This window comes from Perca flavescens, chromosome 23 (genome assembly GCF_004354835.1).
Source record: "Perca flavescens isolate YP-PL-M2 chromosome 23, PFLA_1.0, whole genome shotgun sequence".
In the NCBI taxonomy this organism is placed as follows: domain Eukaryota; kingdom Metazoa; phylum Chordata; class Actinopteri; order Perciformes; family Percidae; genus Perca; species Perca flavescens.
In genome coordinates this window covers 11,323,476-11,467,654 of record NC_041353.1, presented here as the reverse complement: position 1 = coordinate 11,467,654, position 144,179 = coordinate 11,323,476, and the positions used below count along the sequence as shown (strand labels likewise).

The 144,179-nt window shown below is 40.2% G+C and overlaps 3 protein-coding genes across 3 annotated transcripts; 2 read left to right on the top strand and 1 right to left on the bottom strand.

The window, feature by feature from the left end:
* Window positions 1–8,365: 8,365 nt before the first annotated feature.
* Window positions 8,366–23,195, bottom strand: st8sia1 (ST8 alpha-N-acetyl-neuraminide alpha-2,8-sialyltransferase 1). The gene is made up of 5 exons (XM_028570793.1): window positions 22,392–23,195; window positions 20,701–20,845; window positions 12,809–12,918; window positions 9,762–9,854; window positions 8,366–9,230 (listed from the first exon to the last, which is right to left on the bottom strand). Exons 1-5 carry the CDS (start codon window positions 22,568–22,570, stop codon window positions 8,750–8,752), a joined length of 1,008 nt encoding a protein of 335 aa, XP_028426594.1. The 5' UTR covers window positions 22,571–23,195; the 3' UTR covers window positions 8,366–8,749.
* Window positions 23,196–31,722: 8,527 nt separating this feature from the next.
* On the top strand, window positions 31,723–34,519 carry LOC114550398 (troponin I, slow skeletal muscle). Its single transcript, XM_028571147.1, has 7 exons — window positions 31,723–31,826; window positions 32,562–32,606; window positions 33,057–33,098; window positions 33,352–33,483; window positions 33,561–33,650; window positions 33,746–33,928; window positions 34,076–34,519. Exons 2-7 carry the CDS (start codon window positions 32,577–32,579, stop codon window positions 34,169–34,171), a joined length of 573 nt encoding a protein of 190 aa, XP_028426948.1. The 5' UTR covers window positions 31,723–31,826; window positions 32,562–32,576; the 3' UTR covers window positions 34,172–34,519.
* Window positions 34,520–64,082: 29,563 nt separating this feature from the next.
* Window positions 64,083–143,709, top strand: iqsec3a (IQ motif and Sec7 domain ArfGEF 3a). The gene is made up of 14 exons (XM_028570961.1): window positions 64,083–64,125; window positions 96,753–96,868; window positions 104,720–105,559; window positions 105,752–105,996; window positions 116,892–117,053; window positions 120,876–120,998; window positions 126,068–126,234; window positions 128,800–128,939; window positions 134,200–134,325; window positions 135,619–135,718; window positions 136,184–136,342; window positions 138,221–138,313; window positions 138,681–138,724; window positions 143,626–143,709. Exons 3-14 carry the CDS (start codon window positions 104,726–104,728, stop codon window positions 143,692–143,694), a joined length of 2,262 nt encoding a protein of 753 aa, XP_028426762.1. The 5' UTR covers window positions 64,083–64,125; window positions 96,753–96,868; window positions 104,720–104,725; the 3' UTR covers window positions 143,695–143,709.
* Window positions 143,710–144,179: the final 470 nt, after the last annotated feature.

Here is a 144,179-nt window from a genome sequence, read left to right as displayed (position 1 = left end):
ATGTAAACATTGTAAGAAAAAAATGCCGTATACCGCGGCTAACACGAGCACTATGCAAAAACACTTACAGCACCACCACAGCTCTCTACTAACTACTGCACCCGAGACGAAAACATTAAAAGGGCAAACAACTCTAAAAGCCTTTGCATCTCTGCCACCGGTAAGTGCAAGAGCCACGGCAATAACGAGGGACATAGGCGTTTTCATTGCAGCTGATATGAGGCCATTTTCTGTGGTGGAAAATGTTGGATTTCGGCGACTCCTCCACACACTGGAAACGAGGTACGTCATCCCATCACGCGCGCATTTAACTCGCACTGTAGTCCCAAACCTCTACAAAGAAGCCAAGGTCAGTTAAATAAAAAAACTATTTTCCATTCATATATTTCATTATTGAGGATTTCTTCAAATTTTTTTTAAAAATCTCGTCTCGTCTCGTTCTCGTGAACCCAATCTCGTGATGTGTCTCGTCTCGTGGAGTAAGTGTCTCGTCACACCCCTACTATTTAGGAAGCAATCCTGCCCCCTGTTAGTGCAAATTAATATCAGATGGATTAGTCCTAATTGATGGCCTATAAAAAGGCTTCTCATTACCAAGGTGTCACTCAAGAAGCATTTAATGATGGGTAAAAGCAAAGAGCTGTCCCAAGACCTTCGCAAGCTTATTGTAGAAAAACATACGGATGGCATTGGTTACAGACAAATATCTAAACTTCTGAAAGTTCCAGTGAGCGCTGTTGGGGCCATTATCCAGAAATGGAAAGAACATAATTTCACCATTAACCGGCCACGACCAGGTGCTCCTCGCAAGATTTCTGACAGAGGAGTCCATAGAATACTTAGAAGAGTTGTCGAAGAACCAAGGACCACTTGCGGAGATCTTCAGAAAGACCTGGAAGAAGCAGGTACAGTTGTTTCAAAGAATACAATTAGTAACGCACACCACGCAAGACACCACTGCTCAAGAAAAGGCATGTGGAAGCTTGCTTAAAGTTTGCTGCATAACATCTGGACAAGCCAATGACATACTGGGAGAATATAATCTGGTCAGATGAGACCAAAATTGAACTCTTTGACTGTCACAGCATACACCATGTTTGGAGGAGAAATAGCACTGCACATCACCCTAAAAACACCATACCAACAGTGAAGTTTAGACTACTTTCTTCATATAGGAGGTGTCTTGAAGCTGTCAAAGGCTTTTCTACTAAGTATTAAATACATGTCAGCTAGTGTGTTCAATATTTTTTCCCTGTGTCATTTCACTTTATTACACACAACTTTATGGACAACAAATGTATGGACTTATTTGTTTTGATATCTTTATATGTGTGTATTACTTGGGTTGTTACTGACATCTGGTAAACATTTCGTGCCGACAGCCCCATCAGAAATATCTTTACTGAGAAAAATGTTGACTTGTTCAATACTTATTTTCCCCGCTGTATGTGTCTATGTGTGCCTGCAACACAATATCATCCATCACCATATGAGTAGTCACCATAAAGTGGAATTACACTATTGATCAATTCCAGAAACGTCCTTCAACCTGTGCTGAGCTGCTGATACTTAATAGCGCTGCTGCACAACTGACCGGGGCACTAAAAGGCCAAGTCCATATTAGGCTACATAATGTACTGACTTGGTGATGATGGAAAGTATCACATAGCATTTACTTGATTAATGCACTTTTGAGTGCATTTCATGGATCTTTCTTTCTTCTATCTTTTAATTAACTTAAAGTATGATTTTTTTTTTTTTGCCATGCCAGTGACGTGACTCTAGGATGTCACAATGCCAGCCGATCCATAGTCAAAAATCTCACCAACTATTGGATGAATTGCTGTGAAATTGGGTTCAGACATTCATGGCCCCCACTTTTCCTTTATCGCTATTATCAAATCAATCTTTGTTACAATAGTTTAGTACCAAATACCTGCAAAACTAATGGCATTTAACATCAGCATGTACTATATGCTAACACACTAAACTAAGATAATACACATGGTGAACATTATACCAGCTAAACATCAACATATTATCATTGTCCCTGTGGGCCTGTTGCCATGCTACTGTTAGCATTGAGCATAAAGTACAGCCTTACAGAGCCACTGGCGTGTCTGTAGAAAACTTGCACATTTTACTTTATTATATTTATAAGACAATTCAAAACATTAATCAGAATTAAGTTTTGACATTGGTGCTAAAAATACAAAAATCCATCAGTATGGTAACAACATTCAATACATAGACACTGAACTATCTGCTGGAATCACTGGCAGGGCTAAAGATTGGCAAAGCTTGAATTCTATTATGTGTTGAGTGCATGCCTCCTGTGTACTTGCTTATAAAAGCCTAAATTAATCCTGCAGCTTATTAGGATGCCAAATGGGTCTAAAGACAAGCAGAATCACCAACTAAGAGCACCAGTGATGACGTGATAAGTAAATAAAGACATAACCAGACAGTCTTTCATCACAGACTTAAAGGAGGTGATCTGGCCATCCAAAATAGTATTTACAGTTGATTCACTGTCCAGTCACCACATAACAAATTATGAGTCTTCCCTAGACTGGAGTTATATTTGCTATACCACACCTGAGACAAGAATTTACCAAGGGATTGACAATGTTGAGACATTTCAGTGTAACTGAACCTAAGCACCATATCCTTCTAGCTTATTAAATGTAAGCATCACACTACACACATAACCTTATATTCAGCTTCATGTGATGTGAATTAGTAGATTCTTGGGCTGAACTGTTTACTGTGAAAAGGCAAAAACACTCATCCATGTCCAGAGTTGCTATTATAAGCTTTAATAGTGTAGAGACGACGTTCATGTGAGGGTGGCAGAGAGATTCTTAATCCCACTCAAGTTTTAACATTTGCTACTTTCTATGGGTAGGCCAGAAATAGACATAAGACATAGACTTGGCAAGTGAGGCATGTCTGCTCTCAGACTGCCACGCTTCTTACCGAGCATTTAAAAATAAGTGAGAAATAACCATAGAGAAAATTACACATAAAAAATGCATGAAGCTCCTATTTTGTCAGTTTTATTAGAGTTTAAAAAGTATGTGTAAATACGTATGTCTTTTTGCTACAGGTCTACAGGTCTTTTACCTCATGGCCATATACACAATATCACATGTCAGAAATGCTGACAATGCTAACACACTATTTTTATATACACACACACAGGAACATGAATGTCTGTATGAAATGTCATTAAATAGTTGTGGAAATACTTCACTAAAAAGCAAAATGGTCAACCTGCTGGTGGCCCTAGAGAATCACCAAAGTCATTAGGATTCATCCACTGGGGAACATTAATGTCTATACAAATTTTCGTGCAATCCATCCAATATTCCTGGCATATTTGAGTCTATATTTCAGTCTGGATTTATGGCATGCCTACACACAAGTTAATCTCACCTTTCACCACACTGTCAAACTGCATACAGACTGTCTAATTAAAGAAAATATATTACCATTCCCTAAAGGTTGAACTGTCCCTTTTAAATGCAGGACTTATTGCACACAATTAAATCACAATCACACACACACACACACACACACACACACACACACACACACACACACACACACACACACACACACACACACACACACACACACACACACACACACACACACACACAATTACATCTCTATCATCCTTAATATGCTCCTTCCTCTTAGTTATCTCACCACTCCAATAGACAAATGAAGGCCTTGATCATAAAAAACAGCTGTGTGAAGCTGAACGGTCCAGCGGGGAACAGGGGCCTGGGAGACAGCTGTGTAGCTTCTGCTGACACATCTTTAAAAATGAATGATCCCAAAAAAAAAAAAACAGGCCATGCAGACAGGGCTGTGGCAAGCAGAGGGTTTCACTGATGCCATTCCATGGGAGCAGAAATATTCATAACCACTAAACAAACTATGTGGGCAGCAAAATTCTTGTACACCCACACAAAGGGAAGGGCCCACATGAATGGGCCTAAAAAAAAACCTAGAATATATATTTTTTTATTTCCCATAAAAATTTCACTCATGTGAAAGGAAACCACGAAGCTGAAAGCATTTTTTATTTTCCTTCTTTTATTGGGTACCAGTGTTCACCTCATATGGATATGATTGTATTTATCCTTCACAGTTACTGTAAATCCAGGTGGCCCACACAATTGGCTAAATCCATTTTGAACGGCAGTTCTGATTTATTTTTTTACATGCTCAGGCAGGGTTGTTCACATCAGATATCATGAATGAGCAGAGGAGGTCAGTATGGTGCAAACAGCAATGCCTTCAAGAAGTTTTTTTTTTATGTAACAAAGTCAGTCAGTCAAGGCAAATAAAGCACACTTACATCTGTTGTTTAAAATAACCAAGCTTTGCAAAAAATCTAAAAATTTAAATATGTAAGAAAGTTCTGCGCTCTGGACCAACTATTGATAAAAAATGAGTCAAAAAGTCTTTACAAATGACTATTTGTATTGGTTTAAACCTAATTAACTGTATCACCACAACTAACATTGTGTAAATTATTAATCAGAGAACTAAAATATTCATAATCTTCAACTATGGGATTTAATTAAAGTTTTTTTTTAAAGCCACTATGTGTTGGATTAAATAATTAGGATTTTGTCACCTCCAAGACACCGCTGTCCCCCTTCCCCTCCCTCTACCGAGTCGACCCAGGTAGACTGAATGGGCTGAAAGCGACACATGGACTGCACCAATATTCACCCGGGTTGTCTCATTCTTTACAGACAAAAACTACATCCGAATAATTTTAAAGATATAATCGCATAACATCCTTCACATAGCAGCTTTAACTTTTTTTTCCCTAAACATTCAGCAGTTTCATCAGATTAAAACAAATGCCAAAAAGTATTTGCAGTTACTATTTGACCCACTTTATATAAAGGTTGTCATTTGTGACACAGCATGGCCTCACAATCTGGAGGTGAAGACATGACAGAAAAACTTGGCTCCCAACGGTTACAGCTCTACATCTGAGACTCTCTGCTGTGTTAAACCTGCACTAAGACATCAGCCCGAACTTGCTGTTTTTCCACCAAACAGCAGAAGATATTATCATCATGAAAGAAGGCTACAGAAATAAATGTTTGGCAAAAACACAGTGGCAGGTTTCATATTAATAATAAAGGACAATGCAGCTGCTACGAGGATCCAAAATGAGACCTTTTCCATGACTGGACTCTAACCAATTGCTCGCCCAAATGCACAATACTGCTAGCCTGGGCAAACCCTGACGAACTTCTGGCAAATTTGAGATTTGCTCTGCAAATCAGTCTATTCAAGCCCATTTCCAATTATTCCAAATTGAGGCACCAATCCCAATCGTTGAGGTGGGCTTTACACAATGAAGATAGCGCAGCGATGGCGAGCAGCTTTATGTTTACATTCAACAAGCCGGCCACCAAAGCGCAGCAACCCGTTGATGCCGCTGTCGCTGCTACGTCACCCGGATCGTTGGTCTGATTGGTTGAAGGACTATCCAATTGCGCCCAGGGGCATTTGAGCGGCGTCCGTTGATGACGCCCCTTTGGAAATGAGTTGTGAATGAACCTTCCCCAGACCCACTTTCAGTTACAACCAGGCTACAATACTGCCATTGTGTACGTGCCATACTCTATTTCGTTCTGTCCTGTTCCACTTTTAGTTTTTCACAGACTTCATGTTAATGCTGTCAGCTTCAAAGAAATAGTTTGACATTACGAGTTTCATATCTGTATGCTAAATATGAAGGAACAGCAAGCAGCCAGTTAGCTTAGCTTAATGACAGGAAACAGAGGAAGAGAGCTAGCTCTGCCTTTATATGTTCTGAACTTATTCACGGTATCGGTAAGGATTGATTGAGGCTCCCAGTGTGGCTATGAGATCGGTAGTGTGACTATAGGCAGATTCTCCGCCCAAAATATAATCAGTGAATCAATAAATAAAACCTGTGCTAATTTCTGTCCTTGGAGCCTACATGAAAAAATGTTTGGTTAGTAAATGTCTGCTGTCATCTTGCTTTAATTGTAAATTCCAGGTAAAACTCACAGATTTAACACAAGAGATATGACGTGATCATTAGTGAGCTTTTCCAGTTTTTTTTCTGCTAAGCTAACCGGCTGCTAGCTTCACATTTTAACGGACATGAGAGCGGTATCAATCTTCTCATCTAACTGTCAGCAAGAAAGCAAATAAGTGTATTTTCCAAAATGTCAAACTATTCCAATACATTTTCTGAAATTTGATACTGACAATATGGGATAAAAAAAAAAAAAACCACAAACATGATTATGCAACTGTAGAGCACATACTGTTGTGTTCAACCACTCAATATGAAACCTGTGATTGTAGTGTAAAAAGTTTTGAATATTGACTCACAAGTTGCATACGATATGCAAATGTAAGCTGTGTAGCAGTAAGAGCGCAGCGTCGAAGATTCAGTTGTTTTCTGTTGGCAACAACTGCAGTTTATTTGGAACAGAAAAAAGTATATTTTTAAGAACGCTTAGAGAACTAAAAACTAATTGGTCATAACACAAACAGACCAATATTTACATGACAGATTCATCTCCCTTTTGATAAGAAAGGTCAGCTTGTTTCATAATTTTGATAGGATGGAATGAGAGCACGAATCAGAATGTAATGGAAATAGATAAGAAAATCTGTGTACCAAAAGCACATACACATTTAAAAATCATCATGCTTACTTAAAATTCATACATTGTAACATCTCACTCATTCACAATACTGGGCAGGAGAGAAAAAATAAACAAGGTGCAAATAACAAACATTACAATAAGTAAAAAGAATCTAAAGTGTTGATCGGGTACGTGTCTCGGAATGCCACATGTGCATTTGGACTGCAAATTACTGGATTCTGTTTCACTCTGTCCAGCAGTATGTAGCTCCCTTTGATTCAATTGTACACAATATCAGGGGTCACTATCACATATCGATTGATCCGCAGATCCAAGAAAATCAAAAACACATTGAAGAGCATCGCCAGCGTTACAAATATCCCTCGTTTGAATGATCCTTCTTGCCTTAATACATCTCAAAAGGCACTGGACCTTATTCTGTTTTCAGAGTAAAATAAAAGCATAAAGCACTAAACTATTGACATGTTCTGTACCTTGTAGTCTGAGTAGTATTTTCAAGGATTGCGGTACACTCCATGCACTTTCCATGCAGAGTCGCCCTTTTGTTGCGGTATCGACAATATGGCACAGTCACATTTATCACTCTTAAATAACAATTTTTAAAAGAGAGAAATTATTTCAAATCAAGTTTTTCATCAGCGAGACCTGTACTGTCGTGTCTGTCGTGTTGGTTTCTACATGAGTGAGTTGTTTTTCCCTTGTGCACAAAACAATGTTAAAAAACAACAAATCACAATTATAAAAGAAGCACGGCACAGAGGCTCAATTATTTCTGTACTCTAATGCAGGTGTCCAGCATCTAGCCAGCCGTTAAAATGCCATTTTGGGACATTGAGTCTTTTTCTGTCACTACCTCACTTTATATCAGTGTCTCGCCATTTGAGAGGACAGTGAGAGAGTGGGTATCAAAGAGACCACTGTTCCCTTGGCTTGGCACTTGGCAAGTATAGTACGGATACCAAAAGACAACTTTTTTTTTTTTTTACCTAAGAAGCCTGTTTGTTAGTGAATCGTACCAAATAAGACAGTCAGGTAATAATGTCCACTTTGAGGTGAGGTTCCTACTGGTTACAAATGTTGATAATGCTTTCTCCCTTCTCTTCAGGGCCACTGATGAACCTTTAAAAAATAATTCACATTAACTCCTGAAAACCACATTTTGCAAAAACAATACATGGACACCACAATTCTATTTCCCTTTCAAATGAAGGGTTTAAATGCAACTTGGCTCAACATTCTGGGGTATATAGTACTTAAGACTCCATTTCTAAAAGCTCCTGCTCTGAACAGAGCTCGATTTGGCACTAGAGTATGCCAATCAAGCGCTCGGTTGAAGAAAAGCAGAGAGAAAAATCCTTTAATGCACATACCAGCCAGCTTTCACTCTGTCTCCCCGCCTGTCTTTTTTTTCTCCCTCCATTCAATTTCAGTCCCATTCAAGCTACTAGGTACCAGGACACCATTATCTCTCCCTTGTTGCTAGCATTTGTTTCAGTGCCTTTTATTATTCCCCCTGGTCCTCCATTCCCTTCTTTCTCTGTTTGACAAAGACCCAGAGGGGGGGTTTGGTCCAGCTGCCCCATAGTTCAGTCAGATACAGTAGTCAGCTTACAAAAAACTAAAAAACATCCCCCACCCATCCAACTCCACCCACTTTCACCCTATTAGTGTCAGTTGAGGCTTGCTACAAACACACACCCATGCACACACACAATCTTAGAAACAAATGGAGGAGGCAAGTTTTGGGAATATGTGTGTGTGTGTGTGTGTGTGTGTGTGTGTGTGTGTGTGTTTGACTGCATGTGTCAGTGTGCAATCTGTCCCCAATGCTGTTGGTCTAGGTGGCGGACATTCACATTATAATTGGGGATACGCTAAGGGGGTGGGGGGCAGCAGTGTGTTCGGACACAGGTGCAGTGCCGAGGTTCCTCGGAGGAACTATCTGCACCCATTTTTGTAATGACAAACAACTTCCTGCCGCTTAACACCCCAAATGTTTTCTTCTGCTTCCTGTAGCCCTCTACACATCAACTGACAGCTGTCCCTTCACTCATTAAGAAGCTCTAACTCCCTCCTTCCTGAGGGGGGCAGCGTCCCACTCTCATGCGCAGTGTGCCGCTTTTGTGTAGGTGCCAGAGCTGGACAAACTCCTCAGGCATGGCGTGGAACCATTTATAGGGCAGGATGTTGTCGTAGTAATGGTGGCTGACCGGCTGCTCGTCCAGGCCGACGGAAAACGGCCAGAAGCCGTAGGCCGTCACTTCCTCGCACAGCCCCAAGGCCAAGCTGACCAGGAAGAGCCCCGTGGAGAGGCGCTTGGCGTGCACGCCGCGGGCTTTCCAGAATTTTCCCACCGTGCGCAGGAATTCGGGGTTGGCAAAGAGCATGGTGAGGTTGGAGGAGGTGTCCGCCAGGGCGTAATACGCCCGCAGTGACGGGTCGGTGCCAGGCTTCATAGAGAACGCTGGCATGTAGATGTAGCTGGAGCCGTAGACCTTCATACTGTCCACAAAAACTTTTCTCGACCAGAGGAGGTTCTGAAATCTGAGAGAAAGAACGGGAGTTATTTTTATATGTTGTGTTCCTCATGAGTGATAACTGGCCAACTCATCTGCAGCTGTGTGCTGCCTTTTTCCTTTCATGACTGTCTAAAAACAGGAAATGGATTTCCTGTGTTGTCACATGTAACACTACAGGAACACTATGGGGGATTCTACCACTTGCCCACTACCACATCTCCTCAAATCACCACACTGATTCCACAACATAACTCATTAGCTATGTCCGCTAGAGCAGGGTTTTTCCTGCATAGAGGATTTTTTGGCGCCCCCCCCCAAAGAGGTTTCAGCCAGCACCAAAGTTAAATCAGTGCCAAAATGCTAAGAATTTGGCATTTTGCCCCCCCACACACACACACCACCACCCCACCCCCCCCATTCAGAGTCAGGAAAAACCCTGCGCTAGTATGCTCAAACTTACTCTGTACATGTATGTCCTCTGTTCTGTAAGTTATCATTATCTCTGCACAACTGATGAGTGTTTTGTTTGAGAACAGAATTGATTTTGACTGTTTACCTTTTCTCTATGATGCTGGGGTTGGCTGTAACCAGGTGTGATCTGGTTCCCACATCCACCACATATTCCTTTGAAAGCGGTGGAAGGTTGCACCTAAAATGAACAAAACACACACGGTATATTTAACACTTCACACCAGGGATGTTGAAATTAATCACTGCATCGATTGTTGCCTACAGATGTTACTTGTTGATTTTCCAGTCGTTGCTTTTGTTGTTTTTCCCTTTCGTCTGTTGTGTTCAAACTCCGCTACATTCGGCAAGTGTCTTTTTTTAAGAGCAGATACAATAAAAAGGGGAGTTCATATATATCTGACTGCTTAACTTTGTTGATGAAAACCATGTGTAGCAATATATAATAATATTGAGGAGGTGACGCATCATGATGCATCGGGATATGGATTCAAATCGTGAGACCAGTGAAGATTCACACCCCTAGTTCACACACACAAAATCTTGCCCATGATTATGATTTATATAAAGTTAGTTATGGTAGGAACTTACAGTAGAAACAGTTAAAGGATTTATTTTACTCATTATCTGAATAGATCCGATTATGATAGCGAGCAGAGAAGCAACATGTCCTGCCCACGTGGTTTTATGTGTTTGTGTTTGCAATGGAAACAGCATGTCAAAGATCGTTAATTACTTGTGAAGTAATGGGGCTAATGATAATACTACAGGCAGCAACAGCAGGAGAGATGTTAAAAGTGGAATGACATGGCTGAGAAGTTGTTGCACAACAAAGCTGGCAGTATGGTTGCCATATTTTACATCTTTAATAACTGGAGTAACAATGATCCTTTGTACTTACACCCTGTATTTCAGTGATGACTAGTAAAACATATTACCATATTTTACATAAGACAAGTTTCTCTCTGTCACCAACAAACAGTGTCTCAGCTTCAGTAATAATGGTAATTTAAATTGACAGCGACATTACCGTCCTAAACCTACATTTCGTGTTTGCAAGACAATGTGTTTAGTAGAGTAAATTACAACAATTATGGAATAATTACCTCATATGCAAGCCTCATATGTGGTTAATCACATTAGAGCTGTTTATGATCAGCAGATGGAGGAAATAAATGACAGCTGGATAGGATTCCTTGTGTTTTGTGAATGTTAAATATTGCCATTGTGTCCTTGCTGTAGTGTTTCCTCCCTCCACCCTGCTTTGCTTCAAAACTAGTGACTAAGCTCCCACTATAGTTTAGGTTCAGCTATCTCAGTAACCGTTCTGCTATCTTCTGGGTAGCTCCTGATGTCAACTCTTTCTTTCAATTTTCATTTTTCTGGCCATCTCAAGTCAGTTAAATGTGGTTGCCTGAACCACTACCGTCAATTAATGTGTAGATGTAGAGTCACAGTTTGGCAGAAATCGGTATATATGATGACAAGACCTACCAGGCATAACTTACAGTGATGTTGACTGGCTGGCAAAATCATCTTATTAAACAGTCCATTTCAGACTCGGTGTATCAAATATTTGACCCCAAAATGGAATTCTGTTGGTTTGTTGGTTTAATCAAACCCTGAACATTGCGGTTAAATAGCAAGCACTGTGACCACTCGGCTATCTAGGCGCTCCTAGAATTCAGTGTTACCAGATGGGTTGGGACTTGTTAGGCTTAGAGTGCATTGCACTTATTGAAAATACGTATTTTTCTCTTATCCAGAGTGCTATCTGTACATCAAAGCAGTGGGTTTACTCTTTTGAGGGCTGGTAGCAATCATGGTCAACCACATCAACTCCTCTGATTGTACTGATAGTTTGGTAATGGTGCAGAGGGTCTAGAGGTGGAAATTGCTGTTGCTGGTTATGCAAAGTAACCGTCTGCCCGCTAAGGTTGTGATGTGAAGTCCAGTTCTGGCATGATCCCTCATTAATTTTGTAACATTCAACATTCTTGGTCTTGGACGATCAGATGGATATCTGGCGTGTTAGAAATTGTGGTCGGCTGTTTGTCAGTTTGAGCAGTTTTAAGGTCAGATTTCCTCCATGGCTGTGGCTTGTGACTGAGACGGCTGTAAAATAAAACTGATCTTCATGGCAGAACAGACGGCATATTGTCTGCATCTTCCAGCCATGGCTCCATATTATTTACTTTTTTTTTTTTCTTACTTTCAGTCATAGTAGAATTGCTCAAAGTAACACTGCCTTTCTCTCTTTTTTAGTCATCACTGTTGAGGACACAGCAATCTTGTTTGAACTTTTCTTTAATTGTTACTGGATAAAACCAACTCGGGGTTTCATGCTTACGGTTCTGGAAGTGCAGATAGGCAGATTAAAAATAATAATAAAAACATAATCTGAATAAAACTGTATTTTTGCTACTGGTTTAAGACCCTTCAGTCATTGACAGATATAAAATCCACTATCAGATGCTCCCTGTTAGTTAGATATTCTTTCCTGGTTCTGTAAAAGAGCTTTCTGTTTGAGTTGAAGTTTAAACGCCATGCATTTTTCCTTCCGCTCAAGGTCTAAATTTAACCAAACATTAGCTCTCTCTCTTCAACACTCTGGAGTAGTTGTTACATTTTTAAAGGAGGATTACAGCTTCCTTTGAGGTGGTTTTTTCCTCAATCAAAACCAATAGAAATGCATCTCTTTGATTACTTAGAAAAACACCTTTATCTCACATTCAAAATTATTCTCCTTGTGTGATTCCACCAAAGTCCCCGTCACCTCGCATGTCCCTATACCAGCATCAAGTTTGTTTCAACGAGTGTTCTCCTTTTATTTTGCTCCACCAGTTTTATTCTGCTTAATGCATTTCTGCTCATCGCCTCCCTCATCTTAGTGTTTTTCTAGTTGCTGACTCACGCCAAACCTCTTTTTCTCTCTTGCCCTCGCTGTGGCCCATTTATTTGTTTTTTTTTCTCTCTCTTGCCTACAGTTGACACCAGCACTCATTTTCACTTATGGCTGAGGGTGTTTGGCTACTCTCTTGGGCACGGGCGATTCACATTTGGAGGAGCAGTGAAGCAGTCATATACAATGCACACGCCTGCACTAACAGCCCTGCAGAGTGCCTTGTGTCTCACCGCATGATGAAGTCGGCCTGGTCAATGTCCTGTCCACATTTGCTGTGTCGGAGAATGCCACCATTGCCCACCACTGCACACTTCTTCAGGGGCAGCTGCAGAGGGTTGCCCTGGGCAGAAGGAAACATGCAGCTCTGTTAGCGTACACACAAGCACGTGGACATTAACACACAAAGCCACATACACACATGCACAAAAACAGTCACCCTGTGGTCAGCTATGTACAGGACCTTGGCCTATTGCTAATTTCCGTTCACAGCCTCTTGTGCTGACAGACAATCAGCGAGGAGCTATGAAGCGAGGAAGTGAGTCAAAGTCATTCAGTTTATGAATTAGATTCCGTATCTGCGATATGCATCAAGAGCAAAGTATATATTTATACATAGTACATTTTCTAATGAAAAACAGACAATAGACATATCAGCAAAGAAAAGGATGTACTGCCATGCAAAAACAATTTCCTCACGCCTGTAAACAAAATTAACTGGATCTGCATATTGCAATGTTAAGATATGTGCACCATAGATGTAAACTTTCAGCTAAATGTATCCACATATTATTTTTCAGAGAAAACCAAAGTCAAAGATGGAAACAAACAAAATTGTTATCTATTCTCCTACCCTCCGATTATAATCAAATCTGTGATCTGGTAAATGTCACTTCCTTTGTCTCTGCACCAGAGGTGTCAAGTAACGAAGTACAAATACTTTATTACTTTACTTAAGTTGAAATTTTGGGTATCTATACTTTACTGGAGTAATTATTTTACAGCAGACTTTTTAATTCTACTCCTTACATTTTCACGCAATTATCTGTACTTTCTACTCCTTACATTTTAAAAATAGCCTCGTTACTCCTATTTCAGTTCGGCTTGGTTTCATTCCGACTCGTCATCGTTCAAAAAAACACACACACAAAAAAAAAAAACCCTATCCAGATAAATCACGCCATCCGGATAGAGTGAATTTGATTGTGGTTGGATGAGTATAAACATATACCATTCCGACACCCTATTGGTTTATGCACATGCACAGACCCGGTGCTCATACGGCACCGGTGCCTTAACGACCGTTATCTACCGGACGGAATAGCAACGCGGATTTCGGTGCCTTACTTGGGTGCTACTTAAATGCCTGCGCTTCTCTCTGATGCTCCGAAAATGGACATTAGAAGGAACTAAAACATCGCTGCACGGGACGCTAGTTAACAAACACTTGGCAGCAGGTAACGTTAGCCTACCGTTAGCTAGCAGCTGGAGTAAATTAGGGCTGGGCAATAAAACGATAACGATATGTATCCCGATAGACACATAATCAATAGAAAATGTTGTCGATAAAACGTTCGATAACTTGTTTTTCTTTATCAGAAGAAACCAGAGGTTGTGAATCAAGTTTGGTTGCATGAACAAAGGCCCTCACTCTCTGGCAACCTAGCAACGTGGGGAGTGACACTCTAACCAGCCAATCATGTAACAGTATCATGTTTGGTTGCGCCACATCGCTGTCTCGTGTTCTTCAATAACAGAACCGGCGTGGAGTGGAAAGTGAGTGCCGCAGCGAGCGAGGAAATCGTTGATAAAACAGGAAAAGTCAGTATGGCAGTTTTGGGGATTTTATAAGTCTGACCGTAGTCAGACCAATGTCGTCAGACCAACACTGGTAATACCATAAACTTGTTTTACCACTTTAGCCGCGCTCACACTTTGGAGCACAGCCGTATTCGCCATCAACGTCCAACAACATCTGCAGCTGCAACACGGCACAAGCAGCAGACCACCATGGAGAGGTACTCTGCATCAGCGCCTTACTAAACACTACAAGCAGCAGACCGCCATGGAGAGGTACTCTGCATCAGCGCCTTACTAAACACTACAAGCAGCAGACCACCATGGAGAGGTACTCTGCATCAGCGCCTTACTAAACACTACAAGCAGCAGACCGCCATGGAGAGGTACTCTGCATCAGCGCCTTACTAAACACTACAAGCAGCAGACCGCCATGGAGATGTACTCTGCATCAGCGCCTTACTAAACACTACAAGCAGCAGACCGCCATGGAGAGGTACTCTGCATCAGCGCCTTACTAAACACTACAAGCAGCAGACCGCCATGGAGAGGTACTCTGCATTAGCGCCTTACTAAACACTACAAGCAGCAGACCACCATGGAGAGGTACTCTGCATCAGCGCCTTACTAAACACTAGGCAGACAAGGCAGACGTGCTGAGCGCTGTCCAGAAGCCAGGTTACCAACCTAGCACTAAACCTGCAGAAAATAGTTATATTTAGCTAACACTTTGCACTATTTTATGACACTTTATTAAGCATTTCTTACTTATTCTTTAATTTTGCACCTTAATGTTAAGTGATAATTGTTAAGTGTTCATTGTGATTTTAGACCTGTTTACATTTTAATTATTTGAGTGTTTTCCATGGTTGTGTTGACATTTCTGCTTTTATAACTGAGGGGATTATAATCAGAGCAGGGTTAAGTTTAAAATAAAAATGTTTAAATTTAATATATTTTTCTCCTGGTCCTTATTTTAAATAGGTCATAAAAAATATCAATAATTATCGATATCGACCGATATGAAAAACTTATATCGTGATACAGTTTTCAACCATATCGCCCAGCCCTAGAGTAAACACGGTTAAAATGCTGACAGCTAAACGGTGTAAAGTGTGTCTGTATTTCACTGGAGAGGATTCCAACACCAGACTGTAGCTGCCGTTGCCTGAAAAACACAGAGGAGATGTGTCACCTTTTTTTCAGCCCTTCTGAGTTTGCAGGCATGATTTTAATATAACATTATTATAGCCATTATGGCCTTTAGAAAAACGTTTTTTTGTGGAGGTGGGGTAGTGCACTATAGGCCGCTGTGGGGCGGGCTAAGCTTTTGTCCTGAATGGCATTTTTTCCCCCTTACATTAATTTTACTTTTATACTTTAAGTAGTTTTGAAACCAGTACTTTTACACTTTTACTTAAGTAAAAAGCTTGAGTTGATACTTCAACTTCTACAGAAGTCTTTTCAAACCCTAGTATCTATACTTCTACTTGAGTAATGCATGTGAATACTTTTGACAATCTGCTCTGCACACTTCCTTTGTCTCTGCACAGTGGTTTGTGCATGGTCCTAAACTTTTTATCTAACCAAAGCCTGAACTTAAGCACCCTTTAACCTGACAAAACTAAGGGTAAAATAAACTACACATTATTTAACCATTAACTGCTCCTCCATTACTTTTAGAGAATGGAACTGTTTTTATCCATTACTTTTAGCTAACTATTTCAACTGTTTATATATTACTTAGTTTCCTATGCTTTTGGCTAAATATTTGAACTTTTTATGTATTACTTTTAGCTAACAGAAAGGTTTTTTCATCATGTTTAGCTAACTGTTATTTTGCTAGTAGAGTTAATTCTCTACTAGCTTGCTAACTAATTTTTACACACTCAATCACAAGAATGTTTTTTTTTATCAATTTGTATTTCTGTAATTAGTTGAGCCACTTCACAATCTCTCCAGCATACAACCTGGCAACTGCAGAAGTACCCACTGGGGTACAAGTAACCCCTGGGGTGGGAATCACTGCCCTATCATCATATCAATTGAAGCCTTGTGTAGGATAGTATTAAAGCTGTTACAGAGAACACTGAAATACCACTTCATGAAGCAAGGGCCAAACATGTCCTTTCTTTTTGCCTTGGTTGCATTTAAGTCAGAGGCATGGATTACGCAGGATGGCGGAAACAATTGTGCTCATTATTCCCCTTGGAGTGCACATACTTGAGAATACACACACACACACACACACACACACACACACACACACACACAAATGTACACACTCATCTCCTTGCCTCAGGGTCTCTTTTAGAGCGTGACAGGGGGTTGAGTCAGAGGACAATACCCTGTTAACAGCACATCAAGCAGGGGAGGGGAACCAGCAAGTTGGGCTGAACATTTGAGAAGGGGACACTTATTACAGTAGCACGTGGTCCAGCTATTTCTGGAACGTTATAAATCCAATATCTTGACCGATTTTGGTTTGGTTTGTTCATTTTAATGTAGGGCTGCAACTAACAATCATTTTTAATTTAATTAATGTGTTGATTATTCTTTCAATAAATGTATTAGTCCATAACATGCCAGGAATTGGTGAAACAGTACACTATAAATAATGTTTTTTTCTGACAGTCTGACCAACAGCCCAAAGTTAAAAGATATTCAAGTTACCATGATATAAAACAGAGAAAAGCAGCCATCTCACATTTGAGAAGCAGGAACCAGCTACTGTTTTGACATATTGTTTGGTTTTTCAGTGTCGCTGTCGTAATGAGAGCAAAGCAGAACCTCGGTGTGCATGCGAATGAGCTGTCATACTTTGTAGATGAACAACAATATATGAGAAAAAGGAGATGAGACGACACGATGACTTAAATTGAGGACAGCTACGCTCGTTATTGTAAGTGCAATGATAAGTCAAAGTCAGTACTTTATCAAACTGTATGAATGTGAGTCCCAGACCAGGTTAGGAAATTAACTAACAATGTAAAGATCAACAAGCCACTGATAGATATTTTCAAATTTGATTCATTCAATAAATTATTATTTTTTTGTCTTAAATCCACCAGCCATTTTCATATTATACCAACATTTGCAGCATCATTAGCCTTTTTGGTAAGGTTACTAGGAAAACTCAGCCCACGATAGTTTTATTCTCCCCAAAACATGTTTCCTTTTTATTTTTAAAGAACTATTAAAAAAAAAAAACGCAACTTTCACTGTCTCCCGCAACTTCATTGCAACAAACATACAAAATACATTGCAACTTTTATCGCAATTTTTTACAAAAGCTCCCGCGAAATCAGGCATTTTGGACCGCAACAATCTCAAAAAAAGGCCGCGAAATCCTGGAGGGACTGTTTTTAGGATACCTAAAAGATAAGAAGAGATCATAGGAATCTACTGTACAGTCCAGTGAACTGTATGTATGGTTGCTCTGTTTGAGCCATTGAACTAACCAACAATTAACTGTCAAAGCCCTAATTGGCACATTCCCTGGCAGATGCCCAGATACTGTAGCTGTTGCCGGCTTGGCACAGTGTGGCTGGTTGTCTGTGGTTAAACCTGCAATCACAGCACTGGTAGTTGACAAGGCAGATTGTGTGTGTGTGTGTGTGTGTGTGTGTGTGTGTGTGTGTGTGTGTGTGTGTGTGTGTGTGTGTGTGTGAGCTTGTGCTTTGTCCATCCCACCTAACTACTAGTTACTTTCCTTCTGGGAAACACGCATACAACTGGCCACAATATAGGCTTGTAGAGGAAGTGCAACCACACCTCCAAAAATAGGCCATGCTATCGTTAGACGGAGACTCACACAAGCACTAAGTTGAACAATGCAGGAGGTGTCAAGCTAACCTTGGGCAGGGAGATGCACTGGAGTCTGAAACAAAAAAAACCAGCTAAATCCCTGAGTGAAAGAGTAGTGACTTAACACAGTGAAAAGATTAGCTTACATAACTCAACCTGTGTGTGAACAAGGAATGTATGAAAGGAAAGTGATAAAACTAGTAAAGGATAACTTTTTATGATTCATTTTAAAAGGTCAGTTTGCCCAAATTACAAAACGCATCATCATCCTGCTTTTCTCTAGTGGGGTCGGGCCATACAAATATGTTTCGGATTCACAGGACTTTCACTCGGGAGAGCCGGGTTCGCGTCCCGCGTGCGGCGATTTTCTTTCCTAAACCCAACCATTTATTGTGTTCCTAAGCGTATTTGTCGTTATTTTCCGTGTTTTTGTCACTGTTTTGTTACTAAAGCCTTTCCCTGTGTTCTTGTCCTAAACCCAACCATTTTTTATTTTATTTTTTTTACAGGCGTGTGACGTTCTCGCGATATTACGTCGTGCTCTCACGATAACACGCAACATGGTGGGTATGTTTACATCAGCTGTATACAGCGTAGGCATACACGTGGATAGCTGAAAATGCGTACAATAACAACGCCATTTTGCTTTATGAAAGTGCCGTGTATATTTACGCAAAGTCATGATGCCATGTTGGAACTAATGTATTCTGATTTAACAGCATAAACACTTATCAGCAATAAAACAGTGTGGAAAAACCGTTTAAAACCCATTGTAGTACGTTCATGCACCCACACCCACACTGTGTTTCAGCTCGGCCACTCTCGCTTTATATTCTCATTTCTTCATTTATTCGCCCTCACCTCCCCCATCCCTCATGAATGAACATGCCCAGCTCGTGCCTGCAAATTAGGGTCACACATTCATCGCATTTACCAACCAGGATATTAGACCACAAATCTGTGGCATCAGTAATAGGGATCCAATCTTCATTATTAGTGAGGTGTATTGCCCCTGGATACAAAAACCACGGCAACAGCACTTACACCAAAGGTTCTCATTCAGTTCTTTTTCCAAGCACAAACACCCTCATCCACATGCGCACCCACACACAAGCATGAAGCTATGTAAAAATAGCCCTTATATGGATACAGATACACATCCACAGAGGCATAAATACACACTCTAGGTCCATCAGTGTTTCCCACACATAGACTAATTTGTGGCGGTGCACCACACAATCAACACAGGCTGCCACATATTGCGTTTCGTTATACTTTTTTTTTTAACGCTATTTAAAACATGCAGCGTATTCGTTCAGCTGCATTTCCTTTCCCTGCTCTCCTCCGTCTCTCGCGTCTCTCTCACATAGGCTACGCACACACACACACACACACACAACACACACACACACACACACACAGCCCCTCCCCTCCGTGCACACAGCGTCTGTCTCTATGAAAATGAGAGAAGACGGCTGGCGAAATTCACAAGTTCACGAAAGTGATCTCCTGGTATCTTGTGAACACCTTTACACAATTGCACATTAAAAAGTTCTATAAAAATATTTTATATTCTGAATACAATGAATACAACGATTGCGCCTGCTTTAGAAAGTTAACTAGTCGCAAGTTTGAGGAGGTATCAGTCTGAAACAGAGCTCAACAGTCCGACCAGTGTAATTAGTTATGTTATTCTTTTGTTTACAATATTTTCAGGCTTCAACCAGTGCTGCTCAAGCAAAAAGACAGAGTCAGGGAGAGAAAGAGATAGAGATATATTTGTTAGGCATTGAAGAAAGAGTAGGAGAGGAGGACAGCATCCAACAGGGAAAAAGCTAATTGCTTTTTAGTCTGTGGGAAACACTGTCCATGTTTGCACAATGCTAAATTCTCGACATGGAAAAGGGAGGCAGACACTTGAGTCACATCCTCCTCCAGTTTTTACTCCTGGTTTCAACATCTCCATTTTGAAGTGGAAATACAACATGACAGGATCTAACCTCTTGAGGAATAAACACAAAGCAGGAATCTGATGTGTACTCATCTGCACCTTTGAAACTGTAACACATCCTGTCCGTATAGAAACGACAAAGAAAAGTGAAAGATGCACATCCTAGTGAATAATATAAAAGTGAAAGTTTAAGATGGAGTATCTTACTTTCATCCTTGCTTTTAACTGTGTATAACTGTCGCGTTGCTCTAACCGGCCTGCACGTCTTAATACTGACTCCCATCACACTGCAGAACGCTATACCAGTAACCCACTCTCCTTCAGAGAGTGTCTATCTGCTCCACTGCCCACCTCCCCGCCTCCATCGATCGACAAGGACCCACGTTAAAACCCACAGCCCCCACAGCAGTGTCGTATTGCGCTGAGTGGGAGCAAAATCATTTCCCATCATCTGGTCTTTTCAATAACACAGATGCCTGTCTCACAGTCATGTGTCTTCTGGCAAAGAAGTCTGTGGCTCTCTGAGGGGAAAACGACCCTTTTTCTATTTGTGGTTATTATGTAACATACCTTCACAAAGAGTGGGTAAGTCTCATTGTTGACGGTGTGCGAGTGGTAAAACTCGCCATCGTACCACAGGACCTTGCCCATCGGCGAGTTCTCCTTGGTCACCGCAAACATCCTCCGCGGATCGCAGCACTCTGTCAGCAACTTCCTGTGCAGAGAGGATGTGGGAAATAATAAAGTCTGGTCTCTGGCAATGTTGGACACTTAGACACAAACTGGATTCAACAGGACTGCTAGGATTCTGATAAGACTGATAAGATAATGATTTGCCAAGAGACAGCCAAAGTAGGGTGTGTTAATATGACTAGACAAAGTGTGTGTAAGTGCTGTACGTCAGAGGAAATGATCACATTATTTAAGTTATATACGCCTGGAGTTTTAAGGATATCAAGATTCAATAACAGGCTCATGAAATGGATGTTCAAAAGTGGGGACTTTACTCAGCTTTTTCACTCTTTCAACTGATAAATTCCATTGGGCAAAACTTTACCAAACAGAGGCATTTAAAAAGCTCCATGGCTTTAAAGCTACAGCCCCAAGTGAGCATCACATCCTCCCTGCAGGCCCTGTCGGCTGCTCGGCAGGTGTCACCTTCTCTGAGTACCCTTATCGCCTTTGCCTCGGAGAATTGTCTGCACATATTCTCAACTAACTGAGATTTAAACAAGGTTGCCACAGGGTGACTAACATGCCCTGTTGATCTGGTATGCTTTTAAAATCTAGTGTAGTCTAAATGAAATACCCACACAGTGTCTGTGGTAGCTAGGCTACTGACGTTACTGTAAATAAGAAGTGTTTATGATGTTTGTATCTCCTGTGGTTTTTGCAGTTGTAATATTTCTGTAGGATATCTTGCACAGTTCTGACAGATTCAAACCAAACAATGTTTTTTTTGTGTGCATAATTGTGGGATTTTATGCAATACTATAAACTACTTTGGGTATTACAGTCTCATCATAATGACATTATGCCCATATGTTCAGGGACTCCAAATGAAGACAAAAGAGGTCACAGGCACTCAATGATAAAAAAAAATGTCCAAAGAGAACCCCAGGCTATGCGCTGTAGTGGATACAGGGTAGAAACAATCAGCGGCAAAAAGGGAAATCTGGGGGTACCGCGGGCCGCACTTTGGGAAACAATGTTTTAACCCTTGTGTTGTCCTCGGGTTAAATTTGACCCGTTTTCAAAGTTTTTTATATCAGAAATATGGGTTTCATAACAACCAAATGGCCTCAAAATAACTTTGATGGATGCATGCCTACACGTTGTATGGATATGCATCCATGTTCTTAGCAGGTAATTTTAATGATTACTTCCATTGAATTTTGGTTGTTTTGTTTAAATTTCATGGCATTTGAAAAAAGAAAAATGTTTAAATGGTTTCAAACCAGCATCCTGTGTGATTCACTCAACATCCTCCGATCTTAACTATTCAATTAGTCAAAATAATTCATATCTGCTTTTTTTCAAACTCAAAAATGAAGTACAATATTATATTAGGTTTATTGACCATGAATAAAAAAGCTTTGAAAAGCATAAAAAAGCGTCCAAAAATTCGGAAAAAGTAAAAAAAAGTAAAAAAAAAAAACACACATTTTTCAATTTTGACCCGGAATGACAAGTTAATGGACGTCGGTGAAGACAACACAAGGGTTAAACAAATGGAAAGACATCTGAGACCTGAGACTAACCTGTATACATCAATGCCCGTCTGGTTCTTCTGCCATACTTCGCCCTGCCTCAGCACCTCCTCAACTATTTCTCTATCGCGGGGGAGTCTGTAGCCGGGGAAAATGTAAAACCAGCAGAGCACCAGCACGCACAGAGCGGCCCACACCGACAGCTTTCCCCGGTAGCATCGCACCAACATCTTTCCTCCTCTTGTCTGTTGCACGGCTCAAAACAACCGGTGCTGCATGCACATCGAAACCGGTGCAGTACAAGGCAGCCTCGGTTCGAAGCTAATCTCTCCGTCCAGATTCAAATCCCCGTCTCATCCCGCAAACGGGGTGGAGAATGAATGGAGCTCGCAGGGTACACTGTAAACGTTACCCGGTTGATTGGGTCAAGCTTTGGTTTGGAAATCCGGTTTTGTGTTGACGAGGCTATGATGGAGAGAAGCAGAAGCGTCTAACCCTGCAGAAGGTCACACTGGGTTGCGGGTTTGTGGTGCAATGTGTCGGGCTCTGCAGGAATCCTCTGCTCTGCTCTCGGTGCATCACCACCATCATAACAGCCTGATCGTGGGCCCCCTCCCCGCCCAGTGGTGCCCCTCTGTATCCCAATCCTCCGAGGGTCTCCGATCCAGTCCAAGTTGATGTCCTTTCTCCCACCTTCCGGTCCTCTCCGAGGGACTCCTGTCCTCGTCCTGCGGCAGGGTCTGCGGCGTAAGTGAACCGGGCCAGTCCAATTCAGTGTCCCTCTATATCCCCCTCTTTCGCCTGTCAACTCCCCACTCCGCCGAGACAAAGTGCTTCTTGTGCTGTTGGAGGCGCGTCAAGTTCGCCAGCAAATGGCACGGGTGAAAACGGAAGTCGACCTTCACAATAAATGCATACTGTACACAGAACGCACACAGCAAAAATTCTTCCTCATTTAGGGTAAAGCTACATGTTAGCATCCACACCAGCTGATGGAAATAAAGGAACAGCTTGAAATGATCCAAACCATAGACTGTAACAGTCTATGATCCAAACCGAATAAAGAGCGACAAAAAAATAAAAACATTTGCAAAAGCTGCATCATTTGAATGTCATAATAATAATAATAATAATAATAATAATAATAATAACAATAATACATTTAATTTGTAATGCACTTTATATTTAAATACCAAAGTGCTACATGATAGTACTAAAAAAAGTAAAAAATAAAAACACATGGAGAGCAATAAAAAAAAAAAAGAAGAAATAATAATGTCATGTACATTCCCTCTTCATGACTCATGCAGAACAGAGTTTTGTCACCTCAACGTTTTATCAGAGGGGCCATTTTATATGTCTGTGTGTGCCCAGGGGCCCTTTGTCTCACAAACCGTCCATGGCAAAGTGGGACACTGTTTTAAACATATGGCATTGCTTCTCCATTTATAGCCTTTTATAAATGGCAGGGTTCTTCCGTATGGATAATTTTTTTTTATCTTGGGAACCCACTTTCAATTTGCTGCAATAAAACAATTTGTTAACATGGGTATTATTTTGAAAGTCCCGCTTCACATTCCTATCAAAGATTGTTTAACGCTGGCTGCTGCAAACGGCTGCAGTGTCTCGCTTCGGCTTCCCGCTGAGATCTGTGATGTGAAGCGCTGCCGCCCCCTGCTGGACTTTGACACTGACTAAAAACATCTTTAAAACGATTGATAGAGACGTTGCTGCAGCCGTCAGACACAGTACCACACCCTAACTCCAATTCGAAGTCATTTTAATTAAATGCAGACATATTCTACCAATTTCTGTTCTACAATATAGAAACGCACAATCACATTCTGCCCTGACATATTACATGTTCTATTATACTATATCTTCCTTCACACCAGCAGCTGCAGTGCTGTGTAAAATAAACCTCTGCTGCCCTCATGTGGATAAAGTCAGTGTTCAGACTTAATTACAGTTGCTTTATTTCACACACACAAAAAAAATTACATGTGTAGGTGGAAGCATTTTTAGTGACTTTTTATTTTGGCCGCCAGCTCTGCTTTTTCTGTCCGTATGTGTATTTGTGTATGAAAAGTTGGTATCTTCAATGTTAATTTAATGCGGTCATCTGATGTGTTTATGAGGGCAACATTTCTTCAAAAATAAAAGGAATTGCTGCACTTTTTTTGATTTGTTTGCAAATTGAGAAATACAACTCTTATAAAAGACATGAGATGTACACAAAGCATTCACTCATACAAAGACACTTTTACATACATATTCTCATATACATCACATTAAATAAAACAAAAGCTTGTGCAGGAAAGGTAGAAAGCTAAAAACGTATACAAAGACCTAAAAACAGACACCCCACAGAATACACTAAATAATAAATACATAAATAAATCCCACTTGCAAACACACTACTCAAAAAAAACTAAACATGTAAAAATACGCCTTTATAATCTTAAAGCATACAAACACATTTAACTTAGTCCTATACAACCAAGCAAACAATAAGAAAAAACATCCTACAGTTATCTCCCTGCCCTCCTACCCCTTTTTATCCAGATATAGCCTAAAAGCTGATCAAAGTGCGGGTAGCTGAGAAATGTTTGCTACTCAGGGCATCCACTGGCCCCCTGTTGAGGATCTCTGAGGGCAGAGCAAGGTTAGACCAGCGGGCAGAGGGATGTTATGGCAGGCCATTTGGCTAAAATCATGTGTCAGCTGCTCTCTGTGCCCCGTGTCCAACAACGGTGCCACTGTGCAGGTCTGTACAAGATCCAGAAAGTGTGAGGAGACAGACAGGGATGCAGAGATACGGAAAGATATAAAAAATAAAAACACCTGCATCTTGTTAGATATCGATGTTCTGATTCTAAAATGAAAGATTATTTGTTAGATATGAGGAGTAAATAGCAGTATGTACATTCTTACTTAAGTAAATGTAGTGATACTACAGTTTAAAATTCTGCATTGAAATTGACATTTGAATTAAAAGTATTATTAGCAAAATGTACTTAAAGTAATGAAAACTTTCAGTGCAATACTATATTATTACATTATTATTATTGATGCATTCATGCGTAGCATTTTATTTTAGCTGGTCAAGATAAAGCTAATTTTAACCATTTTGTATGCAGTTTTATAGTTTAATCTGTAACAACAAATGTATCATATTTAATAAATTGATGATTGGTTCTGAATGTAACTAGCAACTAGAGCTGTCAAATAAATGTAAGTAAGTAAATATGAAGTATTTCCCACTGAATTGTAGTGGAGTAAAAGTATGAAGTAGCATAAAATGGGAATACTCAAGTAAAGTACCTCAAAACTGCACTTGGGTATAGTATGTGAATAAATGTACTTTCCATTACTGAGTATACAAATATGAAATGTCTCAGTGTCCCTGAAACACTGTACGTTGAGTGCACAGTATCTCTTATATAATAGTCTTGAATATTGTTTAGGTCATGTTATGTACAATACACAGTGGTTTCAAATAATACCACAGACCTCTGGCTCATGACAATAGGATTACATGGACTGCATAGCAGACAACTGACAAAACAAAATAACCCTTCGAAGAGCAGGTAAGAATGTACTAAAATCCTTGAAGATCACACATTAACAGCCTCCCCTAGAGAATAATGTGACTTTAGCGATGTTCCCTTTTCTTTCTTTCCATCCTAAAAGGTTCAAAATGAGTTCAACTTGTTTAGATTTACAACCACATAAGGAGAACTAATGGGGCAACACTTGAACTGTCCCCTACCTATTTATGCTACAATAGAAAGTGCATTACAAGCACTTCCCTGATACCAAGGCCTCTCTGTGTTTCTCCTTGTGTGTGTATGTGTCTGTGTGAAGAGACAGAAGGGAGTTGGGTTGCACCAGAAATAGCACTCACACCTGCTGAGGATCACGGGAAAAAAAAGAAAAAAAGATAGAACATTTGTTGTCCCTCATGTCTTCCTCCTTTTATTGGCTCTCATTGCTCACTGAGACTCCAGTTCCCTATCTGTAGCATTAGTGGCAGAACACCGGATAGTGTTTGACACTGTAGCGCTAATTTAACTAGGAACTTTGATTGCATATATCAAATAGATTATATGTCTGCTAGTGTACCCTGGAAAACTAGGGAAATTAATTCAGACTGAAAATGTTCAGAGGCTTAGTGTATAAGGCGTAGTATAAGAATGTATTAATACTGTCAAATGTTTGTATAATACAGCTATTATGAGATTATTTCCTTGGGGGCATGCCTAATATTTAAGGCATTATTAGCAGGTGAAATATATATATATATAATATAATGTGTTTATAAAAAAAAAAAAAAAAAAGCTGTGACTTGGTTTTTGTGCATTTATTAAATTTGATGATTTTAAGTTCAATAAAGTACTTTACAGTATGGGTACAATATTTTTCTGTTATATATGTTGAAGCCTGATACATACAAGACAAAAGAAAACACATTCTGGAATATATGTTCAATTAATATAATGGAAAATATATTCATTCCCAATGTGAGTATTTATATAATCTTTATTAAACATGTCTATATATGTAAAGAAATGTATTAAAATGGCAATTTTTGCTATATCTTCAAATGTAATATATGTATCACATATTTTGAATATTGTGAGAGACATACACACACATATAGTATATACATACATTATATAAGTATTTTACATATACAACCATATATTAGATTTCTGTATGTGGGTGGCATGACGTAAGGCATGATATATTCAAGGTAACAATTGCAGATAAATCAGATTCAGACACCAGAAAGTTTGAACGTGCTATTCCTGCAGACAAGTCTTCTCTTTCATTTTCACTCTGGTTTCTAATCTCTGAGAAGCCCTCACAACTCACGGAGAGCAAAGGTTCAACATGGACTCTTCTCTGTTTCATGTGACTCCTCCAAAGTTGTCCTTGTAGCTAATGCTTAGTTAACCAAAAACACCTTAACACCTGCATCAGCTTTATTCCAGTATAAGCCAGTGGAAAGAAGAGAAACTTTTGATGCTGAGGGGTTAAATGATTTGCAAGAAGTGTCAGAGCTCAGGACAAGATTAGCTCTCCTCTCATGCTCTGAAATCTTGATAAAATCAGGCCAAGAAATTGATGACAGCAGATTTTGTATACTTTATCTGTATCATCATAAAGAAACATAGCATTGGCTACAGCTACACTAGCAGCTCTGTGAGGCAGTATGGCTTTGCTTTGAGCTAAATGCTAAAGTCAGCATGCTAACATGCTCACAATGACAATTCTACCATGGGAATGATTAGCAGGCGTAATGTTTACCATGTTCACCATCTTACTTAAGCATGTTAGCATACTAATATTAGCTAATTTCTGATAATTTTATATTATGTGATTGGTGATTGGTTGATAATTAGCATTAAAGACTAAGTGTAGCTGAGGCTAATGGAATGACATTAGTTTTGCAGCTTTTCAACTTTTCTACATTGTTAATTTTGTGTGGTATCTGTAGCAAGTGTGCTTCCATGCTTTATGATATGTAGGCTACACAGGAAATAAAGAAAAAAAAACTAACAAAATCTGCTTTGTAATTGGACTGGTTTTCTTAATGGGATTTTGTTTGTCATTTATTAGTTACATAATGTAATTACAATTTCTACCAACCACCCTCTCTGCTTCAAACTTAAAGGGTCTGTACTTGATATTCAGCACATTAATATAGCAGCAAACAAACATTTTTTTATGTAAGATATAGTGGAGTAATGGTGACGGTCCGCTGTTTTTTCCTCTCGGTATTTTGAGTACAGCCCTTCTCAAAAAATTTGTTTCAACATACAATAATTCCTGTGTAAAACCTGACCTAAGTCCAAAGTTCTTATTAATTACCACTTTTTGAACTAGTTAAACTGTGTTTGACTGTGAAATGATGGAATTGTCAACTAAAACAATGTAGCTGGAATCACAGCTTAGACACATAAACTTCAGCTTTCTGCACATATTTGCCTTAAGGACATTTATTTGAATATCTGTCTGTTTAAGAGTCACTGCCAGGACATTTGAAGAACAGCAGCCATTACAGTGGAGGAACATTAAGAGTGTTAAAAATTTATTGGGATAGAATGAAGAACTGTGTCTCATTTTTTTCCCATCTCTGTTTTCCATCTACCTAATGAGACTGTTGGGACAACTTATATATCTTTGCTATAGCAGCTATTTAAACCTCATATTCCGCCTTCTTCATTTCCTTCTGGATAAATAAAGTATCTCTATCTATCTATCTATCTATCTATCTATCTATCTATCTATCTATCTATCTATCTATCTATTCTCCTCTTCGAATAAACTCAGAGCTAATGAAGCAAAGATGGTAAAACTCTTGTTATTTTAGGACGCTACATAATTATACCAACCAATATTTTTTATCCTAATAACTGTGATTAAAATAGATCAAATGTCACAGGAGGTGATTCCTGTTATTTAACCTTGATTATGTCACTCTACAGTTGTCCCTCGGATTAGTCAGAGTGGTAGTGACAAGAGCTAACAGTCTCTGCATAGCTGACAAATGTACGGCCTGCATGCGATTAACCTTGGTACTTGATGACATGTTTGACTAAATACCCAGAACCAGTCAGAAAAGGAACAAAACGTAATTTGAGTGAACTGTTTCTTTAAATCTGATGTTATGTGTTGAAAGTTAAAAGTATCCTATGATGGGAGAGGGGCCTAACTTATTTTTAGATTATGATTGTGTGCTTTTGCTATGCGTGAGGTTGTCTGTATTGTGCTCATATGCATTTTAACTTAGATAGAGTTAAAACTCTTGGCCCTGTTTTGGGTCATTCTTCTTCTTACCCTAACTCATGAATGTTACTTAGATTGCATGTTTAGTTTACATTATAGTTTATATTTCATTTGCTTTTTTGCCCAGAGTTAGATGAGAAGATACCATTCTTACTTGTGTACGCTTAAGCTATTGCGAACAGCCAGATAACAAAATGAATCTAAAGCTCACTAATTAACATGTTTTATCCCATTTGTTTAATTGGTACATCAACATCATCATCAACGTTTTTATTCCTGACTCAAGGTCCATTCAAAAGACACAGACATGACATACAACATACCTTAAAAACAAATAAAAACATATACAAAGAAATAAAAGCCAGAAGAAACAACAATACTACATTTCTATAACAGACACTTATACCAGTGTTTCCATAGTGATGACTGGTATCGTATGGCACTAAACCTAGGATTTACTAATAGCATAACAATGCTATTTTGGGAGATGTTCAGGCGACAAATAAATTTGTAGATGAGACCCCTCAACAATACCTGGAAGGTGCTGACCCCCGCATTACAGAACAGGTCACTTGCACTAGAGCACCTGGGTTTTTTGAGCAGTATCCTCATACAGTCATTATAAGCAACCTTAAGCTTCTGCATGCTTGCCTTTTTGAACTTAGTCCATAAGGGAGCAGTATACAGATGAGTACAATAAGCTTTAAACAGACTCATTTTGACGTCATCCGTGCACATGTGGAATTTTCTTACCAACATGTTAGCTTGGGCATATAATATGCGACGCTGCCTGAGTATATCCTCATCATCAGATAACTGATCTGTAATGTAGTGACCCAGATATTTAATTTTATTACAGACACTCATCACTTGTCCTGATAGATAAAAGTCTGGAAAACAAATGTCTTTGTCCATTTTTGTCCTACATATCAAGACAGCACTCTTTTTACCATTATACAACACATCATATTTCACCCCATATTCAGAGCAGATATTCAGTAGCAACTGAAAACCAGCACTGCTGGGAGAGAAAATGGCCAAATCATCCGCATACATGAGATGATTTACCAAAGTGTTACCAATCATACAGCCTGTTTTACATCTTGTCAATTGGTTGGATAACTCATCCATGTACACATTAAAGAGTGCTGGTGAGAGTAGCAAAACAAAGAGTTTAAGGATCGCTTGTTGCCTAGCCACTGGTCCTTGCCAAGAAATAGTCCAGCATAATATAACCTGCCATAAAAATATGAATTTACATTTTTACACTGGCTTTTGCACACTTTGGACAGAGCCAGGCTAGTTGTTTCCTCCTGCTTCCAGACTTTATGCTAAGCTAAGCCAACTCCAGCTACATATTCACTAATTATTGTCAAAAATGAAAAAAGCTTTTAAACTTTTCCTTTAAAGTTACTATATATAACTTTTAAATGTTTCTGAAACTGTTTAATTTTTCATCTGATGATCATAAAAGACCTGTAACAGCAAACAAGACTAACAGAGAAAAGAACGCTATTTTTATGTAGTTTTTATTAATGCCTCCGCCCGGGTCCGATTTTCCCCGCAAAGTCCCAAAATGATTTACGGCAGGTAGGCGGCGCTACAGAGCACACATTCTGACAGGTCACAGATTTTGGCATAACACCGGAAAAGCCTAATTGTATTTTAATTCTATTCAAGAAGTTATCTGTTGTAGTTATGGCTGATACTGGGGCAGGCCCACCAAAGAGAAAAAGGAAATTAAACGAAGAACAACTAAAAGCTAAAAGGGAAAGTGACAGAAGACGGCCGAAACCCGAGTCAATCTTGGCCGGGCTTTTAACAGATGGAGACAATTACAGGGTTGCAAATAATTCAAAACCCACCCTTAATTGGCCCTCAGGTATGTAATATGTAGTATTTGATTCATAAAATAACTTTACAATGTGCAATGTGGTTGTACTACTATTGTATTTTCCCTTGTCCCCCTGTCTGTGGGTTTCATGAAATGTGCTATATTAATCTAAGTTATTATTACGTTGGTTGCTACAACAATCTCTTAATGCTCTGGCTCATGACACAGTGACAGTGATACCTGGTTTAGTTCCTGATTCATCCAGGATTAGTTACCGTAAGCAACACATGAAACGCAACGATGCATCCATAATGTATTCTCTTATTGTAAATTAATGATTTTCTGTCTGAGCAAAATATTCATCGCGACTATATGACCTCCCGGTAACGCTAACTCATGGGCAATACAGCACCGTAAAGAAAAGACCTTTACGACAGCAGGTGTGGTAAAAACTCTACCGCTTTTGTCCAAAGCCGCCGCTATAATCAACACAAACTGAAAGTTACATATAGCCACTTTAAGTTATACTCCTAAATACGAAATATACAATGTGTCAATATTTGTGACGATTATATGCATTGATGTATTGGGGGGTGCAAAAAGATTATTTCATCTAACAGGAAGCAATACCTAGACAATACCATTAAAGTAATGCCCATGATTTATTATTACCCTCCCCTTGTGTTGTCACAGTGTCAGGGGAGGTGATATTTCATGCTCGGTCCCGTGCCAGCACATTTTTGGGACCAGACGTTATATCTACTTTCCACGCGCCACCCGGCTCACATAAAAAGCTGCTCATTGTCTTTAGCAGCCACTGTTTGACTCTCTACATCTTTACAGACACCCATTCACAGGTAAAACAACCATTGCTTTATCATGTGTTTGAAGTATGTAAGACTTTCAGTAAATTGTCATTTTTTCTTTCTGTTTTACGTCAATGAAAGTCTGACAGAGTTTTATACTGTAGCTGTTATTATAAACAGTAGGACAGTTGGTTTGACAGTTTTACAGTGGCAATGCTTTTATTTTTCAAGTGTATTACCCTTGCAATAATTACTAGATCTTTGTAAAAATATGTCATGTGAGAAGGTTTGATTCGCCAAATTTCTACTTGTGTATACTGCCGTCATGGCTCTGTCTGTTTTGTCAGATCAAGAGCTTTTTAACAAATCTGTTGAGGTGTCGGTAGCCATACTGAAAAAAATCACCCCATCTGAGATGCTGAATACAGTGAAGGGAAATGCTCTTGTCATGTCCTTGCTTTAATCCCCTTGTCAAGGGATGTTGAGGACTGTTTGTGGCGCCTTGATAGATCAAATTACATTGCGGTTCCCCCGGGGTGCCACATTACCCCTAAACTGTGCTATTACGCACTTCTGTTTCACTCATGTGTTGTTTGTTTTTGTGATTATAGTTGAAGTGAGATGAGAAAATGAATCCTCTATCCCTAAATGCTACTGTCATGGTTGATATTTGTGTAATTAACTGCTGTATTCACTATTAAATAGATACAACTGTTTTTATGTTCTCATATAAACCTAATTGCCTCTAGCATCATTGCCCGCATTTGTCCCTGTTTTTTGTTTCAGGAGCCCGACAGACCCATGCCAGCCATGAATCCCAAAGGGGATAAGGTGAGCCAGCTATATTCCACAGTGTTAATCCACCATGCATGGCAAAGATCTGGCAGTGGTTATCTGGCAGGAGTTGTTATCAGCATCTCTGAAAGCTTTCCCCTTGACTTCATCCTAATAATAAAGCATTATCCTAGGTGGTGTCAAGTTTGACGCTCACAGGTTTTTCAATACATATTTTTACTGTTTATGGCACAGCCGATGGACTTTGTCATGTAGCACAACTGCTGCTGAGCGAAGCAGGAACATCTTAGAGTGATTCCAAAATAAAAGTCCTCAAAAACTCTGCAGTTTATGATAGTGCAAGGTATACTTGTAATTTTGTCCATCCTCGGTTTATGTGCCTCTTTACAAACCTGAGTAATTCCATTAACGATTTGATTAATGATCATTGAAATATAGCTTATTCTGTTGTGAAATAATAATGACAAACACATTTTTTTTCTACAGCCCAAGTCGAAAATTACAGCTTCTCGCAAGCTCTCTCTCAAGGTGAGTTAGGACATACCTTTTTTGTTGGACGTACATCACCTGGCAACTGCAGAAGTACCCTTAGTTGGGAATCACTGCTATATATTATACAAGATATTGTGATTTATGTACAACCAAGACACCCTTTATGCCATATAATGATGTAAATTCTCTTTAGCAACTTGGTGTCTGTTACTTATACATCACCAGACTAAAGTTGTTTTCCTCCGATTTTCTCGCCAAGTTTTGATGGGTATATGTTTTGTGAAATCAGATGCTGCTCCTCACAAGAGCCTGTGAGGATTTGGAGAGGGAGAGGCAGGAAAGGGAGGAGGAGAAAGTGCGCTATCTAGGAGACAAGTTGCCCCCTTTGCAACTGTCTGGATTATCACTGGAGGAACTACAAGTAAGCGTCACAAACTACAGCAGAAAATGTATGAGCATGTTTAAGTAACATGTTTAAAACCCTCCTTTTCTCCTCAGAAAATGTGCAAGCAGCTTCATTCACAAATTGATGTTGTGGACGAGGAGAGATATGACTGTGAATCCAAAGTGGGCAAACACAACAAAGATGTAAGTCTCTGAATACCTTATTCAATGCTTGAGCACACATTTGATCTGGGTTTTTTTGTGCTCGTTTCTTATATTTTTTCTGTCACGTTTTTCAGATCCATGAGCTGAAGCTGAAGATACAGGACCTTGGAGGCAAGTTCAAAAAGCCTGCCCTGAGGAAGGTGAGGGTGTCGGCAGATGAGATGATGAGAGCTCTCCTGGGATCCAAACACAAGGGCTCGATGGACCTCAGAGCCAACCTTAAATCCGTGAAGAAGGAGGATGGCAAACAGGACAAGGTACTGTTGGTTGGTTGGGTTTCCACACTCGCGAACATTTAGCCTGAGGTTTCCCCCAGTAGGCCGGAAATGTTATGGAGATACAAAAAAAAAACTGCCTTAGGGAGATGATGTGTTTCAATTTTGATGATTTCTGTTCAACCCCAGGTGCTCACAAGTGAAGACTGGCGTAAGAACGTGGAGGCCATGTCAGGCATGGAGGGCCGCAAGAAGATGTTCGATACAGCCGGCGGAGCACAGTGAGACACTCTGTGAGGAATCCTGCAAACGATGAAGCTGGTCAATAAGAGCAGGGAAAAAGAAGGTGTCCCGACAGAAATATGGAATAGTTATGTGAAGGCTAAGTGACTTGAAAGCTATAGGAATTAAGCATAAATGTCATAAGCATGTATAACCACGAGGACATCAGCTGTGCCTCCATTCGCTAGATGGCCAATTTCTGTGCAATGACTCAAAGCACTTAAAGAAAAGCGTAGAATGAGTAAACGCCCATTGTTGTTTTTTTTATTACCAAAGTACATTATTTTTGTTTCATTATGGCATCTTTAGACAATTAAATGGATATGAATAAAGTTTCAGTCTTTGACTTTATCATGTTTCAATTTACTGGCACCCGTCAGTTTATGTGTGACACGAAAGAGGATGGAAAGATGCTAAACTCATGATGGATTAAAAAAGGAAAATGATAACTCAAGGGAGGGGGAGTGCAACATGTGTTACCTACCTAAATGCAACCTCATAATGCTTAAATAGATCCTGCAGACACATAAAAAAAGGAAAGCACATATTTAAATTAAAGTTTAAATGACAATTGCAAGTGACGAATAATGACGAAGACAGTTTCTTTTACCAGATTTTAACACATTTGGAACAAACAAAGAAAATTGATCTCCAATCTGATTATAGTTTCAACCATCATTAGAATTATGTTTTGCAAATTTTTCAGACTTTGATCATTTCAGAAATAATGGAAAAAAAGAAGAAAAATATTAAACTACTTCTTCTTCAGTACTTCTTGATGAGTTATAGTTTGAGTTTAGTAGTTTGATGAAAGAAACAAACAACAGGAGATTCCCATAACCTAGCCTTGGAAAGCAAAACCCACTGCTGTTGTTCACCTACACATTGCATGCATGCATGTGCTTCTTCGGTCTGTATGGGTCAACTGGCTGCTGTCGCCAAGCCATTGTTATTTGAAATATGACAGCAACACTAACAATAGCTTCAGTTGGTGTATTGTATGCTTTTATGGGCTGGTTATGGACAGCTGATACACATATCTCACGCTTGCCAGAAGTCCACTTACAACGTCTAATGACTGTGAAATCTGGATTGTGAAAAGTTACTTTCTTAGTTTGTCCCTTTATCATCTTCCGCTGTATGTTTGTGTTTGTGTGTGTGTGTGTGTGTGTGTGTGTGTGTGTGTGTGTGTGTGTGTGTGTGTGTGTGTGTGTTTAGTCACGTTGAAAAGCTGACATATGGCCTCTTGCACTTAGGCTTAGCGAGCTGATAATGAAAAGCAACCCGGGTCTCAATGCACACTTAGTATCTATAAATAGGCGCTGATTAGGTCGACCTTCACGTTGAACAAATGTTCCAGATGTGCTATCCAGAGTTCATTTGTGTCAACACCACGCGGTGACTGTGAAATGCATAAAGGTCACAATGCTGGAGTCTTCCGCGAAACTTGTTGAGATGACAAACAACACTTTGAGGTGTGGCTTGATGTGCCAAAACTCAAACCAACACAGTCAGTGTCACTCATGTGCTTAAGGGATGCAACACGCTGTGCTTTATTGACAGTACCACTTGGTGGCAGTCCACAATCAGAGGAATACAGTACATCTAGTGCCATGAATATTAAAAACTTAGCTGAAGAGCTTGTTGAGCTATGGAAATTCCTTAAATGACTTGTCTTCAGATTTTCATTCTCTGGCTTGCATGTGCAATTGTTGCAATAACAACAAAACTTAAGTGTCTGAAAAGAAAGCTTATTTCTCACATCTGTTAATTTTAAGTTTTTATTTAATTATGACAAACCATTGTCGTTCATATTAGAAAACAACAATTCAAAAGGTTACAAATGTATACATTTTCTTTTTTTAGAAAATGTTGAGGAACTATGCAACACACTTTATCTTCTAGTAGAAAAACCTTAATTCTATGAACAGAAAATGTTTGTAGGAAGAAAGTCAAATACTGCCTGTTTGAGAGCAAAACACAGATCCTGGAAGTTGCTTTACCTCTACTCTGATTCACAATTTTGAGCGGAATAAAACTGACTTGACTAAACCGAACGAAACTCCCTCCCTCTGTTCCTTCATGTTTAAAAACTGTGACTCTTCTGTCTTGGAGATGACAAGACACCATCATTTTCACAAGTTGTAAGATGGAAGAAGAGGAGCCTGACAATAAATAATTACCACTGTGGTTGTAAGCAGCATCAGTTCATTTCACTCATGGAATAACCCAAAGGAAAAGAAAAATGAGTCTGCGAAGAAAACACCGACGCAGATTACAATGTTTGCAGCATGTATATGTGTGTGTGTGTGTGTGTGGCTTGATGAGGAAGTGTGATTGATGTCATTAATCTTCTACATACAACACGAGCAGCGTATTTATTGCTGCAGAGACTGGGGGGTTGACTATATTGGAATATGTTTGACAGTAACAGAGGGTGGGCCTTCTGATTAGGCAGGCTGCCCTGTGACTGGGAGCTCCAGGCTCAGTTCGTGCAGCAGCTAATGTTGTTGTCATGCGTCTTGTCAAAATGTCCTTCAGCAAGTTTAGTGTGCCAGAGTCAGAATTAGTGATACTGAGCCACAATCACAAAGGAACAAAAAATGTAAGATATCTTTTTTATTTATTTTTATTTTTTATGCTGTTCCTTTTTGTATGCGCTCCTGGCCAATTCCAAAAGAAAACCAAAACAATGTTGCTGAAGTGATATTGTTTTCAATGGTGAAACTAAGCCTATAATCGTCAAATTATTGTATTGTAAATTTCAACTACAAAATAAGTTCCCTCATTATCAACATCCTGTCAAAGTTCAGGTACTTAGCAGCAAAAGCCAAATGCAGAAACTCAAGCAGAGCAGATGGAATTAAAAGCACTTTAACTAGCCAATAGTTAGCAACTTGGAGGCAGACAGAATCAGACAAACAACAAAAAAGAGCAGGGTAGGCCAGTCAAAGATAGCAGCAGCTTAATAAACTCAGATAGCTTATATTTAACAGTTTAAAGAGTTGACAGGTGTGCAAAGTGGACGTTCTGGAAACAGCAAGTGGGGAGGTATATATAAACTTGGGCTAATGAAGAAATGAGGAACATGTGTGCAGCCAGGTGGAGGTGATTGGCAAGGGCCTGCTGTCTCCATGACACATCCTAATGAATATGGATGAAATTCACATCATAGTTTTGCACACTGTTACACATTTATCCTTATACATATCCAACAACAATCCTTGTTATTTGCCCTTCTCATCTTTTTGTTTAGAGCTTCAAACACATTGTTTTTAAGAAGGCTAGGAATACATGTATTAATTTACTTCTCCACTTTCACATTCCCCTGTTGGTTCAAACCCATTTCTGTGACCTCTGGGCTTGTGCCGCACCACCTAGCTACTGTATGTGTTTACAGCTTTCTTCTATGATGCGACAAATAAGCAGCTTGAGGCTAATCCTGTTTTCTTTTCTAAATGTTAGTCTATATTTGGAGGTAATGACACAGAAAAGGAGCTTTGATAAAAGCATTAGACTGGTGGATTCAAGGGTTTAAACTGAAAAAAATGAACACACATATGTGCACACACAGACACACACACACACACACACACACACACACACACAATATGCAATATGCTTCCCTCGAGTCAAAAGGTGTTAATTGGATTCGGAGTGAGAGGTGAATCTCTTTTCAACCTCAATGAAACATTCACAAGCAGCAGATGGAAATGACTGGAACAAAAATGATGAAGACACACATTTGTTATTCATAGCTAATCCATTTGACCCAACCAAAAGGTTGAGGGTTAACTTAGCCTCACTTGAACTGAAACTACAAGTTGTCTAATGAGCCAGACTCATTTCATTTTTTGTTCTAGCTGAGCTTTCTGTATCAATAAATCTGTACTAGGCAGAAATGTATCCCTCATATTTAAATGGCTTCTGAAGTTATATGTAAAAAATATGAATATAACTTGTATTTGGTATAGGCATATGCATTGATAAAATGGCTTTTTGCTGGACAGCAGACTGAAAGTATAAAATAATAGCAGACAGCAATATTGTGTTACCTCAATGCCAAACCATCCCAATTGAAATTTTTTGGCCACTTGGGGGCAGTCGAACAACCTGTAAACACAACATTAACATATCGTTGCTTTGTAAAGTTAATACTGCTAATGCATTTTTGTGTGACATTTTCCATTACATACAAAGTCAGAGCAATTTTGTGTGACGCTGTGTCGCAAAGGCCTATCAGCGTCCTCCTGCATAGCATAGCCCTGATCGATCTGAACTCCATTAAGAAAACAAGTATTTGAAATGCTTTTTTTAATGCAGACATGACAGCATTTCATTTTCCAACATATATGGGTCTTCCACAACAGGTACAAATCAGCAAAGGTGGTTATTTTACAATAAACAATTACAATATGATCGGTCAAACTTGTGCGAGCAATACCAAAATTTGCGTCACCTTTGGTGTAAACATAGTATAATGTTTAGGCAAACAGTTGCCTGTTAACACATCCAACAGACACATAGCAAGATTGGCATTAATGGTTTGTGTCCACCTGATGAATTTAAATCCAATATCCAATAATCCTCATCTTTTGGCTCTGTTTTTGGTCTCCACCAACTCTCTTTAGCTGCTACATGCTCCACTATTTTCACTAGCTAGCTGCTAACTTTGTCTGCTGTTTGGTGCTAAGCAGCTAGCTTACGATGCTTATCAGAGCATTTTGGCTAAAAACAGCAGAGGCTGATGAGAGCAGTGAAATGAACCAAAACAGTAAAGTTACAGGTTTTAAAACCAAAACAATCAGCTGAAATACACTAAAACGCTCCGTAGAACCAGGTTTGACTTCTTTCACATTATTTGCCATTTGATCCATTGTGAGTATAAACACATTGATTAGTGCTGCTTTAAATTAACTCCACAATGAGTTTTCTAAAATGTTTCTTTTAAACTTGACTAAGATCAAACTCTTTATGAGTTGTACATTAAGTAGACCAGAGTGAGAAGCTCTTTCCACATTTGAATATTTTTTGTGTTTGTGTCTTTCTCTAACAGCTGTTTCAGGACTGTTTCATCAGCTCTAGCGTTGGTTCACAGCAGGTCAGGCCTCACCCCGCCCACCTGTGACAGGCTTTGGTCTGTCTTTGTTCCCCTTATATAGTATATCAACCTCACTGAACTATGCTAAACGGAATCTACAAATCACACAGGAAAGTAAGTCGATATGGGAGTGAGCTGCAGGATATTGGCAGATTTTAATTTTGCAACATAAAGTATTCATACACCTTTTAATGGACTTTTTGAATTGATGAGCATTATTATAGACTTGTTCATGGGTGTATATAATTTAAAAGGTGGCAAAAGCCCAACAGTTTCCAATGAAGATTTGTAACTGTGTCGTGTAAATGTGTGTCTTACTACTAAGTGTTGGAATTCTCCATCAAGACCCTCAAGAACATTTTATATCCTTTTTGTCATCATGGGAAAAGCTCAACATAATATGCTTTAAGCTGCCAATGTGCATCTTAACCCCAGCACTGCACCATCCACACTTTCCACCCATCACCTCTAATGGTTTATGTTAATCTACATGGGTTCCCGTGGCCTCGCTCCCATCTCATTATTGATCTCCTCTGAGCCAATAGGGATGGAGAGGGGACTGATGGGTATTGGTTTTGGACACCAAAGCTGACCAGGGGTCAACAAGATGCACCCATTAAATATTCCCCTTGCTTTAATCAGGTGGACGCTTTCAAAAGGGCTACAAACAAATATGCAGTAGAAATCAGATCTTATATTCAACTAAACACGTATAAACGTATACAGCTCAGTTGACAGTTTTTGGAGGGATAGCTGGAATGAGTTTTCTTTTTGTTTTTTGTCATTCACTGCTTTTCTAAATCTGTGCAGTGTACTGGGATTTAAAAGCTCCAGGAAACAAGTTGAACTATTTCTCCACTTTGGGATAACAGTCAGAAGTATTTTCACATTGCCATGGGGTATATATAGGCAAAACACAGAGAGAAACTTGTTCAGCTGATCATGTCGCCTCAGGTCCCTTGGAGCGACTGTGTGAACAGCCTGTCTCAATAAATTATTAATAGTGATGTTGGAATTAACCACCATGGTTGATGTTGGAAAGTGCAACCACATAGGTATAGGTTTATACAAACAGATTGTGGTCCAAATCCTAAAGAAGCTTTTGTGGTTTTAACTCAATGTTCACTAAATTGAATGTACACAATATTAGGGGCATCTTTAGTTGCAGCCCAGTTTTCATAGCCCACATCTCACTTATCAAAGATAAAACCACTTCTGTTACTCGTCTGCTTCTCTTTTATCTCCATCTCCTCCTCGGTGTAGAGATACTAGGGAAAATCAATGAAGAATAATGACTTTTACCTGGACTCCCCTCAGCAGTGGACTTCATGAAATGTGTGTGCAGTATCTTAAACATTCAGTGTGGCCTTCTCTGACTCTTTTTGAATTAAATATTTGAAATTTATTAGATTAAATAAATAAATAAATTAGAAATCTTGAAGGACATTTTGTACAGATATTCATGGTGTCTTGATGATTTATCGTAAAAAAACGTTGTTGTTGTTATTCTGTGAAGTTTCCTCCAGCGCCACTAGGAGGTGGCTTGACAACTGTCGGATGGATTGCCAGGAAATTTGTTACAGACATTCATGGTTCCCAGACAGTGTATTTAACTTTGATGTAACTTTGCCAACTTTTCATCGAGAACCACTAGACGGTTGACATTTTTGATTCCAAGTTAAAAAATCTTAACAGCTGTTGGATGGATTGCCATAACATTTGGTACAAACATTCATGTTTCCCTCAAGAGACATTCTAATAACTTGACATCTAGCTCCACCAGCACGTAAAAGCTTTCACTTATCAAGTGAAATATCTTAACATCTACTTGATGGATTGGCACAGATTTTGGTACAGACATTCATGGCCCCCAGAGGATAAATGACTTATGATCCTAACATCTCATCTAACACAAGCAAGAGGTTGACATTTTTGATTATGGATTGCCATGACCTTTGACATTCATGATACTCTGACCTTTCCACCATCATCAGGTCAAAATGTCCAATGCTTTGGTTTATGACCAATATTTGCAAAACTAATGACATTCCCACCAGCCTCAGCTGCACTGTGTGTTAAGTACTAATGGTGAACATTGTAACTGTTATACCTGCTAAACAACATGTTAGCATTGACATTGTAAGTATAAATGTATGCTGACATTTGCATTGAGCACTGCTAAGCCCAAGAATAGCCTTACAGAGCTGCTTGACTTGTTTATATTAATAGATGACCTTCAATTCATGTTAGAATTTAATAGCCCATTATATGGTATATTGAGAAAGCTCTTGCTCTGTATATAGTAAACAATCCTTGTTGCCACTTGACCGAATCATTTCAAGTTTTTACCAGATGCTCATGGTGTCATTGACTTGCTGACTTGCTCATCTGAACTGGCATCGCTACAGTCTCACTAATGAAGTGTAGTGTTTCAAGTAATTAATCTCTACCTGACATTAATTGCTTTATCGTGTCGTCTGCTCTTATCGCATCTCTTAATGTCATGACTGCTCCAAAGTCCTTGTAAAAATGTTAAATTCCTTTCTCCTTCCAATCGGGTTTTAACTTTCCTCTCTCCCATCAGCTTTTTACTACCTGAACTTTCCCAACTACTTTGGCATCATTCATGAGCAAAAGACGGCAATGACAGCTTCATTTTGATAAATCTTTCCTTTTTCGTTGTGTGCTTTTTTCTCACACTTTCAATGCCAAAGGGATAGTGATGACACATAAAACATCCATAACCAATGAGTCATCTTAGGGCATAAAATCTTTCATATTCTGAGTCAAGTGGGGTGCATGCAACAAGCCATTTATCAATATTAATGAGAAAGGCTGACCCCAAAAAAGCTAAAGAATAGATCAGTTTTCTTTTATTGTGGAGTCTGAAAATATGTTAAGTGAGAAATCACTCTAAATGCCGTCATGATAAAATGAATCAGAGCTATCACTTCAAATGGAAACTTTTCAAATATGCATCTAGGTGCTGAGTGCTATGGCTATTCAAAACTAAGGCAGGAGTCCTTGTTTGTTTTCAGACACTGTTTCAAAAGGCAACTTTCTGTTTCTCAGAATGTTGCTTTGGGTTCATAGCAGTGCTCTCAGTCGTGTGTGTGTTTGTGTGTGTGTGTGTGTGTGTGTGTGTGTGTGTGTGTGTGTGTGTGTGTGTGTGTGTGTGTGTGTGTGTGTGTGTGTGTGTGTGTGTGTGTGTGTGTGTGTGTGTGTGTGTGTTAGACTCTGCAGCAAACGCCGCTGTATAATGAGAGAATACAGCTGGTCTACTTTCGACTGAGCAACAAACCCGAGACACAGCAGGACTCTGGGGAGTAAGCCTATATTGATATAACACAGTTTTGAAATTAAAAGTTCTGGGAGAGGATCCAAAGATGGGGCAAAACTTTAACACCGTCAGCCAACTTACAAACTTTTGTTTTTCGGGAGTGAGGCATGTCAATATGAGATGAAATGAAAAGTTTTTACCTGAGGTTTGTCTTTTTTTAGTCCGACCACTTTGGTCCAGACTAAAATATGACATTATGACAATATGACAAATAAAAACTATTGGCTGGATTGTGATGACATTTTGTACAGACATTCAGGGTGCCCAGAGGATAAACTGGAATAACCTTGGTGATTCCCTCACGTTTGCTGTAGCCCCACCGGGAAGTTGACATCTTGGGCTTTTATGAATGAATATCGGTATGTAACTTTGGTGATCCGCTGACTTTTGCTCTATCGCTCTATCAGGTCAAAATTTTAATTTGTCCAATGCTTTGTTTTGGGACCAAATACCTGCAAAACTAATGACATTCCCATCAGCCTTAGCTGTACTCAGTGTTTAGTAATGTTAGCACACTAACACGCTATATTAGATGATGAATGGGTTGACATTATACCTTCTTAAAACCAGCATGTTAGCATTTTCATGGTGAGCATGTTAGCAGGCTGACATTAGCATTTAGCTCAAGGCAATGCCGTGCTTAAGTACAGCCTCAAAAAGCTGCTAGCATACCTGTGGACTCTTAGTCTTATTTGAAGGAAGTTTTCTCATCTGCAGATGCATGGTAACTGAGGTGAACAACTTGATTATTCGTATCACACTTTGTGCCCCGTCCTTGTCGTTTCACATCAAGGATGTGTGACCCACTCAGGCCTCAGACTCCGCTGTAAGGTAATTGCTGTTAAAGGTGGGTTGCATCTCATCCAGCAGAAGGTCCATAATGAAACAAGGTGGACCTTGCAGATGTCACCCAACACCAAAGTCACTGCTGGCACCATTTCCATTTTACAATCTCCCTGCAAAACTCATTTTTGCCTCCTTCCAGCCATGTGTTGCTGGTCTGGTGCGCAAGCCATTTTTCACTTCATGCAGCTTGTAAAGCAGCCATATGGAAGGAGGGACCTGGCTGCACCCACCACTGTGGTCCTAATACTTCACTGTCTCAAGGTCATACGGTATTTATTATTTCCTCTGAGTTATCTAAAAGAAGTTTTATATATATATATATATATATATATATATATATATATATATATATATATATATATATATATATATATATATATATATATATATATATATATATATATATATATAACATTTTCTCATAAAAAATAGCATTAATCACAACATATTATTAATGCCACTCCTGTTCTGGATGAATATGGCAGACTGTCCCTTGCTTTATTAGACTTTGACACCAAATTTACAGCAATTTACTCATGCTGAATGTGGTCACCCTTTGGATTTCAAAAAGACGGATCAAGAAAAAACACTTAAGATTTTCCTTTTAGATCATCTTGTCAGCGTATAAAGCATTCTGTCAACTACACACACAAAGGCATGTTACACATAACAACATCATTCACTTGAGACCAATGAGGAGTAGGCGTATAAATTCCTGCACATTTGCAGTGCAACAACTGAATAAAAGTGCAAATCTGAAAACCATCAAACTACAGCAACCAGAAGAGCTGAGCACTCTCTCAGTGAGATATCACTTCAGTCTGTATCAGGAGAGATTGTCTCTGCAAACCTAAAACCCATTTCCTTTCCTTGCTCTGCTTGCATGCTATCTGTCTGGTTGACTTGTTTTTTATTTCCCTTTTGGTAAAGTCAGTGATAACGAGGCACAGACTGAAAGGCAGCCTCTTCCAATTTACAAAAAAAAATGATACTGCTATCTCAACACAGCAGGAACAAAGTCTAGTTTTCCCTCCAAAACTTTCATGATTCGTTTGCATACCTAAAGAAACTGGTGAATGTGGATGTGCTAAAGAGAACCTGTGAAAAGCAATCCACGTTTCATCAAATAATTTTCATACTGTGCTAGTGAGCAGCATTAGGCGGAAGCTAGTCTCCACCATGCCATTCCTTTCTGTCCCTGCAGGGCAACATCCAAAAAGGAGAAAAAAAATTGCTACCATTCAACATACAAAGACTGCTTGTGACAAATGAGCACCACAAGCGATACTAATCACATCACACATTCACATGAGAATAGGGACGTCCCGAGCTCTTTAATTTGCATGCTGAAGTCACATCTACAACACCAGCCTACATCTCCTTGTTTTTACTGTGATCAAACAATGCTTAAAGTGTTTGAGAAATTGAGAGGTATTGAATGAACCAATGGCAGGCAATGCCAACTATGTTGTGGATAGGCCTCAGTGGAGCCAATGCACTGCAGCTTGAGAAAACACAAGCAAATGAAGAAAACATCACAGAAACATCACAGTGACATCACAGAAAAAAACCACTGCACATCCGGAAAAACACAATCAAATACAGATCTGATTGCATTAATCAGATTTGAATCAGTACGCTAGTAATCAGCTCAAGGCTAACACTAGATCAACAGGAAGTAATCTGAATCATGCAATCAGAATGTAAAAAAACTTGTTACCCAACATCACTTTTTAGTGTCCCCTGGAAATGTCTTCCGTGTTCTTTATGACTTGCAAATCTTCTGTATTGTATGTTTCTTTTCTAAATGCTATGCATGTGCTGTCAGATTGGTGTTGATTCTCCATTTGCTTGTCTTTGTCTATTTGTACTTGTTTCCTTAAGTTGCATTGTGTTGAGCTTTCAAGGCTACTGGACCACAAACCAGTCAGAATTGATCCACAGATTGGTTTAGCTCTTTAGGATGATTTTGTTTGACATTTTAAAAGACTATAGTATAAAGGTGACCAGGGCATGCAGTTTAGTGAAGTAGGCCTACTGTAAAGTGAAAATTATTTTAAAAGCATAAAAGGCATTTGTCTAACTAATTTGACTATAAAGCCTGTGAAGTATAACTTAGCTTGCAGGGGAAGAGACTGGCCAAAACACGTTCGGCTATGAGATGCAAAAACTATGGATTAACGTGTGAAACGTGCATTTATCGTGCATTCACTGTTTTCCCCTGCGTTATGACATCACTCCACTACGGCCCCGCCTCCGCACTCCGTTGATGCTGATCCCCCCCTTGCATCAGCACCATTTCTGGTAGAGAGAGAAAGAGAAAGAGAGAGAGAGAGAGAGAGAGAGAGAGAGAGAGAGAGAGAGAGAGAGAGACTACCCATCCCCAGCAGAGCGTAGAGGCGTCAGACGGCCGCCAGAGCATCCCGGTTACGCTGTTCAGAGGCCCCATCGACGGTTTGCCGCGCCAGAACCAGCTGAAGGAGAAGTCACCATAGCCGGGCACACGGCCACATTAGCAGTCAGTAATGGAGAGCCTGCTGGATAATCCAATGAAAGCCGTTCTTTACCTGAAGGAGCTCACCACTATTGTCCAGAACCAGCAAAGCCTGATCCAGACGCAGCGCCAGCGCATCGACGAACTCGAGCGAAAGGTGGAGGACCTGATAGGAGAGAACCGACAGTTGCGGGACCCCCATCACTACGTCCAGCTGCCCGCTCAACATCACCACCACCACCACCACCCGACTCACCGCAGCGCGAGTCCCCAGGCGCCGGCCAACCTCCATCAGCACCCGGGGAGCAACAAAGCTGCGGCTCACCTCGGCCAGCAGGCGCAGCAGCAGCCTCCGCCTCCGCCGCCGCAGCAGCAGCAGCAGCAGCAGCAGCAGCAGCAGCAGCCGATTCCCGGTCTGCCGGCCCAGCCTCAGCAGCATCCGAACCCTCCTGCGCCGTCGTCCCACCACCCACAGCAGCTGCAGCTCGTACCCACCTCGCCGCAGTCACCCAAAGCGAGCCAAGCCAGCCCGGAGTCCGCCGAGGAGGACAAGAGGAGTCCCTGCTGCAAGTCCCTGGTTCCGCAGACTCCCACCGCTCTCTGCCGCTCAGTTGGACTGGCAAGGAAAGCAGAGTAAGTAGCTTTCCTGCTGTGTGTAGTCTACTGCAAAAAACAATCTCCATGTTAACGAGAGATTTAGCCTACTGTTAATTATGAGGACTCTTCGAATTACATTTTCCTGATAAAACCAAGATATTCCTTAATAGATGCAAATTATTAGCTTTACCTTGCTGGATATTTATCCCCATAACAGTACACACTGCACACTGTGTCAAAATAGTGACATTATTTCACCCTACTGTTTGGCTAAATCTCCTGTCTCATAAAACACACATTAAAGACTCAATATTACAGCCAGGGTGCCTAATAAGATGGATATTTTTGCATCGCAAATTTTCTTGTCTAAATATAGCACGTGTTTGTCCAGAAAATACTGCCATACCCTCAAGGGCCATCAGATATAATGCCACAACCTGTTATCACCCCCGTAAAGATGTCAGCTGAAATTTTGGAAACACTTTTAACGGAAGTAATAAATTAATAATAATTTATGAAGTAGCGTACACAAAGGTCCTGTAAAATCGTATCACAGACACTGAATGAGGCCTGTGCTGGATTTGCCTTAGATTAACTTCACATCCCCTGGCAAGCTGAGGCTTAATTTCCTGACAGGTAATTCTAGCTCCTCCTTTATTTTCACATTATTCACTCAGTTGTTGTTACACTGTTGATACACTGGCTTTATGCCTGGTGTCATTGTCTAGCTGGAAAAAAAATCTTCCCCAAAGTTGCAGGTTTCTTGCACACTGAATTAGGTTTTTCCACTAGGATCTCCTTGTAGTTTACTGCATTCATTTACCCTCAGAGGCCTTCGGCAGACAAGCATCCACACAGCGTTTTCAATCAGTGTCAAAAAACACATAAAATCCCCTTTGCTTCATGTTTATTGATTGAATTCATTTCAATGCTGTAAAACAATAAAACATGGAATCGTCTACTTTTTATATGCACTATTTGTGCTTCAGAACTGTCCATGGTGCTGAATGTTCTTTGCTCGCCACTATCAAGGTCGCACACACACACACACACACACACACACACACACACACACACACACACATGCACACAGTACCACACAGTGCCGAGTCCCATCTGTTCCACTCGGCTACATTTGCATTGTTTCTGTTAATCCAGATTGACTCATTGTACCATTAAGACATAATTCCTAAAGAGAGTGGGTCACAAATGCTTTCACATGGATTCACCCAGAGATGGACAAACACACACAAGATATGAGTTGTACAAATGTCGGGGCGGGAGGGAGGGGGGGGATTCAGTAAGTAGGTTCATTCGTGATTTACCAACCATGCACCCTGACAGTTCTGCCGAATAATGAACAATGAGAGAGAAATGAAAAATGAAAGAGAGAGAGAGAGAGAGAGAGAGCGTACTGTACACTATCTTATTTCCGTAATGTAAAAGCAGTGACACATGAAAAGCAGAAGATGTGAAGCAGCATTGTAATTTCCGTTTAGAGCATTGATCCTGTGCAGACAAGATGGTGTATCGCTGTGCTGTCAATGCCGCAGGAGGAGTAATACATTTCTATTAGCGGGAGGATGACAGGGACATGTCACAAACTTACTAATAAGCGTTGGGTGTAGATTTGTTTGTATATTTATCCACGTTATTTCCCCTCCTAGTTAGTAATTTTTCCTGAAATGGCCCTGTGATAATTAGAGGCAGATGTCTTTCCTTAGATTTTGGGGGAAATAATTTGTGGGAACACAGCTTGTCACACCTTAAAGGAAAAGTTTGACTTTTTTGGAAATAGCTTTCTTTGCTTTCTTGACCAGATTTAGAAGAGAAGATCAACATCACTCTGATGTTTCAGTACATAAAAAGCTGTTGGCAACCAGCTAACTTAGCTTAGTCCTTACAAAAACTAAGAAATTTGTCGGTTTTTACACTTTATTTTTCATACGGTTTTAACAAACGAAACAGGTATATTATTCCAGGTATATTTCCAACTTAACCATTTCCCCAGCTCATCTGTGTTTTTGCTTGATTGAAAGTAAGCAGAAAATCCATTTGCAAAGCTTTAAATGTAAAACAAAATGCTCGCTCACTCACATCATGCATTCCTCATCTCTTCCAGTGGCATAATTTGAAGAATGCAAATCAAGGCTGCCTTCAGCTTTGAACAGTGAATGTGGTTGAATAACTGCTTCCATCCCGAGCAGACTTCTGCTCTGGTGTGAGCTCAAACTTCTCAGACGGAGAGTCTGAAATGTTGCAATTGTGTTACTCAGTCTGAGAAAGATTCTTAAGGGGCTTGTGTGATCTGAAGGAAGCCTTCAGCAATCCTGTCTACTATTCTCTATTCCTCCTCTCTTTCCCGACTGCACCTCCTACTCTCTCAACCTCCATTGTGCGTGGTTTCTCCCACTCTTTGACTCCTTGCTCAAATGTTACCGTTTTTCACCTACATCATTACTCCTTCTCCCTCCTTGACTGTCCTTGTCTCTTCTATCCTTCATCTAACCTCTCTGTGTAATTTTCAACTTCTTCTTCTCCATCATCCCATCCCCACGTCTTTACTTTATTTCCTGCAATCAGCATATTATGCTACAGTAGCCAGCTGTGCAGTCTGGATCAGTTTTCAATCCCATCCTCCAACCATCAGGCTCTCCACGTCTTAAACCATCTCCTGGCTGGGCTCAAGCGTTCACTCCACCCTTTTCTTTTGTTCTCTGTCTACGCTTTGGGGGTTGCCAAGTGTGTGTGTGTGTGTTAAAATATGAGTGTAAAGGTTGGGAGTCAAGAAGAGTGACAAGCAGCATTGGCGAGGTGGTGTGTTTCTGAGCAAAGAGGCGCGTGCGTGTCTGATAGGCAGCAATCCCGTTGCCTAAGGTGGAAATCCCAGGGTTCTCATTTAGCTCCAGGTGCTTTTCTGTTGCTTCCCTGCCTCCCACACTCTCACAGATATTTTAAGCTCTTGCTCTTAGACACAAAACACTCACTAATGCACACAAACCCTAACATGCCACGTGCCACCTGGCAGCACGCATGTTTTTCCGCATTGGCCGCGACTCCCTCTGCGCCCGCCATGCCCTCGTTTTCATCCTACTGGCCTCATACCAGCTGGTGCGCAGAATGTATGCCATCTCATATGCTGTGATGTACAGATAGCACTTAAGAGATCGTCAGCTCAGCACACATCCACATACATGGTAGCACACATTAGAGAGTGACCCTGCTGAGTGCCTGCTGGATGCTGCAGTCTCTCCTTGTTCTGATGTTCATAGATCAAAGAGCCTGCTGCTTTGCCAGCACAAGCTCCACCAGCTATGCTAACCCCGTAGAGCCACTCTCTCCAGGTACTATGTTCTTATCTTTTATCTCAATGTATCATGGGTCATTTCTCTAAATATTAGACTTACTTTGTGGGAGCCACATGCATCCAAAACAAGGTTAAACCGTAGAGTCACACTAATCTGTGTAAAAGAAAAGTTTGACTTTCAAAAGCTTACACAGTTGTGTTGCTAGCTGGACAACACTGTTTTCACCACACCATCGACACTGACATCGAGAGTATCGACAATTTGTTTCTACAAACAGTCTCTTGCAAAGAGTCTCGCTGTGACACCAGACACACATATCGCCTCTCAGTTTATCAACAGTCAGCTTTGGTTTCTTTAATGATGATAGCAATCTTTCACTAACCTTAACCAACTAGTTCTTCTTTGGAACCATGGAAATGATTATTCTTTATCATTAACCAAGACGTTGGCTAAAATAGACATTAAAACGTTGTTATCAGATTTTTTTTTTGGCTACTTGGGGCAGTGGGACAAGCCGTAAAATGCAACACAGAGATATCAACACTATCTTATAAAATGCTTATGGTAAATTTGTTAGCAAATTTGTCGCCTACTTTTTGCAACATTAGCATTTATTTGGAGTCATGTTTGTGGCCACCAGATGAGTGTGTCCGATCTTTTCTTCTTCTTTTTTTAGCTCTGATTTGGTTTCCACAAACTCCTGAAGAAAATATCTGGCTTTGTAGCAGCTAAATGCTCCACTATATTCACCTGCTCATTGCTAGGGTGAGTAGGGTACAGTGGATTTATAAGAAGCATTTAGCTGGAAACAGCTGCTGGCTGCTGGAAACGAGGTTAATGAGAGCCATGAGAGTGAACCAAAACAGTAAAGCTGCAGCCCTGAGCAAAACAATGAGACAATATATATTGTTTCGTGATTTGGGTGAACTGACACTTTAGGAACAACAATTTTCTGTCTCTGGAGTCTGAAAGAGAAGTAGAACCACTGCCTCTCTGCGTGTTTGTCTCTCAAAGACAACAGTGAGAGGGCTTCTGAGAGAGAAATAGATGGGTGGATGATGGATGTAATGAACAAATTCTCTCTCTCACTGTCCTCCTTTCTGTATTTCCCCTCCTGCCACCATTACTCGAGAGCTGAAACCTCCACTCCTGCAAACCTCTGCTCTTTACTTTGCTTTCCCCTCCCCTCAGTCTGAATGGGAATCACGTCCGCTCAGTTATGACAGGGCGGCTTGGCTCGGCTGCTGCTGGAATCCAAATCATGAATATCACATTTGCTGCGTAGTGCTTTTAAATTGCTTCATTTCTCAGAGGATATAGCTGCTGGGTGATTCCTGACTCCCTAGTAGAATATTAGTTGTTTTCATGCACAAGTTGAGCAAGGCGAAAGACAGTCCCAGTTGTCGGTAATCCAACCGTGTGTGTTCATGGTGTGTGTGTGTATGTGTGTGTGTGTGTGTGTTGTGTTCGGGTGTTAAAAGGACAAGAGCACAGCTGTTGTAAGGGGATATATGGGATGATTTTCTGTCTTTTTCATTTGTGTAGTGCAGTGTATGGTAATCAAGGGTATAACTTGCCTAGGCTTTGGCTTACTGGACAATTCTGTTGCTCTGAGTTATTGGTTTGATCCAATTTAGTAAACATATCACCATTGGTAAATTAGATTATACAGTGCCAAGTATAAATATATAATGTGGAAACCCATGCAAACACAATATATTTTGAAGTCTCAATGTAAAAATACAAAGACAATATAAAAGAGGATTTATGTGGATCTATTTAATAATTATGTGTGTCAGTTCTAGCAAGCAGCTTTGATTGATAGTATATTTTGGCTGCCTTGCTGCACCTTTCAGATATTTTGTTCAAAACTAGAGGGGAAGATGATTATGGAGAAAAAGCTACATAGTGTGCATAGAAAAACAGAATGACATATAATATAATAAATAACTAGACAGATTAAAAAAATCAGGCCCCACAGAGCTGAAGAGTCCAAATGTTGTCCCACTTTCCTCATAACTTGACAAAAATGCAGAAAACAGTTTATTTCCAGTGTCAGTCAAAATAAAAAAGTTTGGCTCAACCATGATTTAAAAAAAACAGGCAGTCCTCTGTTACTTGGGCAGCATGCCGACACACGGAGAGACAGACATACCATCCTCGTCCTTGACACTTCCGATGACACCATCTTTTATATGTAAATTCTGCACACCCACATAATGGCTCTGCATAGAAATGTGTTTTTGCTGTTAGTCATGTTACACTAGCTGCATAGTGAGTCGGTTTTTTCATGTTTGTAGGTAAATTATTCACACATCATATTGATGCATTTCATGTCTTCGTCGTGCAAATGAACATTGGGCATAATGAGCAATCAGCAGAGTGTGTGTGTCATTGGTATGCAATCTACATAATTCAGAATTGTGGTAGCAAATGGAAATTATATCAGTGTTGTCATCGGCCGTCACTCAATCTGATAGCATAAGACAATATGATGTCCTTCCTATTGAGCCCTTTATCAACTCTGCACAAACTTAGTTTTATAATAATATTTACCCTAACAAATATTAAAATTGTACTATGTTTAAAGATGACATACTTCAATTTTTTACCAAAACCGATCTCTTATGCTTAACATAAATGGGAAGCCTTGGTGAAAATTTCAAAGAACCAGCAGCTGCTTATACCAGCAATAGTTTAATAACTGCACAGGTTTTTTTCATTGTGGTAATAATAAAAAAGCGTGCAAATGTGATAAGTGTAGCACTTGATAATACACCCCTCATTTCACACTAATGGCTCTGCAAAGCATTACGACCTCTTTAATCTTTCATCACATACTATGCTATTAGCTGGCAGTTAGCAGCTGCTAACCTACTGTATGTGGTGTTGCAATGAAACAGATGTGTTGACCATAGAGTTACTTACAGATGTCTTGGGAATTATGCATGTGTTACTTCGGTGTTTGTCCTTCTAAGATGGTGGGATTCCTCATGGGCAGATAATGCTCTGCCCCGACTCTGACTGGTCAGAGAGCTAATCACCTCTGCTGCTCAGGGAAAAGTGATCTTTGAAAGTGTGCAGTTATGGAAAAATGCCCATCCATCTGTCGCAGAGATTTTACCCCCTGAGAGCTTTGCCCTGAAAATCCCTTAACAGACAAAACCTAATTGTTTTTGCATCATGTGCACCAGTGTGCATCTGTGTATCCGATGAGGGTTAGGCGAGCGGTTAAATTATGGACTCATGTTGGGCCTGAACGTTTGTTGTAATTTGTGTGACTTATTTTGTAATTTAAATTTCTAGTATTTTCTATCCATTAAACTACATGCCTGTCTTTGTGGCCTATTAAGCAGGATATGATACTTGACATATACTCAATAACATTAAAATACAATAATGACATTCAAAAGTATGCAGTACGTATTGATAACAGCGATGTAGTCGGCCAATTATGGTAACAATGACAAACGTAAGCAATGTTAGGTATGTAATATATGTATAAACTATCATTTTAACCGAGTGCAATGGGGTTGGTTTGCCAGCCATTGCTCTCTATTCAACATGATCTCCATGTCTGCTGTTGCATTGTATACTGAAACAAACACACACAGCCATGCACAGGCACTTGCCTAGGGAAATGTCAGGTACGGTTAACTTTACGACCCTGAGTAATGTTCAAAGCCATCCACCTAAGGCTGCGAGGCATTGCAGAGCTGATCGGAACAGGCACGGCATGTCCAATCGGCTTTCCTGGTCTTCTCAACGCATCACACAAAGCCTCAACCAAGCTCCTAACCATGATTTATTGTACCATGCAAGAGAAAATAAAACAGGGGATACGTCCGCTGCTAACCACTACTAATTTCCCTGCATACTTGATCAATCATTTGCATTCTTTACACCTGTGGACACACATTCCTTCACAAATGCCACTTTTAAACTGTATATACTTGTGTGTGCTTACTTGCGGTTTTCGCACAACATTATAGAGATGGGTTCGTTACCTCACATTAAATGCTTGGATGAATGCAGATTTTTATCTTTTCCTGGAGGCCACAGATAGAAATGACTAACCTGCGTGTGTGCCTCCTTGGTGAGTTCCCCGTGACATTTCATTAAAAAGCATTTGGGTTTGCAGATTTGGGTTTAGTAAATTGTCTTCACATTCAAAAGGCCATAAAAGCTTCTTGCCCTTCCCCTCCACTCCGGTTATATCATCAACGCCCCGTCTGTCAACCTCTTGATGCCAGGATTACATCATCAGGTACGCAGTGTCAGTAGGAGGAGCTGATGACTCTACCAGTGATGTCATCGCAGGTTTCAACTTAGAGCACATCCTAAAAGAAGCAAATGAGATGAGCAAGACATTAAGTGTGAATGAGTCATAGGCTACGTGTGGGAACTGGAGTAAAGAAGTTATTGTACGTGGATGATGTGGCGAAAAATGTGCTTTCTTTTCTATTTTGACATGGCTCCCCCATCATCTGCCTACATGCCTTCTCTTCCTTGTTCTTTTACTTCATTTCTTGTGCAGAAAACCAAGACCATCATTCACAAACACTCTGTTTCCATGCCTCCCTTAATGTATAAATAAAACTAATTTACTTCAGCACAAAATGTATGGCTACTGTTGCTGATCTGGTTGATGGGATTTTCCTAATCAGCCCAAGCCCTGGCTGATATATGACAACCATGTCAGTTTGATAGCTGTCAAGCATCAGCGTGAAGCATGGGAAATATCTGTGAAATCTGACCCACTGCCAAGTCTTCAGCAGATGGCCCTGGAGCAACACAGTGTAGTGTTGATGCTTGATATGAGCTGCTAAAACTGCTCAATAGTGGAAGCACCAGCTGGAGAGAAAACAGTAGGAAAAACTGCTGCTTTCATGGAAAAATTAGTGACAGCTATTTTTTTCTGCTACAAGTTGACATTTATCCTCGGAGGTTTTTTAATGTTATGCGGCATTTTCACCACCATATTTCCACTTACTCACATGATAACATCATTTAGTTGCTAGCTTGGTTACGCTGAGTAATCCTAGCTAGCTAACGTTAATGTTTGCAAGTTAACTCTGTATTTCTTTGATGGCTAAATGAGCTACTGCCCCATTCCCTAGCGGTTTGCACTCTATGCAACTTTGTGCACAGGATAAAGAACAGCTATTTCATTTGGACTGAGAAAGTACAAATAAATCTAGCTCAGTTGCAGTTTTGAACAATCCGCGTATCATTCGTTCATTTGTTTTTCAATAAAAAACCCAAAATCAAAAAATGACTTTCAAATGAAAAATGGAAAAAACTGATAATTAGCAATCCAATTTTGATACTTTCAACTGATGCAAAATGTGTGACCTGGAAGTGATCGCTACCAAGACGGGAAATAAAATGAAAGATACACAGATTTTTAACCCCCTCAGCTGAATAACATGGCTAAAATCTCATTCGAGCTACATGTTGGCGAAAAGGATTTTTTGCACCTCACATGATAACTAGCTGGCAATATTAGCTAAAATTAAGGCTATTATTTAGTTTGCTACACCAAATAACCCCACTGCATATTAGTTACATTTGAAATCAGTATGAGAACAATTTTAGTTGGAGTAGCTAGGAAACGATGTTTGCAAGCTTACTCTTCTCTGTGATGTCTGCCAACACTAAAAACACAGATATCTGTCACATTATTAAATTATTTGGTCAAAGAACAGCACATTTTTTATTTTTACCACAAATTTGTCCAGTAAAAATAAATCCAGCTCAGTGTCAGTCCTTTAGCTGATGGAGCTTTCTCTGACAAGTGAGCGCCAGGAAGTGGTTCACTTCTCCTGTTCTCCCCCCACCCCCGGGCTCAGTTCTCTCCCTTTCTGCTTGTTTTGCCTCCTCCGTCAAAGGCTTCTCTTTTAAGTTTTATTGAAGGGGGACCAACAGTTGGGAGTTGAGTTGAAGAAGAGTGTAAAATGTTGAAAGCCTAGAAAGATTTCTTTCTTCTTTGATTTTTAGGGGGTGCCATCAAAACTTGACATTTATCCTTGATATTAGATAGCGTATAATCTTTCTTCTACAGAACTCATGTAGCTGATGAAATATCCCAAATGTATGAAACACTGATGATATCAGGAAAACATTCAAATACAATCTTCAAATGTCTCCGATGCTCCTACAAACATTATCACCCATCACACTTCCTTGTCTTGTTCAGACAGACATGATGCAGCATAAATGCAGAGCTTGAAGATGAAATGATTTCATATTTACTGTCAAGTGTAGCAGTGGAATCAAGGGGGGACAATGAGACAGAGAAAGTTAAATAAAGTTCAAATGTTGCAGCTTTCCTGGCACTGACACTGGCACCGTCAGGAGTTCTTTTAAGGGATTGAATACAAGGACAACGTTTTTTTTTTCTTCCTCTTTTGTTAGCTTTCTCTTGGGAAAACTGGTCTTGCTCTCTTGTCCATCCCCAGCTCTCTCAGTTTTGCTTGCAAAAGGCGAGCTAAGCCGCTTGGGACGGCCCGAGAGTCCGCGCTGACGTAAACCTTTCAGCAAAGCTTTTTTTAAATTCACTGTGTGTGTGTGTACAGGAATTGATATGGTAGGCTTTCAGGACCGAATTTTGAGGAGTGTGTGTTGGAAGATTGGTGCAGTGCTCATAAGAGCTGTCTGCTTTAGTTCAAGGATATTTGTCGGCTAATAATCCACCGCACAATCATGTTTAATACATCATTTTAACCTCACAAAGGTATGCGCACACCACCATGAAGCACTGTTTGTGTGTGTGTGTGTTGAATTTATTTCTCTCAGAAAGCCTTACACACTCTTAGCCTGTAAAACATAGTGATAAACTGGCACTTATAGCAACTGCCAATTTGCCAAGTGGAAGTAAAGTATTACAAAAACATTTTGAGTGTATTTTTTTATTTAACTTGATCAAAGTGCTCCAGTAATACTGCCATGAGACTAGTTGAACTGTGGAAGGCATATCATCTATAAGCCAACCTAAAATAATCTCAAGGATTGTGATGATCTTGATGCTGACGTAGAGTACCTTGTTCTCTTTTTTTTTTACCTTTTGCTATGTGTGAAATAAGTGTGCACTGGCAGAGTTGCTCGGTTTTAAACCCACTTTCAATAAAAGGATTTGTTTCTAACAGAGGTGGAAAAAGTACTAAAATATTGTACTCAAGTAAAAGTACCAATACTTTGATGAAATATCACTCAGGTAAGTGAAATTACCTATCTGAAAAATGACTCAAGTAAAAGTAATAAGTAATTCATTTAAAATGTACTTTAAGTAAAAGTTACTTAGTTACATTAAAAAAAATGTAAAACGGGGCAGGGGGATCTCTCTCATGTAGTAAAATAGGACAAGGTCATAAATCCAAAACTATTTTGTTTTTAATTAAAGAAAAATCTATACAAATGTATAAACATCTACATACACATGTAATAATAACATAACACATGTCACACATGACATTAGATGTATGTGAATTAATTTAGCCAGTGTCCTACATACGCTGTCCTATGGGTTGCTAGTGCTAGACAAAAATTAGCAGTGCCACGTGATTCCACGTAACGCGTTACGTGGCTAATCTGAGCATTTTTTTCAGTAAGGAGTAATCTAACGCGTTACTATTTCCAAACCAGTAATCAGATTAAAGTTATTTATCCAAGTCACTGTGCGTTACTATTTGTCATTTTCCTTAGTAAATATATATATTTTTGCTTTCTTCTTGCGTCTCGGGGAGTGAAGTCACGTATGCGACAAGTCACGTTTTCAGCATGTTAACAGTTCACGTCACGTGTACCACGCAGCGACACAAACGTAAATAACAATGGAGGGATGAGAGAGAGATGCGCGTTTTCTAGCTGGAAATACAGTCACTATTTAGAGTTTGTGTCCGCTAAAGACGGCAGTACTAAGGTTCGTTGTACACTCTGTGCTGGTGGCGACTACGTCAAATTTGAAGAACCGTTTGGAGTCGCAGCGCTGCAGTCAAACTTACAGAGCAAGTCCCAGCAGGTGGAGCGAATCAGAGAGAAGGTCCCCCACCACCCAAACAACAAAAGCTGGACTTCGGTGCAAAACCAGTAAGTGGGGGACAGTTGAAGAAGTTGGTCGGGCAGTAGGCCTATGTTGTAGCGGAAATGCTGCCCTTAAACATGGTTGACTCGCTCTCTTTCGTGCCATAATAAACCAGATCCTACTACTGGCAACGCTGAGCTGCCTCACAGTAAACCGGCTGTCATTTTTATGTTGAGGCTGTAGGGGTGTTGTCGGCAGCTGCTGCATGTAACTAATAAAGTAACTTGTAATCTAACTTTGTTACTTTTAAAATCAAGTAATCTGTAAAGTAAGTTAATTACTTTTAAAATCAAGTAATCTGTAAAGTAACTAAGTTACTTTTTCAAAGTAACTGTGGCAACACTGGCCACGAAACATGTTGTTTTGCTAATTGGCAATTTGCTATTAGTCATGAAAACTTCGTTTGAAGTACCGTTACACAAATACTTACCAAAACATGCTTCCGCAGACTAGATGTGGAGTTATTGAATGCTGCCAGTTCAGTCAGTTTGGCAGGCACATCTGGCATTGCATGAAAATACTATTGGCTCTCTTGAATTTAAATTAAAAAGTCTTTCAAATGTGGCCAAGGATTTTTGTCGTTGTGGGCAGCAGAATTCGATGTTTCAGCTAGCATTTCTACTGAAAACAGTCTCTGAACCGTCGTCACTCGCCTGATCCACCTCCACCTCGTTCTCAGTCTCCTACAGAAAGACTTGGCACCTGCTAGGCAGCCTAGATGCTGATCATTTGTCACTGTAGTGGTTCCAGGTGCGATTTTCTTTCTTCCTTTCGGTTTTAGTTAGTCAAAGTTTTTTTTTTTTTTTTACTCCGTAACGGATGGGATTTGTAATGTAGCAAAATACAATACTTGAAACTACACTCAAAACGTAATCAACTACATTTTAAAGTACTGATTTCAAAAACTGCTTGAAAAATACAAAATACACAACAAAACTACTCAATACAGTAACTTGAGTAAATGTATTTTGTTATTTTCCACCTCTGGTTTCTAACCCACCTTATATTATATTGTATATTTAAATAAATAGGTCAATTGTATTTGTATTTAACATGTTTGGCCTTCAGGTGCAGACTCTTACACTGCATATTATGTTATTTCAATAAGCGTACATTTTCACAGCAATTTTTTTTTCCTGACTTCCAAGGAAATGGTCTGTGAAAACTAATCTGTCATTTATTGTGAGATTTGATTTCCCCCCCTGCATCACTTCAGTGTGCTGCACAGATCTTTTTCCGTCTTTTGCTGAGTTGAATCAGCCGGAGAGCTATTGACACAGTAAAGCTGAATTCCACACAAGGAGGAGCGCATCGACAAACACATTAGACACGAGAAGTTAAAACAAAATACAATGAAACCATGGTGTGGAGATTACACTCTCCCTCAAACAGACCCAGTGTGTGGAAGAGCTTATAAAAGCTTATAGATTTTTTATAGGTGGTATTAGCGAGCTTAGGCCACGAGGGGAAATGAGTCAGTGGTGTGGAAGATCAGAACGCAGGTCATGCGAGTTCAGTTTAATCTTCAGTGCCCGCATTGATCAAACAGTTTGAGGGAAGTGTGTGTTTGAAAATGGATGCTTTGTAGTCTTGCAGATTTTCTGGAGGAGAATTCATGTTGATGTTGGAAGACATTTTTGTGTAATCCTGAACATGGGAATAGGTGGATTGTCGTCACAATGATACAGAGATTAATTGGGAAACCATATAGCTCCTAGTCTTCTCATATCAGTACAACCCGAACATGGACAGATTCATGATACTTGAATTGTATGCAGTTTGGGTTTCTGCTATCACAGTAGTGCTGCTGTGCCTCTAAAAAGGTCACCAAACTTGTTATAAAATGCTTGCAAGCTGTTTTTGAGCGGAAAGATAGAGGTGATAGTAAAAGTGAGCAGAGAGATGGTAAAAATAATGAAGGGAGACATCAGAAAGAGATGGATGGTTAAGATGAATCAAATGGAAGGTGCTTTAAAAGATAAAAAGAGCTGTGAGCTGCTTTTCTCCAATAGATGAAAGCAATGATTCAGATGTGACCATACTGTTTTTATTGACACAGTCAAGTGGGATGCACACATTTGAAACCGCAGCAGCATAACTAGCGCTAGGATCATCTCATACGCAGATTTAACAGTGGCACAGTACAGTTGGCAGCATTTTGGTGCTTTTTCTAAATAAAGAGTTCAGATAAGACGAGCAGAAACAACACATTGGTCATCATGTTTTAAAAGCTGGAGGGTAAACAATAAATGTTGTATCACTGAAGTAGAATGATACTGGCCATTTTACACATTAGTTGTAAATACCTTAGTTAAAAGATTGCAATTCTAAATCTTTCGGGTTAGAACGTGTCTGGTAATATTCACAAAGTTAGCAGAACTACTAGAAATACTAATATTGATCAAATTACTCATTATTTTGGAAAATATCTTATATCTGTATGCTAAATATGAAGCTACCCGGAGCAGCCCGTTAGCCTAGCTTAGCATCGAAACTGGAAAAAAGGAAAATTTCCTTGAGTCTTGTCATCACCATTGGGTTGCCAGGCAACTATAACTCACTGTGCCGGCCAATAAATAGTCTTGGGCTTAACCTCTCATAATGTTGAGATAATATGAGATAATGGTTTTTGTACAGATAAAACAAATGAGATATAAAGTGTTAATTAGTGAGTTAATTAGAGGTGCTGGTACAGTAGCTGCATTCTTTTACCTCCAGACAGAGCCAGCCTACTGTTTACTTCTATTTCCAGACTTTATGCTAAGCTAATCTGCTGGCTGTAGCTCCATATTTAGCATACATACCTGACAATGATATCGATCGTTTCATCCAACAACTCATGTATTGAAGGTGAATAAGTGTAATTCCCAAAATGTTGAACTATTCTCTCTCTTACTCATGACAGGTGGCCTACCACTGTGAACGTGATTCACAGACTTTATTAGGTTTGTGTGTTTGCGTACATTTTCATAAACAGTATTAATGCAACAAAAATAAATTAGTCTATTGTTGTTTTTATACCTTGTCCTGAAGAATATACACTCTTTATCTGCGTAAGCAAGTGGCTCTGCTGTTTCCAATGCTCGCACTAATCTGTGTCCCCTCAGAGACCGCCTGTGTTCTCGACCTATTAAAAATGGCCACAGCGGTGTTAAGGAGAACACAATTAGAGGAGCCATTAACAATGGGAATTAATTTGCTGTCATACCCTCCTTGTACTGTCTTCTATTGTTGCTGTCAAATACCCCCCAACCTCCCTTTTCATGCTCGTTCTCTCTATTTCTTTCTAGGTCTTTACAGAGCGGTACAAAAAGAATCCCTTCGGATCAACCTTTACAGTCTGGCCAGCCTAAAAATTCTAACTTTAGGGATCTGCGATAAACTATTGCACTTCACAGCAGAAAGAACAGATTTAAGTGTTCTTGAGATGCAGTCAAGCCTTTGAAGGAGCTATATAAGAAGACATCAAGGTATCCTTGTTTTCTCTGTCCTTCGCCAAAGGGACAGACAGGAGGGGAAGCAGAAAGCGATTAGGGCAGGGAGATGGCCTTCAGGGCAGAAGATCAAAAGGCAACAGAGAGGCGATAAGGGATTGAGTTGCTGCTGGGAATATGGGCCTTGCTTTCTCATCTTAAATCTCACCTCTCTTCTCTCTGTCCTTCTCCATGTCCTGTGTCCAGGGATAAGGTCACGGCGTATGGAAAGGGGCTGCTCTTTTTTACTGGCTGCATCTTCTGACAGCAAGAGAAATTGAGCAAATAGCTCCCTTGCACAACACACCGTGCCTGTATGACCGAAGTAGGGGGGATGGGGAGTTGCAGAGAGAGAGAGAGATAATCAGTGTGAAAGGGACAGAAGGAGAGGAGAAGAGTGGGGGAGGGGGATGATATTTTAGAACGAGATGGATGAAGCCGTAAGAATGTGAAGAATGTGAGGTGGCGTCCAGGTTGAAAGAGAGGACATACTGTACTGATGAAGGGAGAAAAGTAAATGCACTCATGGCTTTCTCGCATGCACATTAAAATTTGATGTCCTTGCTCTTTCCTCGATACATTTCAGTATCACCCTCACTTGTGACTCTATCTGCAGTACGTTCCAGTAGAATAGGGTAACGTCTTTTAAAATTGCTTTGAAGCAGCCACACTTCCTATATATTTCCTATTGTTAAAATGTGAGGACATGTTTTTTTCATTAAATCTGTATGTAAAGTACATCTGTTTCATAGTAGGAAAGTTGGCAGAAAAGCTCAAACTAACCTATTTTTTAAGTTCTAAAATGCAACCATAATATTGTGGTGAGTTGTAGGACAAACCTTTGTAAGGTATTATAAGTAGATTATTGTATGCACTGAGTAAAGTATTTAATACTTTTGCCACGGGGGAGGAAACAATTGATCAACTAATTGACTACTCTATTTATCAACTCATTGTGTAATTTATGTGTCATTTATCAAGCAAAAATGCCAAACATCCTCTGTTTCCAGCTCCTTGTATGTGACAATTTGCTGCTTTTCATTTTCATATATTATAGTAAACCATATATTTGGGGTGATGGTTGAAAAAAGACATTATATTCTAACATTTTCAGCCCTATTGCTCTATAAGAATTTAAACCAAATTTGACGTTGTTTGGGGTTTCTTTAGTCTGGCTGTCACCAGACCAAGCTTAGTCTTTTAAGACTGAACATTAGTCTGGGGAGTCTGCTCTGTATTTTCTACTGCACAAGAGGCGTGATCAACGGGCATAGTTCAGATGACTGTACGCAATTTGATAGTCATTCAACCAAAAAAATGCTGCTTGGTTGCTTCTCTATCGTCATCGTATTAAACCCGCCAATAGCGCGCCAGGTGGATAAGCCAGTTTGTGATTGGTCCCTGCAAAATTGTAACGGAAGCAGGCTAGATAAACGTACAGGTTTCCAGCCTGAGCTGCAGGGTGAAATCAAATCGCCGGCAGATCGGGCTGGGTTTACCCAGTCTAGGGTCTCTGTCTTTTTTGTGGAATGACAAGCGTGTGTCTTCCTCTGTCTCTGTCTGTGGTGCCGACACATTCCATCTGTGTCTCTCTCCGTGGTGCTGAAACACTCAAACTCTGGCACTCTCTCTTTTCTCCCTTTATTTAATTTATATAATTACATTTTCAGATCAACTGAACACAGCCAAACATATATCAAAAGCAAACCAATTCACAATAAACGTGGCTTTGATTGATATTATCTAGTTAAAGGCGACCTGTAGAGTTTTCTTGTAAATAAACAAAGTTATGTTCACATTCACTGGTTCTTATGAAAACACATTGGGCCCTAATGGAAGATCCTTTTTGTATTTTCATAATAATAATAAAACTCGGATTCACCCAAACTCTTTTAACAGCACAAACTTTTCGTGAATCGCTCATGTTAGCCTGATGAATGCCACCTGTTCATGGAAGTGACGATTGTGATATTTTATCATGAGCTTAATCAACACCCCTAAAATGAGTTGAAAGAAGAAGACTTTTACACTGCAGAGCCTCTACTCCTGCTAGTTGTCCGAAACAATTAGAAAGAATGACTAGTACAAAGTACAACTATCAACATCATGTCTCAATAAAAAGGAAGAACAACCATCTTGCGTGTATCCTGAATTATATTCATATTCTACAATGCCACCTGAGTGTAATATTTGCTGACCAAATCTGGCAATCATCAATGGCAGCCAACATAAGAACTCTGGTTCTGATTTAATAGATTTAGATTTAGTAGGACTGCTGTAAATCGGGCAACAAAGCTGTCACTGGCTCAAATCCAGGCAGCCATTGTCTTCTGATTGCCGACCTAACCGGCACTGGGCCATCCTGAAAGTCTCACTATAAATAAACAGGATCTAGAATGACTCTGAAGCATATGAGGCAAAACAATGACAAGTAGTTTCACCCACTAGGTTTTGTTGAAATGTATCAACTGTATCTAATGTAAATTATTCCAAAGGATGGAATTGACCTGAAAAATAAGACTCAAATATGCAGGACTATAAACCAGAAGAACAATCTCAACTTTTAGTACGTTATGACATCCTTAGATATTTTTTTTAATTTATGCTATTATTCTGTTTCCGCTCTTCACACAGCAACCAAACAGTGCTTCACCAGTTCTGCTGCCCTGCCCCAGAGGCCCCTGAGGTGGAGACCTCTACTGCCTGTGTCCCCAGGTAAGACGACTGCATCCTTGTAACATCTGCACAAATATATACTGTATATATAATATAACTTATTTATTTAATTTGAATAATTCAATTTTTATGTTTGTAAATTTGAATTGCAGCCACCTATCATGCATCCTGTTAATAGCGGTTGCTGCAGTAGCTACGTTAGGCAACACAACTACCCCAGCAGTGTTATCTAAGTTGAAGTGGTTATAAATGCTTCAGGTTTCTTACTGGGACAATCTGAATTTCTTTCCCTCGATGATCACAATGAGCCAATAAGAGATGAGACTCTTTATGGAAATTGAATAATTGGAAAAATATTACATTGAGTTTAGCAAGCAAAGCAGGGCCATTACGCTGTTATCTTTTTTATGTCAGATTGGCACATGACATTGATCTGATGGTGCCAGTTGGAAATACAACTGTGTACACTTGCATATGAATTCCAAAGTACCAATTTAAACGTTCTGATGTAAGTTTGATGTGATCATTTTCACCCACTGTCCTGGGGAAAATGAAAAAAAGAGCAACTAATAATTAGCTGCTGTAATACCTCTACTTTTCTATGACAGCTTTGTCATTTTTATTATTTTTTTGCGTGGAATGGGCAGTCTGGAAAAATAGAATTAGATACACAAGTGCAAAAAGAAATAATAAATCGCCTTTGGCCAGGTATTATCTCGCCCCTTTCAAGCAGAAGTGACAGCACATGCTTTTATTTAATGAAGAGAAACAAAGAGTTTCACTGAAAATTATGGTAATCACCTGGCATCAGTAGCAATTAAGCCATCCACCTGAAAATGTTTTCTTTTTTATTGGACTGCTACTTTCACAGGACTGTTTTGCTGCATTGTATTAGCCTGGCAAATGCATATTGATTGGAAATCGTAGTCCCCATGGTGCCGGACATAATAAGTGACAGCAGGCTGCAGACCAACAAGCGCATACAAAAATCACATTTTAAACACTTCAGAGAGCTGTGCTGTATTAAATCAGCCACATGGATAGACTGAAGGATGTAGAGATGTAGGAGGAAAGGAGAGCAGTTAACTCTTATTATTGGCCTTGTTTGCCAATTTAAAGAGCAGCAAACATAAAAGCCATTATCAGATAAATTCTCAGACGTTGACTCAAAACCCAAGTCTCTTACAGTAGCTGTTGTCACAAGCGTCACTTTATGCCTCTATTAAATACATGAAATTTCATAGGCAGTGGTTAAAACTGAACGGGAGTGACTTCATAAAATCAAGGCCGGAGGGGAAATTTGAAAGACAAGAATCGATCGTGGTTCAGCCGCTTGAACTTTGGTTGATAGAAGCCGTTTGGTGCTGTTGTGTTTTGTGATTGCTTTGTGCTTGGGGACCATTAGCTAAAGGTACAAACAAAGTGCACAACAGTGCCCTTCCAACTCCTCTAAACAACCTCTCCCTGCCAATCTCTGAAGCAAACCACTTCAAAGCAGAACTCTCTGGGGCCAAGAAAGAAAGCAGCTTGTGGTTTTGTCTTTTTTTTCATTTTTGTTCTTGTTGCGTCTTATCTCTTCTTGAGAGCTGTATTCTGTTGTTGATTTCTTCCGCATTGTTGTCAGTGATTTGTTGATCATTTACTCACGTGGCATCACCACATCACATCACAGCGACATAACATAGCACCCACACCTCATTGCATCCATCATCATTCATGTTCACTTCATTCGGGCTTGTCTCTCCACTGTGGTCACGTTAAGTTTGAAAGAGTCATGTATGAATATTACCATGTAACAGAAGTGTAACTATGCAATGTAAAACTACCATAATGCATTGATGTGTAGGGTCTTTCCCATGCTGGAAACTGGTGGGCCTTCTTGTTGACACATGTAATACATCTGTGTTCATGTGAAAAAAAAGTTTTTATCATGTTGCATGCTTTGGCTTGGCAGTGCTCAGAACATAGCTCCCTGTCTATCGTGTGTGTGTGTGTGTGTGTGTGTGTGTGTTAACGTACGTGTGTGTGCCAGTGTGTCACTATGATACACACAGTTAGATAATTTACATACTCCTGGAAAACGCATAACACTGTGCACACCCCCAGATCAGCAGGGATATCCATAAAAATAGACTGGCCAAAATGTCACTTAAGCTTTCTTAATCCTAGGCTTTTTTGCTGTGTTTTTTTTTTTTTTTTCATTCACATAGGTGTATATAAATGGATACAGAAGAATGTCATTCTGAGCCTTAGTAAAGTAAAACAAAAACCACATGCTAATATTAATGGATTTTCTCATTTCTTTTTATTTGTCTTAATTCTATTTGGGGAATAATCATGCTCTAAGTATCTCTACATTGTGGAACTGCAGTTTCCATAATGTTTTTGGGGATGTAAACAGGAAGTAGAATGTCGCCATGGATTCAGTTGCGCTGTGGCCTTCAACTTGAGCATAGTTTTTTTTTTTTTTTTTTTTTTTTTTATATAATTGTCTCCATATTTTAAAAGATTTGCAGTGCCACTGGTAAAAAGTATGCCAAATTAGCTATTAGCTGTTCCTGTTTGCATTGCATCCATGGATGTACAGACAACTATCAATGGATTACTTTGATACTGAAGAAAACTTAAAAAAGTGATTATTCTTAGGCAAGTTGTGCAGTTATAAATCTATGATTTCTAAGCAAATTTATGGACACTGTTTTTGCAATGGACATCAGAGATAATAATATCCTTAGAAAGTGTAAGTTACACTGAATCAAAAAATGTATGGATTGTGTGTGTGTGTTTAGATTTAATTCCGTTATAACTCTGTTATAACTCCAAGAAAATATTTTGCAATTTTTGATGCTAACTGCATGCGCAAATTACTAAAACCCTCAACAACAAAAAAAACAATAGTGAGTGAATTCTGTTGTCTTGCACGATTGAGGGGATCCAATCGCCACCTAACAGGGTCTGATTAAAAAGGACAACTCATTGCCTGTTTGTGCACTGCCTCCACTTCAGGATGTAATGAAACCTTATTTCACACTCTGAAGCTGACAGACAAAGGGCAACCACTGATATTTTATTTGCACCGCTCTTTCTACTGAGAGGAATTCAAACCTCTGAGTCAGAGGGGTCAGCTCAGAAAAGGGCACCAGCGTGAGCTTCGACAAGATCTCCTTGCACTTATTTGAAGCCATACTTGCTCTTGGTTTATATCTGTCTGCACCTGGGGAGCTTTATCCGATCAGTTAGGGAGCGGGAAACAAGCAGGTAATAACACCGTATATGTGGGATCATTTAAATGAGAAAGTAGGAAGTTGTGAACTGAAATAAGAATTGAGGATTTCACTGTCACATATTATGAGGACCCTTTGGAGGTTGGAAACTGACCCTGACAGTCTGGTCACTCTTGCCAGGCTTTAAGGAAGCATCAGAGGGTTTTGGGACTATAGCGGATTTGTATTCAGGGTCACCAAGTCAGATCTATAATCACTCATGGAAGGGGCTGATTGTGCAGGAACCATCTTCTGCTGCGGTGTGCTAAAATTGCACACAGGAGTTTTGTTGTTACTTTTACAGTTCCATAGGTGACCTGAGGTTTAACTTTCTGCTTTGCAGCAAAACTGAGAACAGCTGTGGTCAACACACAGGGCCCCAGAAAACGAATAAATGGAAGGAAAGTGTTATTAGAATATTCTAGCTTGGAGAATGGTAAAGCAAAACTATGAATAATAACATTTTGAGTATTTACATCTATAAGATTTTCATACAAATGTTCGTTCACACACACTTATTCACTGACTGCCAGAGTTTCACAAACTGTGGACACTAGGACGAGGAAAACACAAGCTCAAAATAGTATCTGATTGCTCGTGATAACCTTTCTGATACACAAATTTATGTTCAGAGTTTGATGCCATTGTGTGAGGTTGACTGAAGTGTTTGGGATCACATCCAAAGTGGTACCGTGAAACTGTTGCCTGTGAACTCTCACTTTAGAAACAGCTTTTTTTGTGCAAATGGTGATAACTGCAGTGTTGTTCTATCAAAAAATGAGCTGTGTACAGTATGTGTAAACCATAGACTGTAAAAACAATGGACAAAAGCTTCCAGGAAAGTGACCCTACTTCTCCCTTGATTTATAAACTCATTAAACATTTTCATAATGAGTTAATGGTCTCAATCACTAGTTTTAAGTCTTCTTCAATACAGCATGATGCTCATTTTGTAAATTATGGTAACATGTATCTTAAAATAGATGATAAAGCAGTGGATGCTTTAGGGGCGTGGCTACACGATCATGATAGAGGCTTGGCAATGCTTATCCATGGCACTGTGTACATTAAAATAGCCGTGAACTTGTTTTTGGGTGTTGTCCCTTCATCAAAGTTCATTTGAATATTTCGGTTGCCTAAAATGTCTTCTTCAGCATTCTGCCAACAAAGCTAGCTAGCTAACGCTAGCATTAAGTGCTGATTTAAGGGTAAGTTTGCCAATTTTCTTTGAACTGCCGTACATGCAGATACATCGCACCAGGACCCGGATTTCCGCGTCTACCCAGCAATAAATCTCCACTGGATGACTTGTTTCAGAAGGGTTGAAAATCTTTAGCGTTTTTTAGCGCCATTGCAACCATAAACAACACTTGTTTCCCAACTCCACCCTCTCGTCTAAATATCGTCACGTCCGGTTTAAAAAACCAAGATGGTGACTGCCAAATTGTCAAACTTGAGGCTTCATAACGTCAGTCCACAAAACCAGTAGGTTATTACTATACAGTCTATAGTGTAAACACATTTGAACACTGTGAGGTAGAGCTTCTTCCAGCAGATCTGTTAGAGTGCAGCTGCATTCTCAGCTACCTTGTCCAGTTAAGTAGCCAATAAATCGTTGGCTAGGGTTGGTTAGAGATGTCACTTAAAATGTACAAGGTCCCTTGTGCAATATCTTGCTCTGATAAAACACAATGCAGCAGAAATGCCCCAGACAAAGGGCACTTTACTGCCATATAGAGTAAATTTATAGTGATAATATTAGTGATGCTGCTAACTTTTGAAGTAGAGCAATTATTCGGTAAATGCAGGTAAATGCAAATTAGTATCAGACCTACTGTTATAAATAGTGTAATTCAGAAACCGTTGTTTGCACTATCACTCTATATTTCCAATAAATAAATACAAATATAACCCAAGAGCAGAGCTGAAGCCCTGCAGTTCTGGACGCAAACTTCAAGTCCAACCAGTGGCAACTTTAAGGCCTGATCACACTTGATTGAAATTGGCAGTGACTTCAATTTATTCCAATGTAATTAGTGGGATTAGTGCATTCGCCCATGGGGTCAAAATAAATAACCAAAAGCAAGCCGCCTTTACAAGGATGACCTTTGAGAGGATCAAGAACCAGATTGTCCAAAATGGTGGAAGCCATCGTAGCTTATTAGCTGTGTTGCACCATTCACTTTAATTCCATCTAGTCTACTATTTAACTACCTGAACGTTAGCAAGCTTGTTAGATTGGACAGCTTTATTTCCCCTCTTCAGCCATTATTTAATTGAACAAAATGATGTAAATGCCAAACAAAATGCAGAGGGTGTAATGGCTCCGAAACACAACAAGCTTGAATTCAAAAGCACATCACAAAGACCGTAGGAGTAAGATAAAAGTTCTTGTTTACTAAGGTGAAAAAGCAGGCAAGTGTGGCACGCTAGGGCGGATGCAAACTAGACAATCTGGCAAGGAGTGAGTGGAAATGGTATAGGGTATTCTGCAGGACTAATGGGAGAAATGGGAAACAGGTGAGTAAGTGGGCGGAGAATGTCAGGTGATGGAAATGGCGGGAAAGGGGTCACTGCAGGGCAGGAGGGAGTGGCTAGACCTGCAATGATATGAGTATTAGTGGCAAGCAGGGAAAAACACAGAGCAGATAACAGAATGAGTACTATGAAAGTTGTGACAGAGGGGGAGTAAACACAACAGTAGAGAGAAAATAGAGAATCTCAACAAGTTAGTGGCTAGCTCATTAGACAGCAGTTCACCAACTAGCCCTGTCAGTGTAGTCTCTCAGTCACAAAAAAACAATCAATTTGCAAAATTTATTACCAGTGACATTTACAGGTCTAAACTGCTGTTACAATTATTAATTTATTTATTATTTCATTTCCCGCACGTTAAACAATAACTGGACAGCTCCCCTTATAGAGAATCTGCATTGTGCTGAATTTAAATGAATTGGTATATGAGTGTGTGAGTGAGTTATAAGCTTTAGTGCTCCACATGTAGAAACAAATAAACGGTCAAAAAATGTGAAAGCAACCACACCAGACATCTTATAAATAGGAGCACATTGCTGGAAAAGCATCCCAGACACACAGAATGATGTCTTGCAGAACAGTGTCTTCGATCTGAACTTTTTTAGCAGAAAGACTAACACAAACATAGAAAGTCTGCTGTGTATCCATGCTTCCGTGCTACTTCACGAAATGAATTCAAGTAAATAGTTCAAGTCAACAACATATCCCTTGTTGGCTGAGTCATCCACATAATGATGGAGCTGATAGGATAGTAAACACTCTTTGGTCAGTGAGTTAAATATAAACTGACCAGTTAGCCTCTGGCAGGTGACATCACATATTTTTGGCGTGATCCTTGAGTCTGTCGACGATTCAGCTGCCAAACTGACCGCTTTCCCCCGCCAGCTCACTGTCTGCACAGAAAGACTGACATCTTGCTCACCATCTAAAACCCCTTTCAAATCAGTCCTCCCGCTGTGATCCTGACAAATGACCTACACACACACACACACACACACACACACACACACACACACACACACACACACACACACACACCAGCAATTGGCTCACAAAATCTGCCATAATGATTTAACTTGTCAGAGAGGAAAAAATAGTTATCAAGTTCATGAGCTCCTTATACTTTTTTTAATCAGATAATCTTAATGAACTAATGAATTGTATCACTATTTTTGGAGTAATGGATTGTAAAACCGTTCATTCAAAAGTTAAAAGTAGGATTTGTAGGTTCATTTGGATATGTCTAATCAGAATAAATTAGTGGTGATCTGAACCTTTTTTTTTAACCCTGAGTATAATTAAAGTTTACAACCTTATCTTTTATGATAGGCTATAAAGAATACTAAATTAGAGGAAAGGCATTTTTACACACTGCACCTGGTAAAGCATAAGGACAACACATTTGGGTCATTGCCTGATTCAATTTAGGAGGCTTGTTTCATAATTTTTATCTGCACCTCAAAATGTCCTTGATCATAATATACACGCATAAAAAGCCGATGGCATGAGTGTTTAAGATGAAGCTGACACCTTGAGAGATCTTAGTGGGGAGAATGACAGTGTTTCTGCAGGAAATTAATTCACCTCTGCTTGTATAAGAGTATACAGCTGTGTTGTCTCGCCAAGACACCCTTTTCTCTAATTAATCACTGGAATTAATAAAAAACTGCACTAAATAGTGGAATCATGCTGTCTGCCAAATGGAAAGGTGACATGGGATGAATAAGGACACAGCTGGAAATGCTTTGTCACTTTGGGTAGCAGCAACAGAGACAAATAGAGGTTCTGTCTCTGTTGGGGAGAACTACAGGAGCCATGATGCATTGAGACAGATGGAGGAACTGATATACTGTATAATGATTGATCCGTTCTGTTGGAGGACGTTCAGGGGCATGATGGGAAAGTGTGCCTGAAGCTATTTTTAGTTGTTCAGGGGGACTTGCCTTTGATGAAATGTGCTGCGGCCACACACACACACACACACACACACACACACACACACACACACACACACACACACACACACACACACGGCCGAACTTAAAGTGCAAGATCATGTCTGCTTTTGTCCTCACGCCAGCAGACACCCAGCATTAGTCTCACCTGTGCATCCGCAAATTAAATTTCATAAGTGTGGTATTCTAAATCACAGTTCACCAAATTTCTCTGACCTCTTCACCCCATAATCTCCCTCTGCCTGTGTCTCTCTCTGTTGCATGCTATCATGCTGCCTCAGCTGGAGAAAGTGACCTTGTCGGCTTGCTGTTCTGTTGTCATGGGAACAGAGGGCACAACGGGAAGATACAGCATAACATCCAGAGACTTTCTGTTAGGAGTTAGGCGTGTCTGAGTGTTATGTGTAACATGTAAGAATTTTTTTTTTGTCCTCCGTTATTGTGAAAATTGCAACTCCATCAGTAAGCCTTATGTCCCCCCCCCCCTTTTTCTGTTGTCATCCTCCTATTGGCTCAAGGGGTTTGTCTCTTAGCCAATCAGAGGAGCACTCATGTGTCATTCTCCTCAGGGGTCCGTCCATTCAGCTGTTGGTTTTTGTTCTAGCTTATTCCTTTTTAAACACATCCTCTGGGTTTTGGGTAGCCTAAATTCACCCGAAATTGAAATCAGCACTCAGTGGCATTGTGGATGAATGAAAGGAGCTTTAAAGTCTGCGAGTGCTTGGAGTAATTTCTAATTAAAGTGATGCTCTGACTAATTTATTTTCACCTTAAGGCACTAACCACAGTGATACCAAATTTGCTCATGCTCAGTTGCATGATCATAGACACAATTCACCGTTTTTGATGCATTTAGGCCTTGATTAGGCAGACATAAAGAACACCACCTTCTTTATACGCTGCTCTGCCGCATTCCTGCACAGTGTCACGTCAGCCCTCTCTCCAGCAGAACAGTGGTGAGCGTCAAATGTTCAGATCTGAGAGCCTCTCTTCTTTCCGTTCTGCAGCTTATCTCAGCATTGTGAAGCAAGCGGAGGGTTTTATTGCAGAGGAGATTTAATAAAGCACAACATTTTGATGACTTTGCTGCAGCATCTTAGTGTGTCTCAGAATCAGCAGTCTTTTAAGTTTCAGCCTCAGTATAAATGTTAGGGCCTGCTACTTAGATCTTCTTTGACACAGACAAACTGCAAGCAGATGATAGTAATGTAATATAATACAATATTTAAAGGGGCACACCACCGATTTTACATGCTGCTACTCAGCCTGTGAAAAAAACTATGGCTCTGAGCTTTGTCAACCCCTCATTATGTCATTATCATCAGGGTTATCTTGGCCACGAAATTACAACAGAAAGTGTGTGTTACAAACTGGGGTTTGGTGGAATTTAAAAGATTTGGGTTTTTACCAGGCAGGGAAGGTCTAATGAAAAATAATTGCTAGCGAGTTGCATCACGGGAAATGTAGGTGTTTTTGAAGCTTAAACCATATTGGGGACTAAAGTCAGGATATCGTGTCATCTGTTGTTTATAAATCACTTCTGAGTCTTTATCCATCCATCCATCTTCGTCCGCTTATCCGGTGTTGGGTCGCGGGGGGAGCAGCTCCAGCAGGGGACCCCCAAACTTCCCTTTCCCAAGCAACATTAACCAGCTCCGACTGGGGGATCCCGAGGCGTTCAAATCACTTCTGAGTCTTTATGAAAGTGCAAATTGCAGGTGTACCACAAATATGTTTCATACTATTTGTTGTTCTAATAGTACAAGTTGCTACTATTATGAATAGTATTATTATAGTATTATGAATACTATATTTTAAAGTATAAGCACAATGATTAGATTTCCTGCAATGTATATAATGTCTAATGTATGCAGTTTTTCTGACCCTGTTTGGGTTTTTTGATCATTTATATCCAACACTGCACCATGTTAAACAATGGTTTTGGTCTCTGGAGGCACAGCTACTGCCACTGAAATGTGCTGCTGGAAGTAATAACAAAATCATAATGATTTTTTATTTTCTGCAGAGGCAGGCAGAGAAAAGAACATGGAATGCCTAATGCAAGCAGTTTTTCTAACTCTTTTTGGGGGTTTCTGATCATTTTTTTTATCCTTTACTGCACCATGTTAAACAATGGTTTTGGTCACCGACTCACTTGTCCCTGGAGGCAAAGCTACTGCCATAATATCTATTGAAGTATGATGCAGGAAGGCTTGCTATGCAGTAATAACCATTATGTGCTAGCAGAGTCACTGCAAGAAATTAAACAATAAATGCACATTTTCCCGTAGGTTTTTCATTTTTCAGAGAAAAATTAGATGATCATTACGAGTTCAATTCAGATTATGGATCACTTTGTTCTCAGCCTGAATACAAATCTTTGATCTTTTGAAACGGCTCAGATGAATGTCCTGGCTACAACCGGCTCCTGTGATTTCAGATAATAAAGATTTCGAGCACAGTGTATAATATATAGGCACGTTGACCTACAATAAGCATCCCTCTCTTTCTTGCCATCTCACTTATTCCCTCTCACACACACACGCACGCACGCGCGCACGAGCACAAGCACACCCAATGTGCCAAGCTAGTATTAATGCTCTCCCTTTCCCCTCCATTGTTCCTTTCTCTGACCTTCTTTAATGGTCTGCCATCTTATTATTCTCCATCATCTCAAGGGTCCCAGAATACCCATAGTCCCGCTCTGCAGGCCAGTCAATAGCTCAACTCCGTCCTGACCGTGCTGCAATAACATGTCCCCTTTGTGTGTAGGTGAGTGTTTGTGTATGCAAGAGAGAGTGTGAGTCAAGAAAAAAGAGCGTAATGTCCTGGGATGAGTGTGTTTGTGTTTCAGTTCTTTGTGTGTAGCTGTCCCACTGTCTAAATTGCCTGCAGCTCCACAAATTGACAAAATAAATTCCCTCTGGACAGCAGGGGGTGCTAATGAGAAACAGAAGTCATGCCAGTCAGAGACATCTGTCTGTCCACATGCTTGCTGCACATTTTGTCCTGACCTTTCTGCTTTTGGCTGTCAGCCCAAATTTTCATCCTCTGTCACACCTAGTCACAGTAAAGAAGCCAATGACTGCAGTTTTAAAATTTGAGCCCAATGACCATCCCTTTCACCCTCATCATGTCAGCCAGTGCGAATGTGTTACAGCACGCCTCATTGTGGAGGGAAAACTAGAGCTAAATGTCCGAAAAGCAGGCATCTGGTGCCCTCAGCTGCCCTGCCCATCCACTGCAGAGGTAGTAAAGAGGGCATAGTGTGAGCTGTAAATCTCATTTGGGTTCAAATGGAGGGTAGAATTAACAATCTGCTTCATTTTGGTGGCAGCTAACAGAAGAGGTACTAAGAGCTTAGAAAATATGAGGCTCTGGCTGACCTTTTAAATACAAATTATGCACAACTTTATCATGTGAATCACTTTCTGCAGGAGTGCTGAGTGTTTTTTTCTGTGACATCCTTCTGAAAAAATAATGTGTGATTTCATGCCCCTGTAAATAAAACAGCACATGGCTTCAGTAAATATGAGGAGTAGCTCAATTGGAAGTAGCAATAACTGCTAATGCTAATATTACATGCATTATGTTGACCGCTACTCTTGTTAACTTTACTTAACGGACACGCTCTAAATTTCTTGATGAATTTGAGTTGATTCTGTGGTTGTGTATGGCTATAGCCAAATATCTGACTCTCTGGTTTATAGCCTATGGGTTCGTTTTTACAACCCTAATTTCCCCCTGACATTCGGATTTGCTGCTTTAATTAATTACTGTGAAGCAAAAGTACAATGTGATTGATGAATCAGCCGTTATCAATCAGAGCGTTAATTCTGTGAGTATGTTGATGACAGTCCAAAATAAAACGTATCTGTTGTCTGGTTTGTGTGCTCTCTGCAAGTCGATGTCTGTACTCAGCCAAAGATTGTTGATGAGGAAACACTCACGCATTCTCCCAGTTAAACTTTTATGCATATCAATAACTTAAGGTTATCAACTTTATAGTTTTGACCTCCAGTATTTGGACAAAGTAGCCTATCTTGTGAAAAATAAAGTATGCCAAATTTAGAAAGCACATTTTGTTATTTCAATTTTTCAGCTACATATTTAACGCTATGTATCCAGAGCCAAAATAAACTTGATTGGGACATCCTTATTAATAAGCCTTATAATATATTTCATAACATATTTTATACTTTTCTATGACTTTATCTCAGGTGAGGTATGATTCCTCCACTTTAAAAAAGCTAGGGTTACATATTTAAAAATAAATTTTTTTTTCAAATATTTGATGGCTTAATCTCAGAGCTCCACTTCAACACAGCCATGATTGTGTATTGCCTTTGCGCAGCTAGGTGCAATTTTGTACATCTGGGTTTCCTGTTGGTGCCAGATCATTACTGTGTGTTTAAATGAATCCACGCCACAAGCAAGTACGACATAGAAATAAAAACCTGCAGGAGCATGAGAGAGTGAGAGATTCACATACAGAGGCAGGTATTAACAGAGAAAGAAAGGGGGAATTGTGTGTTGCATGTATCCTGCACACCTGCCTCACCTCTCAGTCACGCACACACTGAACCAAGTAGCGATCCAAAGGGTACAGGTTGTTCCTTACTGTTCCCTGTGAAGGGACATTAGGTGTCCTGGGCGTGGGTGACACTGTCAGGTTCAGCGTACATCACTGGGTAGAGTCCTTGTCCTGACAGCCTCACGACAGTAGATCAACAAGGAAATGAATGGAGAGGAGGAGGTGGAGGAAGATACGAAAAACTGCTGACAGGGCGACCTGAAGCTGCAGTCGTCTCGCTCACTTTAATGAGAGACGGGGAATGAAGAGGAGGCGAGTGAGGGGGAGTGAAAGGAGAAAGGTTGAAGTTTAGATTGGAGAGGGAGTTTTAATGATGTAGACACACTAACTTCCTTATGCATGACATATTTTTCTGTTTTAATAATGTGTGGTCAGTATTAGAAATGAGGAGTTATGTATTCATTAAAAGTGAGACATATCTACAAAAAAATTAGCTTTTTGTGTTTCACATTTCACTAAACTGAACGAGCCACTTTCAGACAACTCAACGCTGATGAAAAGAAATGTTTCATAGAGAATCCCTTTTTACTTTGTCATTCTTTTGTGCACAGTGTGCAGCCGTTACCATGACTTCAGCTGTGTGTGTGAGTCATCTTTGCAGTTTGTATGTCAAGCTGTGTCATTCCCTGTCAGTTCAAGCATTGTTTTGAAGAGGTGATGGGTGGTCAAAACGAGTTACTTGTTTAAAGAGACCCAACGGTTTCAGTCCAAAAACAGAGCAGAAACCTTCAAGATTTTAAGAGACCTTGAACAGAAAGAAAGAAAAAGAAGCTGAAAACAGTGTTTCCGTCTCAGTGACTCATTATCATTCAAAGTTGATGTAGCTTCTCGCAGAACTTAGTTTTGACGCTATAGTGTTAAGGGCATTGTTGGTGAATTCAGACTTATTATTGGAGACCAGGTAACCTTCTCTTTTTGATTCCACTCTTTCACCCCATTTCGTAAGCATAAAATGCACCAGTGGTTTGCTTCTACAGTAGCCCACTAAGCCCATTTTGAGATAGACCTGCTTTGACATTGCCAACCACACTGGTCGTGGCCCACATCACCTCCAAAGAGGACCAATGTCAGAGAAAAGATTAAACGTGAAGGGCGTGGCTCTCACGCTGGAAGAAAAACCTTTCACATTTCACTGAGATGTAATTGAATTTACTCTTGCTCTTATCGGCTCGTTGATGGGATAGCCATCTCACCGCTTTCTAGTGGTGAGTCAATGGAAACACAACGCTGCCCACCTCCTGGATTAACTATTTTTTTTGCTGTAGAATGAACACAGTGAAACATTATTTTTTACCCTTCCCTTGAAAGCAATTTCACCGATGAGGGGAGACTGATTTGGAGTATATGTGTGTGTGTGTGTGTGTGTGTGTGTGTGTGTGTGTGTGTGTGTGTGTGTGTGTGTGTGTGTCTGTGTGTGTGTGTGTGTGTGTGTGTGTCTGTGTGTGTGTGTCTGTGTGTGAGAATACTGACAGATAATGGAGAACGTGCCAACGGGTGAATAGTGATCACGATGCCAGGCCATGCCTTTTCTGCCTGGACTCCATCGTCACAATAAACAACCTACTCTCATGATTTTGTCTTTTGTAGCGCTTAGCGCTGGTGAAAAATAAACCCTGTATGAACGGAAATGAATTGCTTCACACTGTAAGTCTGTGCACATAATTTGGAGACTGTCTCCTCCAGAAAAATCAACAGCATCAGTCGTTTTTTGTTTAAATGTCCTGTGTGCTGAAGCAGGAAGTAGTGTGATGTTATAGCACAGCAAAATAAAAAGGTTAGTGGGCATAATGATATTATTTTGTAAACCTGTCTTTTATCAGTATATTTGCATTCACATGCTTTAGAACAGTTATGTATGGACGATCTTTGGTAATAGCTAACTAGTCTGGGGTGATTCCTCTTCACTATATAGGATCTTGGATTTTGTTGACAAGATGTAGACAAGCTTTTGATTGGTCAGAATGATCTGCCAGAGCATCATGGGAACAGCCAGAAACTGTTATACTCATTCTAATTCATTGCAAGGAATATAATACCCAAAGAGAGCACCTTTTTCAGCCATTTTGTAAGGCAGACCTCCACACCTTCTCATTGTCACAGCTTTTGGGAAAAATAGCAGGCAAGGTATATCACAATATTACTAAGTTTTTAAAAGAAATTGATTTAGTAAAGAGAATTTAGTTGTTTTTTTCTGCATTTATCTCTTGTTCACACTCCAGTCCAGTTGGTGGCGCTAATGCACCTTTAAGTTTGGTTTGCCAACTGCCAATAAACTATCAAAAAGAAGAAGAAGAAGAAGAAGAAGCATCATGGAAAAGTCTAAATGGTGTAGCATCAAAGCTAGCAGCGATAAACGGCCAAAAATTCATGAATTATGGACATAAAGTTTATCAATTCTCACTCATTATGGTTATATAATTATAAAATCATGAATCAGAACTGTCTTTTCTTGGTTTCAGTTAATATGGAAAAAACATGGCTCCACAAAGATGTGTTGTATTTTATTGCTCAGAGCATTTAGCTAGCTGTTGCCTGTAATCATTTCCATTTTGAAGCTTTAGACTATATTAGTGATTTTGTCCTTGACACCAGTACATTCTTTAAACACTAAAATGTTGCTTTACCTGACTTGGTATCAGTGTTAATGGTAATAAACAACTTTTATAACCAATCTAGGTTTCTCTACGTGGACAGCAACTAGCTAATGGTTACAACCTGATGCCCTATTAAAAATTACATGTGAGGAAAAGATTGACATGCAATACGTGAGTTAATTAAAGTTTCTACCATCAACCCAACATTTACTTTCATACTATGTTTCTGCGTAATATGACAGTTGCAGTTTCAACTCATTGTTTTGCTTTCCTTAGCAGCTGCAAAATAGTCAATCATTGCAGTATTTCAGGAAAAAATTGGATCACCATTAGTTTAGTCAGGACCTTAGCTTCATGACAAATTGTACATTTGTTCCTTGCTTGTGTCTACATTTGCAGCATTTATCACTGGTTGTCTCTTCAAAAGTGCTAGAATCTACAGTCAATCTTCCATTTCCATATCTCATCCTGCCTTCTATCATTTCTATTTAAATCATTCTGGAGGTACGGTATATTTCCATTCCCTCCACTTGTCTCTTTTTTTTTGGATATAATCTCTTAGACAATCAGTTTTAGTACTGTATCGATAATCCTCTCAGAACTCCTCTTTATCCTGCATACAGCCAAGTCATTCCTCAACACCTGGGGAATTTCTCACTCGCAGCATCTTGTTCGATGTTAATATCACAGCTGTCGCTACCACCACGCTGAGCAGTTTCACTTTCATTTTCCATGACATGTCTGTGAGCCTTTCTGTTCCATTTGTGAATCTATCTTTTTTGCTGCTGAGAAGGCTTCATCCTCTCACCGTCCCATTCTGAAATATCACAATTCATAGAAATGAGGGAACATAGGGATGACCCCCTCTCAAGCTGACTTTTTAATGTTTAATGTGCTGATGAGAGCTCTGCAAATGGGTCTTAGATACTGTATGCCATTAACACTAGAAGTGCCGGAGTTCCATAACTACTAGATTCCAAACTCTATAATCTCTCATGATAAATACCTAATTGCGATATTGTTTTATGTATTGTGTTAGGATATCTTTAGAAAAACGTAATTACACCAAAATGTACATTTTAACGAGTTTCATTATAGATTTTCAGTAGTAATACGTGTTTCAATAATTCATATCATGGCATAGTAAACTGTCATTATTTCATACATTCATATCGCGAAAAATATGGTGTGGAAATTCATTCAACTTAACTCATAACAGCCAAATAACAATTAAAACTATCTTATTTGAACATTTAGCTATAACCTAACCTGGCACTGCCTCCATTTTGGCGTCTGCTGCGGTGCGCAGCGCTGCTCGGACCGTGCGCCGCTGCCCTTTTTCCCTCCATAAACTCCGCTCTCAGCTCCTCTGCCAGTTGCTGCATGAACTTGGACACTTTTACTGCTGGTGCACTCTTTGGAGAGGATGTGTGCAATGATTCCAGCCAGTTCGAGGATGTATAAAGTTATATGAACACGCCACTGGCCATCTACATGTACCGCGCCTTTCACAGAGCGAGCACCCAGTGTTTGCCTTCTGATGCAGAACAGAGTCGATCCATGCCGTAGTAGCCTACGTTACTCGAGACCGCTAGTTACGTTTCTCTGACAGAGACTATGGTAGTTACTAAGCAACCAAGATGCATCTTCAACTGCGCGAAAGATAAAAAAAAATACTGCAAACATCCGAGCGGTCAATATGACCGTGTATGGCCAAAATAGGTAAAAGTATTTGTATTCTCTTTGCCTTTTGTGTAATGTATATAAAAACAATTTTAAATTAAAATACAGACTCTTTTAGGAAAAGTAAGGCAGCAGCAGGACTGTATTTTTTATTCAGCAAAGTTATTACACATATAAATTTCAAAACAGTCAAAATGACCGTCATCTGTTCTAGTGTTAATTGCTACATGCACAATATAATGCTAAAAGACTGAAACTAAAGCTACATATCACAGGAAAAAATTATATAGAAAAACATACTTGGACAAACAACACTGCGGATTAATGCCTTAATCAATGTTACGTGTTTCTGTAAACTCTGATACAGTAGCATCTTGGCTTCCCTAGGGTGTCAAGTACTGAACAGGTTAGCTCACACAGTTAGCCCCATTCCCACCATCTCAGGATGTATGCAGGGCCTAGAGAGGGGGTGGCTTCTGCAGCTCCTTCCCCAAATGTTTTCTCAAAAGCCCCAAATAATTTATGGTTTTAAAATGACTTCAACCTTTTGTCATTTACCCTCAGTCTCTGACTGGACTGGCAAATCAATAGAGCAAAAGTTCTATTACTGGAGAAATATCGCCATTGATTCTCTGAACTCAACTAAAAATAGGTTTCAAGATTAGTAATGCTGTTTATGCCAAATTCCTACCCTACCTACGTTATGTAACTTTAAATAGTAACATAACTTTTTGCTCCTTTTTGAGGTGGCAGAAGTGAATATTAGTCATCCTTAAGATTCGTTTTGTTCTGGTTTCATAATGATGAAGACAGTTGGAGATTAGTTAGATACAAAATATGATGAAGGCTCTACAGGATGATATTTTTCCTTGGCAACTATGATTTTTAAGGCATTCTATTATGAAATGGCTTGACAAATAGTACATATAGCTGCTGTAAATAAATAGAGCTTTAATACCACTAATATTACTAAAGACTCATTGGCTTACATAAACACCTTAATCAGAATAAATTAGCTAATTCCAAAAGAAATGTTAATACATTTGAAAGTGTAATATCTATCTGTGCATGCTCGCCCACATTACATAAAGTAGCTCCCGGGAGGTTGCTGTGGGTGGCTCATCTTCTTTAATAAGTGATTAAGAAGAAAGCACTGTAGTGAGGTTAATGGTTCAATCTTTGTCAAAAGTTCAGTCTTGTGGAAGGAGTTTGGTCTTGCCTTACTGACTGTGGAACATGTGAACAGGACTATATAGATGACTTATATTGTTCAAGTTCATTCAAGATTTTTGTGGGACATTCAGATTTAATTTAATATGAAGAACTGTCTCATGTTCCTTTTCTTCCTCCCTTTCTTTCTCATACTGTAACTATCCGTGTGGTTGTTCGCTATTGTAGTTTTATCCTACAACATGTTGGCAATGTATATCTGTTCTTTAAACCTTTTGAAAACTTAATTTCAAATTAATAATTGTTATCCAAACTTCTCTTTCCTAAGAGAACTCAAATTTAGAATTACATCGTTATGTGGCCTTATTAGGTCTTTTGTTTCACTTTAACTTTGAACTATTATATAGCATTTTCAGGATAAAACTTGGATTTTGTGTTTGTACTAGAATATGTTTAATTTTAAAAAAACAACAACTTCATTTTTCTCATAATAAAGCTGTAGCTGTATGCACTTTCTGTATGAGACGCTCTGCAGGAGCGCCTGTCTCTTTTAATCCATCCTCCCGAAAAAGCCCAGTCTGCTGTGATTGGTCAGCGTGTTTCCTGGAATCTCCAGAGCGCTCCAGTTTTGTTTAACTAGCTAGCTGAAGCTGGAGTTACTGCAACGGAGTATATAGCAGGACTTTGTACCATGAAAAATCACCCAAAAAAAGGCTTCTAAACGAGTCCCAGCAGTAAAGTGACTGGAATTTGGGGAGATATGACCCGCATCGGCCACCAAGATTACAGCTATCTCGCATTAACATGCAGCTACTTAATAGTTAGCACTATGCTAACGTTAGATTGTAGTGGAACGAAGCAGCACTTTCTGATTTAGATTTAGATGCAGATAAAGGCTTCTGAACCAAACACTACCCAGTAGGACATGTTTCAGCAGTAATGTGACCCGACTGCCTTTTACTGCCGTTAGCTATGTAGCTACTATAGTTAGCAGTGGACACTAATAGAATATAGCAGCACTACTACAGTCAAAAATAGATAAAGGCTTTTAAACCAAATACTACATTACAGAAAATGTTTCAGGAGTAATTGGGGAGAACGCTGGCAGCCAAAATGCCATATTTTACTGCCTTTAGCATGTAGTTACGTGCAACAGTGTTAACATCGCAGTGGCTTAAAAAAACCTCTGGTCCTGCCTACCTGGAGCAGATAACCAGTCATAGAAGGCCGGCTTAGAGTTGCGTAATACTTAGCCGAGAGTTGACAAAACTGTTGGAAAGTGAGACAAATTAGGAAAAAAAATGTATTTCCCCCTGACAGGCCACATAATAGGCAATTAGCTAGTGAAATCATCAGGGTAGGGGGACGGCACAATTGTTTGTTCCTCTTACAACGAGGCGAAGCAGCAGCCAAATCCTTTCTCCAGGCATTGTTGTTCTTGAACACATCTTTTTCTTTCTGCCTCTCTGTTAGGCGCCCATAAAAAGCTGCTTTTGCCAGGAAGTATAAAAATAGCATTGTGACTATTATGTGTAACAAGATGTGAATAAGAATAAGGGAAAGAAGCGTCAGAAAAGACAAAAGACAATGACAGTCTAAAGCAGGCTTTACGTACTGGACACACTGTGCATGGCATTGTGAGGTCTTCCTGAGCAGAAAGTGCTCAGGCAATGAATAATGTCATTCAAACAATTACTATTAAATCTGCTTTCCAAATCTTCAATTTTATTGAATATATATGAAAACTGCCAATGTTAAATGTTCATACTAAACAAATGTACAAACTGGTTTACGGTCATAGGCAGCTTCAAGCACTTGGATGTGTTAGTAACCAATACCCAGTAGGCGATTGGAGGGTGGATTTGATGCCATCCCCTTGCTAACAAAATGAATGCCCCTTAAACTGCCATTTCCCCTCTTCATCCCCTAGTTGCAGAGAGCGGGTGCAGGGGCAGAGGGGTTGTTTAGGTAATTTTGTTCGTCTAGTCTGCCTGACTCAGTGGTCCTTTTTCTGACAGAGGTTTGTGCTAGTTAGAATCGATAGCCCCGACAACTAACTGTGCTGTGTATTGATCAATCAATGGCGCTGCCCATGGTGCTAAAGTAGCAGAATATGTAATTGCGATGTGATGGGTGGTGTTAAATACATAGTTATCAAACGATTTGTTAACGGGGTGGTTCGTTAGTCGCAGGTGAACAAAACTCAACAGAATGCAAAACTTCCAGGGTCACACACCTAGACTCAAGTCAGTCTTGATCCATGTATGTGAACGGTCCACCACTTTGGTCCACACTGAAATATCTTTGGATGGAGTAAGATGACATTTTGTAGAGACATTCGTGGTTCCTGGAGGGTGAACGGTCGTGACTTCGGTGTTCCCTAACCCTTTTCCTCTAGTGCCACCACGAGGTTCACATTTTTGTACATGTGAGTAAAAATCTCAACAACTATTGAATTGTTATAACTGTGGTGATCCCCTGACTTTTTATTTAGCACCATCATGGTCGACATTTCGTTTTTTTGTCTAGAACTTTGGTTTATGACCAAATTCCCATCATCCTCAGTTGATTTTGTGTTTAGTGCTAATTAGGTGTGGCTTTATACTTTTTTTTTTTTTTTTTTTTTTTTTTTTACAATTTCAAAGTAACCATTATATATTAATACACTATTACAACTGTATACGTTTTTGTCTGTCTTTAAATGGCATTACAATTGGTGCATAATGACATGGATTTGGGACTTTATAGCCAAGACTTGTGACAAAAAGACAATAACTTAGTACCACCTCTAAGGACCTCATACTCGATCGATTAGAAAGAAAAAAAGCATTGCCAGTGAATATAATTCAGGCATGTCTAGTATAGTAGTATAGAAGCATCTTTTAGCAGATAGGGATGATATCCAACCAGATTTATAAATGGCGTTCTGTGACATTGAATGATGTTGTGAATGTCATTTCCCATCCTTGAAGTCCTGCCCATGAGTAGTGGGCTGTCTGTATACTTGTAGTGTGTCAACTATGAATCTACGATGCAATTTACCCTGCTGCCGTCTCTCTCCCTCTGCTTCTTTTTATACCTCCCTCCATTTTATCCACATCCCAGGGCATCGGCTTTTGAAGAAATTCAATTTGAATTCCTTTCTTGCATATTTCACGAGCCCAACCTGTTTTTATACCCTGTACTCTGTTGTTGCTGGAAAGATATTTCATTGACATTGCATGGGAATGCCTGTGGTTATAATGGTCTCTGGATGTATACTTGCGTACTGTATTTGCAAGCAGTTTGTTCTTAAATCCTTTAAGGCGACTGTCCTCGTTCAGTCTTAAAATTCAACACGATTAATAAAAGCCTACCCTTTTATAGCTGGAGGCATGAAACTGAGTGTGCCATGTCTTGTTTTGTCAACACATCCTCATACCTTTAACATTATACTGTAGGTTGATTTCCAAAGACTCCCAAAACAACACAAACTAACGTTTTGCATGATGGTGGCATAATAATGTGACCGTAATCATGTGACTATTGTATTTAATGCAACAGGCAAAGTTTAAAACATGTAGTATACAATGTGAAACTGAATCGGGTAGGTTTAGGCTACAAAAATACTTATTCGGAGTTAGTAAAACATCAGGGATTGGTCCGAAAAACTCAGTTACTTTCAAAATGACAGTTGACTTTTGGTTTCACATGGGACACAAACGGCAGTCTCCTGAGTGTACTGTGTTCGTTTGACCCATCCACCAACCCAACCTACCTCCTCACGCAGAATTTGGCAGTCTTACACTTTGCCACATCACTTCCTCATTTGCTCTTGGTTTAATTTCTACAGCTACAAAACGTCGCTGCCTAACAAGAAACTTTATTATTCGAATGTCGGTCGGTATGAGCTGCTTGCATAATCGACCCATAGATTGTGTTTTATAGTCTCACCTTGTTAAGTTTAGTTTATTTGTTTCACAGAACATAAAAAACTAATTACATTAAATAAATACAAAAATAGATGTGAGGGTGTGGTAGAAACCTGTAGCAGCTTATATAAAAACCACAACCAAAGGACATACGCAAATGTAGACGTACAAAATCAAAATACATTTTAAGTGTTAGTGTGCAAAACATTCATAAAGATGTAATAAAAAAAAAAGCATGTATAGAAACAGAAATAATTGCCATGTTTACAATAAAAACAACTGTTCACTAAGAGTTATCTTTTTTTCCAAAATCACATGGTTTACACATATGGGCATTTCTAAGTCTATTTTTATATCTAGAAAATGACACAGAGGAATCCATTAAATGTAAATTTTTATTCTACAAAATGTGAATTGTTAGCAAAATAATATCTAAAACTATAAGGTAAATCTGTTTCTTTATATTTCGTTTCAAACACAAATATACAGGTTTGAAGAATGCTAAAAATAGTCGAAAATAGTCACCTCTACTTGATCACCCTGTGACACCGATCACTGGCCCTCAATAAAAGAACCGAGTGCCTGCATGGGACTTTAAGAGCTGAAGGCTAATTCTCTGCTTTTCAGAGACATAAACTGGTCGACATTGATCTCAGTCCTCTTCAGTCAACTCCCAGTGCTCAGAATGTAGGGATTACATATAAAATACAGAATTACAAACTTTTTTTATGCCAGGTTTCCTCTCATCTATTTGCTTCTTTTTGGCTAAATAGAGCTATTTATGAGCTGTGCTGTCCCGCCCAAGTAAGAGCAGTATTGATTGCCATCTCCATAACCAATCCATCACAGGATTGATCACACAAGGTGAATAGAAAGTACAATGAGGATACTACATAGCATGCATCACCGCATGTATGCTCAGGGTGAATTTCACAGAGTAGAGTTAGCCATGTTTGGTAAAGTAGTAAAGTTACTCCATGCTTATGTTATCTTTATTACAAATAGACTAGATTACAAAACTATTCAAATAGTACTTTATTACCTCATTCTTCCTGTTTCTGAACAAGAGTTCATTACATTTTCTAATGTTCATCTGATCAATGCTTTAGACGGACCAATCAATTTTATGATTGTTTCAAAATGATCTTTCCCCTAGCATGCTCTAAGTCACGCTCTAAGTGCAGAGGATTTGACTTCTTGTCCTCAAGACAAAAAAAGGCATAGATACTGTCAACCATATGACTCATCCAGTGTCTCTCTCATGATTTAAACATGCCATGGCTATATTTGTTAGCCATTCTACACAAAAGCTTCTTCAGTCACCATGGCCAAGAACGTGCTGCTGGTTCTCTTGAGATTACACAATATGCAGAAAACGTGAAATGCTTCCACTGTCCTCGGCTTTAAAACAAGATGGTGGTTCTTGCGGGAGCGATGGTACGGCAGATGTGTTCGGGTAGCAGATGTATGTTTCCGTTTGACCTTGCTCATGGAAAACAGAAACTCAAAGACAAGATATATGTTCTGCTGATGAAAGGAGGCTCAGATGGATGTATCTGACTCCAGAGAGATACTGTTCTATTTATTTTATACTTTAGGCCTTTATTCTCTCTCTAAGGGTCTGCCCTTTTTGTATTATACTTGAATGGATTGCCATGAAATCTTGTACAGACATTCATGGTGCCCAGAGGATGAAGCCCACTGACTATTGATAATACCGTGACTTTTCCTGCCCAGTACTTACATCACAGGTATTTGATTTATGACCTTCACATTGGCCTCAGCTGTACTTTGTGTTTAGTGCTAATTAGCAAATACATGCTAAACTGAGATGGTGAACAAGACGGTAAACATTAAACCTGCTTAACATCAGCAAAGCTGCATGGCTGTAGACTGTTAATCCTGTTATAAAGTAGATTCACTTAACACATTGTTGAAAATTAATGATGTCAGCTAAAACATTTTTTAAATTGTCGATGTAGCAGAGTAAAAGATATCCTTAATTCATGGGTCAAGTTTCAAAATTGGCAGATCCTACAATTCCCAAACAGCACCCAGACCCAGCCTGCCTAAATGTTCACGTCTCGAGTTGATTATCAGGGTTATTTTCTCAGACTTTACAAAGTTACTCTAGGGCCACAGAAGACATTATACAACTGATTTAACCAATGGTTTAATTTTATAGTCTATATCCATGATGTTCAACTTCCGGGATTGCTCTGGTCCCTCCCGAAATTCGGCCGGATCACGTTGTATGCCTCTGTCACACTCTGCATCATCTTCTCATTCCTAATGCAACACTTATATCCACACTGTCATACTACTACATATCCCAGTAGACAGTTCACTCTCCTTAGTACACACACAGACACTCACATTGTAGCACTGACTGCGCCAACCAGTATAATATATTTTAAAAATTACACAAAAAAGTGAAAGTCAGTGGAGCGTCTCATCCCAAACCGCTGTAAATGTGTGTTCACAGGGAGGTTAACAGGAGGTTAGGCCATAGATTAAGAGAAGGAGGAAATTAGGTTATGTACTTTTGTGACCGCTAACAGTCAAGAAAGATTACTCAACTTGAACCCATGATTACAGAGAAAAAGAGTCTTGTTGATGCTAATTTGAAGCAGGCTGTTGGTTTTTCAGCTGAGAGCTTATTAAATGAACTGGAATGAAAATGATTTACAGTCCAAAAAGAAATGGCTATGGTGCAAAACTGTCAGGACAGTTGTATCTGTGTTTTTCTTGCGCCTGGCACTACGTCATATTTTTCCTGGATGCAGAAACTGTGATGAATTTCAAATACACTTGTATTGCATATATTCAGCAAATTTACCCCATACATTACCCTCTGCATGCATCAGAAAAAAGAAATAGCTTATTTATGCAGAAGCTTCTGCTCTACAGTCTGCCCTTGTATTCTGCTTGATGAACTGATTAATTATCTATGAGTAGTACGAGAAACTTTATATATATATATATATATATATATATATATATATATGTATATGTATATGTATATATATATATATATATATATATATATATATATATATGTATGTATGTATGTATGTATGTATGTATGTATGTATGTATGTATGTATGTATGTATGTATGTATGTATGTATGTATATATATGTATGTGTGTGTGTGTATGTATATGTGTTTATATGTATATGTGTGTACACATACATACACACACATACATACACATAGATAGATAGATAGATAGATAGATTTATATTATAGGGGAAGGGGAATAGAGTTTTAGTTTTAAAGAGGAATGATTTTGAAAGAATATTTAGATTATTATTATTATATTATTGTTGGCTACAAATAAATCCTTCTTCCATATGGGGAAAACGTAAAATCCATGTCAAAGATTGAAACAAAACTACTTTATCGAGCAAGAAACCATGGCAGTAAGCAGCTTCTTCAGGGATCTCATTTGCTATGACTTCTGCTGATATGGTTTTCTACACATAATGCCCTCTTCAGTAACTCTTTGGCTGCAGTCCACCAGAGGAAAGACCCTTTGAATCCCAGTAGTCACACAGCCTGATACCTCATCTCTGCCGCTGCACACCTCCACAGTGATGATGCGGCAAAATCAAGGTTAATGAAAGTCGAAGCAGCCCACAGCGACTGAGTTCACACTGAAGACACAATCAGTGGACCTCCTGCAGATAGTGGTCTTCCTGTCAGATGTCATCACCCTTACACACTGCTCACTGGCTGTGGTCAGCACTGGGGTTCAATATTATCAGTATTTTACCCTCCCTCCTAGTGGAACCACTCGCCCTGGATGTTGAATACATTTTGAGATACAAAACAGTTTAAGTGTAGACATCTAGCCCATCATTTGTTTTTGAATATATTGAAGATATAGTATGTCTAATGGCTGCTGGATACTGGCATAAAAATAAACATGAAAAAATATTTCTCCACAAGAATTTAGGATTGTAATATTTTCTTGTGTATTTATGTGCCCTTCTAAATTTCAAATCATGATTCATTTAATTATTCCCTCTTATATTTAAAGGAATAGTTAGACATTTTAGGGAGTGTGCTCATTTGTTTGTGACCGTTTGGAGGGGCCTGGCCCCTAGGTTGGGACACCAATGGACAAAACTGCATTTAAAGGAGACTGTCCTCCCAAGAAAAACAGCATCATTATTTACAACAAGTGCCCCAGAATTGCATATCTTCACATTCAAGTCCTCTAGTGGCTGTAGTAATTTTGCCAGGAGCAAAGAAGGAGAAGGAGTCACGGCGGAGGACGATGTGGATGCATGGTTTAACAAAACATCGGACTTAAACACGAGGAACAGCTGTTCGTTTCTTGCTTCCTAATGAAAGTTTACGTTTTTCTTAACGCATGACCACGATCATTTCATAACCTTGACCATGTATTTATTATTGTAACCATAGTCTATAGCCTCGAAGCCGGGATTGCTCCGGTGCCGACCGCAATTCCGCCGGATTTCACACATTTAGGCCGGATATCCGTTGCCTTGGGATTCCTTTGTGTTGGCATCTCTGCAAGGTAAATCCAGACAGCTAGATAGACTATCTGCCCAATCTGAGTTTTCTCTTGCACGACTAAAACAACTTTTGAACATACACATGTTCCACCAAAACAAGTTCCTTCCTGAGGCTATTTTGCCTCTGTACGGAGCTTAGGACGATTGTGATTGGTTTAAAGAAATGCCAATAAACCATTTCACGTTTTTCTCCCATCCTGGAGTTCTGTGTGGACTCGCCAGACCCTCCTCCGCAGCACCGTGGTGGAGGAAGGTCTGGCAAAGCGAGACTATTGTAACCATAATGATAAAAATCCCCTAACCTTAACAAAGTACTTATTTCAACTAGAGATGGCCCAATACCATTTTTTGCTTCCCGATACCGATTCCGATACCTGAACTTGCGTATCGGCCAATACCGAGTACCGATCTGATACCAGTGTGTCATATATTTTATTATTTTTTAACAGCTGTATACTACTATCCCTGTATGGATGTGATATTATTTCTATCTTTGCTGTCGGTCTGGCTCAGGTTAAACTCTTTTTGAAACATGAACAAACACAGAACTTTCTTTTATTTTCCAGTTTGACAGTCAGTTATAACGGAAAAAGAACCTAAATAAACTACTTTAACGTAGATTTTCTTTAGGGCTTTATTACTTGGTATCGGATCGGTGCATAAACTCCAGTACTTCCCGATACCGATACCAGCGTTTAAGGCAGTATCGGAGCCAATACCGATACTGATATCGGTATCAGAACATCTCTAATTTCAACCCAAATAATGATCTCTCCCTAAACCCAATGAGGTGTTTTGTGTCTAAACCTAATCAAGTCACTTTTGTATCTGAACCTAACCAAACTGGCTTTTTTAGGCACAGACAAATTGTGTTGTCCTGCCGATAGGGGTGTTGATCGGAGAACATTTCTATATGTCGATCTAGAGGGCATGGATAAACACATTTTGTTACCTACTAAAACAGCAACATGCTGCTGAAAAACGTATGCATTAGCATTGAAAACCTAAGGTATGATATCATATCATGGGGCTATTTTTTTTGCAGAATTTTGATACTTTAAGCACATTTTGCTGATACTACTTCTGTGATTTTATTTAATGCTTATTTACAATTGAGTGTTTTACGTTGTTGTATTGGTGGTTTTACTTAAAGGGGCAGGCTGGAGGATATAGTGGCATCTAGCAGTGAGTTTGCAGATTGCAACCAACTGAATACCCCTCCGCTCACCGCTCCCTTTCCAAGCGTGTAGGAGAACCTATGGTGGCTTTCAGGTAACGTGAAAACGCGAAAAAGCACTCTTGCGAGTCAATGTTTTGGTCTGTCTGTTCTGGGCTACTGTAGAAACATGGCTGTGCAACATAGGTGGAGGAGGACCTGCTACTTATGTAGATATGAAGGGCTCATTCTAAGCAAACACAAACACGATTGTTAAGCCCTATTTGCACAGGATTAGTATCATCCAGGGACCTTGTGTGACTTAGAAATTAACCCTCCACATCTGAGTTTTGGGTGGCGCATTCGCGCGGGATAAGCGGCGCCTGACATATCTATACCCCAGGAGTTGACTACCCTGAGGTGGAGGAGGACAGCCAGGGCGAGGCTGCCGCACTGCACTATGGTCGGGGTTTCGGGCTTTAGATTCAGGTGAATATACACTTATTAAAACATACTTAATATTATAGTAGATTTCTGCCAATACATCCCCCTAAATCCTACGCACTGCTCCTTTTAAGTAAATAATCTAAATATCTCTAACGCTAATAAACAAAGGACCTGTGCTTATATAAACACATAAATCGAAAGCAGATGCATGCAAGAACACATACACTCATACTCAGTTTCATATCCCTGCAGTGCTGCAAAATGACACACAGTTGCAAAGGCTGCACATATGGAAATTGTGCAGCCAGAAGCACAATGAAGCTTATACTCTCATGCATCCCGATTCAAATCAATGTTGTATTGTAAGTTGTTGTCCAGGCGATACACTGAATAAACAACACACACCAGCCGTGAACTCACATCAGACTAAAGTACCAGCCAGCAGGAGACATCAGCGGGCACCGTGATTATATTCTGGTTGGAACGCATTGAGGCTGCTGCGCTCATCCGTTTCATCTTCTGACGTATGGAAAGATGAGAGGAGAGAGAGGCAGCATCCAGGGCTTTTCTCTGCCTCGTCAGTCACGTTGACAGCTGGAACCGCTCAATCTCCTTACCTGGTGGAGGACATAGTGGCAGGAAGGCTGTGTGTGTGTGTGTGTGTGTGTGTGTGTGTGTGTGTGTGTGTGTGTGTGTGTGTGTGTGTGTGTGTGTGTGTGTGTGTGTGTGTGTGTGTGTGTGTGTGTGTGTGTGTGTGTGTGTGTGTGTGTGTGTGTGTGTGTGTGTGTGTGTGTGTGTGTGTGTGTGTGTGTGTGTGTGTGTGTGTGCGCGCGCGCGCGCCTAGGTTGGACAGATAGGATGACAGAAAGCTTGACAAAATGGATGAAAGGAATGAGGATGAGAAAAGTTGATATGCGGAGATATGAGTGACAGACTTAGAGGTTGGAGGAAAGTGAAGCCATCAGTGAAGTTGTTTACAATACTGATGACAAAACTCTGCATATGTTATATGGCATTTTATATGGTAATTTGTTTTACCGTGTCCCTTCATAATCCCTTTTGAACACCTTATCAGTGTGTGTAACTTTTTTGGTATTTTACTTAAATCCAGCCCCACGAAGCCTATTGGTTGTGAGATTATCTCTCCCCAGAACAAGTGTTCCTGCAAAATGCAAATAGGAACAATTAGATCCACAACAATGAGCGGAAACATTGTGAGCGGAGACGGTCGGCTACACAGAACGAGACTCCTCCTAAAAGAAGTCTTCTGTTTTGCCAGGCAGGTCTATTTTTCGCACAAGAAGCAGCAGATTTTTTTTCTCTATTCATTACTCATACAAGCTTAATTTTAGAAGTTGCAGGCCCAGCTACATCTCCGCTGAAGATACTTTCACCTTGAGTTTATGTGCTGCCATGTGTGATGAAAATGAGAAGTGAGCCTCCTGTGGAGGAAGAGGAAGCAGACGGGATTTTGCTGCACACAAATCTGTTTGTCTTTTTTCATGTTCAAGGCCACGTACACACACAACACACTCTGGACTAGGAAATCGACTGATACACACACAAGACCGCAAATATAAGCCACAAATACACACATACATTCGGCCGTTATGTAGAGGGTACGTTTTCTCCTCCGTTAACTATATTTAACTTGTCTCTGCAACTTACAGATTTCTGTTTAGACTAAAACTTTGTCGTTTCTCTGAAGCCTCCTCCTCCTCTGGGGAGAACATCCCGATGTTCTTCTGCAGCACTCAGCATATGGCAGCCTGAGTGTCCTGATTTTATGCTCATTGACTTCAGTCTTATCACCGTATCCAATAAGAGGAGAAAAGAAGTCTTATTTTATTATTATGGGTAATAACACACTGTCAACTAGTGTGTAAACCTGGCTCAAATTCAAATGGATACAGTACTTCAGGAAAATCTGCTGATGCTAACAAGTTGCCCTTATAAAACGTCTGTACAACTGTGACAATGCTGATGCAGAAACATAAGCAGGACTTGGCATTAAGTCTGAACACTTTTATTAATTAAGTGTTCAGATGTTGATTTATTTGTGCATATAGCTATCATGCTAAAAGCATGGCTCCAGTCACGGCAATGTTGGTCAGTCGGTCCAACGCTAGTCTGATATATCTCAACAATTATTGGATGGATTGCCATGCAATTTTGTGCTAGGAAAGGCTCTAGTAAATTTGGTGAGCCTCTGATGTTTTATCTAGCGCCAACAACAGGTTAAACATTTTCATTTATCTTGTCAAATATCTCAACATTCATGGTTTCCAGACGGTGTGTCCTACTACGAATAGTGCCACCATGAGTTTAACTTTTGTGGTTTTGAGGGAAATGTCTCAAAAACTATTGGATGGATTGCCATAAGATTTAGTACAAACAATGTCCTCGCCGGGATGACTTGAAATGACATTGGTGATCCTTTAACTTTAGGCTTGCCTTATCGAAATCATTATGTAATTTAACAAAGACATAAGGCATGACATGTTTCTGTTTCCTTGTTATTGTGGATGTGCCTTTTGATTGAAAGATACTTTTGCTCTAATCTTTCACTGCTAATAACACCAGCATGACAGAAGAGCCTGTACTGCAGGGCCAGACTTATATTTAATGTAGCAAGAGGTCAATATGAATGATTAAACCCAAGACCATCATATTCTAATGGGAGAAAAGACACTGAAACGCAAAGACAGAAAGTAAGAAACCCTTTACCCTTTTTTTCCACTAAAACTGCAACACAGACAAAAGGGGGCTTATAAAGGATAACAGAATAGGTTTTTCAGAAACTGAGAAAAGCAAAACACAGCAGCACAGATTGCCACCTCCCCTCTGTGTTTCACGTTCTTGTTTTATCACACCATAAAAAGCCACCTCCCACACTAACACTCATACATGCAAACATTCACACACGTACAAGCACACATATAGTCTAAAAGGCGTAGAGACATTTGTATTAGCTGCATGACTGTCCCCCATGTCTGTGTGTGTGTGTGTGGTGTGTGTGTCGTGTGTGTGTGTGTGTTGGGTGTGTGTCACTATTGGCTGTCAACATTGTTTTTATCACATTTTCTCCTCTGAAGATTTTGCTGAAATAAATAATCGCTCTTGATCTTTTTTTCACTCTTGTACACTCTTGTGGTTTTGTCAGCTGTTCTGTGCTGTACATTTTTACTTCGTTTCATTGTCTGCCAGTGTCTAGACTGACAAGGGAAGCAGACAGAACAGAGCAGGTAGACAGATGAACTGGCCCTGCACACAGTTGGTAGCAGTGAGAGAGACCATAAAAAAAGGTCAACTTCTTACCACTAACCCAGGCAGCCTGGAGAAGAGGTCAGAGCTCACCACGGATGCAGCAGCAACCTCACTCTGCGTTTTCTCCTCCTTTCTGCAGCGATGACCTTCCTCCAGACTCGTCTATTGGGGAGGAAGGGAAGGGAGGAGAGGGGGAGCTGCAGAGTGAGGTCGAGTCACAACCACAGCCCGAGCAACAGCAGCAAGAGACTCAGCCACAGACTCAACCACCACAGCCACAGCCCCAGTGTGAGGCCCAACCGCAGACTCAGCCCCAGCCCGAAACCAAACCTCAGCCGGAACCCAAACCCAAACCACAGCCTGCACCGGAGCCCGAGCCCGAGCCCGAGACTGAGCCTCAGCCCCAAGTCAAGGCTCCAAGCGAAGAAGCGGCACAGGACGCCCCTGAAGCCCCTTCACCTTGCAGAGAGGAGCAGACAGTGGTGGTGGTGGAGCAAGAGAAGGAAACGTTGGAGGAAGTTGTGGAGGCACAGAGAAAGCAAGAGGGAGAGGAGGCAAAGGCCGAGCGGCATGAGGGCGAGGCAGCACAGGAAGAAGAAGAGGAGGAGGAAGGGGGAGGAGCAAAAGGAGGTGGGGCGGGGAGGAGAGCCAGCCTGCATCACACGGCCTCGCCCTTGAGGGTACAGCGCAACGGGGCCGGCTCGCACTCCGCCACCTCCGACTATGAGCTCTCGCTTGACCTCAAAAATAAGCAGGTAGGGTTGTGTTGGGGATGGGGGAGGGTTGGTGTGTTGATTGGATGCGAGAGCGTGAGGGCTGCAGGTACAGTAACTTGGCTTGTGTGTTTTGTACGTCTTGTGGTCTGACATGTTTGTTATGTCTCTGTCTGAGGAGGAAGACTTATGGTTTGGGAGAGAAGCTGGTGTTTGATGAGATTTGTATTTTTCGTTGTTTGTCGTATTGATCCCTATCGGCACTTTTAGACTTTCCAAACTATCAACTAATGATGAGCTTCCTTTTCTTCATCATCGTGAACCATTATTACCATTGCCATGTCATCATTTCATCAACATCCTCACATGGCTTTCGTCTTTCACCAGAGTTGGATTGTGAACGTATAAGTACTACATTATTTATCCCCAGGTATTTTACTGCTTTGTTGTAATTTACTGAAAGTAGAGCAACTCATGTACATTAAGCTTTAGGTTTCATACACTGTATTCTTTTGGCAATGGTGCATACGTACACATACACACATCAGGGTAAAATAAAGAGTACTGTATGTGCAAACAAGTTGCATTTGTATCTGCATGAATGAAAAGCCTTTTAATTTGTCTTTTGTCTGCTGCTTCATGAGACCCTTTTGGATGATGAAAAGCCCCCATTTCCATGAAGAATAAAAACATGTGCCTATTATCTGTTCTCATCTTTTTACAGCCAGTTAACCGATTTTGTCTGAAACAAATACATCTATGAACTGTGACTGTATTTAAACATGCATTTCCATGTTCTCATGTTTGTGTTCTTATCATGCTGTCCATCAGGGGGCTTGGAAATCATTACATAATCATCTCCATTTCAAGAACCATCAAACATTTGCCATCCGTTTTCATTATCATCCAACTAACCAACATTCTTCAGTCAATGGATCTTCAACCAGGTAAGGCAGCAGTTTGGGTCTAACTTGTGGGGCTCTCTGTGTGCTCCTGATCAGTTAGGTTTCCATCGAGATAAGAGCTTAAACATTTTTATAATCGATTAATAGTTTAAAGGGACACTCCACCGATTTTACACATGAAGTTCCGTTTACTCGTCACAAGGAGTACAATGTATAATGTATATGTCTTCTGTGTTTCTGAAAGGGAGCTTTACAGAGTTTGAAGAAATAACCCTTATGATGTCATAACAATGTCATCAGGGTAACCTGGGTCCAGGCTTGAGACCTGAAATGTTAAACAGACTGTTTGCTTTGCAAACTAGAGGTGTGGGCATTTAGGAGACAGCAAAGGTCTAAGGAAATGCTGTTATGTTGCATTATGGGAAATGTAGGATCCAGTGTTTTTGAAGCTTGAGTGAGATTAATAAACAATGGCTCTGTTTAGTTGAAGCCATAAATATAACAATTGCACATCATGCATGTTCTTTTGTCAGATTTTGCAATGTTTATGGATTAATTGGTTTGTTTATGAAGCACAAAGGTTGCTGACCTCCCTCCCTTAAGTCTTGACTTCCATTACAGTTAATAAATGCTTTGGCACATTCGGGCACACTTCTTCAACAACGCAGAAAAGTAGGTAAACATAGTCATCTGGTGTTAAGTGTTTCTCAGCCCCAGGGCACCATCCCCAGACCGTGAAGATAAATCTATTCAGAGGTGACACTGTCAGAGTCATTTGGATTGTGTCCTTCCGTATCAATATTTGTTTAAATTTAGTTAGCCAGGAAAAATGCTCCTGAAGCATTATGGCGGATGTTTACTAAAACACATCATCCAAGCAGCAATTGAAACAAATGTATTTGAGTGAGATGGTTGCTTCATTTCATTCTCTGTCCATTTTCACTCAGTTTTGACTTAATTTCCTTACTCATTGCTTCCCTATTCAATACTAAAGGTTCTTTTAACCTTAGCGCCTAACCCGTCTCCCTCCCACCTAGATTCTCACTCCTTTTAATCTCATCTCAAAGTCCCCCATCTCCCACTATCTCCCTGTCAACAATGCTGGAGATATGTGATCAGCTAGATTGATCTTCTGTCTGTACAGCTGGGGGTGCAGGAGCTTGATGCATCTACAGATCAATGTCAGAGTAATTGGATCTGCGGGGCGATGCCTTGATTGTAGGGGAGGAAACTCCTGACGAAGTGTTTGAGCGGTAAATCCCTTCAACCTGAGCATTAAACCTCCAGTTCAACTCGTTTTTTTTTTTTTTTTTTTCAAACTGGTTTAATATAGAATTTCAATGAATTTTAAATGATGCCCTATAGTAGAAAGCTAGTAAATTAACATGTTATTTTCATACCATGGGCAGTTAAATTTTTTCTTCTTCTCGTTTTTTATTCGGATAAATGGGCAAGTACAAATCCTTTGTACCATACAATTACCACAATTAAATAACACATTATTTGGTTTACAGAAGAAAAGTCAACAAGTCTACAGTAAGATGGGGGGCAGTTACAATTTATACAAAGATGGAAAAAATTATAATTATTATGATAAAATTCTATATTTTTTGCACACTAAGGATTAATGGGAAGTGGAGTCAATACACTCTTTGACCTCCTTTCTCTTATCTTCTAGAAAACCAAATAATATTTTCAAAATGAAATGTTCATTAGTATGACTGTTGATAAAAACAAAAGTTATATCAAAATGAATGAACAGTCTGTGGGGAGCTAGAACAAAATGTACAATTTATGTCAATGTCTCCATCCTTGTTTAATCTCTGAATGTAGATGTCACTCCTGCTTAAATTATCTTATATAAGTAATGAAGTACAACAATGGTTCATCAACATTGATATGTATGGTAAAGTTGAGACAACATTTTTATCAATCTCTTACATGTAATGCAAATTTAAAATAAAAAACAATGTGTGCATGTCCCAGGGCCGTATGAATGTGATTCATAAACATACAGAGACAAGAGGAAAAAGAACAGAGACTGCAGGTAAATATTAGCAATAATTGGAGCTTCTGGTGAGCTCAGAGTTCAGAGGCTGAGCTGAACAAAGGCAACCGCTGCTACCAGTGTAACGCTGGGCAAACGTCACGTCAACTAGATAGTTAAAGTAGCCTGGGTTAACCCTGACCAAATTCCGGCAAATTTGAGATTTGCTCTGCAAGTCAGTCTGGCGAAGAGCCCATTCAAACCCATTTCCAATGTTCCCAAAATCGATGCACCAATCACAACTGCTGAGGCGGGCTTTACACCAATCACAACCGTTGAGGTGTGCTTTATGCGACGAGGATAGCGCAGCAACGGTGAGCAGCTTTTTGTTTACATTCAACATGACGGCCACCGAAGCGCAGCGTCACCCGGATCGTTGGTCTGATTGGTTGAAGGACTATCCATTGCGCCCAGAGGCATTTGAACGGCGTCCGTTGGTGACGGCCCTTTGGAAATGAACTGTCAATGAACCTTTCCCAGACCCACTCTCAGTTACAACTGAGAAGGGTCTGGTGTCAACCAGGGTATAGTTAAAGTGATCTACAAAATAAATCTAAACCGAAATAAATGTAATTTTACAATACAATCTGAATTCCTTTTGAATTGTTTTAAGTTACCCAGTGTTTCACTGACTCACTTGCTATCTGCATTGTCATTTGCTCCGAGTCTATTTGAACTCTCTCAGCCAAAGCCATAGGAACACAACACCTTTTTTCCTCACTGACAAATTCACTTAAAGGCTCTGAACACCCACACAGGTGTTTTGAGTTTTTCTGGCTGGTTGGACCTCTTCCCAGGACTGTGTGGGTGTGTTTAGACTGGTTGATTGACATCTTTTCTGAGTCTCTGAGTTAGCTTTGTTGCACCTGTTACGGCAGGACAAATGACACCTTTATCATTGTTATTGGTAGATGAAGATTTGTGATTTCAACCTGAGCAGAGGTTCAAATCAGCCAGCAAAACTGAAATCACCTGTGTGGGTGTTCAGAGGCTTTAAAAGATGTTCATCAAACGGAGAGATATTGTAAAAGTAAGTAATGCCTGTTCAGGTTCTTTGCTGACTGCAAAGAACTTTGTTTTATGGGCTGATGAAGTGATAGGTGATGAGACCTGACTTTAAGCGACTGCTTCTGCTCTGTAATTGCTGCTGATCTCTGCTTGAGTAATTGGGGTGCCCATGACAAATGGCAAAAGGCATTTATCTCCATAAAGTGAAGCATTCAACAGGGAACAGTTACATCTGATGGCTTGTATTTTTACTTACAATTGCACTTAAATGTGCAGGTGACATCAAACAAGGGCTAGTTCACTTTGTTTGGAAGCTTGTCTTAAAACTGCTGATGCAAAAACGGCATTTATTAGCAAATGTGATGACACTGTTCAATAGGTTGCTGCTTTTTTGACCGAGAGGACTCATTCAGTCATTTTTTTTTCTGCGTCACAATTAGTCTTTCAGTAGCCACTGACCCTTTTCAGTAACTGGCTTTGGTCAAGGATGTCTCAGCTTAACGGATCCCCATCCTCTGATGACATCAAGTCTTTTATTGTCATCCTCATTTTGTAATAGAGTCGGCATTAGCTGTGTCCCAGTTTTGCTGTTATATAATCATCGCATTAATCATGCAGATGTTTCTGTGCTGTAAGACAGTGTGCATGAGCATGACGGCTAATGTTCGTGCCTTTTGCATTTTCCCACTTATTTCTGCAGCATGTGAGATCTGATAATCTGCTGTTTTACTCACAAACAATCTTTTCTTGCACATTTAAGGGAGAGACCGACACATTTTGGTAATTCACAAATTTACCATTTCAAATAGCAGCATATGTTAAATTGTTGCTGTCTAAAAAACATGTATCTCCAAAACAGCATTTTTCATATATTTTTTTTTTCTCCAGATAATCCAATGAAGTTTTTAAATAGTCTAATCAGACAAGGAAGTACTGTACATCATTTCCACTGGACAGCAATGTTGTCGTGTTGCTGTGGCATTGATTTTTCTTTTATAAGAATAGTGTGACATTTTGGGAACTACGCCTACTAGCTTTCTTGCTGAGTTGGCTGAGAAGATCAATACCACTATTCTAAAATCTAAATTTCGTTGATTCTGATTCCTACAGCAAGGAAGTTTTTATCTTTTTTTTATAACACACAATATATAACGTGTTAAATAGTGAGCTTTAGAGGTGCTGGTAGGTGGACAGACAGAGCCAAGCTAAATTATTTTATAATGCTCCAAAAGAAGAGGGAGGACACTATTCATGGTGCATGACTCGAAATAGCTAAGTCTGCCTCTTGAAATCAACCTAAAAAGCTGTGTATTGTACTTTCGGTTGACCTTTTGTCTTGAGACATATCTCCATTTAAAGCACAAACATTTCCAGACTAAAACCCATTTCTTTTTCAGAGCCTCTGGGTATTAATATTTCATATATAGACAGAAAAAGTCCCATATTTCAAGCCACGTTATCCACCATCACTATCTGATGCTCAAAATCAGCATTTGCTCCTGCAACTCGAATTTGAGCTGACGTTTCTATTTCAGTGTGACCATTACCTCAAATTGTTGTACTCATATTAAACCTCCCTCTTTGTATATAAACTGTAGCCTATTTGCATTCACACATTTTAGAGATCTATGCTCCTTTTTATGTCCTTGATATTAAATATTTATATCTGTCCCAAGAATTACCTTTCCTCTAAGTAGTATCTTGCATTTCTATGTATATATGTAGAACTGCACACTGCAGTGTCGTACCACTTTGCACTGGTTTGTTTTCCCCGCTCGTTCAAAGGGGAACACGAGGTCAGCATGTTGCTGATCTGCCTGTCAAAATCGATTTAGAGACCCTGATGGAACAGAGCAGTGCCATCATGTTCTTTCAAAGCATCGCGTCTCCGGAATAATCTCTCACCATCACCGCTTAGTGAAGTGATCAGAGGTAGAACTGACAGTTCGCTAATAGGGGGGATTTTCAGCAGTGCCACTCTTGGCATGGTCATCCGTCTCATCACTTGTTTACATATCGTCTTACCTTACCCTCAATACACTTGTTTTCTTATTTCTTCAGTGCTCTGTTTATCCATCTTTTTGCTGTTTCTTTGCCTTCCACTGTTTTACATGTAGTTCTCTGTACAGTGGACATGTCCCAGCTGATGTGCAGGTATCAAACTTTTATTCTACGATTATTGTGGCCATGAATATCAGTCGGTATTAACACAATTATCGAAATATTTCAAAGGCTCCACAGTCCCCCAGCATCAACCAGCAGTCTAGCTTTCCCCGAGAGGGGAAGTGTTTCTAGGAAAATGTGAAAACAATGTATAATGTGAGAGGCGTCGCTCGTAGCAATGAACCTACAGAGGATGATCACCCAAATCTGCAGCTCCCCTCGGCTTTATGGAGCTTGGTACTGAGTTTCAGCTCATTGTTTAGCCCGCAATTTTACTGTATTGGTTCACTCTCCCCGCTCACATAGCGCTGTTTTCAGCAGTAGCTATTTTCTGCTGAAAAGCCTGCTGTGCATTACCTGCTCAGAACACAAAACAGCAGACAGCCACAGTTAGAGGCTAGCTCGATTAGAAAAGTGGAGCATTTAGCAGCTAAGGTGCCAGATGTTTCCCTTAGGAGTTGGTAGAGACCAAAACAGAGCAAAAGAGATCGTAAATTATTGACATACAGTACATTCGTAAGTTATCACGGTAATAGAAATTGTTGGAGGTTTCACCACGGTAGTAAAACCAGTACACTGGCTCATCAAAATATTTTTTGCTCAAATGGCATGAAATTCTGTCCACTTCCCTTACTACCTTCCTCCTTTCATGCTTCCTTCCTTCATGTCCCAGCTCATCCTCAGGCTGTAATCTGAATGGCAAAGTGTATCGGATACACACTGATAAAGAAAGCAATGTGACCCAAATGCTTTATTTATCATCCCCAACCCAGCCTACGCAAAAGGCAAAACAAACAAGCTCCACTGCCACATTTAATCAAACGCAGCCTCAGTGACGGCCCTTTCCCACGTCCAAGGGCGTCTCTGCAGTGGAACTCTGTGCAGAATTTGTTATGAGGGACACCTTTCTAAGTAATGGGGTCAATCATATTACCTCTGTGCCTGTCTTTAAAAAAAAACAAAAAAAAAACCTACACAACATTTTGGAGCGCAGTCATGGCGATAAGGCTAACCTTGTCATTTTGAGTGCACCCAGTGCAGTCACAGAACAATCCAGATTAAAAAGTGATGAATATTCAGGCTGAGTTCAGTCAGTCTTCATGCGATTGAGAAGTCGCCATCAGCAGATACTGTAGAGTTCCCAACCAGCGTCCCATTCAGAAACCACCTTAATATTCTCAGTACGTCTCACTTTGCTCGCAAAGGCTCTGCAGTGAAATGTAAATGGAGTAGATAAGATGGATTTTCAGTGTCATTCCATTTTTGTAAGAGCTTTGTATGTGATTCCCCTCCTCTAGTGACAGCAGCAGAGGCTGCATCTTGTTGAACTAACCTCTTATCACAAATTGCAAACCCTCGAGGCATTACAGCCTATCAGGAGGTGGTTGGGTGACTTTGTCCAGTACTAAAGCGAAAGGAGATGAGCAGCTGAAAGTCACATTATGATCCTTTGTGGCCACGGTAACGTTCGTTCTAATGCATTTAAATTTACAGGAGGGATATTTCACTTGGACCACATTAATCCTTATGTACATATCACCCTGACACAAGAAACCAGCTCCTAAAGATAACATTAGGGAGGAAAAAGAAAGAATTCTGTTTTTGAGATTTAAATGCTATGCAATGCTATTGCAGTTTCTATGCAGCATATTATATTATATTATATATAATTTGCATTTTTTTTCTTTTTCTAAAATGATAGGTTCCTTTGTATTCCTTCAGAGCTCAATCCTCCTCCACACTCATGCCCTTGATACAGTTAGAACAGACACAGAGTTATATTCATTGATTTATTCTGAATGAAAAGGATTTCGGAGTGACTGGAGGAGATAAGAGCGCTTTGTGGGCACTTCCAAAGATACCCACCCCTGATTGTTCTGGGAAACTCAAAGAGGTCTCATCTAGTGTTTGAGCAGCAGCCAGATGAGGATTGCTATATTATATCTCTATCTATTTCCCACAGCATTTGAGCAATTTTTCACAGGCAAGATTAATGGCTTGTTCAGTTTCAGACAATTTAAAGTTGGGCGCAGGACCTCTCTATGGAATTCGCAGAGATTATGAGTTCTGTTTGCCGAGGAAATGAACGTTTGTCCAAATGCCATGAGTCAGCTTTTACTGTGTTCTATCTTTTGAACTGTGGCTTTGACCAAACTCTGTAGTTTCAGTACACACATCGCAAGGCCAGCTTGCGAAAGATAATTACTGAGCCATGGGAGGATATTATTATTTGAATATGGAGTACTTTAATATTTGGATTTGGCCTACTACTTCCAAAAATTGGACTTTACAACTCTTTTCATCTCCTGGGATTTTCATTTATTTAATTTTTCCACCACATTATCCCATTCCTAGCTCATTCATTTCCCACCTACACTCAAACTGTTTTTTCACACTGCTTTTCAACTTACATACCATATTCATTTTCCATGCACCACAGTGACAGGCAAGAGAATATGAAAAATTTTAAAACACCGGTAGTGACCTTTTCACAAATAACAGCATCTGTGACACATGGGATTATGGGAGTTGTCTGCAATGTTTTGTTTTACCTATCTGTGTGTATCTTGTTGTTGGTCTGCAATTTCTAATCAGTTTGCAAATTCAAATACACATCAGAAATTCCAGTAATTCATAATTTTCCTTGTCTATCCTTTCTTTCTTCTATTTTTTAGATCGAAATGTTAGAGCACAAATACGGTGGCCACCTTATCTCCCGCCGTGCTGCCTGCAAGATCCAGACTGCCTTCCGCCAGTACCAGCTCAGCAAGAACTTCGAGAAGATCCGCAATTCGCTGCTAGAGAGTCGTCTGCCTCGACGCATCTCCCTGCGCAAGGTCCGTGTGCAAAACACGGAAGGTTTCTCTGCTGAACGGGCCCTGGCAGAAGGCTGCAACTTGACAGGCATCCCATTGGTGCGCTCGCCATCTCTGCCTGCCACAGTTGGTGGCACCCTGACCGACCTGGAAGACTCATTCACTGAACAGGTTCAGTCACTGGCAAAGTCCATAGATGACGCACTCAGCAACTGGAGCCTGAAGACCATGTGCTCACTGCAAGAAGGCGGCACTTATCAGTTCAGTGCCGACTCCTTCAGTGCAGCAGCAGCAGCAGCAGGAGGTGGAGGTGGAGGAGACGGAGGTGTTGTGGGAGAGTCAGCGATTCACCAAGGCCCAGTAGACCCAAGTGACCTGTCGAGAAGTGCAAGCAAGCTGATGATGGCGTTCCGGGATGTGACCGTGCAGTTCGACAGCCAGAACTTCCTTGTTTCATCCTCAGTCATAGAATCGTCCACGGTCACCCTCGGCAGCTGCGTCCAACAAGAAGGAGACCCCACCACTGTCATGTCTACTTCCACAACAACAAACTCCACTCCAGCCTCCATTGCTCCCGGCCTCTCCCGAGAACCCCCTCCTCCCCCTGCAGAGCTCCCAGCTGAACCCATAGATCCCCCACCACCCCCACAAGAGCCCCCACCACCCCCAGAATCAGAGTTTGAAGAAGACGAGCAGGATGTTGAATTTCCTGCTCCTCCTCCAAGTGAAGAAGAGCTCGAGGAGGAGGAGGAGGAGGAGCAGCCTCCCCTAACCCCTCTGGATAAAATGGCTGCTCCTCAAAGCCCAGATGAGGTTGTGGTGGTGGTACCGCCACCCACACAGCCCCCTCACGCAACCCCACCGCTGCTGGGGAGCTCGCCCAAGGTGGAGCAGCTGGAGGTCAAGCGGTGCGGCTCCGAGACCGCAGATAACAGCTCAGAGCAGATGAGCAGCAGCAGCACGTCCACAGAGGCACGCTCCACATCTGAAGCCTCGTCCAAGGAGGCACTGCAGGCCATGATCCTCAGCCTGCCACGCTACCACTGTGAGAACCCCGCCAGCTGTAAATCACCCACGCTATCCACTGATGTCATGCGAAAACGCCTCTACCGCATCGGCCTCAATCTCTTCAATGTGTGAGTAGCCACTGCTTTTTCATTCTTTCGTTGATTCTGATCTAAAAATTTAAATCAGGTCTTTGGTGGTATCATAGCCACGGTTAACTGCACTGAAACACAAACTGAATGATCCCAAAGAGAGATATTATATATATACTGTAATCATGTATTAAAACACACACATGGCAAATCCAGTCTGGGAACTTCATGGCATTTAGAAATAATTTGGGAGTATTCATTTCAGGGTTACACAGAATAAGAAATACTGGCCAGTAATGTGAATGTTGCTCTGGTAAGGTGTCAAATTTTTTCAAATTTTGAAATTCAAATCTGCTTATACAGGCATAAATGAAGAAATGTACTTGATATAATTTATTTTCATATGATGATCATAATGATTGGGAAGGTTAAAAGAAAAAGGACACTGGATATATTGGAAAAGAGAATGCTGTAAGTACAGTGACATTTATGAAACTGTCTGTACCTCTACACCTCCTCTAAGTATAGGCTACCTGAAGTTTGATGGGGGCTTTGGACTCAAACGAGCAAAGAAAAGCTCTTTTCCTCACTGATCCCCATTGTGCTGAAAGAACAAACACAGTGAAGCCCAAGTCCCAAGCTAGATCTGAGGTGTCTTCTTTCTTCTCAGAAAGACAAATCAGACTGGGACGACAAGAGAGAGAGGATGAATTATTGAGACAGAGAGCTGTGTGGAGATTGTTTTGTAAGAGAAGAGGAATAAAATGAAGGAAATGTAGTACTAAAGGACTGAGGCTAAAGCAGTGTCCCAGGCAAAAAGTCAGCATCCTCACCAGTTGATAAACGAGAGACTTGAATGACGTGAATAAACAGCATTATTCTTGTATTGCGGTGTAAGTCTGTTATTTTGTTCAAACATAATACCGTTAGGCTACTTATCTTACACACTTCAGTTTTAATGTAACAAGAGAAAGTGTTAAGGATGAAAACTTACCAATGTGTTTGGGACTAGTAACGCTAACGTTATTTCGTATATAACCTGGGCTGTGGTTGGAGGAGCGTAAACTTCCCCAAATCTAATAAAAAGTAGAACAGAGCTGCTAATGCTAATTTAAACTCTGATAATGGGTATATACTACACAGTGGACGTTTTAGTTGTGAACAGGGCTTTTATTAGAACACAACCCGTCCACAAGCAGCTAAGATAGCTAACTAGTAAGCTAATGATGTGCTGCTTGATCTTGGAAGTAATACTCGTTTACTACTGTAGGGAGTAAGCCAATTAGCTGGACATGCTAATCAATCAATCAATCAATCAATCAATCAAAATTTATTTATAGAGCACTTTAAAATCCAAAGGAGGACACAAAGTGCTTTACAGTAAAACAATAAATGAATACATAAAAGCCCTAAAATACAAAACTCACACGACCCATATAATACAAGTACAAACAAAAAATACATACAATAAATCCACTGTTTAATCCATTTTATGCACGTTTGTTCTTGTGTAGGCCTAGACAACAAAAGACACCACCCTCCAAACCAAGTCGGCTATTGCTCTATCTACATGCACCCTGCTTAAACATATAGAAAAAACTGGCAACCTTTAGCTAACCCAGTTCAGTGTGTGCTAGGGGTGGGGAAAAATATTGCAATATATTGCAGAATATTGCAATATGTTTAAAATCGCAATTATATATCGTATTGTGACATAAGTATCGTGATGATATTTTATCGTGAGGCCTCTGGTGATTCCCACCCCTAGTGTGCGCCCATGTAGGCTGAACAACAACTGGGGGTCGAATCCGTCCCGTGTCATCCCCTCTCTCTCCTCTCTTTCCTGTCAATCTTATTCCTAAAAAAGAAACATCTTAATAATAAATAAATTAATAAATAAAAACCTTGACAGACCAGCTGTGGCTAGCTCAGCTATAATTGGACAATCCCTGCTTTTTTTTTTTTTTTTTCTTAAAGGAACATGCCGACTTATTGGGAATTTAGCTAATTCACCGTAACCCCCAGAGTTAGACAAGTCCATACATACCCTTCTCATCTCTGTGCGTGCTGTAAGGCTCTCTGACAGCTCCAGCGGCATCAGGCCAGCACAGAACGTGCAGGTGACTGGTTCCAGTAATCCTACTGCTCCAAATAAGTGACAAAATAACGCCAACATGTTCCTATTTACATGTTGTCCCCTTGGGCGGAGTGATATGCTTGCAGCAAGCCTGTCTGAGAATATAGTTCCCAGTTTGTTTACTGTTAGAAGATGGCTGTGTTGTTTTTTGTACACGCTGTGACTATACAAATCACAACATGTAAATAGGAACATGTTGGCGTTATTTTGTTGGGAGCAGTAGGCTAGTTGGAACCAGTTACCTGCAGGATCTGTGCTGAGCTAAGCTAATGCTGGAGCCGTCAGGCAGCGTTACAGCACGCACGGAGATGAGAAGGGTATGTATGGACTTGTCTTACTTGGGGGGTTACAGTGAATAAGCTAAATTCCCAATAAGTCGGCGTGTTCCTTAAAATAAGGACTTAATGCTAATTTATCTGACATTATTGTCAGGTATGCTGTCTCAAAGTTCGTCTTAAATGCCAAGATATGCCCATAGCGATACAGGTTACTCTTGTATCCTACTACTACCCAACTCCCAGTGCATTTTTCTCTGTGGCTTCACAAATAGTCAGCAAAAGAAAAACATGGCTTGAAAAGCTTGTTTATGTTTGCTGGTTGCAGCTTTTCAGTCATTGTGAATTCAGCTTTCCCCCGCTGCCAAGTGAAGAGTGACAAAGTCCAAACCAAGTAAAAACCTTCCAGGACGCACTCCAGACAGGTGCAAGGGGGTTACATGGCAGTGACAGAAATGTTGCCATGGTAACACCAGTGCATTGGGCCAGCACTGACTGAATCTGATTTGTTGAGAGAAACACTGAATCCGAGATGTATGTCAAACTCACTCAGTTTTGTAGTTAAATAAATGGAACGTTTGGTTAATTATGACCTCCAGCTAGTTATGATAATTAAAACAATATATTGCATATTCATAGAAGCACTAAAAAAACATTATTTTACTTATTACATAATGCATATGGTACATTTATATTAACATTTATTCCCAGCTATAAAGGCAGAGCTACATCTAATGTGGAAGCCGATTTGATTGGTTTACCCCTTAAAACAGCCCTGCTTTTATTTGTTTAACACTTTAAATTCTCCTTTTAGAAATGTTTGTAACCACACGCCTCCTGACAATGTGCTAAGCAGCCAGCAGCACACCTGGAAGGAATCTTTTAAATGAGGAGATTTGCCATATGCTCTATTAGCTTTTCACTCGCTCACGTATCACTCACGTAACTCACTCACATATATTAAAACTCGCTCGACCACTGACGGAGTTGCTGGGTAACAATTAGTTGGAATACATGAGGTGTGAATCCAAAGAAATAATGGCGACGAACCACGAAGCTTCAAATTCTCATTAGTCATTCTGCTGCAAGTTGTGAATGTAATTAAAAGTTCCTTCAGCGCTGCGTGAACCGGCCCCTTGGGAACTGGAATGAAAAATGTGTTAACATTTCAATCCAAGTTTCTTTTGTCCCTGCCACCTCAGCCATTTCTGTAGAAGCTCTCCTTGCTTTCCAAAATATGCCGCTTTGACGGAAAATGCATTGTGTTCCCTTGGGTGCAAAACCACTACACGATTTTGTTAAGATATTGCCCCAATTAAGCCATCTCATACAAATTTAGAAGATTGGAGTTCATGAACAGACATTATCTTTTTGCTCACTGCCAAGCTCTGCAGCGCAATAAAAGTGCACAATAAAGCAGATTAACTTTGACTCAATGCTGGAGCGTGACACTGAAAAAAAGAGGAGCAGGAACGAGCTGTGCAGTTACTGGAGAGGGAATAATCAGCACGGGGAAATGAATAAAATACAGAAAATAAAGAAAAAAAAAATGAATGGCCTAAAATTTAGTTATGAAGTTGTCAAGTGAGTATGAGATATTTTTCCATTTTCAAAGGCAAGGAGGGAGGTGGATTATATAGAAATTGTAATAAAGGGACATTAAATTAGATGAAATCAGATAACAAATCTGTTTTAGGAAATCCCCCGAAGAGCATAAAGAAGAAAGGTATTAGAGGTTTGTGATATAAATAAAGTAAAAACTACTTAAAAGGATGGAGTTATGGTTTGGCAACTGAAACAGCCATGCTTTAAGTTTATGTCAGGATTTACTTAAAACTAAACATTGAAATTATTCCAATTGTTCAAATAAATAAATGTCTTTCCCCTTTCATGCCTAAAAACTGTCCTATCAAAAGATAAAGGCCTAAAATGCCCCGCCAAAAATTATCTTAAAATTGAAATCTAAAGTGAAAACATTAGAGTGGATAATCCAAGGTATGAGTTGAGACTTAAACCCTAGCTTCGATAATCTCACTTTACAAACAAAGTTTCTGTACTGGACTATCTTTTCCATGTTACTTTACATGTGCGGGAGGACATACTGGTTATGTGCTTAATGTCATGAAAGTCCAGCCGACCAATTTAGAAAGTCTACCTACAAAATCCCTGCCATCTCTAATAAAAATAATAGTTTTTCATAGTGTCACTGTGAACAGCACCTGGCGTGGCAGAGGATGTTTGACTGTAGCGAGTATCTGTTTCTTCAGATTGAAACACTCTTAATGACATATCTTTCAAGGGAAAGTGAGGACTGTACATATTTGTAATGACAGTTTTCAGGAAAGTACAAGTTTCATAGGCTTTTCTATCTATTTGCAATCCCCTCTTCTCGTTCCCCTGATCAAACACCTTGAAAGATAAGCTGCCTTTTAATAAATTGGCTACAAGGGAAGAGACAGACCAGAGGGAAGGGAAGTAAGGGAGAGCAAAAAAAAAAAAAATGAGAGAGGGCAATCAAGCTTGAGGCTTATTAGTTCCACCAGTTCGTACCCTCCCTCTAAAACCTGTGCTGTTGTATCCTTTGCATCTTAAACAGGGCTGTTTGCTTTGGGCTAAAACTTGGGTATTGCTTGATCATGCGGACAAAAAGCTCACACATATTGCACAAAGCTAGGAAAAGTAGTGTGTGAGTTTGAACCGGTGTTTGTCTTACAGCAGGTGGTCTATGCACCACCTTAGCAAGGGGAGTAGGGAGAAAATATATTAAAGAGAGGAGAAGTCAGTGAGTGTGTGTGTGTGTGTGTGTGTGTGTGTGTGTGTGTGTGTGTGTGTGTGTGTGTGTGTGTGTGTGTGTGTGTGTGTGTGTGTGTGTGTGTGTGTGTGATGCAGAAGAATAAAAGGATACAGTGGGCGATGACAATGGAGTGTAAAAGCAAGAGAGGGGAACAGAAAAAGACACCAAAAGGTAGAGGGAAGGGACATATTGAGAGAGAGAGACCACTTGATAAAGTTCCCACCTGTGTGTATGGAATAACAATGACTCCATTATGTGAGGGGAGAGTGTGTCAAGGACACTGGCATCACACAAGGGAGCTGATACCAAACCTTCAACAGACAGTTACAGGTTTGGGGAGGGGTGACATTAATGACACATTCCTGAGTAGATTTCTCATTTTGACTGCATGGCTTTCCCATTTTATACTAGTTGGTTAGACATAGTAGACGCCTTTTTTGAAAGCATCGACATCAGAGCAGCTCATGGCGGATTCAGATCTGCCTCCCCGTCATGCATGAAAATGGAGTACCATCAGAGCTTCATGAATTAAATAAAACGTGGCATAAGAGATGAGTAGGTGATGGCGTAAGTGTGAAGAGAGACTGAGAGCAAAAGAAAGGCAGGTCTGAATACATATGTCAGGGAAGGCTAATTAACACAGCAGATCAGCAAAGCCTGCCCAGCTCCTCGAGTGGGATAATAACCTGATGCCAGGAGGATGGAGCTCTGCAAAAAACTCAGTGCATGTACAGGTTTGTGCTTGTTTGTTTGTGCATACACAAACCTTGCCTGTATTAACATTCTGCCCTCGGTGCTAAATGACCCAGCACATAATTACAAACTCTATGATCCAGATGGCAAACAGGGAACACTTTTTTAATTTCTCTTCTGCAGTTGTTGTGCAGGTGGTACATGTAAAGATTGTAGACTAGCTCAACTGATTTGAAAAATGAGAAATTACATATATATATATATATATATATATTCATTTAAATTGTAATTTGTAAGCTAGTCTACAATCTTTACATGTACCACCTGCACAACAACTGCAGAAGAGAAATTAGAAATGCGTTCCCTGTTTGCCATCTGGATTATAGAGTTTGTAATTATGTGCTGGGTCATTTAGCACCGAGGGCAAAATGTTAATACAGGCAAGGTTTGTGTATCAACACAAACCTTGTGCGAACTACTGTTATGTATGTGTGTGTTGAGTAACATCTCAGTACTGTGTTGTGACTGAGAACAAGCAAAAAACTAAATGCTAAAGCCAATGAATAAACAGCTCAAATAGTCAGCTGTAGTTAGCTAAACGTAATGGATAAATGGTTGAAATCATAGACTGTATATTAAGATGGACGGCCTGACCGCTCTCAATAGTGAAGCCAAAACATCTCAATAACCCCCTTAGTGTCTGGCTGCAGTAGGCCATGCATTTTAGCGGATGTGACATTTGCCGAACTAAAACAAATCAAAGTACACATCAAATGTTTCCCAAAAATGGTTTCTGTCATTTTAGGTATTCTTACACTGATGTATGTTCAAGTGTTCATTTTTCTGCACAAATGCATATGCAAATGTGAGCAAACCGACCTAAACATTGACAGTTTAACCGTATGAGAATATTATTGTTACAATATCTACTTTTAGATCATTTAAAGTGTTACATCCAGTATGAAATCATTCCAAAATTTAAAAGGGAAACCATTAATCACACGGGACATCATGAGCACACCAATCGTCTGTTTTTGAATTCACTATGGTTGAAATGTATGGACATTGTTGAATTTAAAACTGCACAATTTACATTTAAAGTCAAACAAAATGATTTGCCGTATAACATACGAATAATACGATAGAGTACATTAATGTTTAAACAACCTCTTGTGCGAACTACTGTTAAAAACGTGTATTTCAGTTTGTGGGTTGACCTTATGGAATGGACAAAACAATGACATCAAACAAAGCCATAACATTATACAGTTCAAAAATAGATTGAAGAAAACAATAATTGACCAATACAGAATCATTATTGTTATTGTATGACGACAATTTTCGCATTTCACACATGTACGTATGCATATGTTGTATTTGTTTTTTTAATAATGACATTGTGACCTAGAGGCAGGACTTTATAAGCATTATGCTTCCCCCTGCTTCTTCTCGAACTTATCCTTTTTTTGTTCTTTGGTAAATTCTGATTGATTTATCTACGTTTGTGTATTTTTGTTTTTCTTTTACAACATTCTCTTGATTGTTTAAGATAAATAAAAGAATAAAGAATAAAGATGACATGCGAATAAGGGGGTTAGGGTTCTGGGCATCGGCTGCATTTGACAAACCACTGCTAAAAAAAAATAAAAATGCAAACCAAAGGTAGGGAAAGCAGCCTTAACATTATATTCTTGCCTTTTCAGCAAAAGCACACTTGATGGACAAGAGCAGCGCTTTGCAACAACAAGTCCACATTAGTGCAATGAGTCAGGGTTTTGAAGGGTTTAAAGTCACACCACACAATCGTGTTACCACTCAGAAAAATGCACAGGGGCGCTAACCAGCCATCAATCTATCACTGGTTAGTAATGAAACAGAATGTGAGCATCTGGAGAAATAGGCAACATGCAGTGCTGACAGTTAAGCACTTGTAAAGGCCATAAAACACAGCTCTGACGTACCGCCACTGTTCACATTTGAAATAGCTCTAAAATAGAGGGCCAATAAAAGTGGATATCAATGTGATGCGCAAAGTATGTATTTATGGTAGGGTGACATTCCAAGATGAAAAAAAATGTGTCTGTGCAACAAGGAGGGATGCAAGAAAATGTTTGAGGGGGAAAGATGTCTGGGCCGGTCTGGGCGTGGAGCAGTTTATTTAGGAGTTGTCATTTCATCATGCCATCTGGGTCCTGTTTGGCACTGTCTCTTGCATTCACTCTCCTGTTTTGAGTGTTTGTATGTCTTTATGTTGCAGTCTTGTTCCCTTTTACGCTTCATCCTTGTAAGAACCCAGTTTTCTGTCCTAATCAACTGCTCCACCCACAAGTCGTCATACGTACATTACAAAAGCGATCATTTGTCCGTGTTCTCCAAAATGACCCATTTGACAAGATTGGAAAACTACAACTACTTGAAGGTTAAAGTTGGTTTTAAACCAAAGTTGACTGAAGGCAACCCTGTCCCGACATCACATTAATTCCACTTTTGCTACTGAAGAGGATAATTCTTGTTCTGTACCCTCATGCTCCCAGGCTCTCACCTCAAATTCTGATTCCAATTGTTTTACACTATAAACTATCCTCTTTAGTGTATTCATTGAATGATCTCTTAACCAATGGGCTATTAAATCACTGAGACGATAGAATACAATTAACACTTTTTAGTAACTGCATTTTAAGATATAATGCACATGTGGGCTCACAAAACTGAGGATTCCGACACCTTCCAAGTCAAATGAGCAAATGTTGAACATTCCAGTCCCTATTTATTCTCTCTGGGTGTAGTCCTTCCTCTGTGTCCTCAGCATGGGTGGGGGTTTACTCCTTGAACCCCAGGGGAGCAGGAAGGTCTGTCTTTACTCCAGCAAGAGTGAAACAGGAACCCCTTCATCATGTCTTCCTTATCTCCTCCACTGTCTTTGTGATGTCAACACATGATGAGCTGGTATTGACAGGCCCACATCAGCATGGGACAGTGGAAAAGTACAGAATACCCCAACAGGATGAGAGACATTGGTTGTGAAACAACTGTCATGAGGGTGGAAGTCATGTAGGAGTTACATGACTTATAGGTACACTCCAAGTCAAAGTAATATCCCTAAAAGTGTGTTAGACCTATGTGTGAGTATTCAAACATGTCACTTTTCATCAACTCAAGCCTAAAAGATATTTTCCTGACTTCACTACTGAGGAAGGACAATCATCTGCACGATCACAAGAGTTCCATGTCACTGAAAATGTAAACGGGGTTGTTTTCAGCATTTGAACAAACAACCCATGCTTGTGATTGTCTGATGACAGTCTCGTTCTGCACCAGTCATCTGAATCTATCCATCTTATAACTCCTGCATCATTTCCTCTCTTTCCTTCCGTATCTAAACCCCCCCTCACATCCAATACTGATTACGAATAATAATCACCATGTGTGATCCATCTGTTGTTGGACAAACATCAAATGAGTGATATCTGCCAAATTCATTTGGCGAGACATCACCTTCAGCTGAGAGGGTGAGCCAGAAGCAGAGAGTGCACTGAGGCTGTCACAGCAGATGCTTTCAGGCAGTCCAGCCTGCACTCATCGTCCTCCCTCTCTGTCCTCACATTCCCATTCCCGCACATCTGCTCTGTCTGGTTTTCTTCCAGACTCCTCCTTCTATCCTGCTCTTTATCCCCCTCTCCCCTCCCCTCTGTCCCGCCCTTGCCTTATAAACCCATTAGCTGTGAAACACACACACACACACACACACAGCTCTGTTATGTAAAGGCTATGGTTTAAACACTGTATAAAGACTGGAGAGGGAGAGCTGTGGCAATAATGTGGTAGCCTCCCTAGAGCAACTATCCTCTGTGTCTAATAGGGTTATAAATAGTTAGGATATTACTCCCTTGTTCACACAAAAGTAACTTCTGCCATGCAGTCAGCTGAAAACTATCAGTGAGCAGTGTTGAGGAAGTTACTTTTTAAAAAGTAGTGTTTGCTCATTACTTCTTAAAAAAGTAATCCGTTACTTTACTTAGTTACCCTCTATGGAAAGTAACTTTTTAAATTACTCGTTACTTTTACGTTACTTTTAAAGCAGGCGTCTCTGGCAGAAAATCAGTTAAAAACTTGATTGACCATAAAGCCAATCTATAGTTTATCAGTGAAGTTTATCTGAACTACACTGCGGACTGGATTCTCTACTCACAGAGTGATGGCTGATTCATTATGAACAAGTCCAGCGCGGGTCGAACGCACATCGGCAGGTCATCGGCGTTACACGCTAGTAATGCTACAGCAGCGAAACATATGATTACATTTTTTTGTTTGTTAGAGAAACACTGTTATTTATTCTTCAAAACAATAATGTAAGCAGTTTGAAGTCAAAGTTTTCAAAGCCATATCACGTTTTTTTTAGATTGATATGCAATCTTCCAGGCAACCAATACATTGTATTAAGTTTGGTATGCTGTTAAAAACAACTTGGAGAAACAGGGAAGAATTTGTTATTAAATCAATGCAAAAATACAAACAAAAGTCACAAACCTTAACTAAAGCTAATCGTAGACCTGTTTCATTCCAACAAAGTCTTCTTGGGAACGTCTCTGTGCATGTAAGCAGGGATTTAAATCTGCATCCCAGATCAGCCATTATTATTCTGGCAGTATCCTCTGAATTTAGCAGTGTCAATTTGTTAATGAATGTTGCAAATCAGCAGGAATGAATACAGATGAGATTCTGCCCTGTATGTTTTATCACTTTCAGCAGTCTCCACCGACACCGTGCAGGTGTGCACAGTGAGCGCCAAACATACAGATCATGGCAATAAATAAATAATGAACAAATAAAGGATGTAGCTCTACTTAGTGTTGGTGTGGATTACTGCTGCTGAGTGTGGTTAAGTATGTTAAAGAGCAAATCATCTGTCACAGTCACACCTACCACCGAAGTAGAGGACATAAATTGCATCTGTGCTGTTTCAAAACACTGCTAGGTCGCTGCCAATATTTCCTTTCACTCATTCAGTCCAATTATTCTCTTTTGTTTGTTTCAGAAACCCTGATAAGGGTCTTCAGTTCCTGATCTCTCGAGGCTTCATCCCAGATACACCTATCGGCGTTGCCCACTTCCTGCTGCAGAGGAAAGGCTTGAGCCGACAGATGATTGGAGAGTTCCTCGGAAACAGCAAGAAGCCCTTCAACAGAGATGTCCTAGAGTGAGTAGCACATATTATTTCCAGAGACAGGTTTTAGGATAATTTACCGCTCCTCATGAGGTGATTCCCCTAACTAATCCCTCCATTTTCTGGGAGATCAGGGGTCAGGGTTAACAGGAAAATCCTCAGCTTTATTAGACACAATATAGTGGTTGCCAGTTGTGTTGATACCTGAGCCAACTGTGCATAGGGTTTTATACATATTTCAAAACTATCTAGGGGCAAATGATTCCCTGAATCCTAAATGTAAAACCTATATTATAACTTTTGGGTCCACTTATGTCAAAGCTGTTGTTTTTGCAGACTTTAACCTTTTTATTACATTTTTCATCTCAGTAAACTAAATGAAACAAGCTGAAATTGAAGTGTCATGATCCAACAAACAAACAACTTCCATTTTAATACCTTCCTTTTATTTTATGTGGAGCCATCATGTGTTCTTTACAGCAGAATAAAAATAAAAGGACAGGAAAAAAAAACAGATCAACCCAATGGGTTTAGAGATGCCTCCTTATTGTATTACTCATCAAATAAATGTGAGGACACTTTTGCAACACACTCATGTGCACACATGACTCACTTCACACTGTAAATTTCATTCCAGGTCATTAACCTGATTGGCAGTAGAGTTCTTTTTCTTTTCTCATTTGCATCTTTGAACAAATTCCTTACTTTCTTTCATTCTTTGTGTGTGTGTTTTTTTTTTTATTCCATTACATTCTCCCATTTACCAGTTACCTCTAAATTTGCATATCACCCGGAGGACGTACCGCAGATCTTTCTTTTAGGCTCCCTTTTGTCCAAGTTATCAAACCGATAACACGTTTAGTCTTTTCAAGGTCAGACATACACGACACAGCACTCTACCAAGTTGTTCTCCCCAGGCTGTCCTCATCTAATATCCATATTTTCTTAAATGGACACCATCATGGCTCCAAATGCATTGCATTAACAGGATTATGCTTTTAAGACTTCAAACTCCAGTTCACGGCATGGATATATTTCAACGCAGGTGACATTGGGATATATACTGTAGATGTATTATTGTCCTTATTTTACTACAGAGCAGTCATACATCCGCACTCTGCGTGGAAGTGATGTTGAAGAGGACCATGATAGAAGAGTGCAAAGTGTGTGCGAGAGCACTTTCGATAAAGTGTAGTCACAGGGGAGCGGGTGAGGGATTGCAGTCTAATGTGAAAATCACTCACGTTGATTTACTGAGCGTGTGTGTGTGTGTGTGTGTGTGCGAGTGAGTGAGTGAGTGAGTGAGTGCATCTATATTAGCGTTTTGTTTGTGTTGTCTGCGGTATTCCTGAATCTTCCTCTTCTATTTATAAAGCTAATTGTGCCAACAACAACAACAACAGTTAAAACATCTCAAGTCACTTAAGCCAAATTGTGGTTAAAGATTTGGGATCCAAAAAAATGTGGCACCCCGAGGAGTAATTTACCGATAATGTATTGTACTTGTTTAGCAGAAAAATGAGATCTGTATTCAAACTGTCATCTATTGGCTGCTCAAAATATTGTTCCATCTGGTGTGTGTGTGTACCTGCCATCACAGCTTTGTAAACACACAATGTAAACCTTTGCTATGCAGACAGATGTGTCTACTGCCAGGTACTGTATACAGATCTACAAAGTGCATGCGTGATAACAGTAATGTGTGTATATGTACATGTGTCTTCGCCAGTGCGCTTGTGTTATTATGTTTGAGTGTGTATGGTAAGGAGATAGGAGGGGGGAGGAGAGGGCTGATGTACTTAGGCTAGAGAGCATCTCATCTGACATTACATAAACAAGGAGTGACAGCCGGGGAAGAAGGGAGAGAGAGGTGGTGGAGCGAGGAAGTGAGTCATGAAGAAAGCGATGAGAGAGGCTCGACCGTCAAGGGAGTTGTTCAAGAAGAGGATCAAGTCAGAGTCACTGTGTACTGTAAGCTTAACCTGTATGGGGCCTTGCTCAGGCCTTTTTGTGTGAATGCATGTTATGTGTATGTTTCCTGTGGATATTCTGGTTTCCTCCCATCAATGCAGGTGTAGGTATTAAAGTGAGTGGGAATGGTTGTTAGTGATAGTGTCCAGGGTGTCCCTAGCCTCTCACCTAATGTGGGCTGGTATACTGGGATAGGCTGCAGCTACATACAGCCCTACACAGGATAAGTGGGTATAGATGATTCATGGATAGTATATTGTACTACTGGCAGTTATAGTCAGCGTGGTGCCTGTAACCTGTAGTAAAATATGAAGGAGTGGTAATAATATTGATGGTAGCAGTAGCACTGACAACCACAGAAGTAATTATCAACTCTGAATAGTTTTAGACTACTGGTAGTAAGTTCATGTCACTAGTAGCAATAGTGACCGGAGTAATAGTAATAGACATAGCACAAGTAGAAGTGTTAGTATTATTAGTAGTTGTTATTTATTAAAATAGTAGTAGTAATAGTAGACGTAGGACAGATACTAATTACTTTTTCAAGATCTGGAAAAAATCATTCACGCCTATGTTTCGTCCTGTCTTGGTTACTGTAATTCAATGTTCACCGTCCTGAGCTGCTCTTCTGTCTCAGCTCCATTTGGTGCAAAATCCAGCCACTAGACTTTTAACTGATGCTAGATGTAGGGCACACATTACACCAGTGCTGGCCAATCTTCATTGATTACCTATACAGTGCAGAATTAATTTAAAAATTCTTTTAATCACCTACAAACCACTACAAAGACGGGCCACACTTTATATTTCTGAAATATTGTGTCCCCTGCACTCAGTGAGATCACTGAGATCTTCTGACCAAAGTCTTCTGGCTTTCCCGAAATCTACAGGCCTGTATAGGCCTAAAACCAAAGGTGGCCATGTCTTCGCAGTGGCGGATCCCACCCTCTGGAACAGTCTTCACCTAGTTATACAAAAATCCAGGCAGTCAATGGTTTTAAGAAGCTGTTAAAAACTCAAACTGCACGGTTTCTATTGGTGTGTGTGTGTGTGTGTGTGTGTGTGTGTGTGTGTGTGTGTGTGTGTGTGTGTGTGTGTGTGTGTGTGTGTGTGTGTGTGTGTGTGTGTGTGTGTGTGTGTGTGTGTGTGTGTGCGTGCGTGCGTGCGTGCCCCAGTGTTTCAACAAAAGATCAGAAGCAGTAGGCTTTCCATAACCATGAATGGGCAGATATCAACAGTGGCAAAGATTATATTAAACTAGTGTGGATAAGTTTGGAAATACCACATGAAAGCCGATCGGAGTGTATAAAAAAAGGACTTTAATTTCATAGTTCGATTATCATTCCACTTTGTACTTTGACAGAACACCTCATATCAAAGCGAGGAAAACTTTAAAAACTTCCAACTCGTTTTCAAAGTCACCTTTCACTTCAAAACCTCATTTCAACTCCAAATTGCCCACGTTGTATTTATCCCCCTGAACTCATTGGGACAGGACATTTTGCTTTTTTTAATTAAAGACATTAAGCTGGGGTTGTCAGGTAATACAAGGATTTTCTGCTCTGAGGGATTGCATGCGTACATGTGTGTGTGTCTTGGGAGCTGTGGCACGGAAGAGATAGCCGGGCCCAGTCTTATCCCTTGTGTCCGTGCGTGGCTAATGCCTGCAGTAAGCAGAGTGGTGCTGTGACTCGGAAGCAGGCGAGTGGACTTTTATCTTAGGTGTACATCCACAGATCCACACATGCCACCAGCAAAGGGGCAGCCACAACCATCATGTTGATATATTGCTAGACATTTTAAAATATTTTCTTTTTCCTGTATCATTTTTTCCACTGCTCTTGCTCTTTCTGTATCACATCCATTCCTCACTGTGCTCAACAGTTGTGTGGTGGATGAGATGGACTTCTCAGGCATGGAGCTGGACGAAGCGCTGAGGAAGTTTCAGGCCCACATTCGTGTCCAGGGAGAAGCCCAGAAGGTAGAACGTCTTATCGAGGCCTTCAGGTAATTCTAAAAGCGGCAGCTGCTGTCTGGGTGTATCTTGCAGTATTCTCACTGGTATTACAAGAGGAGCACATTAGCTTCCATTCTTACAGCTACAAAAAACTAATTTTGGGAATTTTTTTTTTTTGTATTCAACTCTAACCATTTGTCCTGTCCAGTCATAGCTTAAAGGTCCTATGACATGCTGCTTTTTGGGGCCTTAGTGGTCCCCTAATACTGTATCTGAAGTTTATTTCCGGAAATTCAGCCTTGGTGCAGAATTACAGCCACTAGAGCCAGTCCCACAATGAGCTTTCCTTAGTATGTGCCATTTCTGTGTCTGTAGCTTTAAATGCTATTGAGGACGAGAGAGGGGGGGGGCAAAGTGAAGGGTGGGGCTGCAGCCTTGACCAACTGCCACTTTGCTTGTTTGCAAGCCATGATGTCTCTTTCTCATGAGTGGGCCAAATTCTCTGGGCGGGTAAATCAGAGAAAGGGGAGGTAACCTTGCTCCTTATGACCTCATAAGGAGCATTATGACCATCTGAACTTTCATTTTCTCAAAGGCAGAGCAGGATACCCAGGGCTTGGTTTGCTGGAGGAACTCATATTAATGTTAAAAAACACACTATAGGATCAAATTAGGCCATATTATTTACTTTAAGTATAAAATGATGAATTGTCCTGAAGAATTCATAGTACAAAGACATATGTGGCCCAAATGAAAATGATTGATCCCTGATGATTGAGGTATATGATGCAGCCAGGCGTATATCAGGCGACCAATCTCGACGCCTGTTCTAGATGGATTTTGAATTAAATTAATATCTGTTTTCTGAATGAGCGCGCTTGATCAATGGTTTTGTTTTGAAAGAGGAAGTTACTTTAGAACAAAAGCCTATAGTGCCGGACTCTGTCGAGACAAACTAGAATATTTGGAGAGTCCAATGGCCGAGTCCGAGACAAGTACCCAATACCAACGAGTACAAGGTGAGTCCGAGACAACCGAAAAGCGCCTTGAGTCAGGACTCGAGTCCGAGTCCAGACTCAAGTGCTACAGCCCTGCTGCAAATGTTAGCATGTCTAGTTAACTAGCTTGCTAGCCACAGTAAGCAAACCCGCTTCACTTTCATGGCAAAGAAGCATTTCTTATACCTCTGTCATAAATCAAGGACCAATTGTTCCACAAATTACTAAGAATTTAGAGTTGTATATCTGCCACTGTTCATCATTGCAAATTGTATATGTCTCCCAACAGGCGAGTGGTCAGTCGGACATGCAAGAACCAGAGATTTGACCATGTGTCAAAAATGTATTATTACTCAGAAACATTGTTGTGCAGAGAGAATAGTTGCTTTAAAGGAGTCGGATATGAATATTTATCATCTTGTGGGTTATGCAAACTATCCCTCATTTGTCCTACTGGTGTCATTTACTTTCTACTATAATGTAAATCTGGGTGTGTTATTTCATCGGATGTAAAAAGGGTAATTAAATTACCGCTGAGCCATACTTGTCTTGCAGTGCTTTAAGATGCAATTCACTCGTTTTTTTGATCATGAAATATGCCAACATCAGGTTTTGAAGCCGTGCTGAGAGGTACATAAAAGAGGGAACATAAAAAAGCTAGTATGACTAGATTTAATCAGACAAAATCAACAGCAATGCACGCAAAAAGAGACACATGGACATGCACACATAAAACACACTATTATCAAGGAGTAATAAAGAAATCATGACCTGAACATGTGAACAGAAATACGCATGAATCTTGATAACAAATGTATGAGAGTATCTCTCAGCAGTCGACTCACACTGTCTCATCAAGCACATGTTTTCTTCTTTCCTTTCTGTTTGGCTACCAAAAAATATTGACAATGCAGGGCCCATCTGAAGAGCCAGGGAGCATGTAATTTCTAGCTGCAATTTGCGACAGGGAGACAATTTGCGGCACAGCTGTGGCTCTGTGTGTTAATGCTAACTGTTTGCCGTAGCCCCTCTGGAGTAACAACCACCTGTCACAGTTGTCGAGGTGCCCAATGAAGAGAAAAACGGCGGCATTGTCATAGTCAGTGGGCAGAGAGGTTGGCACTGGTAATGTTTGGACATGAGGCTGGCCCTGCGTGTTATCAGGAGAAAGAGAGAGGGGGAGGATGATGGGTGTGAGGAGGCACAAACTGGGAAAAGGAAGGAAGGAAGTAAGGAAGGAAGGAAGGGGAGAAAAGGAGAGAGAGCGGAAGGTTTATAAATAACCAGTGTTGCGTAACTGCCACTGCCTCTCTGTGCCTGTCTCCCCTGCTCCTGGGCTTTGATATAACACACACACACACACACACACACACACACACACACACACACACACACACACGGAAAGAGAGAGAAATCTCCAAAGTAAGTGAAGGGGATTTGAAGCAGCAGTGAAAAAGAGAGAGGGTAAAAGTGAAATGCAGCCAGCATCCTCAGTATCTGCTGCGTCAGTGTGCTAATGAATGAGAAAATTTGAGCCGGCTCCCAATGCTGCAGATATATTCAGATTATATTTTCCATATCTGCATCACAGTGTAGCATCCAGACATCCTTATTTACTCATGCTGCAGTCACATACAATTGCTGTATTTTCCATAATGGTTAGATACTGTAAAGATCATGCAACTTGTATAATCTTGCACCAAAATCCATCCTCACAGAGAACATAATGACTGCTGGATTACACCATCTTTAGCGATCTGTAACAAAAGCAAAATTGGTTTGGAAGACGGCAGCAAATGCCAAATTTGAAGACTGCCAAATCCACTCACTGAGCCCTGAGAGCATCATGTGCCGTTTTACCCCCTCATTTTAGTTTTTTTTTGTTTAGTCATTTTTCCATGTATTTCTGTGCAGAACACATTTTGATAGAAAGCAGCATAATTGAGGTTTTCACTGTATGGTGCTACAGTACATCAGGATTTACAGACAAGGGCAAAATTGCTGTTTGCTGTGGAGTCACAGTTTACAGGCAAGCTAAAATAAATACTGTATGAGAGACGCCATAAACACACACAAAAGCACTGCTGCTTAGGGTGGGTTGATACAATTAAATCAGAGGCTCTTAAAATTAAAAAACAAACGCATAAGTAGTATAAATGATTTTTTTATTGACTGTATATAGATATTTATCTAGCAAATAAGTTATGGTTAAATTGGTTATCAAGCTTTCCATAATAGTGTAAGTATACTAAAAAAAGAGAGCCACATACAGTAACTCGCTGCATTATAAATGCACTAACCCAGTATTATAAAAAAAAAATAATTAAAAATTTCCTTATGTCAACTCAAACTTCTTTTTTTATTTCTACTAAAAATAGCACTCTCTTTTACTTCTTTATCTTTGATTGATGATCAGTTTATCGTCTTTTTAAAACAATTATCTGCAAATAAAACCTAAATCATTTTGTTTTGTTTATTTTTTGACCGAAAATGCATGGTATTTGGCGGACTTTTTCCCTGATCTGCATACCTCCACCAATAAGGGAGGGCAGCTTATAAATCTGGGGCAAAACATCTCCAAACAAAATCAAATCATTCTCTACTGCTTGTAGAGCTTAAATTCTGTGAGTGCACTGTAATAACTTACTCACATGAGCAGTTTAACATTTTGATCAACTCCGAGCTTGTCCCATCCAGATGTTGTTGTTTGGACAGTTGGAGGACACGGTTCAGTGATCTCTGAATTAAAACTGAAACTATAAAAGTGAGGTAGGGACAAAAATGACGCCCTTATTGGGACAGGAACAAAAGCTTTGTTTTTCCTTTTGAGAACCTTGCAATGCTTAAGCACTGTTGGAAAGCACATTAAAAACGGTGTTTGTGACAAGGTATGAACCCACTGTATGCATACCAATGTGTTTCTACACTTCACTCAATTCCACAGAGACATTAGATTCCAATCATGCGGCTCAGTGAGTCTGCAAAACAGTGCCACAGCCCCAATGTGGAAATGATGACTGATTAAAGTAACGATTACAGTATATACACTCCAACACCGAGCCCACAGGGTGCACACACACACCTTCTCATTCTCACTTTACTCTGTATTACTCACACACAATAGATGTTGTACTATTGTATTATTCATCCCCTATAACAGGAAGTGGCCATGCACTTCACAGAGAAACAATTTATCTCTCTCCTCTCTGCACTTCTTTTCCTAACACACACACACACACACACACACGTATGCCAACACCTAATGTATCTGTTAGATTCGTGGTTTCCATAACCACATGACACCAAGGCATTTCCATTCTTCACCTATTTATGGGTGTTTTTGGGAACTTCATCAAACTGAGCCTGGCCGTTGGTCACATTCTTTTTCAGAAAAGTGCCTAGGTAAGGGTAATTTATATTTCAAACTTCATATTTCTTCTCTCCGACACAATAACAACCTGCATAAATCCAGCAACCAGGCCCATAAATGTTGGTGAATGTTTAAACATGGCTCAGTGGACTCACACAAAACTAAGGGGTGTGTGGGTGCATTTGTCTGTGTTTGGCATTATCTTGGGTAAAGCATGATCCATGTAACCATCCAATCCAGTGGGACTAATGTGTTTACTGTACACAGAGACACACCGCTTCAGCAGAGCACCCACGGTGAGTTCTCTTGTTGCTAAGAGGCAACAACAGCCTCAGATGAAGCCTCGAGCAAAATTAAAGCCATAACTCTTATTTCTGTGTGACACAATCATGCTCAGCTTGTGTCAAGGCATTTATAAGCATGTAGTGTGTTGAAGGATGCTTTAAGTGTCGGAGGATAACGTGTTATCTGTCTTTTCTCCCATTTTATCTCTTCCTAACTGTCCTCTTATTCCTGTCCCTTATATGTTTCTAATTTATCTCTCCCTCTGTGCTCATCATCCCTTACAACTGGCCTCACGTACTGAATTCTATTTAACATCCTATCTTCCTGTTCCTCCCTTCCTGTCACTCCTCCGTCTTTGTGTCCTCTGTCATGACCCACATCTATTACTACACGCATTCACCCCTCTCCTTTCCACCTTCTTTGCCCTCTACCTTTATTTGTTTTTCCCACTCTTTTACACCATTAGTCAGCGCTACTGCATGTGTAACCCTGACGTGGTGCAGCAGTTTCACAACCCAGACACCATCTTCATCCTGGCCTTCGCCATCATTCTGCTCAACACCGACATGTACAGTCCAAACATCAAACCCGACCGCAAGATGATGTTGGAGGACTTCATACGCAACCTACGAGGTAAGCAACACAGCATTATGTTTGCATGACTTTCGAGGACATTAAGGGAGTTAAATGACATCAATAAGTTGACATAATCGGCTCAAGTGATGCAGGTTAGTTTTTAGGTGTGTTTATGTGCATGTGTCATCTGAGAAGGTTTTCTGAGGAGTATGAGATGGATGGTTTGGAGCTAATATTGCCAACATGCTCAAAGTTTGTTGACTCAGAGAGCATCTGTCTCACTGAGGTGTGTTTGAGCACAAGCCTCAATCCACAACGGCTCTAATGGTGCTGTACTGAAGCCAACCTTGGCATCTGAACTCCTCTATGAAAGGACACCGAAAATAATTTCATCATAAGATGAAATACTCAGTAAGCCACCAGAAAGAAAAATTAACCGGTGAAAATGATTCACTGTCCAACAGTGTTTGGATCCATATTCAATCAAACTGTCCTGCATAAATTCACATGATAAAAATACGGTTACATTTCTATCCCTGCCCGCCTTTGCTTTACCCATTCACAACTCATAGAAAGCACCTGTAATTCGTAATCCGAGCTTTGAGAACGAGACAGGAGCGTCGTAGTTTTGCTCTTCCTCTGCGCAATCAATCGGGCAAGGCTGAGGTCAATGCAGAACAACTTTAATAGATTCATCCAGACTGTTCCCCACAATTAAATTAAGTTGGAAAATCAATTTCGGCATCTTATGCAAATGAAAGTACGCCACTCTCTTTTGGCCTCTCTATTTGTCTTCCGCTCAGTTTACTATGCTTTCTCTGTCTCTCCATCCATTCTTGTTTTGTCTCAGTTATAATATCATTTGGGCTGTTTATTCATCTGTCTTTCCTTGTTTGTATTCTCTCTGTTTTGTCTCTCCTCTTTTCTTCTTACTCACGTCTCTCACACACACTGACAGAAGCTCAATCAATGAATTGGCTGAGGTGAAAGGCAATTATGCACCAGAAACCAATAGTAATAAAGAACCATAGAGCATTCATTATCTCAATTAAAACAGACTGTCAGTGTCAAAGCTATCCCACAATGGGCCAACATAAGATTCCACCATAAATTAATCCTTTATGTCAGCTTATTGAACAATTTAAAATTGTAGTGTCTCAGTTACTGGACAGAGAGGATGGTCTCAGATTAACACAGGGAGTTCAGTTCACTTTGAAAGTCCTTATGTGGGCTACCGTTAATCAAAAGGCCTTGTGACAAGCCAACTTTACACTCGAGATGATGAAAAGACAAGGATACTGGGAAAGAGAAGACGAATAGCTGATGCTACAGGTGAACCATAGGTAAAACCAGAGTCAATGGACATTCTAGTTTTTGCCCTGTTAGTTAGGAGTTTTTCCTTATCCGAAGCGAGAGTCAAAAAGGACATTTATCATCTTCACCCTCTAAGTTTAGCTGTTCCTAATTAGCACTAAGCAACAAAGTACATGATGCTGATGGGAATGTCAGTTTTGCCTTTTGTATTTAGTCATAAACCAATGTATTAAACAAATTGAATCTTTGACCCAGTGATGGCGCTACATGAAAAGCTAAGGGATCACCAATGTCCCCATAATCGTTACGGAAACATAAATTGCATCACAATCCATCCAATAGTTGTCGAGAGATTTCATTCAAAACCACAAGTGGCGCTAAAGGAAATCAGTCAGGGGATTATTTGTCAAATTTATCATCTGGGGACCATGGAAGCCTGCAAAAAAAAAAAAAATTGTTGAGATATATCAGTCTGGTGGTGGTGTACCGACCAACTGTAATCGCCATGCAAAGAGATAGAAAGCAGTGAAGTCACGAAAAGTGCATGGGAAGTGGCAGAACAATTTAAAGAGACATTCAGCAAAAAAAGTCACTTATTTATCTGACACTTTACACATATTTCCCCCTGGACATCTCCTTCACTCCCTCTGACTCCATAATGTGGAGCGATGTCTCAGCGGTGTCCCAGGGTGCCTCACTGTCAGCGCCATCACTTGTGGCGGCTTCATTTTCTCCAAACACATCCTGCCCCATTGAAAACTCAATGTAGCACACAGCGCGGTACAGCTGGCAAGATATAATGGGGAGCATCTCGAGTGCAACCTTTCAGCCTAATGACATGCAGCGCTACCTGCATCGAAATGCCACGGCCTTGAACTGCACTGTGTTCCAGACAGAAAATCTTCTCTGGGTGTTAACCTTTCACTTGCCAATTAACCTCCTTTCACAGTGCCTTTTGTCATTACTTAATGGAGACAGTGAAAGACAGAAAGTCAAAGAGGGACAGATGAATATTGAATTTTCTTCCACTCTTTGCAAGTCAAATAACGAGGCTTAGTGTCAGAACAATATTGTATGTATACAGCCATGTTGTATATACACGTTTGTGTGCATCTCATCCTGTGGCATGGACACATACCCTGCTGTATTTAAGCCAGAGTAGACACACTAAGGCTTCTCTACCACTGTTAAAACAGCAGTCACTCCATATTCCTTCTGATGGACATGAATGTCTGGTAAATTTAAAGCAACCACCCTGTGATGTATACTAGTGTGTAATCAGGCTATTTCCACATTTCTATTTCTTAGGAGTGGATGATGGAGCAGACATCCCCAGAGACATGGTGGTGGGAATCTACGAAAGAATACAACAGAGGGAGTTACGCTCCAACGAAGACCACGTCACCTACGTCTCCAAGGTTGAGCAGTCCATCGTAGGCATGAAAACCGTAAGGACACACAGACACACCTTTGTTCTATACCTATATCAGTCAACTTTGACTGAAACCATATTAAAGCTTTAATGCTTAACTTCTGGATATTAATGAACGTCCGTTACATTGAAGCCATTGCCAAATGAGTTGCTACAAAGCTAATTAAGACATTCAGTTCCACAACTCTCTCTGTATTTCTCAGTATGGCTATGTTCAGAAGATTGTGTCGTCCAGTGACTTTCGCGTACAGAAACTCAAGTGAAGATAATTACCTCTTCTGAAGAGTCCATCATGTTTTTTTAATCCTCTGTGTCCTCCTTGGTTACAAGCAACAGCGTGGAGGAGGGGTGGGGGGGTGCACAATCACAGAAGGCTTGTATCATGTGGACGCGCCGACAGTTTTGTTGTCATTACTTAGAATTCCTATGGGGGAGACAGAAACTACGCACTATAGCTTTAACCTTAAAGCTGCATTAGTTGATGTATTTTGCCACTTGGGACAGCGCAACAAGTAGTAAACACAACAAACAACAACAGACTTATTGTTAACTTAGCCCCGTGGTTGAATGCAAATCTAATATTCACTCTCTTTAAGCTGTTTTTGGTTACAACCAACTCCTGAGGGAAATATTTGGCTCTTGTTCACATTCATGTTTACCAGCTAGTCACTAACTTTGTCTTTCTGCTGTCTGGTGCTGGGCAGGTAGAGTCCACTTGGTTTATAAGAGTATTTTTTTGCTGAAAACGGCATCTAGAAAGTATGTGAGAGTGAAACAAAAACAAAGTTCACAGTGCACGACAGCTGGATTCTCACAATATCACGGAAGCACACATCACACGGAAGTCCATCTTGTTGGGTTTCAAGTAATGTGTTTGTGTCCAAACAACCAGCGGTTCAACCAATCATTGTCCTGTCAGGAGCTACTAGCAGTTTGGAGCATGGTTACGGTGTGTGTGACGAACGTGCTCCATGTGACCACGACGGTTTGTTCAAAACAACAATCGCGGACGTGACAGACAGTTCATCCAATCACCTGCCAGGTATTTTGAAAGTGCCTGCCCTTTTCCAAACAGTTTACAATGATGGCTTCCCAGATGGTTGAACCATCTGGCATGTCAAGTTAGAGATGAACAGCAGAGTCTGGTAATAATTTCAATGGGTATATCACTACAAGCAACCACTTTTACATTATACATATTCATTTGATTCATTTTCATATAAAGAAATATTGATTAGAGCAGCTTTAACTCTAAAACCAGGACTAAAGAAGAAGTGAGGAAATGTCATCACTTTCCAAAAATGTCCTTATTCTCAAGGCCTTGCAAAGGTAGACAAAGTGCATTACAGGACACGCACACTTAGAGGTAACTTAAACAGCTTCCATGATGGGGTTGAGTTATTGGTACAGTAATTGATACCTGGAACTTCACCAGTTGTTTGATATGGATATAAAACACATTTTCCATTACACAATTGTTTTTTGTTTGTTTTTTTACAACACACTTATAATCTTCTTGGCTTGCTCAAATAGTAGAAGGCAGGATAAATCGCACACAAAAACATGAATGATTACACACACACACACACACACACACACACACACTGTTTGCTTACTCCATGCCAAGTCACTACTCATTAGTCAAAGCCTTATCACTTTCACCTAGCCTTAGCTGTGTTATCGGAGCACATTTATTAGCCATTAAATGTCTCATCAGCAGCACGATCATTACCTCAGGTCATTACTCCAGCTAGATACGTCATTAACCACCGATATCATTAAAGTCTTTTTTAAACTATTTAAGGTTAAAAGGCTTGGTCAGTGCAAACGAGTAGCATCATGTAAGTGGTTGAACCTAACACTGGAATGGCCTTTAGTTAAAAGTCAACTACAGAGATGAAAATGCTCACATCGACTTTTGGCTATTGTTTTCATTCGCCGTGTGAATATTTCTGTGGAAAGTTTTATGTGCTTTAGACTTAACAAGTCAGAGGCAGACATATTTAGCTTTATAATTGATTTGTTACACTGTTTCATGTGGGAATGTGCTGTGTGTGCCCACTCATAACACTGGAAGGCTTTTTAAAATGATTCAACAGTTCAGGGAATTCTTTTTTAATCTTATCAGTGCACCAAGGTGTTTCAATCCTTTATTTATGAATATATATATATATATATATATATATATATATATATATTATTTATAAAGTTGCTGATTTGGTTTCTCAGAATACACAGAGTGAGCTTATTCCAGTGTCTGGATCCTCTTGGTACTTAAGTTCCATAGTTTATACAAGAAACGTTTTTGAAATAGGAAGTTAATTTAGATAGTGATGAGATGATAGCAGCTTGAAAAATAGTACCCAATTATCAAAGCTAGTTAGAGTCGGTTACATTTAGCATGCCTTCAGTATTTTTCGAACTTTAATTTACTTTTAGTTTTACATTTAATTTCCCTTAATTCCTGTTAACTTTAGGAATGACATTGAAACTATGACATTGAAAAGATTGCCGCCGTCTTTTTTTTGGCTTGTGCCTTTAAGTGTCTCTCAGTGATGGATGAGTAGCCATAGGATGACAAGGGGACTGTTGTCATAGCCAAAACAATGATGGATTGTTGTGACAGGATGTGACTATTCCTGCCCATGGGAGCTGTCCAGCTGTGTACCATAAAAAGACTTAGATAAAGTTTCTTCCTTAGAAATACTATAACAGCAAGTGTCAGAGTCACTTTATTGTGGATATAAAACATATTACAGGTATGCTAAGAGGGAGTAGCCCACATTAGAATGATTTTTTTCCGATAATAGGAGTTTGCTTGGTAAATATTTGATGATTTGATGAACAAACACTTCAAGTGCTCATATTATGCTTTTTGGCTTTTCCCCTTTCCTTTATTGTGCTATATATATGTATGTGCATGTCATAGGTTTACAAAGTGAAAAAGCCCAAAGTCCACCCCAAAGGGACTTACCATCTTCCAGAGAAAACACTGTTCACCAACTGCTCCAAACAGCTCTATTGTAGTCCAGCCTTTACTTCTGTAACGAACGTGCATCACTTTGTAGCACACGTTATAATGCTCGCCTAGCTGCTAGCATGGCACTCCCTCATACTCTGCAACTGACTAGCTAGCAGTACTTACTGCGCATGTGCGACTCCCAGCAAAGATGGAACAGAAGTGAGATGCCTCACTCTGTAGCTAAAACAGAGAGCTCAACACACAGGGTGAAAAGAGGTGCTGCAGCAATGTGCAGTTTAACAAATATATGGTGTTTTCTGAAAATTAAACCACATAAACCTATTCTGGTACAACCTCTAAATACAATTATGAACCTGAAAATGAGCATAATATGAGCACTTTCAAACACCTACAATGTCCTTAAATATTTGATATGGATTTGAGATTTTTCTTTTGTTATACAATTCATTTGTTAATTGTATAACTTAACTCTCTCCTGCAACACTGTTTCTTAATGATCCCATCAGGGAAGGACTGTATTATTATTATTATTTTTTTAACAGGCAAGAGGCATTTCAAACTAATGATGTCTTTACATGTTTCTGACATTAGTGTAATGAGAAAGAAGGCCGGCTGTGGCCAGCTGGGCGGGAGTCTGTAGACCCTGCAGTGATGAGAGAGAGAGAGAGAGAGAGAGAGAGAGGAGAGAGGGAGAGAGGGAGAGAGAGGGAGGGAGGGAGAGGGAGAGGCTTTGTGTGTACTCGCTGCATTGAAAATAGTCCACAGGGAGCAGAGGGAATAAAAATTGGGAAATGCAGAGAAAACTGAACAGAAGCGATGTATATTTCTATTTTTTCATAAAGAGGGGATCAACTCCACGTCAACTGACAGTCATTCAGCTGCAGTTTGGATTCCTGCAGTGATACGACATAGAGACAAGAGTGTCAAGGGGCGAGAACATGATTAGGTCAGTCCCCGCCATTTTTGTAGTGTAATCTGCTTAAACGGGAAAAGCACTTAAGTCCAAGAGGAGAAGACAGGCCTCTAACAACACAACTGCAGCATTTTGTTAAAAAAAACCTTTACAATAGACCTTCAAATGTACCGTTGCCACCTTTGCTAATCCGATTTGGTGTGGTGTCAGAGTAAATAAATAAACAGCGTATATTGCAAAAAAACAACAACACTCAATTCGACAACTCTTAAAGTTTTGTTTGAGCGACTTATGGCAGAACATCTCTTTTAAAGGACTACTAGATGTAGGTGGATCCAGCATCACCAAACATGTCTTCATAAATTTCATTTTGTACATACACCAAGATGAAATTTGTTGTTTGCTCACATGGAATCTAGTTCACAGAAAGAGGTGTGAAACCTCTTGAATTTGAAACTGCCAGCACAGAAAAGTAGAGAATCTTGTAGTGTAAACCTGCATTTATGCTTATGTAGGTAAGTAAGTAACATGCATTTATAGAGTGCTCATCATAGATAAAAATCAAGTGCTTCACATAAAACAATATAACAATAAACAACTGTATATGTAATTTTGAGGGGAACACAGGATTTGGAGATCTGTCTATCTTGAAACAACACACAGTCTCATCTGTTTCTCTAATTGATGTTTTTTTAAGACTCTTTTGTCAGTCTTCATGTAGTCTAAATCCTTGACGTTTCACTTCCAGGATTGCTCCGGTGCCGCAGGAAATGTATTTTTGCCGATTTCCATTTCCTTCAGCTTTCTTTGTGTTGGAATTTTAAACTCCGGTGGATTTATGAGGACTATGGTTAACTGCTCCTCAGATCTCTGCAGGGTAAATCCAGACAGCTAGCTAGACTATCTGTCCAATCTGAGTTTTGTCTCGCACGACTATTTTGCAGTGGCTCTGTGCGGAGCTTAACGCCACCCATGACGATTGTGATTGGTTTAAAGAAATGTCAATAAACCAGAGCACGTTTCTCTCCCATCCCGGAATGCTGTGTGGACTCGCCAGACCCTCCTCCGCTCCGCAGCGTGAAGATGGTCTGGCAAAGCGAGACTAGTCTTCATGTCACTAATTTGTCTCAGCAAACTGTGTTTAATGGGTTTTGTTCTCAGCTTTTAACCCCAGTGAATAATGTGTAGTACTCCAGCCAAAAGTCATTTCATTAAAAGTATCCCCGTTTCACAGTACTCTTTCCCTAGTTTCTCTGAGGGGGAAGTGTCCCCTTTATCTTCTATCTCTTCATTTAGTCTTGAATGACTTTAAAGCCTCTCAGACAAGACTCCTCCTCTGAGTGATTGAATCTCTGTTTACCTGGATGTCTTCCTCTGCAGGTTCTCTCTGTCCCTCATAGAAGACTGGTGTGCTGTAGTCGACTTTTTGAGGTGACCGATGTCAACAAGGCCCAAAAACAGGCAGCACACCAGAGAGAAGTCTTCCTCTTCAATGATCTCATTGTAGTAAGTATGAAAAAGAGATTCAGTGTAATAATTCACATATTTGTCATGTATATGTTGTTTACAGTGTCTTTCAAACCACCTCTAAAATGGTTGTTTCTGCTGCACACAGTCAATCTTTAAAGCTGCGTATTTTGTTGTGACAGCTGCAATGCACCTACTTCGACTGTGAGCTCCCTCTCTTCCTTTATGTTGTTTCATAACCCGGGCCTCTCTGGCCCTTTCTTTTAATTATTGATAGTAGCAAATGTACTTGTGCAGTGCACTCATAAGCAAAGATCTGTCCCCTGCAGAGCACCTTAAAGGGCTAGTAATAAAGTTGTGTATCCTTTGGAGCACAGAGAAGTTGTTAATTTGGTCCAAAGTCGTGTAGATTGGAGAATTATCTAAGGTTTAATGTTGGTCAAAATGAACGCGCTTATAAGCATTTTTACTACTCTCTTAATTATCTCAAATGTTGATCTCACTGCAAAAAAAAAAACAGCCTAAGAAAAAGCAACATTACTATTCCCCAACTACTTGTTCTGCTAAAGCATAAAAGTAATTGGACACAGGAAACAGGAAAAGGAGGTTGAAAGACCGATTTTGAAGTGAGAGGTGAAAGAAGTCATCTACCGACATCACAGTGGAATTCTGTTCATTTGGCACTAAAAGTCAGCGGTGCGATATATTCCAGCGAGACGTTTTCTCCCGACAGCTTTGAAAGCGGGGCAGAAATTGTCTTTGAAAGATTTTACTGCGAAATTGAATTGATGGGGACTTTACTTTGAATTTGGCCCCTGTTCTAGCAGCCTGAACATGTCAAGAAGTGTTTAAAGTGCCAATGTGATGTATTGGTTTAATACTGTTCGCCTGGTAAATTATGCCCCACAGTAGCGCTGCAAAACAGATTTGCCTCATCTTTCTCGATCTGGAAGGTCATTTGATGAAAAATCATACATCGGGAAATAAGCTCGCCAAGGTGTTGTTTTTCATAGAGCACTAGCGCACAATCTGAAACACTTTGAAGCTTGTAAACATACATTAATGTTAACTCTATCTGCTCTTTGAATATATTTATATATTATATATATATATATATATATATATATATATATATATATATATATATATATATATATATATATATATTTTTTCTGAGCTGTCTTTGAGTTTGTTCTGTCATATGGAAATCTCAGTGACAATCAAAAAGATTTCAGAAGTGTTCAGAACACTGAACAAAGTCATTTAATGGGTTCACCTGTCATTCAAAATTGGTACTACTCTGGTTTCTTATTGTTTTTACATTGTCTGCAGATCTTGAAGCTTTGTCCAAAGAAAAAGAGTTCTGCAGCCTACACTTTCTGCAAAGCTATGGGCCTACTTGGCATGCAGTTTCACCTGTTTGAAAATGAATGTAAGTCATGATGTCTTCCCTGCAGACAGGTGCCATGAAAAACATAAAACACCCAATGCTTGGGAACGTTACAAAACAGGGAAAAGTACCCCCATGTTGAAATGAACAAGGGGTATATGAGTTATGGCTGTATATGAAATAAGTTATTGCTATTATCGCTACTTTTTTAAATTATATTCATGTTCGCATCATCCTGGGCTTAGTTGGTCACGTAGAAAATATTGACATTAATCATGCCTTTGCACGTTTTAAAAATGTAATTACCCAAACTCCCTTCATTCCACATTTGCTAAGTAAATAAAATTATCCCTAAAAGGACAACAAAATTAGTTTACATATCTGAATATTAAGGCATTTTGATACAACATGCCTGTAGTATTACGCCTGCTAATATCTTGCAAACAGTTCTTACAATTTCACTTGTTACTCTTGTCTCAACATCTCAATATCCTCTGTGCTCCCCAGACTATCCTCATGGCATCACCATCCTCTCACCTTTTGGCTCAGACAAGAAGCAGGTACTTAACTTCTGTGCCCAAAGTGCTGAGGAGTTGCTCAAGTTTGTAGAAGACCTGAAGGAATCAATCGCGGAGGTGTCAGAGATGGAGCAGATACGCATTGAGTGTAAGTGTCTGTCTTTATATGGTACTTCCCTTGATAAGACAATGGAAGACTGGAGGCACATAGACTGGAGGCTGCCAAATACAAAGTGGAAAATGATGGATATATGTGACATAAAGAAGGCCAAAAGAACATACATATAATTGTTAATATTTGTAGTAAATGCTTTGAACATTTGGATTTATTAAATCAGAATGATCCTCATTCTCTGTGCATGTGTTGGCTTGTGTCTATCAAATGAAATGTCTGTGTGTATTTCTTCCCATTGCAATGCAACCAGCATCGAATTTTTGGAGAAAATCAATAATCTCACATCTTGGAAAGTGGGAGACTACTGTGGATTCTTAGATACTCTGTATGGGAAGCAATAGGTCCACGGATAATACGCATGAGTCAGAAGCCATCCTTTGTTTTGTATTATTATTATTATTATTTGCCAACTTGTGTAGGTGCAAAATGAATTTTGCATTTTGTTTCCTTTGGTGCACTGCTGCTCAAACAGACTTGCAGTAGGGCAGTTAATTGGAGGTGAAAGGAGGCCAGTGTTCCTGAAAGCTGCCAGGCATCTGGGTTGTTTGGGTCTGCATGCATATGAAATTCTCCAGACAATAAGACATGCACATACTTTGACCCACATAGACAACCGGAGTATCCAGAGCCTGGCTCCTGCCAGTGGGCATCAAAGAGAGAATCCCTGCTGGGATTTGACGCAACTGCATTACCCTTCACAGAGAGGGAGGGCCAGCAGCCCGGGGAGCAGGCAACAACATATGGAGACAGGCAATGGTTGACAGACGGAAGTTATTTCTCTCAGTAGAGAGGAACAAGGAGAACGTTACCGTGCACAAAAACACATAATAACCAACGCACACACACATATAAGAACTCATGTTGAGACATATTTGTTTAAAGACATAAAAACAGCACAAACGTTTTTCTCAAGGCATAACATAGGAGCACAATTTGAAAAACAGAAAAACACCACATCATCCTCTTCCCTCTATGGGTTTTGTATTGATGGCATATTGGCATGGTTCAATTATGTCTGGGCTTTCCTTCTTTGAAATAGGAAGGAGAAATTACAATATCTGTTTATATGGAGGTGCATTTTTTCCTGCATTTGGATCTTTATAATGAGTAAAAGTCCGAATGGAATTGATCATTTTAATTCAGTCCTACACTAATGCAAAAAAAACCTAGCATTTCACATAATTACATAATGTTCGGTATTTATGTTTCCTTTGCTCATACTTTAGTCTGTAGACCTAAGTGTACCTTTGGTCAATTACCCTGTAGTACATTGAGGTATATACAAATTCGGAAACAACTATGTAATATACAAATTACATCCTTGACAGAACTTCTCCATTTAAATCATTGGGGAAAATGCCGACCTGTAAAATAAAGCGTTTCTACGGTTTATTGATAGCTTCATCTGAGATAAACTACAAAACAGGACACTTTCTGTTAGTTTGTCAATTTTTTGTCACATTTGCAACAAAATGAATCAGAGGAAATTGGGTACTGCACCCTTAAGGTCGCAGTGGGCAGTTTTGCAGTTCAGAATTAGAATGCAGTGCAGTGTTGGAGACAAACAACATTTAGTCATCATGATTGGAAATGACATGCAATTACCATCAAGTGTGAATTGTAATTAGAGAGATGGCAAGTTGTGTTTTGAGATTAGAGAGTGGGAGGGGTGTGTGTGTGTGTGTGTGTGTGTGTGTGTGTGTGTGTGTGTGTGTGTGTGTGTGGTAAATTGTAGAATTATGCTGGTTAATATTGCAACTCTTATCCATCAAGACCTACCTGTCTATCTATCTACATTTTTCTCATGTCATGGTGATTCTATGGTGATTATTTGTCTTCTGTTCTCTGCAGGGGAGCTGGAAAAGCAGCAGGGAGCCAAGACGCACTCAGTAAAGAACAACGACACACAGCTAGAGCTGCGTGGCAAACAGGGCTCCCCATCAGGTGTGTGTGTGTGAGTGTGTGTACACCGTTGCTTTTTAATTTTAAAACCTACTGCTAAGACCTTGTCCTCAATTGCATTAATTTACCTGCTGTTAAAACAAAAGTTGAACCTCTGCTGTTTATATGAATTGATGAAAAACAAATCTTTTACTTTAAAACGTAGGGTGCTGCAGTTTAACAAATCTTAAATGCATAGCCTTTAGGGTGAGGGATGAAATGATATAAAGTGCCTTATTTTAAGGTGTATTTCTTGCTCCTAAAACATTTTAATATGCAATAAAAGATAAAGAAATTAAAAATACAGTTTAACACAGACATTTTGCTGCCACTTGTATCCCTTTTCCCTCTATTTTTTTCCTCTGTCCAGGAAACCAGGAGATAGATGACAGAAGTGGACACAACGCAGTGGAGGTAAGTGCTTAGTGATAGGGCCAAGTCCCAAAAAACAGGTAAGTCAGTTCAGTCTCATGATCAAGGTAGGATGAGATAGGATGAAACCCCAGGACTAGTCATATCTGTTGGGCTAGAGGCGTCAAGCAAGAGTGGGTGAAGAGTGGATGAGAGAACGAATGTTGCTGAGTAAAGTGCTGCGGGCATGTGAGGTAACCCAACCAAACTTAATATTAGATAAAAGTACCCCTTTGCCATACACAAATTAAAGATGGTGGGTTTGGGGAAATTAATAAAGTCATAGTCACAGTCAAAATAGGTTCAACGCACAGAAAATGCATCAGACTCTGAGGCTTAAACATCTGTAAGCCTAAAAAGGAATAGGTTGTAATTAGTTTCACAAGCTCAGGCAGAAATTGTGACTCTTTTGATGAAAAAAAAAAAAAGAAAGCCATCATTGCTAAAAGTAGCTGAGGACACGTGCAGAATGCATACAGTATACTGTGTGTTACCCCATGCAGCACCAAGACCTTAATTAACACAGTGAGATGCGGGTGGATAAATTTAACGCTCATTTGACCCGGAGACGTCACCTCCCCACCCCTCTGCCAGATCTCGGAGGGAAAACGTCTTGTGCAAACATTTCGTGCAAGCAGCATAGCAGGCTGAACTACAGTACCCATGGGGCTTTGCAATTACTTTTCTAGTGGCATCTGATGACCTTTACCCAGTCATTTCGGCTGTTGAGTTGAGGGGCTGGAGTGAAAAACCAAATAACACAGGGTCAATTTGACACTCAGTGGCTGTTTAATTCCACACAGCTCACTGGTATTATGTTAGGCTGTAAATCCGTACTCAGGTGCTGGTTAGAGCAAAAGTAATTGCATATACATAACACTGAAAATGGTTTAGAGCTATTTCATTCTCAAAGCCACAAATGCTTGTAGAATGACAATAATTACAGCAGAGCGAGCATGAATTCCTTGCTGCACTAGAGACATTTGAAAGACATAAAAATTAAATGTTTTTTTTTTTAGTATTGTGCAAAGGAATATCTGCTCATTTTTCTGAACACAATGGCTCTCTCTGTTAGCAGCCTTTGGGTCCTCATAATGGACCTTTTTCACAGCAGACATTTTGACTTGTCATAGTAGGAAAAGCATGGCTGAAATTGATAACCTTAACGATGGCTCAAGTGTCCCAGTAAGCTATTCCAGTGAGTCAGCATGGCCAATACCAGGGCCTCTCCTAAGTGGAATGCAGCCATCATTAATGGTTTTGAATACACCTGTATCCTACTATGACATGTCAACATGTCTGCCGTGAAAAAGGTCTATTGGGAGCTATGATAGAGGCCAGTCTTCATGGTTGTCTGAGCTACCTTCACCAGCCGTCTTCCCCTCTACCGTGCAGCCTGCAGTAAATGTCAGTGGCTGGTGGGGAGCCGTTAGCTGTCGAAACACATTTATCTTGGAGAGCAGGAGGGCCACACCGAGAATCCTGCTTATACTAGGGGCATGCACAATCCCACTGCAGGCTTTTATTATCAGCAGAAACTGATAGTGAGGTGTTGAGATTGTACTCTCTCCCTCAGTAACAATATGCAGTTACTAAGTGGCCATCCACACGGAAACGCTTTTTGCTGCAAACGCACATGTTTTGCATCGTTTTGGCCGATCGTCCAAACGAATCCTGTAAACGCAATGCCTGAAGATGCACTTTTTTGAAACCTGGTCCCAGGGTGAAAAAATTCGACGGCAAAGCCGCATACTTGCATATCGATGATGTCATCGCCACACCCGTCGACCTCTAGCCTTCGACCTCTTATCCCGCTACGACGTCTCATAATAACAACAACAATGGCGGACTACACGCTTGTGTAGTTTCTGGTTTCCTTGCACTAGCCATTTTCGTCGTCTTCTTCTTGTGTTTGGTTTCTTCTTCTACTGTCTGTTTGTATACAGCCTGCGAGCTTTATGCGCATGCTCCGCCTCTTCTTCTCCATTTTTGGTGAATTTCTGTAGCAGAAACAGTGCCACCTATAGGCCTGTGATGTGAAGTAGCGTGTTGAGTCATTTACAAGTGGATCCGTTTGGACGCATATATTCTTGAAATGATGCCAGGGAGATTGATTTGGTACGTGTGGACGTGGCCTAAGATAGTCAAGGGTGTCATTTATATGTCCCCCTCACTTTTCAAATCTACACCCTTGAAGACACAGTCATGGTAATGGATGTCAGTCAGCAATACCAGTGACATGATGATGACGACATGTTTGAACAGATGTGTGGATTGTTGGTTTTTTTGACGCGAAAAGCAAAACCAAACACAAAGAAAGCAATCAGCAAACAAAGACTGTTGCAATTAGGAGCCCTTTGAAAACTCTCTTCAGATGCAACCAATTCTGCTAACGATGCACCTCCTCGTGGCCTCGACAGTCTAAATCACATGTACAGTAGGTTTTGTAACCAAAGGACTATAATGCATCTGAATAAAAGAAAAAGAAGATTCCGACTTTAATGCTGCGGTGGTCACTTATATTGAGACTATTGCAAATCAATAAAACTTTGTCAATGATCATTGCTTTTTTTGATGCACTTGTCATCCTAACAAAAAAGTCCTTTTTCCTTGTTGTGTAGACATACATATTTTATTATTTTATTAATCACAGTCAGCCAAAAAAAAATAAAATAAAAAAAGAAGTGAATTTTAACAGGAATAGCTCCTACTAATGTGTCATTGGATTGACATTGCATTCATTGACAGCCTAAAGATGTCATTTTTTGAAATATGCGTATTTGCTTTCTTGTGAGAGTTGGATGAGAACATCAATACACTCACCAAGCTGTCAAATATGGAGGTAGAGTCAGGAGAAGATTAGCATAGCAAAGACTAGAGGAGAAACAGCTAGCTCGACTCTGTCCTAAGCTATCAGCACTTCTGAAATAACATGTTATATCTATTTAGTTTAATCCATACGCAAACAGAAATGTAAGAATGACAAGCTGTGATTTTACAGTTATGTGCTAAATCTATTTCTTGGTTGGGCGTATTTACTTTAGCTTTGTCGAAAATCACTCCCTATGCACTGTATTTACTTATGTGTACATGTGTACTTATAGTAATACATATTTTTCATTCCATTGTGGGCATTTTTGAGGGGAGTGGTACAAAGTACATTAGTGCATAAATCCCACACTCAGAATTTGGACACTAAAAATAAATACAGTGCACTATATAATAACTGGGTAGTGATTTCGGACACATTAATCAGAAAGGAAAGGTTAGTTTTTTGCTGCTTTTTACCAACCAAACTAACCAAATCTATTAATGTAATTGAACATTTTGAAGGAAATGTTTATATCCAGCACTATAATTCCTTTGGTCATCTGTGGAAAAACTGTATTCTTTCTATTTAGACATCAAACTTTTGAAAGGCACCAGAAAGTCAGCAAAATCCTTCATTCTTTATCTAAAGTGCTTCAGAGCTCATTGATACTGTACTCTTAAGTATATGTGCCAAGTCGTCAAAGAGAAATAGTGGTTGGCAGATTGAATAGGAGCAAATGTTAATAGAGTTCGTTCACACAAGAGTTACATCGGCTCCGGTAAGAGAATGAGTGAACACCGCTGTAAGTCCTTTCTTACCTCAGATACTTCACATTAAAAGTCTATTATATTGCAGGTGAATTACCGTTGACCTTTTTCACACAGTCACCATTGTGAAGAGTTTTTCTGGGAAACTATATTCTGATTGACACACTCACAGTATGTTAAAGTGAATTTAAAGCTAAGATGTTTCGAACTACTATGACTGCTTGAAAGTAAGGCGTTAGAAAGTCTGCAAACTTACAGTACATAGCAGATCTATAGACTTGGGACTAGTAAATTCTCTACTAGCAGTGAGAGTTGTCTACTTTAAATTTGAATTGAAATACATTTAGTTATATCGACCAATAATTTAACTTATACTTTACCTTGTTAAAGGTGACAAACACTATGCTAACCCTAGACATTAGCTTGCGACAAATATAAAATCGGCATCCCTGATCTGCTGTTGTTGCTTACAATTTTCACATAACTTTTGTCCACTACACATTATATGCATTTCAGTTTGTGCTCATTCTGTGAATTTTTATGATACTCCCTATATTTTTGTTTTGGCCAAACGTAATGCAGTGTAAGGTGATTTGGAAAAGTTCCCTACAATAGAGACATATAAAGAATTAAAGAAAGATATAATAAAAGGAAGACAGACAGCAGAAAGTACTCTTTGAGGGAAGGAAAGTATCTACAGAAAATAGAGAGTTGAAATAAATGTGACATAGGGAGGTTTGCATTCTGATGAGTGTTGCCTGTGGACGTCTGTGGTTGTCAGTCTGCTCACCTCCTCTCCTTCCACCCTCCTCTTCTTCGTATGACCTCCGTCTATGTTCTGGTTACCCCGACCCCTCTAGTCTCCTTTTGTCCGCTGTCACCATAGCGCCACACAGTGGTTTGGAAGGGAGACACAGGGGCCCTCAGTGTCCCCTTTGGAACCACCGGGCCCCTTCTGTAGCGTCGCACCAAATCTCTTATCCCCATTCCCCATCACTTTCCTCCCGACCCCAGTCACACACACTGGTGTTCCCAGCATCCAGTATACACTGTCCCAGTACCTGTAGGGGTGGAGGGAGGGGAGTGTGCAGTAGTCACAATGATTTTACACCTCCACCGACCCCCAACACCTAAGCCCCCACGCATGCCCTGTGTGTGTGTGTGCTGTGCGTTTACCACCACCACCCCCCGCCCGTCCCCCGTCCCCCCCCCCCCCACCCCCAAAAAATAAGAGGGCTTGACGGATTGTAGAGGAGGAACCAGTTTTATAACATTTGATGCTGTTCTCTTGGCTGTTTTCTAAACTAGGTGTCAATTCACAACAGGCTTCAGACGTACCAGCTCAGCAGCAGCAGCAGCACGGCTCGGAGTCCCGAGAGTTTGGCCCTTCTTAACCACCGGGGGGAGCTGCTTTTCCAGCAGGGGCCCGAGGGGCTAACCCATGGGCCGGCGCCTCCACCTCAGCACCCGCAGTTGCAGTCAGCGGCAAGCACCCCTGCCCATCACCTCCACCTCCAGCAGCACCAGCAGCAGTCGGCTGTCAGCATGGCTGATCTGCGGCCCGAGACACTCATCCAGTGTCAGCAGATCGTTAAGGTCATCATGCTCGACAACAGCGGCCACGGACGCATGGAGGCCTTCCTCAGCCAAACGCCCACTCACCACCACTACCAGCATCACCACCACAGCCACCACCAGCTCAGCCAGTCAGCCATGTCCACCCCGGTGCGCTCGCCGGACTGCTCCCATGGCACCGATGGCCACCAGCCCCCGCTGCCTCCCCCACCTCCTCCTTACAACCACCCGCACCAGTACATACCCCCTGACCCCCGCCTCAGTCTACACCGGACCCCAAGTGGCTCTCGGAGCATGGTGTAAA

Coding starts and splice junctions, on each gene's coding strand:
- st8sia1 (XM_028570793.1), bottom strand. CDS start 22,570: ATGTTGGTGCGATGCTACCGGGGAAAGCTGTCGGTGTGGGCCGCTCTG. Junction 12,919..20,700: donor CTTACCCACTCTTTGTGAAG/GTATGTTACATA, acceptor CCTTCTGCCCAG/GGCAACCCTCTGCAGCTGCC. Junction 9,855..12,808: donor CAGGCCGACTTCATCATGCG/GTGAGACACAAG, acceptor TGTTCATTTTAG/GTGCAACCTTCCACCGCTTT.
- LOC114550398 (XM_028571147.1), top strand. CDS start 32,577: ATGCCAGCCATGAATCCCAAAGGGGATAAG. Junction 33,099..33,351: donor CTCGCAAGCTCTCTCTCAAG/GTGAGTTAGGAC, acceptor TTGTGAAATCAG/ATGCTGCTCCTCACAAGAGC. Junction 33,484..33,560: donor TATCACTGGAGGAACTACAA/GTAAGCGTCACA, acceptor TTTTCTCCTCAG/AAAATGTGCAAGCAGCTTCA.
- iqsec3a (XM_028570961.1), top strand. CDS start 104,726: ATGTTAGAGCACAAATACGGTGGCCACCTTATCTCCCGCCGTGCTGCC. Junction 117,054..120,875: donor TTCAACAGAGATGTCCTAGA/GTGAGTAGCACA, acceptor TGTGCTCAACAG/TTGTGTGGTGGATGAGATGG. Junction 138,314..138,680: donor CAAACAGGGCTCCCCATCAG/GTGTGTGTGTGT, acceptor TCCTCTGTCCAG/GAAACCAGGAGATAGATGAC.